Source organism: Carcharhinus amblyrhynchos, unplaced genomic scaffold (assembly GCF_965287045.1).
Source record: "Carcharhinus amblyrhynchos unplaced genomic scaffold, sCarAmb.v2.hapA scaffold_52, whole genome shotgun sequence".
Taxonomy (NCBI): domain Eukaryota; kingdom Metazoa; phylum Chordata; class Chondrichthyes; order Carcharhiniformes; family Carcharhinidae; genus Carcharhinus; species Carcharhinus amblyrhynchos.
In genome coordinates, this window is record NW_027649793.1 from 162,444 (window position 1) to 305,000 (window position 142,557).

At 46.4% G+C, this 142,557-nt stretch overlaps 3 protein-coding genes across 3 annotated transcripts; all 3 read left to right on the forward strand.

Annotated features, from left to right (window-relative positions):
* Positions 1–6,441: 6,441 nt before the first annotated feature.
* Positions 6,442–100,097, forward strand: LOC145337545 (uncharacterized). Its single transcript, XM_080182336.1, has 20 exons — positions 6,442–6,852; positions 6,945–7,040; positions 7,134–7,367; positions 11,928–11,950; positions 13,093–13,208; positions 16,549–16,760; positions 33,533–33,912; positions 34,271–34,349; positions 38,445–38,870; positions 38,960–39,055; positions 55,095–55,604; positions 55,692–55,787; positions 55,881–56,114; positions 56,620–56,642; positions 82,695–83,196; positions 83,288–83,383; positions 83,477–83,710; positions 84,256–84,278; positions 85,301–85,416; positions 99,480–100,097. Exons 1-20 carry the CDS (start codon positions 6,442–6,444, stop codon positions 100,025–100,027), a joined length of 4,455 nt encoding a protein of 1,484 aa, XP_080038462.1. The 3' UTR covers positions 100,028–100,097.
* On the forward strand, positions 39,270–46,363 carry LOC145337563 (E3 ubiquitin-protein ligase TRIM69-like). Its single transcript, XM_080182357.1, has 4 exons — positions 39,270–39,382; positions 40,554–40,576; positions 41,552–41,667; positions 44,212–46,363. The coding sequence occupies exons 1-4, from the start codon at positions 39,275–39,277 to the stop codon at positions 44,760–44,762; spliced, it is 798 nt and encodes a 265-aa protein (XP_080038483.1). The 5' UTR covers positions 39,270–39,274; the 3' UTR covers positions 44,763–46,363.
* An 11,430-nt stretch (positions 100,098–111,527) lies between the features above and the next one.
* On the forward strand, positions 111,528–129,745 carry LOC145337562 (zinc-binding protein A33-like). The gene is made up of 6 exons (XM_080182356.1): positions 111,528–111,964; positions 112,057–112,152; positions 112,246–112,479; positions 113,025–113,047; positions 114,070–114,185; positions 129,195–129,745. Exons 1-6 carry the CDS (start codon positions 111,554–111,556, stop codon positions 129,743–129,745), a joined length of 1,431 nt encoding a protein of 476 aa, XP_080038482.1. The 5' UTR covers positions 111,528–111,553.
* Positions 129,746–142,557: the final 12,812 nt, after the last annotated feature.

The window sequence follows — 142,557 nt, forward strand, 5'->3', positions numbered from 1 at the left end:
AATCTGGTTCTGACATAATTTGTAGTCATGCATATCGAGTGTCCTATAGAGGCAGAAGTGGAAATTCAAGATTTTATGTAGCTAAGAATTACAGACAGCCACAACATTCGGATTGGCGGATGGTGACTAGTGGAGTGCCCCAGCGGTCGGTGCTGGGGCCTCAGCTATTTACCATTTATATAGATGATCTGGAGGAGGGAACCGAGTGTAGGGTGTCGAAATTTGCTGATGACACCAAAATTGGTGGAAAGGCAAATTGTGCGGAGGGTAGGGAGAGTCTACAGAAGGATCTAGATAGGCTGGGCGAATGGGCCAGGAAATGGCAAATGGAATTTAATGTTGGCAAGTGCGAGGTGGTCCACTTTGGTAGGAATAATGGTAGGAAGGATTATTACTTACGTGGAGAAAAACTGCAGCAGGCGACGGTGCAGAGGGACCTCGGGGTCCTTGTGCATGAGTCGCAAAAACCCAGCTTGCAGGTGCAGCAGGTGGTCAGGAAGGCAAATGGGATGCTGGCTTTCATCGCGAGGGGGATTGAATATAAAAGTAGGGAGGTCTTGCTGCGGCTGTATAGGGCATTGGTGAGGCCGCAGCTGGAGTACTGTGTGCAGTTTTGGGCGCCGTACTTACGCAAGGGTAATTTAGCCTTGGAGGGAGTGCAGAGGAGGTTTACTAGGCTGATGCCAGAGTTGAGGGGGTTGAGCTATGAGGAGAGGCTGAATAGATTAGAACATAAGAACATAAGAAATAGGAGCAGGAGTAGGCCATCCAGCCCTTCGAGCCTGCCCCGCCATTCAATAAGATCATGGCTGATCTGTCGTGGCTCAGCTCCACATTCCCGCCCTCTCCCCATAACCCTTAATCCCCTCTCCTATCAAAAACCCATCAACCCGCGTCTTAAAAATATTTAGTGAGGCAGCCTCCACCACTTCAACGGGCAGAGAATTCCAGAGATTCACCACCCTTTGAGTGAAGAAGTTGCTCCTCAACTCCGTTCTAAACCGCCCCCCCTTTATCTTGAGGCTGTGCCCCCTAAACCTACTGTCTTTTTTGAGCGGGAAGAGTCTCTCCACCTCTATCCTATCCATCCCATTCATCATCTTATACATCTCAATGAGATCTCCCCTCATTCTTCTAAACTCTAACGAGTACAAGCTTAGTTTATTCAGCCTCTCCTCATAGCTCAACCCCCTCAACTCCGGTATCAGCCGAGTAAACCTCCTCTGCACTCCCTCCAAGGCCAAAATATCTTTGCGCAGGTGCGGCGCCCAAAACTGCACACAGTACTCCAGCTGCGGCCTCACCAATGCCCTATACAGCTGCAGCAAGACCTCCCTACTTTTATATTCAATCCCCCTCGCTATGAAGGCCAGCATCCCATTTGCCTTCCTGACCACCTGCTGCACCTGCAAGCTGGGTTTTTGCGACTCATGCACAAGGACCCCGAGGTCCCTCTGCACCGTCGCCTGCTGCAGTTTTTCGCCACGTAAGTAATAGTCCTTCCTACCATTATTCCTACCAAAGTGGACCACCTCACACTTGCCAACATTAAATTCCATTTGCCATTTCCTGGCCCATTCGCCCAGCCTATCTAGATCCTTCTGCAGACTCTCCACACCCTCCGCACAATTTGCCGTTCCCCCAATCTTGGTGCCATCAGCAAATTTCGACACCCTGCACTCGGTTCCCTCCTCCAGATCATCTATATAAATGGTAAATAGCTGAGGCCCCAGCACCGACCCCTGGGGCACCCCACTAGTCACCAACCGCCAATCTGAATAGCACCCATTGACCCCCACTCTCTGCCTCCTATTTGACAACCAATCCTCTATCCACGCTAACACCCTACCCCCAACTCCATGTCCCCTGACCTTCTGCAATAACCTCTTGTGAGGTACCTTGTCATTGTACTCGTTAGAGTTTAGAAGAATGAGGGGAGATCTCATTGAGATGTATAAGATGATGAATGGGATGGATAGGATATAGGTGGAGAGACTCTTCCCGCTCAGAAAGGATAGTAGGACTAGGGGGCATAGCCTCAAGATAAAGGGGGGGGGGGGCGGTTTAGAACAGAGTTGAGGAGGAACTTCTTCACTCAAAGGGTGGTGAATCTCTGGAATTCTCTGCCCGTTGAAGTGGTGGAGGCTGCCTCACTAAATATTTTTAAGACGCAGGTTGATGGGTTTTTGATGAGAGAGGGGATTAAGGGTTATGGGGAGAGGGTGGGAATGTGGAACTGAGCCACGACAGATCAGCCATGATCTTATTGAATGGCGGGGCAGGCTTGAAGGGCGAGTTGGCCTACGCCTGCTCCTATTTCCTATTTCTTATGTACCTATTTCTATGAATTATATCGAGTTTAATGTAATTAAAGAAGGGTGAAGGGACTCCACAAATATCCCAGTCCTCGGTGATGGGAGAGCTCAGAACATCAGTGCAAAAGACAAAGTGAAGCATTTGCAACAATCTTCAGTCAGAAGCGCCAAACTTGGCCTCGCCCTGAGATCCACAACACCACATAAGCCAGGTTTCAGCCAATATTATTCACTTCACATGTCATCATGAAATGACTGAAGGACTGAAGGCAGCTATGGAGTATTATAGTACAGAACCATTCAAAAGATATGGATTAGAAAGAGCCCATTCAGCCCATCTTGTCTGTGCCAGCCAAACAGACAGAGGAAAAAAAACTAGCCACTCATTTTAATCCAATTTCCCAGCACCTAGTCCATTGCTCTGCAGGTACAGCACTTCAGATGCAGATTGTCGAATCATATGGTCTTAGAATTTTACGCACAGGAAAAGGCCCTTTGACAGTTGTGTCTGCGCCTACCATCAAGCACCTATCCATTCTAATCCCACTTTCCAGCACTTGGTCAGTCGCCTTGCATGCTATGGCGTTCGAGTGCTCATCTAAATGCTTCTTAAATGTTTTGCGGGTTCCTTCCTCGATCAACATTTCATGACGTGAGTTCCAGGGTCTCACCATCCCCCAGGTGCAAAGGTTTTTTCCTAAAATCCCCTCTAAAGCTCCCGCCCTGACTTTAAATCTATGCCCCTGGCTATTGATCACTCTACTAAGGTGGGGCGGGAATGAAGTTTCGTCCTATCTACCGCATACACGACTGTCATAATTGTGCACACCTCGACCAGCTCCCCACCCCAAGCAGGCACCTCCCAGCTTTCTGTGCTGTAAGGGACAAAAACTGTCTCTCATAAACCATAAACAGTTGTGGTCCCAACACTGATCCCTGAGGCACACCACTACTGCCTTATTGCTGAGCAACTGCTGCTTGATAGCACTGTTGATGACCCCTTCCATCACTTGACTGATGATCGAGAGTAGACTGATTGGGCAGTATTTGGCCGGGTTGGATTTGTCCTGCTTTTTGTGTATAGGACATACCTCGGCAATTCTCCACATTGTTGGGTAGGTGTCAGTGTTGTGACCATACTGGAAGAGCTTGGCTCGGGGAGCGACAAGTTCTGGAGCACAAGTCTTCAGTACTAATGTTGGAATGTTATCAGACCCCATTGCATTTTCAGTATCCAGTGCCTCCAACTATTTCTTGATATCACGTTGAGTGAATCGAATTGGCTGGTGACTCGCATCTGAGATGCTGGGGACCAATGGAGGAGGCCGAGGTGGATCATCCAGTCCGCACTTCTGACCGAGGATTGCTGCAAATATCGTTGGTGCGATTGCTGCCTTATCGTCGGTGCAGGCTCGATGGGCCGAATGGCCACCTTCTGCACCGATTCTATTCTATGATTCTATTCCTTATTAATATTGCAAAAAGAAGTGACCTATGAATTCACAATGAACAGTGCAGATATTCTCTACAGTAAGCACTGCAGCCAGTGAAGCGGGTTGCGTTGTCTTTCATGGTGCTGAATTACATGTGTGTTGTTAGAGCTACACTTCACCAAGTAAATGGACAGTATCACTTCACAATCCTGATGTGTGTCTTTTATAGGGGGGCAAACTATGGCAGATGAGTTACCTACTGCAGCATTCCCAGCCTCCGATCTTGTCCAGCAGTTTATATATGATCCGCCCAACTCTGTTTCTGGTCAATGACACCACAGGTTGTGAATGGCGAGGGACTCAGTGCTGGCGATGCTGCTGAATAACAAGAGGCGTTGCTTAGATTCTCTCTTGTTGAAGATGTTCATTGCGTCATATTTAAGTTACATGAATGTTACTCACCACTGATCATCCCAATTCAGGGTGTTGTCCAGTTCTTGCCGCATGCAGACACAAACTGTTTCAGTCGCTGAGGAGCTGCGATTGCAACTGAGCACTTCGCAATCATCACTTCACACTGAATATCGGAGAGAAGCTCAGTGAAACTCTCCGCCTGGTGTCTGGAAGCCATGGGGAGTTTCAGCACTTTCTCATTCAAATTGCTGAGGTCACATTTCTGTGAGTGAATCCCGCCCCTGTTCTGTTCAGCTCCCTGCAGCGTGACTGTATTTACCCTGCAGTGAGTGAAAGTTATATATCAGACATTAACAGACCCAATCCTTAATACATCATAAAATACAGGAAGCACTCAACAAATCAGGCAGCATCAATAGAGAGAGCCACAGAATTCACTTTTCAAATCGATCGCCTTTCATCGGAACTGGAATATTTTACAGAGTAAATAATTTCTCAGCAAGGACAGTGTGGGGGAAAAGGGCGGAGAATAACAACAGGGAAAGTTCTATGAAATGGTGCAGGACAGGAGAGGTTAAATGTCTAAAGGTGTAACGGTACAAAGTATAAGAGAATAGGGAATGGGACTGGTGAAGAAGCATAAGGTGGTTCCAGAGCAGTGTTAATGGTTACAGCAGAATGGTAACGGTGGTTAGAATCTGAAGTTCCTGAATTCAATTCTGAGGCTGAAAGGCTGGAAAGGGCAGAATGGGAATATTCCTAATTCCTGTCAGGAACAACTAACACTGCATTACCAGAGCTGTGCATAAGCGGCTGTTGGAAAGGAAGATGTGTCGATGTCCTTTTAGAAACGAATACAGCTGTTAATAGTGAACTCAGTAAATTAAGATTAATAATTATTTAAGAATACACTTTAGATGGAACATATCGGGATCATAGTAGATTTTATGCTGTTCAGTGACTCTATGATCCTCTGTGAAGTCTAACGAGGTCCATGGAGAGAGTTCAGTGTCCAACATTTCATCCGGCAGAATGAATCCTATTGCGATTTTCACCAGATGAACCGAGAAACCAGGAGTGCAGTAGATTGGAGTTGACTTGTACAAGTCAGAGTCTAGATGCCAAGGCTGACAGCGACCCTGTTCAGATCCTGATTTCCCCAATCACTTGTTCTGCACTATTACTGTTAAATCCTTGTGTTAGCACAACAATTTATATTTAAATAATTTTTATTGCGGATTTCAAAGCCAACTAATTGTAGCAGCATAGATTGAATTATTGCAGAATTTCAGTATGTAAATCCATCTCGTCGAATGGTGAGCTCATTTTTTTCAGGCAAAAAACAAACTCCAAAAACAACCTGTGCGGTATAAAATCATCTTGTAATCCAAGCCTCCCTATCAATGCACCAACTCTCTCTCCCTCAACCATTCCATGTGACGGCGAGTTCCACATTCTCCCCATTCTCTGTGTGAAGAAACTCCGCCCAATATTGGAGGAGAGATTCCACTTCAAATGTTCCCTCATCAGTTCAAAGCAAATTACTGCGGATGTTGGAATCTGACGAAGAGACATCCAGACTCGAAACGTTAGCTCTGTTCTCTCTCCACAGATGCTGTCAGACCTGCTGAGATTTTCCAGCATTTTCTGTATTTACTCCGTCATCAGTTGATGTTTCTCTGGGTCAGGGTCCCCGGAAGGGATTCATAAGCATTTATAAAACCGCAAGTTATTCTTTCTAGAAAATGAACCAAACTTCACAGATCGAACCCTCTAAATATCTTCCCTGTAGCTTTTGTGTAAATTTCTCTTTGATATTTATAGTATTTGATGTTTTCATGTGAGCGGCTGCAGTCATGAACACAATTCAGTTTCTGAATCTGGATCTGACACCGAGTTTCACCAGAATGGTTTTAATCGGCAGCGAGTTCAGACTGAAGAGAAATGTAATGGAATCTCGATCCCGTTCATCTCTCCCTCCTTTCTCCCTCACGCTCTCCCTCTTTCCACTGTCAACATTTCCGGGAGCCCAACCCCCATCACCACCACCCCCCGACCCACCCCCCACCCCCGACAGGGCTCAATGATTCCCCACCGTTATCCTTTAGACCGCGCCGGTTTTTATCTCCAGTGTGAAAGTGGTGAGGACATGGCCCGCTCTGTAATAATAATTCCCTGAGTGCTGCAGTGAACTTCATCGGGAAATAGCTGAACTGAGGATGTGCAGCTGTAACACCGAAACTGAAAGCGGTTTGAATCAGGAAGTGCTGAGTATGGACATGGCTTCCAGACAACAGCTCCAGAGTTTGACTGAGGAGACAATTTGTCCCATTTGTCTCGATTTTTTCACAGACCCGGTAATACTGGATTGTGGACACAACTTCTGCCGCTCCTGTATCACCCAGAGTTGGGAAAAGAAGGAGATAAACTCCTGCCCGGAATGTCGAGAGGAGTTTCCAGAAAAAAGCCTCAGGGTAAATTGGGCCTTAGCGAATCTGGCCGGGAAAGCTCGAGAATTGAAGCTGAATCCGAAAGAGAAGGAAAGTAAACTTCACTGTGAGAAACATCAGGAAGAACTGAAGCTGTTTTGTGAAACTGACAAGAAATTGATCTGTTTGATTTGTAGAGATTCGCGGGAACACAAATCCCACAACTTCCTGCCCATTGATGAAGCTGTTGAAATCTGCAAGGTAAATGGAAAATATTTTATAAGACGATAATTTTATCACATTTTCAACATCCAGCACTTTCATTCTGTGATTTTGTTTTCTCCCAATCCCAGGATCAGCTGAAATCTTCCTTAGATTCTCTCACAGAGAAGAAATTGGCTGTTCTAGAAACAGAACAGAAACAGAAAGGGAAGATTTCTGAAGTTAGGGTAAGGTCTCCCTGTGCTGATTTTCTGGGATCTCGGTTAGTTTTGTTCCCTTTATCGCAGGACATTAATTATATTTCACATTTCATTGGGTAGGAACAGTCGAGCAGTCTGCAGACCCACATCACGTCCGAGTTCACTAAAATGCACCAGATTCTCACTGAGAAAGAGCAGCGATTACTCAGAGATCTCAGGGAAGAAGAGGAGAGGATTCTAGAACCGATGGAGAGAAACCTTCGAGAGATTCAGGAGAATTTAAATTCCATTGAGCAGAAACTCTCAAAGTTGCAGAAACAGATGGAGCAAAAAGACGAGCTGATATTTCTGAAGGTGAGGGAATATATTGTGGCTCAGTTCAGGGAAACTTCACACTAAACAACTGATGGAGGGACATGTGATGTGCTGTTTCTGTATGATGTGGGAGCTGGTGGACTCCAAGGTACTTCCCAGTGACCATGTCTGCAGTAAGTGCTGGTTGCTTGAAGAGTTGAGCTTCAGACACTGAGACTCATCGGGGAGGGGGAGTGTAACCTGGATAATGTGTTACAAGAGAAAGTCAAACCCCCTAAACTGACTAACTCTGAGGGTCAGGAATAGGAGGGGGTTGCTGAGGGGAGGAAGGGTGAGAGGAAGGAGGGGGGTGTGGGGAGGAAGGGGGGAGGTGTGGGGAGGAAGGGTGAGAGAAAGGAGGGGATGGGGGAAGGAAGGGTGAGAGGAAGGAGAGAGGTTGGGGGGAGGAAGGAGGGGGGACCCAAAAGCCTCAGCCTCTGAATCTGCACAACAGGTTTGAGATTCTTGCCCCCAGTGTGGACAAGAACGAGGGCTGCAAGGTGGATGAGCAAACTGCCCACGGTACAGTGGTGCAGACAGAGGTCAAAGCAGAAGAAGTAAAGAGGAATGTAGTAGTAATTGGGGATAGTGTGGTTAGGGGTATAGACACTGTCTTTTGTGACAAGGATAAAGAATACCGAAGGGTGTGTTGTCTGCTCGGGTCCAGGATGTCTCATCTGGGCTGCAGAGGAACCTGGAGTGGGAGGGTGAGAATCTGGTCATCATGGTTCATGTGGGTGCCAACGACATAGGCAAAATAGGAACTAAGGATCTGCAGAGGGAGTATGATATTCTGGGAACCAAATTAAAAAGCAGAACCGACAAGCTGGTTATCTCTGGATTACTACCTGAACCACGTGCAAATTGGTGCAGGGTAAATAGGATTAAGGAGATGAATGTGTGGCTCAGGGATTGGTGTGGGAGGAATGGGTTTGAATTTATGGGGCATTGGCACCAGTATTGGGGCAGATGGGTTCTGTTCAGATGGGATGGTCTTCGTCTGAATCATGCCGGGACCAGAGTCCTGTTGAATCGTATAACTAGGACTGTAGATAGGGCTTTAAACTAATTGCGGGGTGCAGGGGGGTGGAATTATAAAATCTAAAGTAAAGGAGAGGGTACGTGTGCAGGTAAATGTTGAGGATGTTCCACTAATAAAAGGAGTAGGGGGCATGAGAGAGGTTAGTAGCATTTCTACAAATAAGGTCCAAATAAAAGCTGGTATAAAGACACTTTACCTGAATGCACGAAGCATTCGGAACAAAGTGAATGAGCTGATGGCACAAATCAGCGCAAATGGATATGATCTAGTGGCCATTACAGAAATGTGGTTGCAGGGTGACCGGGACTGGGAGCTGAATGTCCAGGGGTATCAGGTGTTTAGGGAGGATAGACGGGAGGAAAAAGCGGGCGGGGTAGCTCTGTTAATTAAGGATAATATCAGGGCGGTAGTAAGAGAAGATATAGGCTCCAAAGAGCAAAACGTGGAATCGTTGTGGCTGGAGATAAGAAATAGTAAGGGGAGGAAGACGATGGCGGGTGTGGTCTATAGGCCCCCAAATAATAACTTTGAGGTGGGGCGGGCTATAAGCAAGCAAATAATTGATGCGTAGAGAAACGGAACAGTGATAATTATGGGGGATTTTAATCTGCATATTGATTGGATGACCCAAGTCGGACGTGATGAGCTTGAGGAAGAGTTCTTGGAATGCTGTCGGGATAGTTTCCTTGAACAGTATGTAACGGAACCTACGAGGGAGCGAGCTATCTTAGATCTGGTGCTGTGTAACGAGGCAGGTAGAATTAGGGATCTTCTTGTGAGGGATCCTCTTGGGATGAGTGATCATAGTGTGATTGAATTTCTGATGCAGATGGAGGATGAGAAAGTAGGGTCCCGAACCTGTGTCCTCTGTTTGAACAGAGGGGAGTATGATAGGATGACAGCGGAATTGGCAAATGTAGATTGGGGGCGCAGATTGGTTGGTAGGACGGTTGAGGAACAGTGGAGGATTTTTAAGGAGATCTTTTATGGTACTCAGCAGAAATATATTCCGATGGTAAAGAAGGACTGTAGGAGAAGGGTTAACCAGCCGTGGTTATCTAAGGAAATGAAGGAGAGTATTAAATTAAAAGCTGATGCGTTCAGAGCGGCTAAAAATAGTGGGTGATTAGAAGATTGGGAAAGATTTAAAAATCAACAAAGAATGACAAAGAAGGTGATAAAGAAAGGAAAGATAGAGTATGAAGCTAAACAAACTCTAAATATAAAAAATCACAGTAAAAGGTTTTACAAATATATAAAGAAGAAGGGACTGGCTGGATTGAATGTTTCACCCTTGGAGGATGAAAGGGGGAATTTAGCGGTGGGTGATGAGGAAATGGCTGAGGCTTTAAATAAGTTTTTTGCCTCGGTTTTCATGGAGGAGGACACGAATAGTTTGCCGGATATTAAAGATAGAAGGATGGTAGGAGATAAGGGCCTTAATGCGATTACTGTCACTAGAGAGGTAGTGCTTGATAGACTGACAGGACTGAAGGTAGACAAGTCCCCGGGACCGGATGGAATGCATCCCAGAGTTCTGAAAGAAATGGCAGAGGTGATAGCGGATGCCTTAGTAATTATTTATCAAAATTCGCTGGACTCCGGGGAAGTGCCGGAAGATTGAAAAACAGCTAATGTTATGCCGCTGTTTGAAAAAGGTAGCAGACATAAGGCAGGGAATTATAATCCGGTTAGTTTAACGTCTGTAGTTGGAAAAATGCTAGAATCTGTCATCAAAGAAGAAATAGCGAGGCACCTAGAAAAGAATGGTTTGATCGAGCAGACGCAACACGGATTCATTAAGGGGAAGTCGTGTTTAATGAATTTATTGGATTTCTATGAGGATGTGACTAGTGCGGTAGACAGAGGGGAACCGGTGGATGTGGTGTTTTTAGATTTTCAAAAAGCGTTTGATAAGGTGCCTCACAAAAGGTTGCGGCAGAAGGTTAGGGTGCACAGATTTGGGGGTAAGGTCTCAGCACGGATAGAGGATTGGCTGTCTAATGGGAAGCAGAGAGTTGGAATCAATGGGTGCTATTCTGGTTGGCGGTTGGTGACTAGTGGAGTGCCGCAGGGATCGGTGCTGGGGCCTCAACTGTTTACCATTTACATAGATGATCTGGAGGAGGGGGCTGAGTGTCGGGTGACAAAATTTGCTGATGACTCGAAGATGAGTGGAAAAGCAAATTGTGTGGAGGGTGTGGAAAGTCTGCAGAGGGATCTGGATAGGCTGAGTGAGTGGGCGAGGACCTGGCAGATGGCGTATAATGTTAGCAAGTGTGAGGTTATCCACTTTGGTAGAAACAATAGTAGGAGGGATTATTATTTAAAAGGTAAAAAGCTGCAGCATGCTACTGTGCAGAGGGACCTGGGGGTCCTTGTGCACAAATCACAAAAACCCAGTCTGCAGGTGCAGCAGGTGATCAAGAAGGCGAATGGATTGTTGGCCTTTATAGCGAGGGGGATAGAATATAAAAGCAGGGAGGTTTTGCTGCAACTGTACAGGGTACTGGTGAGGCCTCAGCTGGAGTACTGTATGCAGTTTTGGTCACCGTATTTGCGGTGCGGAGGGAGTGCAGAGAAGATTCACTATGCTGATACCGAAGATGAGGGGGTTAGCCTAAGAAGAGAGACTGAATAGACTGGGTCTGTACTCGTTGGAGTTTAGAAGGCTGAGGAGGGATTGCGCAGAGGTAGAGAGATTCTTCCCGCTTAGAAAGGATAGCAGGACTAAAGGGCACAGCCGCAAGATAAGGGGGGATGCAGTTTAGATCAGAGTTGAGGAGGAACTTCTTCACTCAAAGGGTGGTGAATCTCTGGAATTTTCTGCCTGTTGAAGAGGTGGAGGCTACCTCAGTGAATATATTTAAGTCACGGGTAGACAGGTTTCTGATAGACAGGGGAATTAAGGGTTCTGGGGAGAAAGAGGGAAAGTGGAACTGATCCACTTCAGATCAGCCATGATCTTATTGAATGGCGGGGCAGGCTCGAAGGGTTAGATGGCCTACCCCTGCTCCTATTTCTTATGTTCTTAACTGTGAAATTCATATAGAATTTACTGAAAAATACTAACCGAATTGAACAGAATTTGTGTCCCTTCCTGAATGGTTTTTCTGCTGTCTCTGAACTAATGGATCCCACACTATCTGCAGATTTCTGGGAATACCTGTAATTTCCTGAGAATGAGTTTTCTTCAGCTTCAAACTTGCTTTGTGATTATTTCTGTGTTTCCCGAGTTTAATTTTCTCCTGGAACTCCCATTGTAATCCAGTTCCAGTTGCATGTTGTGAGTGTGTGGGTGTGTCTGGTACGGTGTGTGAGAGTCACTGTGTCTGTGAGTGGGACTGATGTTCAATTCCAGTTTATTTGACGCTCCACAATCTTCCTTCCAAAATGCATCACTTTACATTTCCGTGTGAAATCTCGTCTGCTCTGAGTCTGCTCATTTCACCAGCCTGTCTAACTGCTCCTGAAATCTGTTACTGTCACCCTCACTGTTCCTGATTCATTTCTTTCAGGAGGAAGCTTGTCGGGAGAGAAGGTAGGACATGTTCTTTACTGAAATCCACTATTTGTTAAAATAAACTTAGTAAAGTATCATTTTTGTTTATTTATTCGTTGTTGTCACAACATTAAATGATCTGTCATTGGGCCATGGAAATTTGGTGTGTAGTTCATGGACCAGAGTTTAAAAATAACCACCTTTATTACAATGATTTTATATAACTGCTACAATATTGTAATAAACAAGCGGGAGGTATAATTGATACAATCCGGTTCACAGGCCGGAAGTGATCACTTGCCCGATGTTGGCTGTTAGTGTCTGTGACCTTCCCACTGACCCCGAGAGAGCCACACGGTCCATGTTCCCAAGCAGTGGGTCACCCATATCCCTGCATGGAGCCTGACCAACCCAAGAAAGTCTCACGTTAAAGAGGGGAAACAGATTCTAATTTTATACTCAATACAAGCTGGTTCTGTGTCCATAAACACAACAGTAATGACTTGTATTTATACAGTGCCTTTATCGTAAATTAGTACCTTAAGGAGTTTCCTAGGAGTGTTATAAAGTAAATTGACACAGAGCCAAATAAGGAAATATTAATCCGGATGACAAGAGGTGGATTTCAGAGAGTGTTTCGAAGGAAGAAAGAGAATTAGAAAGATAGAAAGGATCAGGGAGAGAATTCCAGAGCTCAGGACCTTGGCAACTGAAGGTCCAACTCCCAACAGGGAATGACTGAAATCAGAGATCTTCAAGGTGCTGTAAGTAGAAGAGAGCAGGATTCTGGGAGAGTTGTGACTCACCTGATGAAGGGGTAGCGCTACGAATGCTAGTGGCTTGTGCTACCAAAGAAACCTGTTGGACTTTAACCTGGTGTTGTGAGACTTCTTATAGAGTTGTGGGGTCCAGGGATTGCAGAATTGGATATTCAGCTTTGGAGTGTTTTCAGCCTTTGTCTTTGTTCTAAAACTTTATTTATAATACAGCAAGTGGACAGACTAAATGTTTATCAATTCCTGCAGTGTGTGATGGGCTGTTGTCAGATTTTGAACCTTTTTCAGGACATGACTGTTTCCATTCTCTGCTCTTGAATTTATAAGTTATCTTTTTCAATTAAAATAAACAAGATTACCATTTCACTTTGGATATTTTCTTGCATCTCTTTTTAACGTTTACAGGATTAGTGACGGTGAGCGCAGACTCTCAGTATTTGATGCCGCCCTGTCTATCGAGAAGTTCAAATACCTTTTTCAGTGCACAGCTTGGAGAGAAATGATGAAACCCAGTATTCCTGGTAAAACTCTTATATTCATTTTCCTGATTACCAATACAGTTGTGAAGAAACTAACGAGGCTTTAAGGTCCCAGATTAAATATTCACATTTCCACTCTATGAATTTGATTAGAGGCTCAATCCATTCTGAGGGCTGATCTTCAGAACAAAATCACTGTCCAGTTTCCCACTGCTTTGCACTGTGGGAAAATGTTCTGTGATTCCTGAAAAGGGGACAGGGGACAAGAAGCCCTCATGATAAACAATGTGGGTGAGAGAGAGAAAGGAACAGTGAGCAACAGTAAGAAAAATAACTCATCTCCTAGTCACAGAGAAATCATCAAAAGCTGTCTTCATTCTCGCAGGAGCAGTGCAATAATTTTGAGAAACAGTCAGTGTTTGAATGTAGAAAATGAGAAAACCAATTTCCAAACCACAAACTCACTGGAACAGCATTGTGATAATGATGTCGCTTGCCGTTTATAGAGCAGGAAACAGAGCATCATTTCCAAAGGGTTTTCCAGTGGTCCCTTTAAGACTTGTGATTAGTCCATTCTACAGATTGTTCCTCTCGGTGGGGCATCGCCATTCAATTGAAGATGAAGATTGTATAAGAACGTAAGAAATAGGAGCAGGAGTAGGCAATCTAGCCCCTCAAGCCTGCCCCGCCATTCAATAAGATCATGGCAGAACACAGAAATGGCTGAGATCCTAAGTCAATGTTTTGCCTCAGTTTTCACGACGGAGCACGCTACCATCCCAAAAGATACAGAAAATGCAGAGGTCATAGAAAGGGAGCAACTTGGAACGATCCTCATCATTAGAAAAAGGGACATAGGAACATGGGAATATGAGTAGGCCATTCATCCCTTCAAACTCACTCCACCATTCAATAAGATCATGGCTGATCTGTGGCCTACCTTCATATACCTGTACTAGGCCTGTGTACCTTGATACCCCTGCTGAATAAAAGTATCTCAGACTTAAAGTATGGTGGCACGGTAGCACAGTAGTTAGCATCGCTGCTTCACAGCGGAAGGGACCCAGGTCCAATTCTGGCCACAGGTCACTATCTGTGTGGAATTTGCACATTCTGCCTGTGTCTGTGTGGATTTCCTCTGGGAGCTGTGGCTTCCCCCCACACTCCAAAGATGTGCAGGTCAGGTGAATTGGCCATGTTAAGTTGCCCCTTAGTATCATGGAGATTAACAGGCGAAATAAGTAGGGTTACAGGGATAGTTGTTGATGCAGACTTAATGGGCCAAATGGCCTCCTTCTGCACTGTAGGGATTAAAATTAATAATTGATCCAGCATCCACCACTATTTGAGGGAAAGGGTTCCAAACATCCACCTCTCTCTACATGTAGAATTGATTTCTAACATCTCTCCTGAACAACTTGGTTCTAATTTTTAGATTATGGCCCCTGGTTCTAGGCCTTCAACTAATGGAATTAGTTTATCCTTATCCACCCTGACCATCCCTGTGAATATTTTGTAGACTTCTATTAAATCACCCCTCAACCTCCTGAATTCGAGAGAATAAAGGTCAAATTTTTCGAAACTATCCTTGTAACTAAACCCTTGAAGCCTAGGTTCCATTCTTGTAAACCTGCTTGGAACTTCCTCCATGGTCAAATCATCCTTCTTAAGATATGATGTCCATACTCCCAGTGAGGTCTAACTAAGGTTTTAGACAACAGAAGGGCAAATCTTTGACAAATTTGCTTGAGTTCTTCAAAAATGTAACAAGCAAAGTGGATAATGATGATCCTGTAGATGTAGTATAACTGGAGTTCCAGAAAGTATTTGATAAGGTGCCACACAAAAGGTTCATTCATCATGGGATGAGGGATAATTTATTATTTTTGACAGAACATTGGCAAACAAGCAGATAGCAGGAAGTCAGGATAAATGAGTGTTTTTTGAGTTGGCTTGATGTAACTTTTGGGGTGCCAAAGGGTTCAGCCCTCGGACCCCAACTCTTTATAATCTATATTAATCACCCGCATTCAGGGAATAGTGGATACCATAGCCAAATTTTCAGATGACACTAAAATAGATGGGAAAGTAAGTTGTGATAACAAAAGAAGAAATTTATAAATGGGTATGGAGAGTTTAAGTGAATAGGACAAAATTTGGCAGATGAGATTCAAGTGAATAAGTGTGAGGTTATCCATTTTGATAGGAAAAATACAAAGGCAAATGATTAGCGACCTGGGTGTCCTCATGCACGAATGGCAAAAAAACTAGGATGAAAGTATAGCAGGTAATAAGGAAAGCAAATGGAATCTTCATATTTATTGTTAAAGGTATAGGACATAACATTAATGAAGTGTTATTGCTATTGTGTAAAGCATTTGTGAGACTGCACTTGTGTACAGTTTTTGTGCCCTTTCTTGAGGAAGGATGGAATTGCATTGGAGATGATTCAGAGAAGGTTCACCAGCTTGATTCTGGAGATGAAGGGTTTGTCTTATGAAGAGTGGTTCGCCAGTTTAGGCCGATTGTCTCTGGAGCTGAGAAAAATGTGAGGAGATATAATTGAGGTATACAAGTTGCTAAGGGACATTGACAAAGCAGATTCAGAGCAGATGTTTCCTCTTGTGGGGCGATTTAAACCAAAAGCTGACAGTTTTAAGATATGGGGTGGCAGATTTAAAACACAGGTGAGGAGAAATTACGGGGGCAATTCTCCCTTTGCAATGCGCTCGTTTTTTGGCGGGTCGGGTTGGGAGATGATTGTGTCAAACTTTTCGCAGGTTCCCCAGAGTGTTTACGACCCGCGCACATCCCCTAACCGGGAAAAAATGGGCTGCCGGGACCGCATTGAAAACTGTCCAACCACTGATTTCCATCACTTCCCATACTTTGGAATGCCATTATCGGGATCGACATGACAATCTCCACCCAGGTTAGCGTCTCCCACCTCTTTGGTGTGATGTCACTTTGACACAAATCAGAGTAGATATATAAAAGACTCAACCTGGTGTGGCAGCCTTGAACTGGCGTCAGGAGGTAAGCGCAGCTTGCAGAGTGTGAGGGACGTTGTAGGAAGGCCCTGGAGATGCTGTGAAGTGCAAATAAAAGTTTATTGTGCTCTTAACGTTTGTGATCAATTAACCCTGACTACGGATAACCTTCACCCATGTTCTGTTAGTGAACTAGAACTTTCTAACTTTCTGTGGTCTACTGCTGCTTCTATGTGCGACCCCAGGATGCACACCAGAGGTGGAGGTGTCCAGCAATGATGCACACCCCGTTGCCTGTGATGCCCTTGGCGGGTGTCCTCTGGGTGGCCGGGACCTGGAGAGCCCCAGCTGACAAGCGCTGGCACTATTTTGGTGCCACCCTGTTCTTCTAGCTGGCCCTGAGATGCCCCGGTGTGCGGAAGGGGGGGAAATCAGAAGGACTCGGGATGTCTGGGATCACTTGGGCGGAAGGCCCCGGCATGGGCCCCAGCCCTCCCTCCTCACTTGTGGGACCCAGAGGCCCCAGGGACACTCCATGGGACGCCTGGGTAGCTGGACTGAGCTCCAGGAACTCCGCTATCACCTGGCCGTGCCAGTCCTGGAGGCTCAGATGCGTCTCCCCATGATCTGTGATCTCTCAGTTCCGGCCCTCTGAGACTGGGCCAAGCTCTGGAGCCCCTCCACTGCAGCATTCTGTGAGCAAGCCAGGCTCTGGAGCCACTCAGCAGTAGCCCTCTGACGCTGGGCTAAGTTATCGAGGCTCACAGGCACGGCCAACTGTGTCTCCAGAATGCCAGTGAAAGTCCCAGCCATGGCCAACAGTTTTCCAACACCCATGGCTAAGAAAGGCTGTGCCTCCTGGATGGCGTCAACACCCTCGCTCGTGGTCTGCTGTGTCTCCAGGATGTCCTGGACCCTGTCACCCATGAGGACAGACCCCTGGGTCAGACTTTCCACTGTGGTCGTAACCCTTGCAATGTTGGCCTGGTTCACACACTGTGTCAGCACCACCTCCTGCAGCAGCACTCTGTTGGACTCCCCTAAACAGCCTTGCAGTCGCAGTGTGGTTGCTGACAGCCCTTCCACAACCCTTCGTGTTTCCTGATGCATCACCACCAGCCTTGGCCCCGAGGCTCGGCATCTGGCTTGAGGACAGCTGAATCCTCACCTCTGGCTGACCTCTATGTGCCCGAGCCCTAGGATGTGCATCAGTGTCTGTGATGTGCTCACCGGATAGTGACCCAGAAGCCTCAACACTAAAGCTACCCACTGTGGTGATAGTCTCTGTATTCGTGGGTTGTGTGGTAGATGCCGGTGCCGTTTCAGTGGTGCTGTCCTCAGAAGATTCTTCAAAGTCTCTCTCCAAGGTATTCTCCAGGGGGATCGTGGGCAGTTTGCTCCAGAACAGCGGAAGCGGGGGTGGTGGTGGGATCACCAATACCCAAAGGGCCAGGTTCCCCTGGGTCCAAAACTGCAAAAAAAAACACACATTAGGGGAAGGGAGGTCAAACATTCTAAACAGCATCACACTTATTTCAAAGAGGAGTTACGTTGAGGGCTATGCTTATGCTCACTTGCAAACTGGATGCCGACCTGGCTGTCCGTCAGCATTCTGGATAAACTATCTCCCCCTGCCAACTCCGCGGTCCGCTCTTCAACGCTGGTCAGCTGCTGCAGGTCAGGCACACCATCACCACTCTGTGCCCTCACGTAGCGGTTATGCTTTTCTGCTGTAGGAGCTTAAGGTGTCTCGCAAGCATTAATATATTCAAATGTGTGGTGTGTAATGTGTGCCTGTGTCTCGGGAGTTTTGCGATGGCAGTTGAGGGGAAAAGGGTCACCACTGAAGGGTGCTCGTTGAGGGGTGAGGGGAAGTGGTTAGATTCTGTTCCTGGGGGAAGGGGGCCTTGTTGAATGCTCGCACAGGGTTTGAGATCTGTGCCAAGAAAGTGCGGAGTTCCAAGTGGGATGCTCACTCACCCTTGCTGCTCAAAGAAGGTTGTACAGTTTTGTCTACCCCTGCCGGCCAGAGCACAGTGTCAGGCTCCAGGCATTCACCACTTCTGCCAACTCCTCCCACAATGCCAATGGTGACTGCACCCCTTGGACGAGGCGCCTGGCTGGGGAAGAGCGACTGAATTCTCTCCTCCATGGCATCAAGCAGGCGCTCTTGGTCGGCCTCAGTGAATCTTGGGGCTGATTTCTTCAAGTATATCTTTGTGGTGTGATTAGTTGTGTGTCCATTCCTGCAGTTTATATACAGCTCTTGGGGGGTGGCGGTTGCAGGGACTTTGGCCAGTCAAGGGACAGTTGGTAACAAATCCTTGTGAGAAATTTTGAAGGCTGCTTTCAATTGAATGTTATGCGTCCCTCGGGGTGCTGATTGGCTGCCACTCAATAAGCCGCTGTGTCCTGGTGGAGGTGCAATACTCAGAGCTCCGAATTAATAAGCTGCTGTGTTCAGGGCAGGTGCAATACTGAGGACTCCCATTCAATAGAGGGAATGCTCGCAAGCTGGGGTTGTGTATGGTAGCACAACGCAAGTTCTCTGCAGGGCAGCAGTGAAGTCAGCATGTTCAAGGAGTGGGGTATCCACATTATCCAGATCCGTGGGGCATGGGGTGAGTAGGTAGCAATGTCAATGCGAGGGGAGGGGTGGGGGGGCAGGGTGTGCAGTGATGTCTGTACAGCGGGGGTGGGGGGGGTATCGATGTCTGTAAGGAAGGGGCAGCAATGTCTGTGTGGTGGGGGAGGAATGTCTCTCTGGGGGTGGGGGAGGTGATGCAGCAAAGTCAGTACTGGGTGGGGTTGCCAATGATAAGGCCGGTGATGTCTGTATGGAGATTGTCTCTGCGGGGGAACTGGTTTGGGGGCCACCAATGAGGCCAGCAATATCTGTGGGGGTGGGAGGGTGTTGTGGGGAGCAGCAGTGTTTGTAGGTGGGCTGTGGGGGCAAGCAATGTCTGAGGGGGTTGGAGGGCGGTGCTGGGAGATCTTTTCAGTGATCTCCCAGAGATGTGCACATGCACAGATTCCTGCTCATCCTACAGATTTCAGGCTGTTTGGTGTGAGTATGCTGTGCCCCACAGCATTTAATGATATTCATGATTGTGATCCCTGCAATGCACTGAGTGTGGGAGATTCGGGTCTGAAGTTGCACTGAACAGACAGTTGTGGTTTAAACCAGTTTTCTCACCAATTCCCTCACAGACATCACAGGCCTCATTGCTGACCCCTGAAACCATCCCACAGACATGATCGGGACAGATTTTTAATTAGTTTGGCATTGAAGGGGCAGGAAAGTGGAGTTGAGGCTGAGACAAGGTTAACCAGGATTGTATTAAATGGCGGAGCAGGTTCGAGAGGCTAAATTGCCTACTCCTGCTCCTAATTCTTATGATTTATACTCTTAGTAAATAACAGGGATTTCAATTTAGATCCAAGAACTAAAACATGATTGTTCCTATTCTGGACACTATCAAATATTAAGGTTTCATCCAAGATCGTAACAAATTTAGGGTTTGGTCTGGTCTGGTATTGTACCAAGAGAAAATGCAGAACTCTAGGGTACAGAGGGAGCTGGATGTCCTGGTGCATAAATCATAAAAAGTTAGTCTGCAGGTCCAGCAAGTAATTAGGAATATAGATAGGAGGTTAGTGTCTCTTGCAAAGATACCCAGGTATAAAAATATGCAATTGTTCCTGCAGGGGCACAGGACCTTAGTGAGACCATATCTGGAGTAATGAGTACTATTTCTATCCCCTTCTAAGATCATGAGACCATAAGATATGGGAACAGATGGAGGCCATTTGGCCTATCAAGTCTGCTCTGCCATTTAATGTTACCATAACTGATCAAACAGAGGCGTTTTCTCCTCACTTATGTCTTAAATGGGTGACCCCTTACTCTGAGATTATGCCCTCTTATCCTAGACTCTGCCACAAAGGGAAACAATGCCTTAGTGTCTGTCCTGTCAAGCCTGCAGAGAATTATATAGGTCTGAATAAAGTCCCCTCTCAATCTTCTAAACTCCAATGAGTACAGTTCCAACTCACTTACCCTCTCCTCATGAGAAAATGTCTCCATACTGGAATCAATCTAGTGAACCTTCTCTGGACTGCCTCCAATGCCAGTATATCTTTCCTTGGATAAGTAGACCAGAATTGCTGTTGTCTAACTAGTGCCTTGTATAGATCGCCCGATTTTTATACTCCATTCCCTTTTAAGTTAAGATGAACATTCCACTTGTCTTTCCTAATACCTGCTGAACTTGCATGCTACCTTTTTGTAATCAATGCATGAGGACCCAGAAATCCCTCTGAGCTGCAGCTTTCTGCAGTCCTTCTCCATTTAAATAATATTCATCTTCTTTATTCTTCCTATCAATGTGCATAACTTCACATTTTCTTACATGATATTTCATCTGCCAAATGTTTGTCACACAGCAAACCTGTCTGTTTGTAGACTCTTTGGGGATGACATTACCATTGTGCCCCACCAGCTGATGGGCGGAGTGAGCTGGTAAGATTGCCAGAGAGCTGAGAAGTCAGGTTCACACCCGGTTTCTCACCTCACGCGATCTTACCGGCACCGGGCATCAGGCTCGATAAATCTTGCACCTGGAACAGATGCAAGGTTGAATGTATTATTTAAATTTATTGTAATACTAATTTAAACAGAATAAGCAAGCCTGGGATAGAATTATCTGGGATCACTTGCCTGTGTGGCCACACTCCAGTGAGGATCATGTATTGTCCCCCATCAATCTCTCCTTCTTACCTCAGTATTTTCCACTATCTCTCTCGCTACGTCACACAATCAATCTCTCTGCCAAGCACTTACCTTTCCCTCCCACTCTCTATCCCCATTCTCCATCCACTCTCCCAGTTGGCCCCTTCCCATGCTCTTATTCATTTTCACATACATTCTCCTCCTGCCCCTCCTCCTCAAAGAACAGTAAGACCAATAGGTTACATTGGGAGAGCCATTTGAAGAGCAGGTGGGTGGGGAGGGAGTTTTCAGGAAGAGGAGAGACAGATGGAGAGGTTAAAAGAACTCTGCTCGCCCCCAGCCCAGCAACACCTACTACCCCGATTCCCCACCACAGCTCCCCAGGAACTCACACTCCCCCTTACACGGTCCAAGAACAACGCACACTCCCCATACCCCCACACTACCCACATTCCATCACAGAACTCACCATCACACACTTCCCACATTCCCCAACCCACAGACCCACAGCAACACACACTCCTTATACCTCCCCAGTACCCCTGCAATGCACACTCACCACATTATCCCCCACAGCTCCCCAGCAAAACATACTCCCCACATCGCACCACCACCCCCCCCCCCCCCCCCCGTCACAAGACAACCAGCAACACAGCTGTCCTCATTTCCCCTCCACTCACAAACACAAACCTTGAATCCATGCAGTCCAGGCCTGAAACAGCACTTCTTAACAAATTCTGAGGCTACAGCCCTGCCATTTCAGGGCGTTTCCAGCCCATTCCCCGCCAGCAACAGCCCTTGCTGCTGCCAGCACTAGGACCCAGATTCAGCAATAAGACCCAAGATCAGCGCTCAGACTTGGGTCAGCGTTGAGAATCCAAAGTCGAACCCCGTGAACAGCATCAGCCTCTCACCGCACTCCAAAATGCAACCTGTACAACATGAAACAACCTCCCCCCCACCCACACAGAGCCATTTGAAACCTGAGACTTACCTCCTCACTCACCCTCTCTGCTATCTGAATGCAACTGGTGTTTTCCTCACTGATTCCAACTGCAGCAAATAAGCTGGGATGATTCAGAGTGAATTTTGTTAACTACATTGTATGAATACAAATGATGCAAATTGATGCTTCACCCATTTTGTGCAGGCTCCCGATTGTGCCAATTTTTTTGGTGGTAAAATGGGAATGGGTGCAAAAATGGGCTCCATTCCAGCTAGTCATATCATGCCAGATTTTATGACATTTTTCCAGCACAAAACAGCCACAATGAGGTCGTTAAATTCTGCCCATACACTCCACATCTTCATATTGTTCTCTTACAGCCTGCCACAATATCTGCCACCCAGTTGCTGTCTATACACTGTATCTAAAACCTTCAGGCTCTGACTTGCCCTCTTCCTCATGTTGCTCTCATTCTCGCTCTTCATCCTCCTGCTCCCTCTGTTTGCTGCTCTGTTTTCCCTCTGCCCACTTCAGTGCTCCATCTCCTTCTCTTCCTCCTCCCTTCCTCCTCACATCTCCTTTCTGCTCTCTTCCCACTCCTCTCCCCTCCCTCTGTTCCATGCACCGGGGAAGTGCCGGAAGATTGGAAAATGGCGAATGTTATGCCGTTGTTTAAGAAGGGTGCCAGGCAAAAGGCGGGGAATTATAGACCTGTTAGTTTAACGTCTGTTGTAGGTAAAATGTTAGAATCCGTCATCAAGGAGGAAATAGCGAGGCATCTTGAGGGGAACTGCTTGATAGAGCAGACGCAGCACGGTTTCGTTAAAGGGAAGTCGTGTCTGACAAATTTACTGGAGTTCTACGAGGATGTGTCTCGGGCGGTGGATAGAGGAGAGCCGGTGGATGTGGTCTTTCTGGATTTTCAGAAGACGTTTGACAAGGTACCTCACAAGAGGTTATTGCAGAAGGTCAGGGGGCATGGAGTTGGGGGTAGGGTGTTAGCGTGGATAGAGGACTGGTTGTCAAATAGGAGGCAGAGAGTGGGGGTCAATGGGTGCTATTCGGATTGGCAGATGGTGACTAGTGGAGTGCCCCAGGGGTCGGTGCTGGGGCCTCAGATATTTACCATTTATATAGATGATCTGGAGGAGGGAACCGAGTGTAGGGTGTCGAAATTTGCTGATGACACCAAAATTGGTGGAAAGGCAAATTCTGCGGAGGGTGGGGAGAGTCTACAGAAGGATCTAGATAGGCTGGGCGAATGGGCCAGGAAATGGCAAATGGAATTTAATGTTGGCAAGTGCGAGGTGGTCCACTTTGGTAGGAATAATGGTAGGAAGGATTATTACTTACGTGGAGAAAAACTGCAGCAGGCGACAGTGCAGAGGGACCTCGGGGTCCTTGTGCATGAGTCGCAAAAACCCAGCTTGCAGGTGCAGCAGGTGGTCAGGAAGGCGAATGGGATGCTGGCCTTCATCGCGAGGGGGATTGAATATAAAAGTAGGGAGGTCTTGCTGCGGCTGTATAGGGCATTGGTGAGGACGCAGCTGGAGTACTGTGTGCAGTTTTGGGCGCCGTACTTACGCAAGGATATTTTGGCCTTGGAGGGAGTGCAGAGGAGGTTTACTAGGCTGATGCCAGAGTTGAGGGGGTTGAGCTATGAGGAGAGGCTGAATAAACTAGGCTTGTACTCGTTAGAGTTTAGAAGAATGAGGGGAGATCTCATTGAGACGTATAAGATGATGAATGGGATGGATAGGATAGAGGTGGAGAGACTCTTCCCGCTCAGAAAGGATAGTAGGACTAGGGGGCACAGCCTCAAGATAAAGGGGGGGCGGTTTAGAACAGAGTTGAGGAGGAACTTCTTCACTCCTATTTCTTATGTTCTTATATTCCTGCTGTTTCTCCCCTCCCCCTCACAAACCTCTCTCCTCTCTTCCTCACTCCTCACACTGTCTCGCCTCCCCACCCCCTCTCTCTAAATCACTGACTGTGTTATTTTAACTTTCCCCCAGTTCCAGCCTCTCTGACTCTGGATCCGAACACAGCGAATCCCCGGCTCATCCTGTCTGAGGACCGGACCAGTGTGAGATTCGGAGACAAACGGCAGCCGCTCCCTGACACCCCGGAGAGGTTTGATTCCTGGCCCTTTGTCCTGGGATCAGAGGGATTCACATCAGGGAGACATTACTGGGAGGTGGAGGTGGGGGAGAAGACAGAGTGGATTCTGGGAGTGGCCCGAGAGTCTTTGAACAGGAAAGGGAAAATCTCCCTGAGACCTGAGTCTGGATTGTGGATTGTGTGGCTGAGACCCGGAATTCGTTATTTTGCCCTCACCTCCCCCTCACCGGCCCGCCTCACCCCGAGTGTGAATCCCCGGAAGATCGGGGTTTCCCTGGACTATGAGGGTGGACAGGTGTCATTTTACAATGCGGACAACATGTCCCATCTCCACACTTTCACCCACACTTTCACTGAGAGAATCTTTCCCATCTTCAATCCGGGATGGAATAACAACGGGGAAAACTCGGCGCCGCTGACAATCTGCGGGATTAAAGGTCTCTAACAGATCCATCCCATAATTCAGTTTGTCTGTGCTTTATATGCTCTGTCTGAGGCCAGAACTCTCCATTCACCTGACGAAGGGGCTAACCCGAAAGCTTGCGAGTATATTATCAAATAAATAGGTTGGACTAAAACCTGGTGTTGTCAGACTTTTTACTGACTTCTCCAGGATCCAAGGATTTTTGGTAAATTACAACCAATATAGTTACTTCATTTAGCATTCTAGGAGGCAAGCCATCAGGGCGAGGGTACCGATCTTCCTCCAGCTTCATTAGTTTATCAAATACTACTTCTCTAGTGATGGTACTCAATTCCTCCCCCGTGTTCTTTCGTATTAATGGGATGTTTCCAGTATCTTCCTCTGTAAAAACTAACACAAATTATCTGTTTTGCTCCTCTGCATTTACTTGTTCCTCATAACTGTCATCCAGATTCATTTTCAAATGGGCCTGTGTTCATGTTGATCCCTCTCTCTCTTTTCATATGTCTAAAGAAGCTCTCATTGTCAGTTTTTACATACCTAAGCCTTCCTTACATCGAGCCTGCACCGACAACAATCCCACCCAGACCTGATCCAGTAACCCCATGTATTTACCCTCCTAATCCCCCCTGACTCTAAGTGGCAATTTAGTACAGCCAATCAACTTAATCTGCAGACCCTGAGTGTGGGAGGAAACCGGAACACATGGAGAATATCCACGCAGGCATGGGAGAACGTACAAACTCCACACAGACATTCACCCAACTCTGGAATTGAACCTGGGTTCCTGGCACTGTGCGATAGCATTACTAACCACTGTCCTGCACGTAGGAATTCCATTTCCTTATCCCTTTAACTGACTCCTCTGTCCAATTAATATCAGGGTAGTGAAATCCCTCACCCACTTCTCCAACAATTATAATTCTGTTCTTTATTCAGTTTCTGTATATGTCCTTGTATTTCTTTCTCCACCTTCCTCCCATTGCAGTATGATGGATCCTGAGAATGCTCAGGGAACTGCCTTGGCATATGTTATCAAAGGCGCGACATAAATGCAGGCTGTAGTCAATTTCTGTAGTCATGTTGGGAGAAGGTTACAGTTCCCAATGTGTATGGAAATCTGCTGTCCTTAGTCTAGTCAATAGCATGTGGCTGGGAGTTCTGGGGTCAGAGTTGGGTTGGTGAATAGTGCAGTAGCAAAGGGCTGTGTTGATCCAGTGTCTTTACTGTAGAAAACCTTATTGATGTGTGAAGACAAATAGAGGAGCAGCTCTACTTTCCTAGAAATTGAGCGAAAGCAATTCCAGTATCAATTTTTCTAAAGCATTTAAAATGTGCAGTAACTGTTCAGGAAATGAATTACCAATTAGTGAAAATCATTCAAAACTTAGGACAGTCAGCAGTGGGAAAATGCCAGAATCTAATGTTAATGCTGTGGAAATGCTGATAAATAAATGAAATTGAGACGCACTTATGAGGTAATGATGTTTGAGAAGGATTATTTTGAGAACATGTCTAGTCAGATGGATTAGTGGGTGAGGGAGATGCGGGGCAATCGTGTGTAGAGCAGTTGGAGTTTCAAAAAGCATTTGATATGGTGCCACACAGACGATTGTCCAAAATGATTAGTCCTGTGATTGGGGGGTGATATATGAACATCAATAGAAGATTGGTTAACAATTGGAATAACCAGTAATTTTCCATTTGGAAGGTGATAGTTAGAGAGACACTGCAGGGATCAGTGGGTTATTTACAGTCTGTATCATTGACATCAATGAGACATCGCAGTTTGCTGCTTGTATGAAGTTCAGTGTGACAGTTTGTGTGGAGAACAGAAAAGGGCTTCAAAGAGATATGAAGAGGTTGTGAGCGGACAAGAACATGGTGGATGGAATACAGTATGGAGCAGGGTGACATTTTTCATTTTGTTAACAAAAGTACAAAAAGTGCTGAATATTTTTTGGGATGGAGAGAGACTGGAAAGTGTTTGCTTTGAGGGATCTGGGTGTCTCTGTACAGTTAATGTGCAGAGATAGAAAACAATTAGGAAGATAAATGGTATCTTCATTAGTACAAAGCAATTGGAGCAGTAAAGAGATCTGAGTGTAGTTGATTGGTGCCTTGGTGAGCATTGTGTCGAGTTTTGGTCACCTTGCCTAAGGAATGATATAGCAAGGAGTGTCATAGAGGGAGGCCTGTGAAGCTTTGTTAGACTGATGTCTGGGTTGAAGGAGGGAGGTGGATGGCTCCAAAGAGCACAGCTGGTGGTTAGTAGGCAACTCGTGACAAAATGTCCGTTCTCCTAGGTGAACGATCATTCTTGACAAGGGCTCATGTGTTGAGTCTGTCTATAACGCAAAGACAATGGCCTATCTGTAAAGTCTAAGGGGCAGTGGAGTCAAAGAGGATGATGTTGGAGGAAGGCTACTCGCACAAGGCTCTCATCACCCTGGTCAAAGAGCAAGGTTTCTATGTGCATTCATGTATTAACAGGAGCAACATTCTTCTCCACTTCTCCAGGATGTTATTTGCCTAGAAGGATTGAAGTGGGGATGTCATGTCTGGACAGGACCCAGATTGAGAGCATCACATTGGCCTGCAGGTTTTGAATTGGAGGGAAATGTGTAAAGTGAGTGCTCACTAAATTTATTATTTCAATGCATTCATAGATGTGCTGAGATATTGTTGATGAAAGCTGCAGGCAACCCTGCCTTTGTACTGACTCTCATCCAGATGAAGAGAAGGAGGGTCTGTCACAGATTGACACAGGGTCAGGAGCGGAATGATGTGGCAGACAGGTCCATGTCAATCTGATAGCTACCAGATTCCAGGCAGTTTAAACTGGTACATTTATTGAATTTCTTTCAATCCTTCACTGGCTGGACAGCCTCAGGATTTTTTTTACTTATTTACTGACATTATTTTCCCCTCATGTACCTTGACTTATGAGAGCAGAATTAAACTTCACGAGTTAACATGTTCCTTGCTGTGGGTTTGATCATTTCCGTGCACTAGACTGTTTCAAATAGAGATGATGCTAAGTGCACACATGAGGACCTGCACAGCTCCCTGTTCCCCCACAACCTCAAGACACCTGTCAGTAGAATTGTGATTTCACTCATTCACTCACAAAGTCCGTGTGTACAGCGGCTTGAAAACAGTATCAAATCTAAACTTACCAGGGATACACTCATGTCGCCCTGACATCTGCTTCCAGTGGGGGACTGAACTGGCAGAGAGCTCTTTCAGGCAGAACCAGATGGATGGGCCCACAGGGAAGAGGAGCAGCATGAGAACAACATTTGGCCCTTTGAGACCGCTGTCTAATGCAGATTGAGGACAGATGTTCATGTTAACTGCTCCTGATTGTCAACTGTACATCATATTTGTAGTCCACTTGCTGAGCCTCTCATCTGCACTGTGCGGTGCAACCGCTCTGAACCCACCAATCATAGACACACCTATAGGTCTCAGTCCTAGATTGCCTTAACTTAAGTATGAGACTGTGATCTGCCATTCTGGCTCCCCAGCCAAGGTAAACATTTTCCTGCCTGGGCCTTATAGAGGCCGATGATTGCTGCTGATGCTTCACATCGATAGCCCGGCGCTTCACAGCACAGTCCAGTACACAGGCCCAATCTATTCTCTCCCTCTTTTTCTTTCCTCATGCACCCTTGAATGATGTCCATAGAAATTTGTTTGCCAAATCTTGATATGAGGTCTATTGCCAGCCTTGATAGGCAGATGAACATGACACACAAATCTTCATGTGACATCTGAGAAAGGTTTCAAAACCAGGAGCAGGAGAAAGTCATTTGACCCATTGGGCCTGCTCCACCATTAGATTTCATCGTGCTTGAGCCCCCTCTCAATGTCATAATGCTGCTTTCTCCCCATTCCCCAGGATGCCTTGAGAGTGTAGAAATCTATCTATTTCCTTATTAAACATATGCAGTGATTTTGCCTCCACACCTTCTGTGCTCGAGAATTTCACAGGTTCCCCAAGCTCTGAGTGAAGATGTTTTTCCTCACTGCAGTCCTAAATGGCCTTTGCTACATCATGAGAAGGTGAACTCTTGTGGTTTACCCCCAGCCAGAGGAAATAACATCTCCACATCCAGTCTTTCCAACCCTGTCAGCATTTTATATGTTTCAATAAGTTCCCTCTGAATTTCCTTACTGTGGTGCATACAAGACTAGTCACCAAAATCTCTTCTCATTCAACAATCGGGAATCAAATTGGCGAGCCTCTGCTGCACTCTCTACCTGTTAAGTATGGCTTTATACTGGTAAGGAGACAAAACCTGCACACAATTCTCCAGATGTGGTCACACCAAGGCCGTGTACAGCTGCTATGAGATAACCTTGCTCCGATAGTGAAACTCCTTGCCAATGAAGGCCAGCATAGCATTTGCCATTGTAACTGCTCGGTGCATCTGCATGTTTCCTTTCAATGATTAGTGTGCAAGGGCACCCAGGTCCCTTTGTAAATCATTTCCCAATATTTCACCATTTAAATAATACTCTGCTGCTCTGTTTTTTCCTACTAAAGTGGATAACTTTCCACTTATACAGCTGATTGCAGATCTGCCATATATTTGACCACCCACCCAACTTGTCTCAATCACCCAGATGCCTCTTAACATCTTCTTCACCACTCACATCCCCACCAAGTTTCAGATTGTCAGCAAACTTGGAATATTTGCATTTGAAATGAAAATTGAAAATGCTGAATAAGCTCAGCAGGTCTGGCAGTATCTGTGGTGAGAAGCAGAGTTAAATTTCAGATTTAAACAATCCTGCCCCACAAACTCTGCAGAAATATTGCATTTGGTTCCTTCATCCAAATTATTGATATAGATTGTGAATAGCTGGGCAAGATACTGCAGAAGATGGAAGCCTGGAACAGAAATTAAGGTTAAGGCGCATGGGATACGAGGTCAGGTAGCTAGGTGGATTGAGAACTGGCTGGGTAATAGGAGACAGAGGGTAGTAGTGGAGGGGACTTTGTCCGGCTGGAGGCCAGTGACCAGTGGTGTGCCGCAGGGCTCAGTACTGGGACTTCTCCTCTTTGTAGTCTACATAAATGACTTGGAAGAGAGCGTAGGTGGTGTGATCAGCAAGTTTGCTGACGACACCAAGATGGCAGGGTTGGCGGGTACCAAAGCGGATTGTGAGGTGATACAACAGGATATAGATAGGTTGGTGCATTGGGCAGATAGGTGGCAGATGGAATTTAATCCTGACAAATGCGAGGTGTTGCATTTTGGAAGGAATAATGTAGAGAGGAGCTATGTGATTAAAGGTAGACAAATTAGGAGTATAGATACACAGAGGGACCTGGCAGTGCAGGTTCACAAATCCATGAAGGTTGCAACACAAGTGGAGAATGTTGTCAGGAAGGCTTATGGAATGCTAGCCTTTATAGGAAGGGGTATAGAGTTTAAAAGCTGCCATCTAATGCTTCAGTTGTATAGAACGGTGGTTAGACCTCATTTGGAGTACTGCGTCCAGTTCTGGTCACCTTACTACCGGAAGGACGTGGAGGCTCTGGAAAGGGTGCAGAGGAGGTTTACCAGGATGTTGCCTGGCATGGAGGGGCTGGGGTACGAGGAAAGGTTGGAGAAACTGGGACTGTTCTCCTTGGAAAGACGAAGATTGAGGGGGGACATGATAGAGGTATATAAGATACTGAAGGGAATAGACAGAGTCAATAGTGAGAGACTGCTCCCTAGATTGGTTACAAATACAAGAGGACATGATTTAAGGGTGAGGGGGCAGAGATATAATTTGGATATGAGAGGAAGGTTCTTTACGCAGAGAGTTGTCGGGGTATGGAACGCGCTACTGAGTAGGGTGGTGGAGGCGGGAACGTTGGACTCGTTTAAGGTTCAGTTAGATAGGCACATGAGTGAAACGAGGATGGAGGGTTATGGTAGGGGATATTAAATAAGGGTTAGAACCTCGGGAGACACCGGAAAGGCAGGCTTGTGATTAACGTTTTTGTCTTTTATTCCGCAGGTGGAGGTCCACCTCGTTGTCAAACGAGGGACATGCACACGGTGGGTCGTGCGTGGGCTGCTCTTGGAGGTTCCGGGAGTGGCCTAGTACTTCGTGTCAGTGTGTGTGCTTGATCCTGGACCGGTAGAAGGGCGCCGCAACACCTCGGTGACTAGCACTGCTAGCTGTGCAGATACATGGATTTGGGCCTGTGTCTGTGGGAGTTTGTGCATTCTCCCTGTGGATGCGTGGGTTTCCTCCGGGCGCTCCGGTTTCCTCCCACACCCCAAAGATGTGCTCTTAGGCTGATTGGTTTTACCAAATTGACACTATTCTCCCCTGAATCTGGCGAAGTGGGGGGTTTTATTCGTAGACACACAGGGTAGAATAGGTGTAGGGTGATGCAGCGGCGCGGGCTTGTTGGGCCGAAGGGCCTGTTTCCCGTGCTGGGTTGTTCTTTGTTCTGTTCTTTGTAGAAATGCTGGAAAGACTGAGCCGGTCAGGCAGCATCTGTAAGGAGAAATAGAATTAATGTTGCAGGTTTCAGTGGGTGGCACGGTAGCACAGGGGTTAGCACTGCTGCTTCACAGCTCCAGGGACCTGGGTTTGATTCCCGGCTCGGGTCACTGTGTGGAGTTTGCACATTCTCCTTGTGTCTGCGTCGGTTTCCTCCCACAGTCCAAAGATGTGTGGGTTAGGTTGATTGGCCATGCTAAAATTGCCAGTTAGTGTCCTAAGATGATTAGGTTAGAGGGCGAAGTGGGTAAAATATGTAGGGTCATGGGGGTAGGGCCTGGGTGGGATTGTGGTCGGTGCAGACTTGATGGGCCGAATGGCCTTTTTCTGCACTGTCGGGTTCTATGATTCTAACACAGATGAAAGGTCATCTCGACCTTTTACCATATGAAAAAATGTGGGATTCTCTCTCCCTATAGCCTGTGGATACTGGGACGATTGAAGCTTCCCAGAATATCAAGGGATATTGGAGATAAGGTGGGTAAATGGCAATAAATTAACCATGAAACGCGGAAAAGGGCTGAATGGATCACTGCTATCTTCCTCTGAACAGTTCAGTCAACCCGGTGAGATGTTAAACCAAAAGCAGTGTCTGTCTCAAGTGGATGTTTCAAATGCCAGGGTTAAGAGCAGCAGGGGAGTTTCCCCGGTGCCCTGATCAACATTCCTGCCTGAATCAGCACCGTAAAAAGTCTGACAACACCAGGTTTTAGTCCAACCGATTTATTTGATAATAGACTCACAAGCTTTCGGGTTAGTCCCTTCGTCAGGTGAATGGAGAGTTCTGGCCTCAAACAGAGCATATAAAGCACAGACAGTTTAGAGAGTACTGTCTGTCTCTAAACTGTCTGTGCTTTATATGCTCTGAGGCCAGAACTCTCCATTCACCTGACGAAGGGACTAACCCGAAAGCTTGTGAGTCTATTATCAAATAAATCGGTTGGACTAAAACCTGGTGTTGTCAGACTTTTTACTGTGTTTACGCCAGTCCAACGCCGGCATACCCACATCATGAATCAGCACCATCAAGGAGGAATTACTTGCTCATTCACCTGCTTTCTCTCTCTCTCTCTCTCTCTGGGACCTAGTGTTTTTAAAGTGGCTTCTGCGTTTCCGAGTTAACGGCAGTTCCTGCACTTGTGAGTAATTCATTGCGGGTGCAGTCAGTTTCTGGGATGGTTTGAGACTCTGTGAAGTCGCCTTTCATTGTTACAAAGCGCACCGCTGCCACCTGCTGACAGAATCTTGGTGCTGCAGGAAGTTTCTCTCTGTCGACGCTGCCCAAACCCCTCATTATTTTGTAAGCTTCTGTTCATTCCGCACTCAACAGTCCCGATCTCTTCATCGGCTTTTTTTTAAAAGTCTGTCAAATTCAGACTTTAAATTGATTCTTGGTTAGTGATAATTTGTCATTTAAGAAGGGAATTCAAATGTTATTGCACGCCTTGTGTGTCGAAGGTTTTCTTGATTTCACTTCTTGAAGCTCTCCCTCTCATCTTTATGCAGTAAGAAGTCTCACAACACCAGGTTAAAGTCCAACAGGTTTATTTAGTGGCAAAAGCCACGAGCTTTCGGAGCGCTTGCTGCTCTTTCATCAGGTGACGAAAGACTTTAACCTGGTGTTGTGAGATTTGTTACTGTGTTTACCCCAGTCCAACGCCGGCATCTCCACATCTCATCTTTATACCATGCACCCTCTCATCTGCTCCCTCGTCCGAGAAGGAGCAAAATAGTTTCTCTCCATCTACCCTGTTGTCAATATAGGTATCCTAAAGCGATGCAGAATGGAGCAATGAGGAATAGGAGTAGTGATTCAATCACAGACCCTTCCGTCTGAACCAGAAAGTCCCTTTCGAGGATTTGGCAACCAGAGCAGGGGGTTTATGGATTGATATTCCTTCTTATACTTCCACCCTATTTTCCAAAGTGAAATAGTGTATGAAGATATGAAACGTCATTTGAAGATATTGAGGTGGAGAAACAATTTCTATCGATTTAATTATTAACAACGTGGAAAGAAATAAATTGCCTTTAAACACTTGCATTTGTGACCAAATTTAGAATTGCAGGCTCAGATAAACAACAGTCTGACAGATGTTAAACCGTTTTGTTGACAAAAGCAATCTGGAGTAATTTGAAGAAGCTGAATTCTTTAATGTCTCACACAGACTCAGCTGTCTGGCAGAATCAGATCCCAACGCTCATGCACCACGATTGTATGCAGAACATGCGGCTCCCTATATCTTCTGGGACTCTGAACTCTCCTCCTGGTCGTCCCGAGGGCAGTCACTCAGCACTCGCCAACATTCACTGCCTGATGAAATTTACAGGCTTTGTAGAACAAGAAAAAACTGACCATCAAACTAAATTTGGAAATACAATTCGAGAACAGTGATTCAATTTATAAACTAAATGATTTAAAATCAAATCAAATGATGTGATACAATTAATACACTAAATTTACAAAAACACGGTCGAGGACGGCATTGGATAATGAGTGTTTCTCACGAATCCGTTTTTAATAATTTAATGATATTGATTAAGAGACATTAACGTCCTTCCAAATTGTTCTAAGTCAATGGCGGATTACGATACCCAAAATGCTCAGGATGAGTGAATACGATCTATCGCCATCAGAAAGCTGAAACTTTCGGGGTGGAGCAGCTCAGTGGGGTCGGAGTGCAGGCTCAGCAACAACGAGAGCACCCCTCTGGGCCCAGTCTGAGCCGCAAGGCCCAACGAGTGCCCCGGGGGAGATCGGTAACCATAAAGCGATGGGGCAGCACCTTCCCCATCCGAGCCGCCGCTTCCCGGATTCTCCTCCCCTTTTCATTGAGTCGGACTCACAACAAAGGAGCCGATCGGAACGGCCGGCCCAAGGGAGCATGCGCACTATCATCAATACGGGGCGAAGGGAACCTGTTGGATAGAGTGGTTTCTGGGGCGCGGAGCATTGTGGGATTTAATATCGCCATTACTCAACAGATTTGGTATGGTTTATTGCAGCCTGACGGAAGGTGTGTTTCTCTCCACAGATGTTGCCTGAGGTGCTGAGTATTTGGGCGGCACAGTGGCACAGTGCCAGCGACCCGAGTTTGATTCCTTGCTTGGATCACTGCCTGTGCGGAGCTTGCATGTTCTCCCTGTGTCTGCGTGGGTTTCCTCCGGGTTCTCCGATTTCCTCCCACAGTGCAAAGGACGTGCTGGTCACGTACATTTGGCCGTGCTAAATTCCCACCCTGTGTACCCGAACAGACACCAGAGTATGGCGACTGGGGGACTGGGATACAGTAACTTCATTGCAGCGTTACTGTAAGTCTACTTGTGACAAAAAAATTAACTTAACTATTTCCAGGATTTTCTCTTTCATCTCAGATTTCCAGTATCCTCACCATTTATCCCTTGTAATATTGCCAATGTTGCTCACAGAACCGACGCGAGAAACACAGCCAAAGTAAGTGCTGATTGTTACCAGACAAGAACGGTGAGCGCAGAATTGTCTTTTGTGTAAGTTGCATCAGTTTAAATCTGAGTGGAGATGGCAGGAAATCCGTTGATTTCAAAGTTGCGCGCTCTCAGCCCAGTGGAGCTCAATAAATTCCAGCGTGGGATTGCTAAGAAATGTAGATTCTCGAGGAGTTTATTTGCTAAAACTATTTGATACGTGGAGTGCCATGTAGAAGCTAACTTTCCTTCTGCAGCAACTACCCAACAATGACCACTACTATCTCAAAGATAACAGCAACTGACACATGGGAGTACCACAATTGGAAGTTGTCCTTCATGTCACTCTCCATTCTGACTTGGAAATAAATTGCTCTTCCGTCAGTGCCACTGGGTCGAAATCCTCGGACGCACTCCTGAGCAGCACAGACGGTTTACCGACAGAAAATGGACTGCAGCGACTGAAGAAGACAGATCACTGTCACCTTCTCAGGATGGGCAATGTCTGCATGGATTTCCTCCCTATGCAATAAATATTGTCCTAGCCTAGCGACGCCACATCCAGTCTTAGTTGTTTTCTTGTCTGTATTCTGACTCTGCGCAGTCCTCCAGTCACTGTGTATGAAGTGAGAATATTTTTTTAAAAAGTAAATCACGTTCTGCTACGTGCAAATCGTTCCTTTCTAAATTGTTCCCATCTAAACCGTTGTAAAAGGAGTTTCCAAAATACATCACTATCAATCCAATCCAGTCCAGGGTGACACAGAGGCACAGTGATTCACACTGATGCCTCAAAGCGCCAAGGATGCGGTGCTTCAATGGCAGTGCTCCCATGTGTCAGTTGCTGTTACCTTCGACACGGTAGTGGTTATGTGTTGGGAAGTTGCTGCAGAGGGAAACTTGGCTCCGGAAGGTCTCAGCAATCCCCATCCCACAGCTTTCCTCTCCCTTGCTGAACATGTCCTCTCTCTCAAAACAATTCTCCTTTAAGAGATCTCACTTCCTGCAACTAAAAGTAATGACTTTAAATTATTATTTCACATTGGAATGTATCTACTCTGTATATTCTGAAATATTCCTTTAAAGATCTGCCACCACCTCTGGGGATCTATCTTTTAAGCACATTTGCTATTTATCATTTTCTAGCTCTGCTTCCATTACTACATGACTGCCCTTATTTATGGTTAAAACACGAAACTTTGGTGCACTCTTCTATCCCCAAAACTGAATTTAAATTTCAAACGTGTCATGGTTGCTGCTATCTGGAGATACCTTCATTATGGAGTTCATCAATGAACATTTTCTCCCTGCAGTATACCAACACGAGTATAGCTTGCCCTCTGGTTGGTTCCACGATGTACTGTTCTAAGAAATTATCCCACAATTATTATATGAACTTTTCAGCTCTGCCAATTTTTCTCATCCACTGTTTTCAATCTCATTGGAGATTCAAAACATCCCTGATTATTATAACACCGTTCTGACAAGCTCTCATTATCTCTTCTTTTATCGACTGACCGACTGAGTAGTACCAATTACGGGGCCGTACACCACTCCCACAAATGACTTTCACATTTATAATTTCTCACCACAATGAAAGTTATATTTACACCCTGAGTTGCAGACCTTAGGTCAACCCTCTCTAATGTGCATCATTTATTTAGCGAGCTACCTCTCCAGATTTTCTCAACTTCCTATCCTTCCCACATATCACATTGCCTTTCCATTCGATGTCATCCTGTCGCCATATCTTTGCAAGTATCAGATCATACTTATTCATTTATATTCGTGCTTTCAGCTCATCTGTTTGTCTTAGATGCGACGTACAGAGCCTTACGTTTTGCCATTTTATTATTTTTATAGCATCTAGTCGTATCTGCTGGTTTACTTTTAATTTGTTGTCTCTGCTCCTTCCTGTCACGGTCTATCAGTTCGGATATTAATACTTTTCCTGCCCTGTCTCCACTCTTTGGTATATCAGAACTTCCCAAATTCGATCCATTGCCCCTATATTTAGCTTAAAACTCTCTCTCTCTCTGCTTCCCTTATTATGCAGCTTGGTAAAACATCAGCCCCAGCACAATTCAGGTGTGGGCAGTCCCAACGGAACAGATCCCACTTTTCCCAGTACTGCTGCCAGTGTCCACTCAAAGGGTGGTGAATCTCTGGAATTCTCTGCCCGTTGAAGTGGTGGAGGCTACCTCGCTAAATATTTTTAAGACGCGGGTTGATGGGTTTTTGATAAGAGAGGGGATTAAGGGTTATGGGGAGAGGGCGGGAAAGTGGAACTGAGCCACGACAGATCAGCCATAATCTTATTGAATGGCGGGGCAGGCTCGAAGGGCTAGACGGCCTCCTCCTGCTCCTATTTCTTATGTTCTTATGTCCCATGAATTGAAACCGACTTCTCCCATACCGGTCTTTGGGCTTTGCATTCATCTCCCCATTCTTATTTACTCTGTGCCTATCTGCATATGGCTCACACAATAAAGCAGAAATTGTTACGTTTGAAGTTTGTGCCTTAATTTGATGCCCAGCTCCTCATGCTGACGAAGCAGAAAGCCTTTCCTCATCCTGCCTATGTCATTGGTACCTCCATGGAGCACGACCACTGAATCTGCAAGTTTCTTTCCTGCCCCGAGCAGATGTCCGGTTCGCTGTTACTGGGCAGGAAGCACATCCAACTGAATTGTGTCCCTTTGCTGCGGTGAAAAGTGTCCATTCACCTCGCTCTGCTGCTCTACTACATACTGATGTGCTCCCTTCACATTTGAATGGCACCTTGCTCCCCTGCCCAGAAGCCTATCCTCGGTCACGTTGGTTCCAATGAGCCCAACGCAAACTGGACGAGCAGCATCTCATCATCCGATTGAGCAGGTCGGCACTCAACATTGAATTCAATAATTTTGCACTATAACCGTTCTCCGCCATTGTGAATATTTTTAAACCTGTAAACCGCCCCCCCCCCCTACCCGCCCGTCTACCAGGCCATCCGTCACTCGTTCTTTAGCATTATTTTCAGTAAGGACACTGACTTCTGTTCTTCCATTAACATTTTCTGCTATATTACCTTAACACCGCTGTCAGTTCTTCGTGTTGTCCATCACACTGCCTCTGTCTCGCACCCTAAACACATGTGCACTACAATCTCTCCGAGCCCCCACCTCTTTGGCTGTCCATCTGCTCCAGCTGCCCCTCTCTCTCTTAAACAACATATAACCCATCACATTTCTCACCGACTCGAAGAGTTAACTCTCTTTCTCTCTGCACAGATGCTGCCGGACTTGCTTTCGCGGCACTTTCTGATTTTATTTCTGTAGACTTGTTCTGCAAATAAACATTCCAAGAACTGGGCGGTAAGCGTCTCCCCCTTAGAGCTCCCTGTCAGCTGTGGATCAGCTCTGGGTCAAAAAGTGCTGGGATCGAATCTCACTCCAGATACCTGGGACATCACCAAGGTTTGTTATGAGATTCTGTTCTTACGTTAACCCATATGTATTCCGACTTTGCAGTGATCACCCCGCTGTCAAAAACCTCATTGGTTTTCAGGCGCTGTGGGTGTCCCCGGGTTTGGGGACACGCACCATAAAAACACAACACTTAACTTTGTAACCAATAAAACCGAAAATCACAGCCACAACTCACCTAAATATATTTCTAGTATTTGTCATTTTCTTGACAAGGGCAGCACTCTCTGCTCCAGGAGGGGCTGTACATACATTCATACAATTCCTTGCATGGATCTGGAACATTCACCGTGTTTCCCCACAGGGTTTGTAATCGGCAGCGAGTTCAGACTGGAGAACAATGCAATGGGGTCTCCATCCCGCCCATCCCCGTCTCCTCCCTCTCTCTCGCTCCACTGTCACCATTCTCCAGTGTCCAACTCACCCCCGAAAGAGTTCAATGATTCCTCTCTCGGCTCGAACCCTGTTTCTCCTTCACACTGAGCGAAGAGTTAACAACCCGCCTGACAGTCGAGAGGACAGAGATTAATTTATAATCATATTTCCCTGTATATTACAGTGAACGTCATCCGGAAACCGCGGACCTGAAGGTGTTCAGGAATGCAGGCACATCCCACAGTTAAACCGGTTTGAATCAGGAAGTGCTGAGAGTGAACATGGCTTCGAAGCAGCTGGTTAAGAGTTTGAGTGAGGAGACAACTTGCCCCATTTGTTTCGATATCTTCACTGATCCGGTAACACTGGATTGTGGCCATAACTTCTGCCGCTCCTGTATCACCCAGTGTTGGGGAAAGGATATAACCTCCTGTCCGGAATGTAGAGAGGAGTTTCCGGAAAGAAACCTCAGGGTAAATTGGGCCTTAGCGAATCTGGCCGAGCAAACTCGACAATTGAAGCTGAATCCGAAAGAGGAGGAAAGTAAATTTCACTGTGGGGAACATCGGGAAGAACTGAAGCTGTTTTGTGAAACTGACCAGAAATTGATCTGTTACACTTGTAGAGATTTGCAGGAACACAAATCTCACAACTTCATGGAGATTAACGAGACTGTTGAAAAATACAAGGTAAAAGGGGAAATATTTATAAACTGACGTTTTCATCGCATTTTCCTGCTCTGACCTTTTCATTCTGTGATTTTCTCTCCCAATCCCAGGATCAGCTCAAATCTTCCTTAGATTTTCTCACAGAGAAGAAATTGGCAATTCTAGAAACAGAACAGAAACAGCAACGAAAGATTTTTGAAGTTAGGGTAAGGTCTCTCTGTGCTGATTTTCTGGGATCTCGGTTAGTTTTGTTCCCTTTATCGAGGGACATTAATTATGTTTCACATTTCATTGGGTAGGAACAGTCGAGCAGTCTGCAGACGCACATCACATCCGAGTTCACTAAAATGCACCAGATTCTCACTGAGAAAGAGCAGCGATTACTCAGAGATCTCAGGGAAGAAGAGGAGTTGATTCTAGAATCAATGGAGAGAAACCTTCGAGAGATTCAGGAGAATTTAAGTTCTATCGAGGAGAAACTCTCAAAGTTGCAGAAACAGATGGAGCAAAAAGACGAGCTGATATTTCTGAAGGTGAGGGAATATATTGTGGCTCAGTTCAGGGAAACTTCACACAGTCACGAAATAACTGACGATAACTGTGAAATTAATATAGAATTTATGGAAAAAATAGAAAGCGAGTGAAACAATTTTTGACAATTCTTATTCTCTGCAGTTGTCACAGTATTAATCCCTCGTCACTGCCAGCAAAATTTCAGGAATACCAGCAACTTCCCCGGAATGAGTTGTCCTGACCTGGACATTGGGTTCCGATTATTTCCTGGTGCCTTTAGTGCCATTTTCTACTGGAATTGACATTGTAATTCAGTTCCTCACAGCACCGGGGACCCGGGTTCTATTCCTGCCCTGGCTGAATGGGTGGACTTTGCAAGTTCTCCCCGTGTCTGCGTGTGTTTCCTCAAGGTGCTCTGGTTTCCGCCCACACTCCAAAGATATGCAGGTTAGGCTGATTGGCCATCGTCAATTACACCTTCGTGTCCCAAGGTTAGGGGTTTAGCGGCGTAGGTACGTTTTGTTATGGAATAAACTTGTGTAAGAATTCATGTAGTCCCAATGGCCCGAATGACCTCCTTCTGCACTGTGCATTCTTTATGATTCCCTGATTCGATGTTGTGGGTTTGTCTAATACAGTGGGTGAGAGAGTCATTCGTCTTAACTGGGATCTAGAATCTTATATTATCAACTCTACAGCACACAGGGGGAAAAAATCCTTTTACCTAGTCTGTGCTGGCTCAGTGAAAGAGCTTTCCAATTAGGTCCACTCCCACATCTCTTTACTCTGATTGGAAACAAATGGTTCCTTAACAAATATATCAAAGTACTTCTCAAAATTATCATTGAATCAGTCTTCTCCTTCATGTCAATCAGTTAGCACGTTGCAGATTATCACAACTCACTGGATAAAAGAAAATTTCCTGTCTTGCTGTCCAATTATCTGGAATATTTGTAAACCTACCCCTCCGCAACCCCCCACCCCCCACCTCCAATCTCTGTGTTACCGGGTTCTGCTTCAATTGTAGTACTTTGTTTATGTTGTCTTTCCACATTCTTCTTTGCAAAATGTATCGCATTACACTTCCGTACTAAATCATATCTGCTCTGTGTCTGCTCATTTCTCCACCCTGTCTATCTCCTCCTGAAATCTGGTACTATCAGCCTCAATGTTTGTGTTTATATATTTCAGGAGGAGGCTTGTCGAAAGAGAAGGTAGGACATTCTTTTTACTAAAACTTTAAAAAGGTTTGGTGATAAACATTCAGAATTGTGTTGCAACGATTCGGACTTCTTTCCTTTTCTCAGTGCCTAAATTATATTCTTGATTTTCCACTCACAAAGTCACGCTGATTGTTCCTAATCAGTCCTTTCCTCTCTAAATGTCTGCAGGTCCTGTCTTTCTGCATACCTTCTAACAACTTACCCACCACAGACCTTCGGCTCTTCGGCCTGTAATTCCCACGCTTTTCCCTGCGGCCCTTCTTAAACAAGTGAGTGTGTCTGAAGCTTGGTGGATGGCCAATTTGCCATTCTCCAAATTTCAGAGTCACTCATTCAATCCCACACACACACACTCATTTCCACACACACACACACAAAATCCCATACACATTCACTCACTCCCCCACACACACACTCACTCACTCACTCACTCTCTCTCTCTCTCACACACACACACACACACACACACACACTCAATCCCACACACACTCACTCACTCACTCACACATACACACACACACACTCACTGTCAGATCCACACATGCACTCCCACACACACTCACTCCCACAATACTCACTCCCCCACACACTCCCCACCATCAACACGACTACATACACTCAGTCATCTCCACTAATGTTCATACACACACTCACTTACTCACTCCCACATGCTCCCTCATACATACACACTTGGTCAGATCCCACTTGTGATAGTGTGGTCACTAATCTGTTATCAGACTATGAACCGTTCTCTTCACATGAGTGTTTTCATTCTGTGTTTTAGTATTTCCAACTTATGTTTTGCTCAGTTATAGGCACAAGATTAATCTTTCAGTTTGGGATACATTCTCTCCAACAGGAAGAGTGCTGGCAGTTGGGAATGTTGGAATAGCTTAAACATTGAAATCCTTACTAAAATATTGTAACGAAGATGAATTTTTCCACATCATTTCGTTACATTTACAGGATCAGTGATGAATTTCAGCAACTCTGTGTAACAGATGCCGGCCTGTCTATTGGAAAGTTCAGAGGTCCTTTACAGTACACAACGTGGAGGGACATGATCAACTCCATTAACCCCGGTAAAACACTGATTTTTCCTGATTATAAATCCAGATGTGAAGGGACTAAAGGGTGTGCGAGGTCCCGGATTAAATGCTCACATTTCCGCTTGTTAATTCCTAGAATCTGTCCATTGTCATATTTTGCTTCCTGTGGGTTGCTCTGGGTAAGTGTCTGAAGCCATCATGTGTCAAATTAGTGAGGAGTAGTTCTGCTGACTTTTTCAGCATCCTATATCAGGAAGACATCAAAGCATGAGAGAACCTGAGCCAACTGGAACTAACCTGTAATGATGAATGAGACACATTAGACAAGTGAAGGAGATGAAGAAACTGCGAGTCTAAAATAAATAAGAAGTGTGATGATTTTATTGAGGAATCGAAGCATGCTGGAGAAGATAAACATCTACAGGTTTAACACAGTCACAGCGTCAATAACAAACTAAGGATATCCTTAACCTGGCAATAGGGAAGGTGATGAGTCCATTTATATTGAGTGAGTTTGATTTTATGAGTGACTCCAGAGATCAAGCAATTTGTGAAAGCAATGCTCTCTCTTTGATCAGAGGTCCAATCAAACACCGAGGTCGGGCTTCAGTTACAGTTTTGCTGGCCAGTTTTCCACGGGTTTGCAGTGAGGGGAAGTGCTTGGCAGTCCTTGAGGAAAGGGCGAAGTAGAGAAAATCCAGCGACAACCCGGGGTGGGGTGTAGGTGGTGCCACGATTATGGAATATGTTGGGTGGGATGACGAGACAGGAAGTAACATAGCGGCGAACAGCTTTGTGAGCAAATAACTTACCTTTTGGTCACATTGACATCATTGCAAAAGAAAAAAAGAGGAATTTTCTCTGTTTTAACGTCGGATATTAGAAATCAATTTGCGAATTGTAAAGGCCCTGAAACAGCATGATGATGTTGTTTTCGGTATAAATATTGAGCAGGAAACAGAGGGAGACTCCTTAAATCATTTCCGATGGGAGTTTCCAGTGGTCTCTTTCAGACCAGTGATTAAACCATTGTATAGACTGTTCCTCTGGGTGGGGCATCACCATTCAAAGGAAGATCTAGATTGTATTGAGTCTCCAGTTATAGCAAATGTCTCCAGTTTGGATAGAGAATGAGGCTTCTCCTTGTGTTTAGTGTAGAAACACTGGATAACTAATTTGTTGCTGCCACGTAATTGTGGGTGTTTGATGACATTTGTGGGAAGCAGGTAGGGAGTACTGTGTGTGAATTTAGTCTCAGGGTTTCTCCGATTAAGGTTTAAATCGGGGAGATTCTGCAACGTAAATCATTCCCAGCCATTTTATCTGGAGGGTATCAAAGTGAATGTGTAAGTGTAAACGTTGTTTATCTCGCTGGCGTATTTTGAAGAGATTACAGAGAGGGTCGATGAGGATAGCGCTGTAGATGTGGTGAACAGTAAATTGACTTCAAAAAAGCGTTTGGAGAAATAGTTTCGTCAGAAAAATTATTGCTAACAGAATATAACGGACAATGTAGACAGGAATGAAAAAGTGGCTGAGCGTCAGGAGACAGCAGTTGTCAATAGATGTTTTTCAGGCTGCAGGAATGTTTATAGTGGACGTCCCCAGAGGTCAGGATTATGTCCCTTGCTCTTCTTGAAATATATTAATGATCTATATCTTGGTCTACAGGGCACAATTTCAACATATCTGCATGTTGTGAAGCTTGGGAGTTTTGTGAACTGTGAGGTTAATCGTGGAAAACTTCAAAAGGGCATGAAAATAGTGGAATGGATGCACATGTGAAAGACGAAACTAAATGCAGAGAAATGTGATGTGATTCGTTTTGCTAGAAAGAACAAAGACAACATAAAAAAAATCAATTATGAAGAAGTTGAAGGAGCAGAGTGTTATGGGTGAACATGTGCATAGGTAATTACAGGTGACAGGACATGCCGAGAGTGTGGCTCATAAAGCATACTATCCTAGACTTAGTGAAAATCTCCCGTGAAAAAAGCCTTATTGCATGATTGACATATAATGAACGTTGTAAATATTGACTGCAATTGTACATGTAATGGGTAACATTCATTATTGGAACAAACTGATTTTTTTGCACTTAATGTACTGTCAACTTTCAAGAGTAATCGAATATGCTGTTATAAATGTTAGGTAACAAATATTTTGAGAAAAGTGATACGGTTTTGTTTGGCTGCTTCTTGACATCCACAGGGCAGTTTTTCTAATGTTGGCAGAACTCCCTCGTGAGGAGGAGTTTGCAGTATTAACTGGACAGGTTGTTTCTCTGGTGTTGCTGCTTCAGAGGTTCATGCTGAGTGATCCGTCCTGTTTTATTTTAATCACTCTTATTGTAGCGGTTTGACACAACGATAACTGGGCCATTTCTGATGGCAGGGAAAAGTCACCCACATTGTTCAGGGTCTGGACTCACCGGCAGAGTAGAGCAGATTTCAATAGAATGGAATATCCGGTGCGTGACGGAACAAATGTTAATCCACCTGTTCTGTGCTGCCATCTATTTCCAATTTTACCCCCTCTCTCTAAATCACTGACTGTGTCGTTTTAACTTTCCCCCAGCTCCAGCCTCTCTGACTCTGGATCCGAACACAGCGAATCCCCGGCTCATCCTGTCTGAGGACCGGACCAGTGTGAGACTCGGAGACAAACGGCAGCCGCTCCCTGACACCCCGGAGAGGTTTGATCCCTTGGAATATATCCTGGGATCAGAAGGATTCACATCAGGGAGACATTACTGGGAGGTGGGGATGGGGGAGAAGACAGAGTGGGAAGTCGGAGTGGCCCGAGAGTCTGTGGACAGGAAAAGAGTAATCCTCCTGAGCCCTGAGCCCGGGTTCTGGCTAATGGGGCTGATACCTGCAAGAGGCCATTTCGCCATCAACTCCCCGCATGAGATACCCCTCACCCCAAGTGTGAATCCCCGGAAGATCGGGGTTTTCCTGGACTATGAGGGTGGACAGGTGTCATTTTACAATGCGGACAACATGTCCCATCTCCACACTTTCACCCACACTTTCACTGAGAGAATCTTTCCCATCTTCAGTCCGGGATCAAACATCGGTGATTATAACCCAACACCGCTGACAATCTGCGGCATTAAATGTCTCTAACAGATCCATCCCATCATTTCACACCGTCTCCCTGCCTCCTGCCAGTGTGGGTCTCAGTCACGTGTGGAGACAGAAGCCAGGTTAACATATTCTGGGTATAAACCCTGTATGAGAACTGGGAACTGAAAGATCAGCAAGGACTCCTGTAGGGCTGGGGGAAAGAAGGAAACACAGTAAAAAGTCTGACAACACCAGGTTTTAGTCCAACCTATTTATTTGATAATAGACTCACAAGAAGGAAAGGAAGGGAAGAAACAAACAGAAGTTCATTGTCGAGAGAAACTCACTGGTTTGAATGAGCTGTGAACTGCAGGAACCCTGTGACCTTCCTGCTTGTAATGTTGCTCTAATGGCGGTAGATGGCGATAGATCACCGTGTTTGAGATGAATCAGTGCAGTGATTCTCAAACTGGGGACTGGGGAATCTTTACAGGAATCAAGGAAACAATTCCTTTGGAGGATGAAAGCCAAAAAGAGGAACATAAGGGGGAAGAGGAAACGAAAGTAAAAAATCGCAGACGTTCCAGTTCATATGTATTGGTCGGTTTTGAGGGACAAAGAGACAGACAAAGACATAAAGGGGTGCGTAAGAGAGTGACGAAAAAACACCATGTCCCGCTTTGTATAAATTCCCAGTTGTCAGTATTGTTCTCTGAGAACACCTGTCAGGATTTCCATCCCAATCTTCCCAAATTCCCTCCATTCTTCAGTGTGATTGACATTTGGGCTGCCATGGTTTTCAGCGGTGAGTCTGACATTTACTTTGGGTAGGAGGGGAGGGGAGGGGAGGTGGGAGAGCAGCTGCTGCTGTGATATTCGGCTGTCTTGACTTTGAGCTCAGGCAGTGAACAAGTGCCGTTATCATGCTGCCTGGCCTGCTGAGTAATTCCATCATTTTCTGACTGTCAGTTTGACTGACTTCAAACATGGGGTATGTTTCAGTAATGTAACTTTCTTTCATGATTAATCAACAGTGGCAAACTGGACTGCGTTTGTAATGGTCTGTGAAAATGGTCTGCCCAGAATGTAATGTCTAATTCTGTACTCCAACAAAATTGAGGGGAAGGAAAGCTGGGTGTTTATGGGAGGTTTTATTTCACATTAAAATAGGAGCCTGCTTTTAGTCTCTTTAAACACTAAGTTTCCTGAGGCAACACATTCCAAGCCCACTGCCGCTACCACCCAGAAGGACAAGGGCAGCAAATCGCTGGGAACACAACACCACAACCTGGCAGTTCCCCTTCAAGTCACTCACCATCCTGACTTGGAGATATATCGTCACTTCTTCACTGTCGCTGGGTCAAAGTCCTGCAACACACTCCACAACAGGACTGTGGGTGTATCTCAGGGACCACAACGGTTCGAAAAATGCAGCTCAACACCTTCTTCCCGAGGGCTGGGAATAAATCTTGGCCTCGACAGCGATGGTCACATTCCATAAATGAATGGAAAAAAAAGAAAAAGATGTGACACTGCTGTGAATACTGATTTGACAGTCTGTCTGTGTTGACCATGATGTGTGAACTGATTGGATTTGTATGACATTAACACACAATGTTTAACCAGTAGAAAAACAGTTCAGTTGCTGTACTGGAATGTTAGTGAGGTCACAGTTATCATTTATCTCTGGTTTGTCCGGCCTGTCTCACCACTGACCACATCAGTGAATTGGCCTTGAAATCTGTAATGATTTATTATTGAAGCACTCTATCTATGAAAGCCTTTGATATTGTGGCTGTTATTAAACATTATAATTTACACTGCGAATCCAGATACATTTCTGAAGAATCAAAGGTGACAGGAGGGAAAAAGCTTTTTATTAAGGGGCAGCGTTTCTAACTTGAAGTGAACGGACTGAGAGGGTGGTGGAGGCGGAGACAGTCAGGGCTTTCAAAAGAGGATTGGATCTTTATCTGAAGAAGAATTTTGAGGACATTGAGGTAAAGGCAGGGGAGTGACATTGATCTTGCAGAGAGCTAACACAGACGAATGGGACCGAATGTCCTATTTTTGTTCTTTAGCCATTCTCTAATTCAGCGATTTTCCGAATTTTGATTCAGTGATGACTGATCTGTCCGTCAGCTCCATTTACTCACCTTGTCTCCAATTCACGACAGTTTACATCAATCCCACCCAGAATCCATAAGAAATTCCAACAACATCCTCCTGTTTCTCAGGAAAAAGGGGACCTGGAATTCTATCCATCATCACACGCAGTAGGAAGGGTGCAGAGGAGATTCGACAGTTGTTGCCTGTGCTGGGGCATTTCAGCTCTGAAGGGAGGTTAGAGAGACTGTTTTTTTCCCCCTTGCAGCATAGAAGGCTGGGAGGTGCCGGGTAGGGAACTAGTCGAGGTGAAAACAATTATGACAGTCATAGATAGGGCACATCGGACGAAACTCCTCCCTTAGTCGATGCATCAATAATCAGGGACATCCATTTAGCGTCAGGGCAGGAGATTTAGAGGGGATTTTAGGAAAAACCTTTGCACCCGGGGAATGATGAGAACCTGGAATTCACGACATGAAATGGTTAAAGACGATGGAATCCGCAAAACATTTAAGAAGCATTTAGATGACCACTCGAATGCCATAGCATGCAAGGCTACGGACCAAGTGCTGGAAAGTGGGATTGGAATAGATAGGTGCTTGATGGCAGACGCAGACACAATTGTCAAAGGGCCTCTTCCTGTGCTGTAAAATTCTATGACCATATGACTCGACGATCTGCGTCTGATGCAATGAACTATGGACTAGGCGCTGGGAGATTGGATTAAAATGAGCGGCTAGTTTATTTTTTCTCTGTTTGTTTAGCCGGCACAGACAAGATGGGCTGAATGGCTTCTTTCTAACTCATATCTTTTGAATGGTTCTGTGCTATAATACTGCATAGTTGCCTTCAGTCCTTCAGTCATTTCATGATGATATGTGAAGTGAATAATATTGGCTGAAACCTGGTCTATGTGATGTTGTGGACCTCAGGGAGAGGCCAAGTTTGACGCTTCTGACTGAAGATTGTTGCAAATGCTTCACTTTGTCTTTTGCACTGATGTTCTGAGCTCTCCCATCATCGAGGGCTGAGATATTGGTGGAGTCCCTTCACCCTTCTTTAATTACATTAAACTCGATATAATTCTTGTTGTGGCTGTCTGTAATTGTTAGCCACATAAAATCTTGAAGTTCCAGTTCTGCCTCTACAGGATACTGGATATGCATGACTACAAATTAAATCAGAACCAGATTTTATGATAATTAAAACAATATGTTTTTATTTTACAAACCTAAAATCTAGATATAGTCATAAAAGCTTTCCTTCTGTACAAAAATAATTTGAGTTAACAAATTTTTAATAAGCACGAATATTGAAAACGCGCATATATATCTCTGAGCTTTAGGTTTATTTGGCTGCTGCGGATCAGAAGAAATTGCAAATTTGCATCGACACAGATTTGATATGGACAGTGTGGTTCCTGAAAACAAAAAAAAGAACAAAACAACCCTTTTCACAGCAGCAATCGGGCCGGAGCGGCCGGAAGACGGCAGCTGGTCACATTAAGAATTCTCTTCTTCTCTGGCATTCAACAAAAGTGGACGTAATCACGGTTTACTTAAAATGTGGACGATTTAATCAATGCCTCAGGCGGGCCCATGAAAGGACAACAAGGAAGCAACCGTGTGTAGTATCAGGACAGAGCCAAGTACACTGTCAAAGGAAAGCAACGTGAGTTGCAGCAGAGCACAGTTGTGCAATAGTCTGAACTCATCAGTACAGGTTTACAGCCCTACCAATCTTACAGCTAAATACTATTTCCCAATCTGTATTCAAACAGAAAATTCTGCGAATACTCAGCAGCTCGGGCAGCATATGTGGAGAGACAGAGAACCAGGGTAAAGGTTTTAGTGGATGGAATGCTCATTTCTAATGAAAGCTCACACACTCTCATTGATGGATCCATTTCACAAATCTTTTTCTACACGCTACCCGATGCCTTCACACGCTCGAAATTGCGATGCCCAGAATTTGCCACAATACCCGAGTTGAGGCCGAAACAATGTTTTATAAGGGGTTCACTCTGAGGACCAGTCATATTGAACTCGAAACGTTAACTCTGCTTCTCTCCACAGATACTGCCGGACCCGCTGGGTTTATTCAGCATGTTCTGTTTTCTCTTACTTCTAATTCAGTGATACCTAGATATCAACATAGGAACCAGAGTATGCCATTCAGCCCATTGAAAATGTTCAGCCATTCATTAACATTGCTGTTGATCTCTATCTTAACTCCATAGTCCATATCCTGCAAGAAATGCTCTGAAATCCATGTTTTTTCTGTTTCATAATGAAATTCCAGCTCTGGTGAAGACTAATGATTCTGAGAGAATGTGTGAGGGGTGGGGGTGGAGAGTGTATGAGGGGTGGGGGTGAGGACTGCGTTGCCGGATGGGGGTGAGGAGTGTGTGAGGGGTGGGGACCAGGGAGTGTCTCGATGTTGGCGGGGGTGTGGTGGAGGAGGGTCTTCTGGTCGTAGGAAGAGGGTGTGGCGCGAATGAAGCGGCGCACTGAGCCACTTCAACTGTTAATCCGCCACTGTCCTTGGGCCAGGCTCCGGTTAAAATGACTGCTGTATTTTCCTTCATGGCGAATGCTCCTGAGTTTGTGATTAATCGCTGTCGGGTGCAGTCAGTTTCTGGGATGGGTTGGGACTCTCTGTGAACTCGAGTCTTTCATTGTTACAAAGCGCACCGCTGCCACCTGCTGACAGAATCTCGCTCCTGCAGGAAAGAATTCCCCACTGAAAACGGCCCAAAAAGTGGGGACTGTCTTTGAATTTGACGGTCCAGTCCCACGCGATGGGTCTAATGTCCTTTCTCCGTGTTGGGTCATTCTCGGATTCTTATGTACTCTTAGACGTTATTCTGACTGATCAAATCCACATCGTGATAATTGATTTCATTAGAACCTATCATCATTGGGAAAGAGCAGCGAAAGTATCCCACATTAATATCCACAAACAAGTGGAAAATATATACGGATTAGGATTCGCTATTAAAGTGTAAGTTTTGGTAAGTACTGCAGTATTTAGCTGACTCTGAGTTTGCACCACAAAAATCAATATGATTGACATCATTGTTCCTACAGAAGGGTTTAAGTCCAGTAATGGTGGAGGACAAGTGATTGGTGAACTTACGAATTGAACAGGATCACTGGCAGTCTTGATATGATGACAAATCTCACAACACCAGGTTAAAGTCCAACACGTTTATTTGGTAGCACAAGCCGCGAGCTTTCAGAGCGCTGCCCCTTCATCGGGTGAGTGGGAGTTCTGTTCACAAACAGGGCATCTAAAGACCTAAAATCAATTTGCAAAATTGGAATGCGAGTCTTTACAGGTAATCAAGTATTAAAGGTGGAGACAATGTGAGTGGAGAGAGGGTTAAGCGCAGGTTAAGGAGATGTGTATTGTCTCCAGACAGGACAGTTAGTGAGACATTGCAAGACGGGGCGTTACAGATAGTGTGACATGAACCCAAGATCCTGGTTGAGGTCTCGTCATCTCCGTCCTAAATGGTTTATCCTTAATCTTCAGACTGTGAGCCCTGGTTCTGGCCACCCTCGCCATTGAGAAGATCCTTCCTGCATCTACCCTGTCTAGTCCTGTTAGAATTTTGTAAGGCTCCATGAAATCTCCTCTCTCTTCAACTCCCCTCATTCATCTGAACTCCAGCGAAAACAATCCTAACCGAGTCAATCTCTCCTCATACATCAGTCACGCCATACCCGGAATCATCCTGGTAAACCATTGCTGCACTCCCTCGAGAGCAAGAACATCCTTCCTCAGAAAAGGAGACTAAAACTGCACACAATATTCTAGGTGTGGCTGCATCAAGGCCCTGTATAATTGCAAAAACACATCCCTGCTCTTGTACTCGAAACTTCTCGCAATGAAGGCCAACGTACTGTTTGCTTTTTTTACCGGCTGCTGCACCTTCATGCTTACTTTCAGCAACTGGTGCTTAAGAGCACCCAGGTCCCGCTGCACACTCCACTCGCCTAATTTGAAGCCACTCAGGTAGTGATCTGCCTTATTATTTTTGATTCCAAAGTGAATTTAGTATTGCCGTTAAATATCACGGGGCGTTGGTTAGGTTCTCCCCTGTTGATGCTGTGTCTGAGGAGTTGTGAACTGTACTGAGCACTGTGCAATTATCGGTGAATTTTCGCATTTCTGACCGAATATCGGAGAGAAGCTCAGTGAAACTCTCCGCCTGGTGTCTGGAAGCCATGGGGAGTTTCAGCACTTTCTCATTCAAATTGCTGAGATTACATTTCTGTGGGTGAATCCCGTCCCTGTTCTGTTCAGCTCCCTGCTCTGTGTGGCTGCATTTACTCTGCAGTGAGTGAAAGTCATATATCAGACATTAACAGACCCAATCCTTAATAAATCATAAAATACAGGAAGCGCTCAACAGATCAGGCAGCATCAATAGAGAGTGCAACACAATTCACTTTTCAAGTCGATGGCCTTTCATCGGAACTGGAATATTTTACAGAGTAAATAATTTCTCAGCAAGGGCAGTGTGGGGGAAAAGGGCGGAGAATAACAACAGGGAAAGTTCTATGAAATGGTGCAGGACAGGAGAGGTTAAATGTCGAAAGGTGTAACGGTACAAAGTAAAAAAGAATGGGGAACGGGACTGGTGAAGAACATAAGAACATAAGAAATAGGAGCAGGAGTAGGCCATCTAGCCCTTCGAGCCTGCCCCGCCATTCAATAAGATCATGGCTGATCTGTCGTGGCTCAGTTCCACATTCCCGCCCTCTCCCCATAACCCTTAATCCCCTCTCTTATCAAAAACCCAAGCAGAAGGTGGTTCCAGAGCAGTGTTAATGGTGACAGTAGAATGGTAACGGTGGTTAGAATCTGAAGTTCCTGAATTCAATGCTGAAGCTGAAAGGCTGGAAAGGGCAGAATGGGAATATTCCTAATTCCTGTCAGGAACAACTAACATTGCATTACCAGAGCTGTGCATAAGCGGCTGTTGGAAAGAGAGATGTCTCGATGTCCTTTTAGAAACAAAGACATCAGTTAACAGTGAACTCAGTAAATGAGGAATAATAATTATATGAGAAGGCACTTTAAATGGAACATATCCAGATCACAGCCGATTTTATTGTGTTCAGTGACTCTGTGATCCTCTGGGGACTCTGATTGAGATCGTGGAGCGTTTAACGTCCAACATTTTATGCGGCAGAACACATTCCATTGCGATATTCATCAGATGAACAGACAAACCAGGAGTGCAGTAGATTGGAGTTCTTTTGCACAAGCCAGAGTCTCGATACCAAAACCGACAGCGACCCTGTTCAGATCCTGAGTTCTCCAATCACTTGTTCTCCACGATTCCTGTTGTTAAATCTCACAACGATTTATATTTAAACAGTTTTCATTGCGGGTTTCTAAGACAACTAAATATCGCAGTACACATTTGAGTTGTTGCAGAATTTTAATGCGTAAATCCTTCTCACAGAATAGTCAATATTAATGTGACATTCTCCCAATAACCTTTCTCACTGAGAGTCGGGAACATCTCACCAAACAATGGGATTTACTGTTTGGGATTTGTTAATCTGGATTTGATCAGATCCAATACGAAGAATGTATAACAATCCCAGTCTCATACAACACAGGAGGGTAATTCTGTCCATTGAATGTGTGAATCTTCAAAGACAGTCTCCACTTCTTGGGCCGTTTTTAATGGGGAATTCTTCCCTGCAGCACTGTGATTCCAGTAAGAAATCTCACAACACCAGGCTAAAGTCCAACCTGCTTGTTTGGTAGTAAACACCACTAGCTTTCGGAGCGCTGCGCCTTCGTCTGGTGAGCGGGGAGTTCTGATCACAAACAGGGCATGTAAAGGCACACACAGTTTACAGAATACTGATTAGAATGCGAATCTTTACAGCTAATCCGCTAATCAAGTCTTAAAGGTGCAGACAATGTGAGTGGAGATAGCATTAAGTAAGTATAGGTTAAAGAGATGTGTATTGTCTCCAGACAGGACAGTAAGATGTTGCAAGCCCAGGCAAGTCATGGGGGTTACAGATAGTGTGACATGAACCCAAGATCCAGGTTGAGGCCATCCTCATGTGTGCGGAACTTGGCTATCAGTTTCTGCTCAGCGAGTCTTCGCTGTCGTATGTCGTGAAGGCTGCCTTGGAGAACGTTTACCCGAAGATCAGAGGCCGAGTGCCCGTGACCGGTGAAGTGTTCGCCAACAAGAAGGGAACAGTCTTGCCTGGTGATTGTCGAGTGGTGTTCATTTATCTGTTGTCGTAGCGTCTGCATGGTCTCCCCAGTGTACCATGCCTCGGGACATCCTTTCCTGCAGCGTATTAGGTGGACAACATTGGCCGACTTGCAAGAGTATGTGCCGTGTACCTGGTGGATGGTGTTCACACGTGAGATGATGGCATCCATGTCGATGATCTGGCATGTCTTGCAGAGGTTGCTGTGGCAGGGTTGTGTGGTGTTGTGGTCACTGTTCTGCTGAAGGCTGAACAGACAATGGTCTGTTTGAAGTTGTGCGGTTGTTTGAAGGCAAGAAGCTGGGGTGAGGGGATGGCCTTGGCGAGATGTTTGCCTTCATCAATGAAATGTTGAAGGCTCCGGAGAAGATGTCGTAGCTTCTCCGCTCCGGGGAAGTATTGGATGACGAAGGGTGCTCTGTCCACCGTGTCCCCTGTTTGTCTTCTGAGGAGCTCGGTGCGGTTTTTCGCTGAGGCGCGTCGGAACTGATTCCGTCAGCAGGTGGCAGCAGTGCGCTTTGTAACAGTGAAAGACTGGTGTTCACCCAGAGTCTCAACCTATCCCGGAAACTTACTGAACCCGCAATGAATTAATCACAAGAACAGGAGCAGCCGTCAAGCAGAGAGATTGTCACGAATGGCAGAAACTTCCCAGATTTTCCTTGTGTTGAAATGAAAATCAGTAAATTCTACTGCCCCCATTTCCCCCCAGGTCAGATTGTCCTTTCTGTTCTCCAGACAGGAGCTGTTTAACACCCAGGCAGTAGCAATAAAACCCAATGTTCAATACGGTCAGATGTATGAAACATTTCACAAAAAAACCAAACAATATCTCTGCAATAAAACGAGACATAGAATGACAATCCACATTGATTCTCTGTACTTCCCCAAGACGCCTTTACGTTATATTTTCGTAATTTTGCTAAAATGCCTGTTAATGAATCTGAGCCATCGCAAAACTTCACAGCCTGGGATTTTTCTGGCTGGATTAGCGCGGACGTAGGGGGAAATTCTTCAAATTCAATCCCAATAGGATGTCGTTTCACCCTTTCCCATTGGTCTGTCCCACAGTCCTGTCCCTACATCCTGTGATGTGCTTCCTCTTTATCAGGGACTGGGAGCGCTGCGCAATAAAACCTGTCTGATATATCAGTACACAGACCCCAAAATCCCTGAGACCGAGTTGAAATATCTCTGGATTTTTCAATTTCCGAAAATGAGTTCAATTTTCTCAGACACAAAGCAAGCTCCACGTACATCCTGTGCGGTATAAAGTCGTCTTGTAATTCAAGCCTCACTGTCAATGTATCAACTCTGTCTACCTCAACCACTCCATGTGACAGCAAGTTCCACATTCTCCCCATTCCCTGTGTGAAAAAAACCCGCAGGACATTAGAGGAGAGATTCCAATTCAAATGTTCCCTCATCAGTTCAAAGCAAATTACTGCGGATGTTGGAATCTGACGAAGAGACATCCAGACTCGAAACATTAGCTCTGTTCTCTCTCCACAGAGGCTGTCAGACCTGCTGAGATTTTCCAGCTTTTTTTTACTCCATCATCAGTTGATGTTTCTCTGGGTTGGGCCCCCGAGGGGCATCCATAAATATATATGAAACTACAAGTTTTTCGTTCTAGAAAATAAACCAAACTTCACAGATCGAACCCTCTAAATATCTTCCCTGTACTTGTTGTGTAAAATGTCTCCTTGACATTTGTGGCATTGTATGTTTTATTGTGAGCGGCTGCAGTCACGAACACAATTCACTTTCTGGATCTGGATCTCACACCGATTTTCACCAGAGTGGTTTTAATCGACAGCGAGTTCAGACTGGTGAAAAATTCAATGGAATCTCTATCCCTCCCAACTCCACCACCTCTCTCTCTCCACTGCCAACATTCCCGGAGTCCAATCCACCCCCGACAGCTCAAAGATTTCCCTGCGCTAGTTCTCAGTTCGCGCCAGTTTTTATCTCCAGTGTGAAAGTGGTGATGACATGGCCCGCTCTGTAATAATAATTCCCTGAGTGCTGCAGTGAACTTCATCGGGAAGTAGCTGAACTGAGGATGTGCGGCAGTAACACCGAAACTGACTGCGGTTTGAATCAGGAAGTGCTAAGTGTGAAGATGGCTTCCAGACAACAAGCAGAGAGTTGGACCGAGGAGACAATTTGTCCCGTTTGTCTCGATTTCTTCACTGATCCGGTAACACTGGAATGTGGACACAACTTCTGCCGCTCCTGTATCATCCAGTGTTGGGAAAAAAAGGAGATAAACTCCTGCCCGGAATGTAGAGAGGAGTTTCGGGAAGAAAATCTTAGAGCCAGCTTGGCCTTAGCGAATCTGGCCGAGAGAGCTCGACAATTAAAGTTAAATCCGAAAGAGAAGAAAAGTAAATTTCACTGTGAAAAACATCAGGAAGAACTGGAGCTGTTTTGTGAAACTGAGAAGAAATTGATCTGTCTGATTTGTGTGACTGCGGAGGAACACAGAGAGCACCGCCTTCTGCAGATTAAAGAAGCTGTTGAAATCTACAAGGTAAAAGGGAAATATTATTTACCTGATAGTTTTATCACTTTTCAACATCCAGCATTTTCACTCTGTGATTTTCTCACCCAATCCCAGGATCAGCTCAAATCTTCCTTAGATTCTCTCACAGAGAAGAAATCGGCGGTTCTAGAAACAGAACAGAAACAGATACGGAAGATTTCTGAAGTTAGGGTAAGGTCTCTCTGTGCTGATTTTCTGGGATCTCGGTTAGTTTTGTTCCCTTTATCGCGGGACATTAATTATGTTTCACATTTCATTGGGTAGGAACAGTCGAGCAGTCTGCAGACCCACATCACATCCGAGTTCACTAAAATGCACCAAATTCTCATTGAGAAAGAACAGCGATTACTCAGAGATCTCAGGGAAGAAGAGGAGAGGATTCTAGAACCGATGGAGAGAAACCTTCGAGAGATTCAGGAGAATTTAAATTCTACTGAGGAGAAACTCTCAAAGTTGCAGAAACAGTTGGAGCAAAAAGACGAGCTGGTATTTCTTCAGGTGAGGAAATATATCGCGGCTCAGTTCAGGGAAACGTCACACAGTCACTAAATCACTGTGAAACTAATAGAGAATTTCCTGAAAAATAGCGAGATAATTGAACAGAATTTTGCGTCGAATCTGACGGCTCCCACACTGCTGATTCCTGTGAATACCTGTAATCTCATGAGAATGAGTTTTCTTGATTTTCACACTTCTTTCTGATTATTTCCGTGTTTGTCAAACTTAAGTTTTTCTTGAACTCCCATTGTAATCCAGTTCCAGTTCCATGTTGTGAGTGTGTGGGTGTGTCTGGTACGGTGTGTGAGAGTCACTGTGTCTGTGAGCGGGACTGATGTTCAATTCCAGTTTATTTGACTCTGCACAATCCTCCTTCCAAAATGCATCACTTTACATTTCCGTGTGAAATCTTATCTGCTCTGAGTCTGCTCATTTCACCAGTCTGTCTAACTGCTCCTGAAATCTGTTACTGTTACCCTCACTCTTCCCGATTCATTTCTTTTAGGAGGAAGCTCGTCGGAAGAGAAGGTAGGACATGTTCTTTACTGAAAATCTGCCGTTCGGTAAAATCACCCAGTAAAGTGTTGTTGTTTATTTATGTTTTTATTTCTTGTCACAACTTTAAAGGATATACAAAGAACAAATAACAACACAGCATGGGAAACAGGCCCAACGAGCCAGCGCTGCCATCTTAACAATGTGTTTTTCCTCCTCCACCCTTGACCCATGTCTATGCTTATGGTACCCCCATTGGAAACCAGATTAAGGGGAGAATAATTCAGGGACAATTTGTTACACCAATCAGCCTAAGAGCACATGTTTGGGGTGTGGGAGGAAACCAGAGCACCCGGACGAAACCTGCACAACCACAGGGAAAATGCGCAAACTCCCACAGACACTGGCCCAAATCCATGTATCTGCACGGTTAGCAGTGATAGTCACTGAGCTGTTGTGGTACCCATCTGCTGGTCCAGTTTTAAGCATGCACACACGACACAAAGTACTAGGCCACTCTCGAAACATCCAAGAGCAGCCACGCATGACCCACCGTGTGCATGCCCCTCGTTAGACAACAAGGTGGACCGACGCACCTGCGGAGTAAAAGAGAAAAACCATCAACAGATGTAACATTAGATTTCCAGGAACATCCCGAGGCTCTGATCCTTATTTAAAACAGTCTCCGATAACTGTTTCGCTCATGTGTCTATCTAAGTAAACTTTAAACAAGTCCAGCATTCCTGCTTTCACCACCTTACTTTGCAGTGCATTCCATACCCCCACGACCCTCTGTGTGAAAAACCACCCTCTAGCATCCAAATTATACCTCTCCCCCCTCACCCTAAGATTGTGACCCCTCGTGATATTTGTCTCCAATCTAGGAAAAAGCCTGCCACTGTTTACTCTATCTATACCCTTCATTATTTTATACACCTCTATCAGATCCCCCCTTAATCTCTGTCTTTCTAAGGAAAAGAGTCCCAGTTTACCCAATGTTTCCTCATAACCCAGTCCTTCCATACCAGGCAGCATCCTGGTAAACCTCCTCTGCACTCTCTCCAGGGTCTCCATGTCCTTCCGGTAATAAGGCGACCAGAACTGGACACAGCACTCCAAATGCGGTCTAACCAATGTTCTGTACAACTGTAGCATTAGACACCAGCTCTTGTATTATATACCCCTTCCTATAAAGGCTAGCATACCATAAGCTTTCTTCGCAACCTTCTCCACCCGTGTTGCCACCTTCAGAGACTTGTGCACTTGCACTCCCAGGTCCTTCTGCATTTCTATACTCTTAATAGGTCTACCCTTTATCATGTAACTCCCTCTACATTATTCCTTCCAAAATGCATCACCTCGCATTTATCAGGATTAAATTCTATCTGCCATTTATCTGCCCAATATACCAGCCTATCTATACGTTCTCCTGGCGCCAACAATTCACACACACTTCATTTGTTTGTATAATAAGTTTTTCCTTTATCTTTGCTCCACATGCTTTTTTGTAATGCAGCAAGTGGATAGGCTAAATGTTTATCATTTCCTGTAGGGTGTGATGTCTTGGTAACGAGTCTCTTCACAATTTTTGACCATTTTTCAGGGCACAGATTTTTCCATTCTCTGCCCATGAATTTCCAAGTTAGATTTTGTGCAGTTAGAGAAACAACATTAACATTTCACTTTGTACGTTTTCTCTATCATCAAAAATGTTGCAAACTTGAAGATTTAACCAACTTCTAAAGTACTGTAACAAAGACAAATTTATGATATCAACAGTTTAATGTTCACAGGATTAGTGATGACATCAACACTCTCTCAGTATCTGCTGCCGCCCTGCCTGTCGGAAAGTACAAAGCTCCTTTACAGTACACAGTGTGGAGAGAAATGGTGAACTCCATTAACCCTGGTAAAAAAAAACATTAATTTTATTGATTAGCAGTCCAGTTACAAAGGGACTAAAGTGTCTTTAATGTCCCAGATTAAATGCTCAAATTGCCGACTGTTAATCCTTGGGCGGCACAGTAGAACATAAGAACATAAGAAATAGGAGCAGGAGTAGGCCATCTAGCCCTTCGAGCCTGCCCCGCCATTCAATAAGATCATGGCTGATCTGAAGTGGATCAGTTCCACTTTCCCGCTTTCTCCCCATAACCCTTAATTCCCCTGACTATCAGAAACCTATCTACCCGTGACTTAAATATATTCAGCGAGGTAGCCTCCACCACTTCAACGGGCAGAGAATTCCAGAGATTCACCACCCTTTCAGTGAAGAAGTTCCTCCTCAACTCTGATCTAAACTGCACCCCCCCCCCCCCAATCTTGAGGCTGTGTCCTCTAGTCCAGCTATCCTTTCTAAGCGGGAAGAATCTCTCTACCTCTACCCTATCCGTCCGCTTCATTATCTATAAGATCCCCCCTCATCCTTCTAAACTCCAACGAGTACAGACCCAGTCTATTTAGACTCTCTTCATAGACCAACCCCCTCATCTCTGGTATCAGCCTAGTGAACCTCCTCTGCACTCCCTCCAAGGCCAATCCTTCTGCAAGTGCAGCGACCAAAACTGCACACAATACTCCAGCTGCAGCCTCACCAGTACCCTGTACAGTTGCAGCAAGACATCCCTACTTTTATATTCTATCCCTCTCGCCATAAAGGCCAACATTCCATTCGCCTTCTTGATCACCTGCCGCACCTGCAGACTGGGTTTTTGCGACACGTGCACAAGGACCCCCAGGTCCCTCTGCACCATAGCATGTTGCAGCTTTTCACCTTTTAAATAATAATCCCTCCTACTACTATTGTGACTAGTGCGGTAGACAGAGGGGAACTGGTGGATGTGGTGTTTTTAGATTTCTAAAAGGCATTTGACAAGGTGCCTCACAAAAGGTTGCTGCAGAAGGTTAAGGTGCATGGAGTTGGGGGAAGGTGTTAGCGTGGATAGAGGATTGGCTGTCTAATAGGAAGCAAAGAGTTGGTAGCATAGTGGTTAGCACTGCTGCTTCACAGTGCCAGGGACCGATTCCCGGCTTGGGCCATGTCTGTGTGGAGGTGCACGTTCTCCCTCTGTCTGTGTGGGTTTCCTCCAGGTGCTCTGGTTTTCTCCCATATCATGAAAGACATGCTGGTTAGTGGCATTGACCCAAAAAGGCACCAGACTGTGGCAACTAGGCGAATTTCACAGTAACTTCATTGCAGTGTTAATATAGAGCCTTACTTGTCACTAATAAATAAACTGCTCATATTTTGTTTTCTGTGGGTTCCCCCGGGTAAATGTCTGAAGCATTGTGTGTCAAAGCATTGAAAGGATCTGTATAACCAGAAGAGTGGAGTATGAATCTCAGGATGTGAAATAGAATTGCTCTAGGAGATTTGACTGGTCCCATCTCAGTCTGGGAAACAACTTTATCATTGATCAGGAAGGCACACAGACGTTAGAGAGCAAGTGATAAATGGCAGGTAACCTGTTCAGTGGAAGTGGACACATGAATCAAGAGGAGGGGCTGCAGAAACTGCAAGTTTGCACTGTATAAGGGAGGGAGCGTGTTGATCTTTTTGAAATGTTCAAGGTTCAAAAAAAAAGGGGTGATTGTAAACATCCATAGGTTTAACACAGTCACAGAGTCTAGATCAAAGTATGTACGGATTTAAATCTAGAATAGGGAGGATGACAGGGCAGTTTGGATTGAGTGAGGTTGAGTTTTTGAGTGACTCCATTGAGGTAGTGAACCAGTGAACCCACTGCTCACTCTATGAATTTGATCAGAGGCCCAATGCATTCTGAATGATGATCTTCAGAACAACGTCACTGGCCAGTTTCCCACTGGTTTGCAGTGTGGGGAAATGTTTTGTGGTTCCTTGAGAGGGGACAGGGACAAGTAATCCTCATGAATATGCAGCGGGGGTGAGAGAGAGGAAAAGGAGCAGTGAGCAGCAGTAAGCAAAATAACTCATCTCCTGGTCACAGAGAAATCATGAAAAGCTGCCTCAATTCCTGCATCGTGAGCTTAAACACTTCAGAACAACTGGAATAATTTTGAGGAACAATAATTGTGTGGGACCTTATCAAAAGCTTTCTGAAAATCTAAATACATTCCGTCCACCAGTTATGCTTCACTATTCTGTTAGTTGCATCTTGCACATTTTAAAAAGTCTGACAACACCAGGTTTTAGTCCAACCTATTTATTTGATAATATACTCACTAGCTTTCGGGGTTACCCCCTTCGTCAGGTGAATGGAGAGTTCTGGCCTCAGACAGAGCATATAAAGCACAGACAGTTTAGAGATTACTGTGCTTATAATTACAGAGCATATAAAGCACAGACAGTTTAGAGATTACTGTGCTTTATATGCTCTGTCTGAGGCCAGAACTCTCCATTCACCTGACGAAGGGGGTAACCCCGAAAGCTAGTGAGTATATTATCAAATAAATAGGTTGGACTAAAACCTGGTGTTGTCAGACTTTTTACTGTGTTTACGCCAGTCCAACGCCGGCATACCCACATCTTGCACATTTTCACAGTGGTTAGTACTGCTGCTCACAGTACCAGGGATCTGGGTTTAATTCCGGCCTTGGGTAACTATCTGTGTGGAGGTTGCACATTCTCCCCATGTCTGTGTGGGATTCCTCTGGGTGCTCCAGTTTTTTCCCACGTCCTAAAGGTGTGCAGGCTGGTAGATTGACCACTGTAAAATAAAATGTCCTTTAGTATCCCAAGGTGTGTTGATTAGATGGATTATTCATGGTAAGTATTTTGGGTTATGGGGAGAGGGCCTGGGTAAGATATTCCTCAGAGAGACACTGCAGAGGGCCAAAATGTCAAACTTCAGCACTGGATTCCCTTTCATAATCCATCTTGACAAAGCTTAAATTTAGCATTATTTTCTCCCACATCCTTTGTTAAAGATTCTTGCATTTCCTCTCCTACTGATGTCAGCTAATCAGTCTGTCATTTGTCATATTCTCTCTCTCTCCTCTCTTAAACATTGGGTTACATTTGCACCTTCCAATCTGCAGGAACCATTCCAGAGTCTGTAAATTTTTGAAAGATGACCATCAATGCATCTATTTTCTCTACAGTCATCTCTTTCCTCATCTGAAGTCTGGGAGAATTACCTACTTTAAATCCCATTATTTTCTCTACTCTTAGTCTTACAAGCAAGATAAAAGTAAGAGTCTTGCAGTTCCTCATTAATACCAGTCCCTTTATCGTCCATTCTTTATGGGAGGTTTTTGGTGATCATTGACATTTGGGTGGATTATTGGGAATGGTTGTGTGTTCTACCTTGGTCGTTTAAATTAACATGAAGTTTATGGTGTCTGTGACCACATTTTTCCTGTTAATTCACACTTCCCTCATGTTAATTATTTACGTTAAAATATAAGATTTATAGTATTAACTGTTTGACTTGAACAGTAAAATTATTCTTCATTTCACTGCTCATCCTAATTCGGGATCCCAAGGAGTCAGACGCTATCCTACAAGGCACTGGGCATTAAATACAGTACACCTGGAACTGAACGCCAGTCTATCACAGGGCCTGCACTCACACACAAACTAAGAGGCAATCAACCATGGCCAATCGACCTAACTTGCAAATCTTTGGTTTGTGCATGGAAACTGGAGCACCCAGTGAAATGGGGAGCATGTGCAAACTCCTCTCTGACGCTCAAGACTGGTTGGAATCAGGGTCCCTGGAGCTGTGAGGCAGCAGTTCTCACCACTGTGCCACCTCTAAAATTATTGTGTTTCTTTCACATTAGGGAATCTTATGATATTACCTATTGCAAAGGCTCGTGTGACACCGGAAGATTGGGAAAACTTTAACGATCAACAAAGGCTCACTAAAAAAGATACAGAGAGCGCAGATAAATTATGAAAGTGCAAAATATAAAAACAAGTGCAAAATATAAAAATGGACTGCAAAAGCCTCCATAAGGATGTAAAAAAGGAAGAGAGTAGTGAAAGTGAATGTTGGTATCTTGGAAAATTAGGCTGGAAATTAATGTTGGGAAACACAGAAATGGCTGAGATCCTAAATCAATACCTTGCCTCAGTTTTCACGATGGAGAATAGGAGTACCATCCCAATAACAACAGAAAATTCAGAGGTCATAGAAAGAGAGCAAATTGGGACTATCCTCATCACTAAGAAAAAGGGACATAGGAACACAAGTAGGCCATTCATCCCCTCTAACCCCACTCTGCTATTCAATGAGATCAATCGCTGATTGTGGTCTAACTCCATATACTTGCCCTAGGCTTATATACCTTGATGCCGCTGCTCAATAAAAGTATCATAGACTTAAAGTAGTGTGGCACAGCAGCACAGTAGTTAGCATTACTGCCTCACATACCCAAGGACCCAGGTTCAATTCTGGTCGTAGGTAACTGTGTGGAGTTTGCATATTTTCCCTATGTCTGTGCGGGTTTCTTCCGGGAGCTGTGGTTTCCTCCCACACTCCAAAAAAATGTGTGGGCGAGGTGGATTACCCCTTAATGTCAGGGAGATTAGCAGGGAAAATATATAGAGTTACAGGGATAGTTGTTGGTGCAGCCTTGATGGTCCAAATGGCCTCCTTCTGCATTGTAGGGATTAAACCTGACAATTGAACCAGCATCCACCACTATTTGAGAAAGAGATTTCCAAACCTTCACCACTCTGTACATGTAGAATTGTTTTCTACCATCTCTCCTGAACAGCTTCATCCTAATTTTTAGATTATGGCCCCTGGTTCCAGAGCTTTCAACAATTTATTCTTATCCACTCTGACCTTCTCTGAATATTTTGTAGACTTCTATTAGATCACCCCTCAACCTCCTGAATTCAAGAGAATAAAGGCCAAATTTATCTAATCTCTCCTTGTAACTAAACCCCTGAATCCAGGTATCATTCTTGTACATCTGCTTGGAACTCCTTCCAGGGCCAAAACATCCTTCCTAAGGTATGAAGTCCTTCCCTGCTCGTAATACTCTAAGTGGGGTCTAATGAGGGTTTTAGACAACTGAATCTTTGACTAATTTGCTTTGAGTTCTTCAAAAATGTAACAAGCAAAGCGGATAATGATGATCCTGTAGATGTAGTATATCTGGAGTTCCAGAAAGCATTTGATAAGGTGCCACACAAATGATTAGTACACAAGGTTAGTTCACATGGGCTGAGGGAATAATTCATTAGTTTTGATCGAAGATTGGCAAACGAACAGATAGCAGTAAGTCAGGATAAATGGGTGTTTTCTGAGTTGGCAAGATGTAACTAGTGGGGTGCCACAGGGTTCAACCCTCAGGCCCCAACTATTTACAATCTATATTAATCACATGCATACAGGAATAGTGGATGCCATAGCCAAATTTTCAGATGACACTAAAATAGGTGGGATGATAAGTTGTGATAACAAAAGAAGAAATATATAAATGGGCAATGGATAGTTTAAGTGAATAGGACAAAATTTGGCAGATGGAGTTTAAAGTGAATAAGTGTGGTGCTATCCACTTTGGTAGGAAAAATACAAAGGCAATTTATTAGTGACCTGGGTGTCCTAATGCATGAATTGCAAAAAAACCTCAGATGCACATATAGTAGATCATAAGGAAAGCAAATGGAATATTTATATTTATTGTTAAAGGAATATAACAAAAGTCTTGCTGCCATTGCACAAAGCATTTGTGTGACCTCACTTAGAATATTGTGTACAGTTTCGTCCCCTTGAGGAGGGATGGAATTGCATTGGAGGTGGTTCAGAAAAGGTTCACAAGCTTGATTCTGGAGATGAAGGTTTTGGCTTATGATGAGAGGTTAGCCAGTTTAGGTCTATGCTCTCTGGAGCTGAGAAAAATGTGAGGAGATCTAACTGAGGTGTACAAGATGATGAGGGACATTAACAAAGCAGACTTAATGCAGATGTTTCCTTTTGTGGGGCAATTTAAACCAAAAGGTGATAGTTTTAAGATACAGGGTGGCGGATTTAAAAGACAGAAGAGGAGAAGTTACAGGGGTGATTCCCCCACTGCAACACAAACGTATTTTGGAGGGTTGGGTCATGAGATGCATGTGTTAGCCATTTTGTGGGTTCCCCATGAGCCTTGTGCCCCATGCATATCTCCCAACCAGAGACCCGGAACACGCTGAAAACTGGCATGCCTCTGATTTGCATCATTACCATACTTTAGCATGCCATTATCGGGAACGACAGTCTCCACCCACGTTAGCATCTCCCACCTCTTTGACATGATGTCACACCCCAGGAACAAGTGCAGCCGCTATTTCCCCTCCAAACCGACCTCGGCCCACAAACCATCACATGACCCTTCCCCAGCCTCTCTCATCCCACCACCATATCCCCCAGAAACATCCAAACCTGTTAATGTGCCTGGGCTGGCAGTGGTTGTGTGTCTTGGTTGAAAGCTGGAGGATGATGACCACTCGCTGTTGTGCACACTGGGATGCTCTCTCTGGAGCCATTCAAGCCTGATTCCTAACCTTTACTCCGAATGTACGCTGCCACCCTGGCCCATGTAGCTGCAAGGGCTGGGGACATATGTTTGTTGGGCAATCAGGGGGTAGGGGTGGGGGTAGGGGGTGGGGCTCTGCTGCTCCCTGGACATTGGGAATCCCAGCAATGGCAGCGAAGCCTAGAGCCCGGGCCTCCTGCTGGCCCAAATCGAAGTTTATGTACTGCCCTGCCTGGACAAACAGGCAAACATATCTGTGCACGGAGGCTTGGGAGATCCCAATGCGGCCACCACTGGGTGCCTGAGATGAGCCAAAAGTGTAAAATTCAAGGCATCCGTCACCTTTACGTCCACAGGAAGCGGGTGGCCACCCCTCCCCTGAGGTACCAGGCTTGCGAACACCTTGCACCAAGAGTCTGGTGGATGTTGGGGAAGGTATGGCAGGTACTCTCTAACATGCAGCTGAGTCTCCAAGGGACAACAGACAGCACCTCTATGCAAAGGAATGGGGACCACTCAGCACTTTGCGAGTGGACGGGTGGCCTTCAACCGTGCCCTCTTAGTGAACTACAACTTTCTAACTTAGTGCGGTCTCCTGCTTCTCCTTGCTGTTATCCCAGGATGCACATTGGAGGTTGTGTCCAGTTGTGATGCACGCCCCGTTCCTGTGATGCCCTTGGCGGATGTCCGCTGTGTGGCCGGGACCTGGAGGGCCCCAGCTGCCCAGCAGATCTGTTCCTCCAGCTGGCCCTGAGATGCCCCGGTGTGAGGAAGGGGGAAATCAGAAGGTCTCGGGACGCCCAGGATCTCCCGGGTGGAAGGCCCAGCATGACCAAACCCCAGCCGTAGCCAACAGTTTCACCCACACGCTCCCAACACATTGGCTAAGGAAACCTGTGCCTCCTGGATGCTGCCCACACCCTCGCTCGTGGCCTGCTGTGTCTCCAGGTGGTCACAATCCTTGCAATGTTGGCCTGGTTCACACGCTGTGTCAGCACCACCTCCTGCACCAGCACTCTGTTGGACTCCCCTAAACTGCCTTGCAGTCGCAGCATGGTTGCTGACAGACCTTCCACAACCCTCCGTGTTTCCTGATGCATCGCCACCAGCCTTGGACACGAAGCTCGGCATCTGGCTTGGGGACAGCTGAATCCTCGCCTCTGGCTGACCTCTATGTGCCCGAGCCCTAGGATGAGCATCAGTGTCTGTGATGTGCTCACCAGATAGTGACTCAGAAGCCTCAACACTAAAGCTACCCACTGTGGTGATAGTCTCTGTATTCGTCGGTTGTGTGGTAGATGCCGGTGCCGTTTCAGTGGTGCTGTCCTCAGAAGATTCTTCAAAGTCTCCCTCCAAGGTATTCTCCAGGGGGATCGTGGGCAGTTTGCTCCAGAACAGCGGAAGTGGGGGTGGTGGTGGGATCACCAATACCCAAAGGGCCAGGTTCCCCTGGGTCCAAAACTGCAAACAAAACACACATTAGGGGAAGGAAGGTCAAACATTCAAAACAGCATCACACTTATTTCAAAGAGGACTTACGTTGTGGGCTATGCTTATGCTCACTTGCAAACTGAATGCCGACCTGGCTGTCCGTCAGCATTCTGGATAAACTATCTCCCCCTGCCAACTCCACGGTACGCTCTTCAACGCTGGTCAGCTGCTGCAGGTCAGGCACATGATCACCGCTCTGTGCCCTCACGTAGCAGTTATGCTTTTCTGCTGTAGGAGCATGAGGTGTCTCGCAAGCATTAATATATTCAAATGCATGGTGTGTAATGTGTGCCTGTGTCTCGGGAGTTTTGTGCTGGCAGTTGAGGGGAAGAGGGTCACCACTGAAGGGTGCTCCTTGAGGGGTGAGGGGAAGGGGTTAGATTCTGTTCCTGGGGGAAGGGGGCCTTGTTGAATGCTCGCACAGGGTTTGAGATCTGTGCCAAGAAAGTGCGGAGTTCCATGTGGGATGCTCACTCACCCTTGCTGCTCAAAGAAGGTTGTACAGTTTTTTCTGCCCCTGCCGGCCAGAGCACAGTGTCAGGCTCCAGGCATTCACCACTTCTGCCACCTCCTCCCACAATGCCATGGTGACTGCACCCCTTGGACGAGGCACCTGGCTGGGGAAGAGCGACTGAATTCTCTCCTCCATGGCATCAAGCAGGCGCTCTTGGTCGGCCTCAGTGAATCTTGGGGCTGATTTCTTCAAATATATCTTTGTGGTGTGATTAGTTGTGTGTCCATTCCTGCAGTTTATATACAGCTCTTGGGGGGTGGCGGTTGCAGGGACTTTGGCCAGTCAAGGGACAGTTGGCAACAAATCCTTGTGAGAAATTTTGAAGGCTGCTTTCAATTGAACGTTATGCGTCCCTCGGGGTGCTGATTGGCTGCCATTCAATAAGCCGCTGTGTCCTGGGGGAGGTGCAATACTCAGAGCTCCGAATTAATAAGCTGCTGTGTTCAGGGCAGGTGCAATACTGAGGACTCCCATTCAAGAGAGGGAATGCTCGCAAGCTGGGGTTGTGTATGGTAGCACAACGCAAGTTCTCTGCAGGGCAGCAGTGAGGTCAGCATGTTCAAGGGGTGGGGTATCCACATTATCCAGATCCGTGGGGCATGGGGTGAGTAGGTAGCAATGTCAGTGCGAGGGGAGGGGTGGGGGGGGGCAGGGTGTGCAGTGATGTCTGTACAGCGGGGGTGGGGGGGGGGTATCGATGTCTGTCAGGAAGGGGCAGCAATGTCTGTGTGGTGGGGGAGGGATGTCACTCTGGGGGTGGGGGAGGTGGTGCAGCAAAGTCAGTAGCGGGTGGGGTTGCCAATGATAAGGCCGGTGATGTCTGCATGGAGATTGTCTCTGCGGGGGAACTGGTTTCGGGGCCACCGATGAGGCCAGCAATATCTGTGGGGGTGGGAGGGTGTTGTGGGGAGCAGCAGTGTTTGTAGGGGGGCTGTGGGGGCAGGCAATGTCTGAGGGGGTTGGAGGGCAGTGCTGGGAGATCTTTTCAGTGATCTCCCAGAGATGTGCACATGCACAGATTCCCGCTCATCTTACAGATTTCAGGCTGTTTGGTGTGAGTATGCTGTGCCCCACAGCATTTAATGATATTCATCATTGTGATTCCTGCAATGCACTGAATGTGGGAGATTCGGGTCTGAAGTTGCACTGAACAGACAGTTGTGGTTTAAACCAGTTTTCCCACCAGTTCCCTCACAGTCATCGCAGGCCTCATCGCTGACCCCTGAAACCATCCCACAGACATGATCGGGACAGATTTTTAATTAGTTTGGCATTGAAGGGGCAGGAAAGTGGAGTTGAGGCTCAGACAAGATTAACCAGGATTGTATTAAATGGCGGAGCAGGTTCGAGAGGCTAAATGGCCTACTCCTGGTCCTAATTCTTATGATTTATACTCTTAGTAAATAACAGGGATTTCAAATTAGATCCAAGAACTAAAACATGATTGTTCCTATTCTGGACACTATCAAATATTAAGGTTTCATCCAAGATCGTAACAAATTTAGGGTTTGGTCTGGTCTGGTATTGTACCAAGAGAAAATGCAGAATTCTAGGGTACAGAGGGAGCTGGATGTCCTGGTGCATAAATCAGAAAACGTTAGTCTGCAGGTCCAGCAAGTAATTAGGAATATAAAGAGGACGTTAGTATCTATTGCAAAGATATCCAGGTATAAAAATATGCAATTGTTCCTGCAGGGGCACAGGACCTTAGTGAGACCATATCTGGAGTAATGAGTACTATTTCTATCCCCTTCTAAGATCATGAGACCATAAGATATGGGAACAGATGGAGGCCATTTGGCCTATCAAGTCTGCTCTGCCATTTAATGTTACCATAACTGATCAAACAGAGGCATTTTCTCCTCACCTATGTCTTAAATGGGTGACCCCTTACTCTGAGATTATGCCCTCTTATCCTAGACTCTGCCACAAGGGGAAACAATGCCTTAGTGTCTGTCCTGTCAAGCCTGCAGAGAATTATATAGGTCTGAATAAAGTCCCCTCTCAATCTTCTAAACTCCAATGAGTACAGGTCCAACTCACTTACCCTCTCCTCATGAGAAAATGTCTCCATACCTGGAATCAATCTAGTGAACCTTCTCCGGACTGCCTCCAATGCCAGTATATCTTTCCTTAGATAAGGGGACCAGAATTGCTGTTGTCTAACTCGTGCCTTGTATAGATCGCCCTATTTTTATACTCCATTCCCTTTTAAGTAAAGATGAACATTCCACTTGTCTTTCCTAATACCTGCTGAACTTGCATACTAGCTTTTTGTAATCAATGCATGAGGACCTAGAAATCCCTCTGAGCTGCAGCTTTCTGCAGTCCTTCTCCATGTAAATAATATTCAGCTTCTTTATTCTTCCTATCAATGTGCATAACTTCACATTTTCTTACGTGATATTTCATCTGCCAAATGTTTGTCACACAGCAAACCTGTCTGTTTGTAGACTCTTTGGGGATGACATTACCATTATACCCCACCAGCTGATGGGCGGAGTGAGCTGGTAAGATTGCCAGAGAGCTGAGAAGTCAGGTTCACACCCGGTTTCTCACCTCACGCGATCTTACCGGCACCGGGCATCAGGCTCGATAAATCTTGCACCTGGAACGGATGCAAGGTTGAATGTATTATTTAAATTTATTGTAATACTAATTTAAACAGAATAAGCAAGCCTGGGATAGAATTATCTGGGATCACTTGCCTGTGTGGCCACACTCCAGTGAGGATCATGTATTGTCCCCCATCAATCTCTCCTTCTTACCTCAGTATTTTCCACTATCTCTCTCGCTACTTCACACAATCAATCTCTCTGCCAAGCACTTACCTTTCCCTCCCACTCTCTATCCCCATTCTCCATCCACTCTCCCAGTCGGCCCCTTCCCATGCTCTTATTCATTTTCACATACATTCTCCTCCTGCCCCTCCTCTTCAAAGAACAGTAAGATCAATAGGTTACATTGGGAGAGCCATTTGAAGAGCAGGTGGGTGGGGAGGGGGTGTTTCAGGAAGAGGAGAGACAGATGGAGAGGTTAAAAGAACTCTGCTCGCCCCCAGCCCAGCAACACGTACTACCCCCATTCCCCACCACAGCTCCCCAGCAACTCACACTCCCCCTTACACGGTCCCCGAACAAAGCACGCTCCCCATACCCCCACACTACCCACATTCCATCACAGAACTCACCAACACACACTTCCCACATTCCCCAACCCACAGACCCGCAGCAACACACACTCCTTATACCTCCCCAGTACCCCTGCAATGCACACTCACCACATTACCCCCCTACAGCTCCCCAGCAAAACATACTCCCCACATCGCCACCCCGTCACAAGACAACCAGCAACACAGCTATCCTCATTTCCCCTCCACTCACAAACACAAACCTTGAATCCATGCAGTCCAGGCCTGAAACAGCACTTCTTAACAAATTCTGAGGCTACAGCCCTGCCATTTCAGGGCGTTTCCAGCCCATTCCCCGCCAGCAACAGCCCTTGCTGCTGCCAGCACTAGGACCCAGATTCAGCAATAAGACCCAAGATCAGCACTCAGACTTGGGTCAGCGTTGAGAATCCAAAGTCGAACCCCGTGAACAGCATCAGCCTCTCACCGCACTACAAAATGCAACCTGTACAGCATGAAACAACCTCCAGCAACACAGAGCCATTCGAAACCTGACACTTACCTCCTCACTCACCCTCTCTGCTCTCTGAATGCGACTGGTGTTTTCCTCATTCATTCTAACTGCAGCAAATAGCTGGGATGACTCAGAGTGAATTTTGTTAACTACATTGTGATGAATACAAATGATGCAAATTGATGCTTCACCCATTTTGTGCAGGCTCCCGATTGTGCCAATTTTTTTGGTGGTAAAATGGGAATGGATACAAAAATGGGCTCCATTCCAGCTGGTCATATCATGCCAGATTTTATGACACTTTTCCAGCACAAAACGGCCACAATGAGGTTGTTAAATTCTGCCCATACGCTCCACATCTTCATATTGTTCTCTTACAGCCTGCCATCAATATCTGCCACCCAGTTGCTGTCTATACACTGTATCTAAAACCTTCAGGCTCTGACTTGCCCTCTCCCTCATGTTGCTCTCATTCTCTCTCTTCACCCTCCTGCTCCCTCTGGTTGCTGCTCTGTTTTCCCTCTGCCCATTTCAGTGCTCCATCTCCTTCTCTTCCTCCTCCCTTTCTCTCCCTTCATCCTCACATCTCCTTTCTGCTCTCTTCCCACTCGTCTCCCCTCCCTCTGTTCCATGCACCCATCATATTTCTGCTGTTTTTCCCCTCCCCCTCACAAACCTCTCTCCTCTCTTCCTCACTCCTCACACTCTCTCCCCTCCCCACCCCCTCTCTCTAAATCACTGACTGTGTTATTTTAACTTTCCCCCAGCTCCAGCCTCTCTGACTCTGGATCCGAGCACAGCGAATCCCCAGCTCATCCTGTCTGAGGACCGGACCAGTGTGAGATTCGGAGACAAACGGCAGCCGCTCCCTGACACCCCGGAGAGGTTTGATTACTGGCCCTTTGTCCTGGGATCAGAGGGATTCACATCAGGGAGACATTACTGGGAGGTGGAGGTTGGGGAGAAGACAGAGTGGTTTCTGGGAGTGGCCCGAGAGTCTGTGAAGAGGAAAGGGAAAATCTCCCCGAGACCTGAGTCCGGATTCTGGATGGTGAGGCTGAGACCCGGAAGAGGTTATTTTGCCTTCACCTCCCCCTCACCGACCCGCCTCACCCCGAGTGTGAATCCCCGGAAGATCGGGGTTTTCCTGGACTATGAGGGTGGACAGGTGTCATTTTACAATGCGGACAACATGTCCCATCTCCACACTTTCACCCACACTTTCACTGAGAGAATCTTTCCCATCTTCTTTCCGGGATGGAATAACAACGGGGAAAACTCGGCGCCGCTGACAATCTGCGGGATTAAAGGTCTCTAACAGATCCATCCCATAATTTCACACCGTCTCCCTGCCTCCTGCCAGCTGTAAACTGATGGAACCTGTTCATATTGTGGTTATTATATAGAATTATAATTTACATTGGGGGCTCCATGATTACATTTCTAAAATGATTCTTCAAATAAAACAATCTGAGAACCGCTGGAATAGAAACAGTTTTTCTCAAAGATTCCACAGTTCATCATTAAATCCAAGAAGCAGAAACTCAACATGTTGTTTGTGTCTGTCACTGAGTGAGGGAGGCGGGATTCCGGGGAATGGAAAAGCCGATTGGCCGGAGCTCCTGTCACTCTGAGTGAGGGAGGCGGGTTTCCAGATTCTTGGAAGGTGATTGGTTAGAATCCCGTCACTCTGAGCGGGGAAGACAGGTTTCCGGAGAGTCTGAAAACCTATTGGTCAGACTGCTGTCATTCAGAGCGAAGGGCTGCCCTCCTGCGGAATGGGGAAGCGGATTGGCTGCAGTGCCTTTCATTCAGCTGAAGAGGCGGGCTTCCTGGGTCTCGGAAACGGATTCGTCAGAGCTCCTGTCACTCACAGTGTGGGAGGCGGGTTTGAGCGGAATTGAGAAGCCGATTGGCCGGTGTGGCGTTATTTACATTGAGGGAGGCGGGGAATATGAAAGCTCATTGGCGGTTCCGCCTGTTCATCAGAGGAGAAGAGGGTATTTTTCGGCAAACAGAAAGCGATTGGTCAGAGCTCCTTTCACTTACACAGAGGGAGGCGGATATCATGAAACTTGATCCGCCTGTCATTCTGGGGGAAGTGGAGGGGTAGAGTGGTGTGGAAGGGGGGAGAGGAGAAGGAGAGGGGGAGGAGGGGGGAGGGGGAGGAGGCTCTTCACTCTCACCTCTCACCCCTCACACACTCTCCACCCCACCCTCACACACTCTTCCTTCTCACCCCCACACACTCTGCATCCTCACCCTTCACACACTCTCCAACCACCCTCACACACTCCTCATCTCCGCCCCTCACACACTCTGCACCCCACTCCTCACCTCTCACACACACTCCGTCCCCACCTCTCACACACTCTCCACCCTCACCCCTCACACTGAGTGTGTTCAGAGTGAACCCCTTATAAAACATTGTTCCGACCTCAACTCGAGTATTGTGGCAAATTCTGGGCATCGCAGCTCCGAGCGTGTGAAGGCATCGGGTAGCGTGTAGAAAAAGATTTGTGAAATGGGTCCATCAATGAGAGTGTGTGAGCTTCCATTAGGAATGAGCATTCCATCCACTAAAACTTTTACCCTGATTCTCTGTGTCTCCACAAGTGCTGCCCGAGCTGCTGAGTATTCGCAAAATTTTCTGTTTGAATACACATTGGGAAGTAGTATTTAGCTCTAAGATTGATAGGGCTGTAAACCTGTATAGATGAGTTCAGACTATCTCACTGCTGTGCTCTCCTGCAACTCACGTTGCTTTCCTTTGACAGCGTACCTGGCTCTTTCCTGATACTACACGCGGTTGCTTCCTTGTTCTCCTTTCATGGGCCCCCCTGAGGCATTGAATAAATCGTCCACATTTCAACGAAACCACAATTAAATACACTTTTGTTGAATGCCAGAGAAGACGAGAATTTTTAATGTAACCAGCTGCCGTCCTCCGGCCGCTCCGGCCCGATTGCTGCTGTGAAAAAGGTTTGTTTTGTTCTTTTTTGTTTTCAGAAACCACACTGTCCATATCAAATCTGTGTCGATGCAAATTTGCAACCTCTTCTGATCCGCAGCGGCCAAATCAGCCTAAAGCCCGGAGATAAATATGCGTATTTTTAATATACGTGCTTATTAAAAGTTTGTTAACTCAAATTATTTTTATACAGAAGGAAAACCTTTATGACTATATCTAGATTTTGGGTTTGTATAATAAAACATATTGTTTTAACTCTCATAAAATCTGGTTCTGATATAATTTGTAGTCATGCATATCGAGTGTCCTATCGAGGCAGAAGTGGAAATTCAAGATTTTATGTAGCTAAGAATTACAGACAGCCTCAACAAGAATTATATCGAGTTTAATGTAATTAAAGAAGGGTGAAGGGACTCCACAAATATCCCAGTCATCGGTGATGGGAGAGCTCAGAACATCAGTGCAAAAGACAAAGTGAAGCATTTGCAACAACCTTCAGTCAGAAGCGTCAAACTTGGCCTCGCCCTGAGATCCACAACACCACATAAGCCAGGTTTCAGCCAATATTATTCACTTCACATGTCATCATAAAATGACTGAAGGACTGAAGGCAGCTATGGAGTATTATAGTACAGAACCATTCAAAAGATATGGATTAGAAAGAGCCCATTCAGCCCATCTTGTCTGTGCCGGCCAAACAGACAGAGGAAAAAAAACTAGCCACTCATTTTAATCCAATTTCCCAGCACCTAGTCCATTGCCCTGCAGGTACAGCACTTCAGATGCAGATTGTCGAATCATATGGTCTTAGAATTTTACGCACAGGAAAAGGCCCTTTGACAATTGTGTCTGCGCCGACCATCAAGCACCTATCCATTCTAATCCCACTTTCCAGCACTTGGTCAGTCGCCTTGCATGCTATGGCGTTCGAGTACTCATCTAAATGCTTGTACTCGTTAGAGTTTAGAAGAATGAGGGGAGATCTCATTGAGACGTATAAGATGATGAATGGGATGGATAGGACAGAGGTGGAGAGACTCTTCCCGCTCAAAAAAGACAGTAGGACTAGGGGGCACAGCCTCAAGATAAAGGGGAGGCGGTTTAGAACGGAGTTGAGGAGGAACTTCTTCACTCAAAGGGTGGTGAATCTCTGGAATTCTCTGCCCGTTGAAGTGGTGGAGGCTGCCTCGCTAAATATTTTTAAGAAGCGGGTTGATGGGTTTTTGATAAGAGAGGGGATTAAGGGTTATGGGGAGAGGGCGGGAAAGTGGAACTGAGCCACGACAGATCAGCCATGATCTTATTGAATGGCGGGGCAGGCTCGAAGGGCTGGATGGCCTACTCCTGCTCCTATTTCTTATGTTCTTAAATGTTTTGCGGGTTCCACCCTCGATCACCATTTCATGTCGTGAGTTCCAGGTTCTCACCATCCCCCGGGTGCAAAGGTTTTTTCCTAAAATCCCCTCTAAAGCTCCTGCCCTGACCTTAAACCTATGCCCCTGGCTATTGATCACTCTACTAAGGTGGGGCGGGAATGAAGTTTCGTCCTATCTACCGTATACACGACTGTCATAATTGTGCACACCTCGACCAGCTCCCCACCCCAAGCAGGCACCTCCCAGCTTTCTGTGCTGTAAGGGACAAAAACAGACTCTCCAACCCGTCTTCACAGCTGCAATGCCCCAGCACAGGCAACAACCTGGCGAATCTCCTCTGCTTCCTTCCTAGTGTGTGTGATGATGGATAGAATTCCACGTCCCCTTTTTCCTGAGGAACAGGAGGAAGCTGTTGGTATTTCTTATGGATTCTAGATGGGATTGATGTAAACTCTAGTGAATTGGACCTCAGGTGAATAAATCGAGGGACAAATTAGTCACGATTGAATGAAAATTCGGGGGAGAAAACGATGAATTAGAGAATGGCTAAAGAACAAAAATAGGATATTTTGCCCCATATTTGGGGTGAGGGTGAAGTGTATGTGAGGGGTGGGGTGGACAGAGTGTGAGGGGTGGGGTGGAGAGTGCCTGAGGGGTAAGGGTGAAGAGTATGTGTGCGGTGGGGGGGGGGGAACTAGGGAGTTTCTCGGTGTTGGGGGAAGATTGTGTGAGGGGTGGGGTGGAGAGTGTGTGAGGGCTGAGGGTGAGGAGTGTGTGAGAGGTGGGAATGAATAATGTGTGAGGGGTGGGGGTGGAGAGTGTGTGAGGGGTGGGGACTAGGGAGTGTCTCGATGTGGGCGGGGGGTGGTGGTTGGTGGGGGGGAGTCTTCTGCTCGTAGGAAGAGGGTGTGTCTTAAATGAAGCGGATGGGTTGAGACTCTGTGAACTCAAGTCTTTCATTGTTACAAAGCGCATTGCTGCCACCTGCTGACAGAATCTCGCTGCTGCAGGAAAGAATTCCCCATTGAAAACGGCCCAAAAAGTGGGGACTGTCTTTGAATTTGACGGTCCAGTCCCACGCGATGGGCCTTAAGCCCTTTCTCCGTGTTGGGTCATTCTCGGATTCTTACGTAGTCTTGGACGTTATTCTGATCAAATCCACATCGTGAAAATTGATTTCATTCGATCCTATTCTTTGATTAAATGTCCCAAGATCATCATTGGGAAAGCGAAGCGAAAGAATCCCACATTAATATTAAAGGACTGCAAAGGGCTGATGCTGGGAGGATGTTTCCCCTAGCTGTGGAGAATTGAACAAGGAACCTCATCAGCAATGACAGTAATGTTCCTGCAGTGGAAATTCAGAGGCCGAAATTAATGCTCACGCGTCCTGAGTTCAAATCCTACAACAGCAGCTGGAGAATTTTAATCAATTCTTTCAATAAATCTGGAATAAAGAGCTAGTCTCTGTAATAATGACAATGATAGAATGAGGCTGTCCTCCAAGGAAGGAAATCTGCCGTCCTTACCAGGTCAGGCCAGTCTGTCCAGAGAACTGTTGTTTACTTGTCTCTCCGAAATGACCCAGAAAACCACTTGGTTATATCAAACGGCGGTGGGAAAGCCAAACAAGATTAAATCAATAGCAATTAACTGACATTCACCGAATCTTCAGATGTGGCAAAGGCAGATTCTGCTCAGACAACGCATCAGAGACCCTCGCACTGACATTTCGGGATTTGTGCCAAATTCGGGAGATCTTCCCCGCTGACTGGTCATTGGGGAATTGTGATTGGTGCTGAACACTGTGTAATTATCAGCGAACATCTTCATTCCTGACCCTATGTTGGATGGAAGGTCATTGATGAAGTAACTGAAGATGGTTGAGTTTCGTACAAAAGAAATGCAATCGCCCGATCGTGTCTCTGAACCTTCCTCGCTTCTTGGGCCGTTTTCAATGGTGAATTCTTTCCTGCAGCACCCACATTCTGTCAGCAGGTGGCAGCGGGGCGCTTTGTAACAATAAAAGACTTGAGTTCACGCAGGGTCTCAACCCATCCCAGAAACTTACTGCACCGCAATGAATCATTCAGCGTCGCTCCAGCACCCTTCACAGTAAATTCCACAAGTATCCTCTGATAACGGCACTCATTGTAACAGCGGCAAGGTGGCAGAGTGGTTAGTACTGCTGCCTCACAGCGCCAGGAAGCCGTGTTTAATTCCGGCCTCGTGTCACTGTCTGTGTGGAGTTTGCACATTCTCCCTGTGTCTGCGTGGGTTTCAGGGGAGCAAGTTGTTTTATTATTATTCATTCGCGGGACATGGGCGTCGCTGGCTGGCCAGCATTTATTGTCCATCTCTCGTTGCCCTTGGAAAGATGGTAGTGAGCTGCCTTCTTAAATCGCTGCAATCCATGTTCTGTGGGTTGACCCACAATGCCGTTAGGTAGGGAGTGGCAGGATTTTGACCCATCAACTGTGAAAGAATGGCCATATATTTCCAAGTCAGGATGGCGAGTGCCTTGGAGGGGAACTTTCAGGTGGTGGTGTTCCTATTTATCTGCTGCCCTTGACCTTCTAGATGGAAGTGGTCATGGTTTTGGAAGGTGCTGACTCAGGATCTTTGGTGAATTGCTGCAGTGCATCTTGTAATGGTACACACTGCTGCTACTGAGCGTCGGTGGTGGAGGGATTGAATGTTTGTAGATGTGGTGCCAATCAAGCAGGCTGCTTTGTCCTGGATGGTGTCAAGCTTCTTGAGTGTTGTTGGAGCTGCACCCATCCAGGCAAGTGGAGAGTATTCCATCTTGACTTGCGCCATGTAGATAGTGGATTGGCTCTGGGAAGTTAGGAGGTGAGTTACTCGCCGCAGTATTCCAAGCTTCTGACCTGCTTTGTAGTCACTGTGTTTATGAGTGAGTCCAGTTGAGCTTCTGGTCAAAGATGTTGACAGTCGGGTATTCAGTGATGGTTACACTATTGAATGTTTGGGCCGATGGTTAGAGTATCTCTTATTGGTAATTGCCGGGCACTTGTGTGGCGTGAATGTTATTTGCCACTTGTCAGCCCAAGCCTGGATGTTATCCAGATCTTATTGCATTTGAACATGGACTGCTTCAGTACCTGAGGAGTCACGAATGGTGCTGAACATTTTGCAATCATTGGCGAACATCCCTACATCTGACCTTATGACGGAGGGAAGGTCATTGATGAAGTAGCTGAAGATTCTTGGGCCGAGGACACTCCCCTGAGGGACTCCTGCAGAAATATCATGAGCTGACTTACTCTCCACAACCACAACCATCTTCCCACGGATCAGCAGCGAATTTGCCTCCTGCTACCCATTGATTGTAATTTCGCAAGGGCTCCTTGATGCCACACTCGGTCGAATGCGGCCTTGATGTCAAGTGCTGTCACTCTCACCTCACCCTCCAATTCAGCTCTTTTGTCCATGTTTGAACCAAGGTCAGGATAATGAGGTCAGGAGCTGAATGAACCTGGCAAAACCCAAACTGGGCGTCATTGAGCAGGTAATTAGGAACATAAGAACTTGGAGCAGGAGTCGGCCATCTAGCCCCTCGAGTCTGCTCCGCCATTCAATAAGATCATGGCTGATCTTTTCATGGACTCAGCTCCACATACCCGCCCGCTCACCATAACCCTTAATTCCTTTACTGTTCAAAATTTTATCTATCCTTGCCTTAAAAACATTCAATGAGGTAGCCTCAACTGCTTCACTGGGCAGGGAATTCCACAGATTCACAACTCTTTGCATGAAAAGTTCCTCCTCAACTCAGTCCTAAATCTGCTCCCCCTTATTTTGAGGCCATGCTCCCTAGTTCTAGTTTCACTCGCCAGTGGAAACAACTTCCCTGCTTCTCCCTTATCTATTCCCTTCATTAGCTTATACGTTTCTATAAGATCTCCCGTCATTCTTCTGAATTCCAATGAGTATAGCCCCAGTCTACTCAGTCTCTCCGCATAAGCCAATCCTCTCAACTCCGGAATCAACCTAGTGAATCACTTCTGCACCCCCTCCAGTGCCAGTATATCCTTTCTCAACTAAGGAGACCAAAACTATACACAGTACCCCAGGTGTGGCCTCACCAGCATCTCATACAACTGCAACATAACCTCATTGTTTTTAAACTCCAGCCCTCTAGCAATGAAGGACAAAATTCGATTTGCCTTCTTAATTACCTGCTGTAGTTGCAAACCAACTCCTTGTGATTCATGCAAAAGGACACCCTCTACACAGCAGAATGCTGCAATTTTTTTACCATTTAAAGAATAGTTCATTTTACAGTTATTCCTACCAAAATGGATGACCTCACACTTATCAATATTGTACTCCATCTGCCAGATCTTCGCCCACTCACTTCGACATCTAAATCTCTTTGCAGACTTTCTGCGTCCTCTGAGCTCTTTGCCCTGCCATTCATCTTAGTGTCATCTGCAAATTTTGACACACTACACTTGATCTCCACTCCAAATCATCTTTGTAAACCATAAACAATTGTGGTCCCAACACTGATCCCTGAGGCACACCACTAGTGCCTTATTGCTGAGCAAGTGCTGCTTGATAGCACTGTTGGTGACCCCTTCCATCAATTGACTGATGATCGAGAGTAGACTGATTGGGCAGTATTTGGCCGGGTTGGATTTGTCCTGCTTTTTGTGTATAGGACATACCTCGGCAATTCTCCACATTGTTGGGTAGGTGTCAGTGTTGTGACCATACTGGAAGAGCTTGGCTCGGGGAGCGACAAGTTCTGGAGCACAAGTCTTCAGTACTAATGTTGGAATGTTATCAGGCCCCATTGCATTTGCAGTATCCAGTGCCTCCAACTATTTCTTGATATCACGTGGAGTGAATCGAATTGGCTGGTGACTCGCATCTGAGATGCTGGGGACCAATGGAGGAGGCCGAGGTGGATCATCCAGTCCGCACTTCTGACCGAGGATTGCTGCAAATATCGTTGGTGCGATTGCTGCCTTATCGTCGGTGCAGGCTCGATGGGCCGAATGGCCTCCTTCTGCACCGATTCTATTCTATGATTCTATTCCTTATTAATATTGCAAAAAGAAGTGACCTATGAATTCACAATGAACAGTGCAGATATTCTCTACAGTAAGCACTGCAGCCAGTGAAGCGGGTTGCGTTGTTCTTCATGGTGCTGAATTTCATGTGTGCTGTTAGAGCTACGCTTTACCAGGTAAATGGACAGTATCACTTCACAATCCTGATTTGTGCCTTTTATAGGGGGGCAAACTTTGGCAGATGAGTTACCTACTGAAGTATTCCCAGCCTCCAAACCTGTCCAGCAGTTTATATATGATCCGCCCAACTCTGTTTCTGGTCAATGACACCACAGGTTGTTAATGGTGAGGGACTCAGTGCTGGCGATGCTGCTGAATAACAAGAGGCGTTGCTTAGATTCTCTCTTGTTGAAGATGTTCATTGCGTCATATTTAAGTTACATGAATGTTACTCACCACTGATCATCCCAATTCAGGGTGTTGTCCAGTTCTTGCCGCATGCAGACACAGAATGTTTCAGTCGCTGAGGAGCTGCGATTGGAACTGAGCACTTCGCAATCATCACTTCACTAATATCGGAGAGAAGCTCAGTGAAACTCCCCGCCTGGTGTCTGGAAGCCATGGGGAGTTTCAGCACTTTCTCATTCAAATTGCTGAGGTCACATTTCTGTGGGTGAATCCCGCCCCTGTTCTGTTCAGCTCCCTGCAGTGTGACTGTATTTACCCTGCAGTGAGTGAAAGTTATATATCAGACATTAATAGACCCAACCCTTAATATATCATAAAATACAGGAAGCATTCAACAGATCAGGCAGCATCAATAGAGAGAGCAACACAATTCACTTTTCAAATCGATCGCCTTTCATCGGAACTGGAATATTTTACAGAGTAAATAATTTCTCAGCAAGGACAGTGTGGGGGGAAAGGGCGGAGAATAACAACAGGGAAAGTTCTATGAAATGGTGCAGGACAGGAGAGGTTAAATGTCTAAAGGTGTAACGGTACAAAGTAAAAGAGAATGGGGAATGGGACTGGTGAAGAAGCATAAGGTGGTTCCAGAGCAGTGTTAATGGTTACAGCAGAATGGTAACGGTGGTTAGAATCTGAAGTTCCTGAATTCAATGCTGAGGCTGAAAGGCTGGAAAGGGCAGAATGGGAATATTCCTAATTCCTGTCAGGAACAACTAACACTGCATTACCAGAGCTGTGCATAAGCGGCTGTTGGAAAGGAAGATGTGTCGATGTCCTTTTAGAAACGAATACAGCTGTTAACAGTGAACTCAGTAAATTAAGATTACTAATTATTTAAGAATACACTTTAGATGGAACATATCGGGATCATAGTTGATTTTATGCTGTTCAGTGACTCTATGATCCCCTGTGAAGTCTAACGAGGTCCATGGAGAGAGTTCAGTGTCCAACATTTCATCCGGCAGAATGAATCCTATTGCGATTTTCACCAGCTGAACCGACAAACCAGGAGTGCAGTAGATTGGAGTTGACTTGTACAAGTCAGAATCTAGATGCCAAGGCTGACAGAGACCGTGTTCAGATCCTGATTTCCCCAGTCACTTGCTCTCCACTATTACTGTTGTTAAATCCTTGTGTTAGCACAACAATTTATATTTAAATATTTTTATTGCGGATTTCAAAGCCAACTAATTCTAGCAGCATAGATTGAATTATTGCAGAATTTCAGTCTGTAAATCCATCTCGTCGAATGGTGAGCTCATTTTTTTTTCAGACAAAAAACAAACTCCATATACAACCTGTGCGGTGTAAAATCATGTTGTAATCCAAGTCTCCCTATCAATGTACCAACTCTCTCTCCCTCAACCACTCCATGTGACGGCGACTTCCACATTCTCCCCATTCTCTGTGTGAAGAAACTCCGCCCAATATTGGAGGAGAGATTCCACTTCAAATGTTCCCTCATCAGTTCAAAGCAAATTACTGCGGATGTTGGAATCTGACGAACAGACATCCAGACTGGAAACGTTAGTTCTGTTCTCTCTCCACAGATGCTGTCAGACCTGCTGAGATTTTCCAGCATTTTCTGTTTTTGCTCCGTCATCAGTTGATGTTTCTCTGGGTCAGGATCCCCGGGAGGGATTCAGAAACATTTATAAAACCGCAAGCTATTCTTTCGAAAATGAACCAAACTTCACAGATCGAAACCTCTAAATATTTTCCCGGTAGCTTTTCAGTAAATTTCTCTTTGGCATTTATAGTATTTGATGTTTTCATGTGAGCGGCTGCAGCCATGAACACAATTCAGTTTCTGGATCTGGATCTGACTCCGAGTTTCACCAGGGTGGTTTCAATCGGCAGCGAGTTCAGACAGAAGAGGAATGTAATGGAATCTCGATCCCGCTCATCTCTCCCTCCTTTCTCCCTCAAGCTCTCCCCCTTTCCACTGTCAACATTCCCGTGAGCCCAACCCCACCTCACCACCCCCGCTAGCCCCCTCCCCACCCCGCGACAGGGCTCAATGATTCCCCGCCGTTATCCTTTAGACCGCGCGAGTTTTTATCTCCAGTGTGAAAGTGGTGAGGACATGGCCCGCTCTGGAATAATAATTCCCTGAGTGCTGCAGTGAACGTCACCGGGAAGTAGCTGAACTGAGGATGTGCGGCAGTAACACCGAAACTGAAAGCGGTTTGAATCAGGAAGTGCTGAGTGTGAACATGGCTTCCAGACAACAGCTCCAGAGTTTGACCGAGGAGGCAATTTGTCCCATTTGTCTCGATTTCTTCACTGATCCGGTAATACTGGAATGTGGACACAACTTCTGCCGCTCCTGTATCACCCAGAGTTGGGAAAAGAAGGAGGTAAACTCCTGCCCGGAATGTAGAGAGGAGTTTCCAGAAAAAAACCTCAGGGTAAATCGGGCCTTAGCGAATCTGGCCGAGAAAGCTCGACAATTAAAGCTGAATCCGAAAGAGAAGGAAAGTAAACTTCACTGTGAGAAACATCAGGAAGAACTGAAGCTGTTTTGTGAAACTGACAAGAAATTGATCTGTTACACTTGTGTAGTTTCGCGGGATCACAAATCCCACAACTTCCTGCCCATTGATGAAGCTGTTGAAATCTACAAGGTAAATGGAAAATATTTTATAAGATGATAATTTTATCACATTTTGAACATCCAGCACTTTCATTCTGTGATTTTTTTTCTCCCAATCCCAGGATCAGCTGAAATCTTCCTTAGACTCTCTCACAGAGAAGAAATTGGCTGTTCTAGAAACAGAACAGAAACAGAAAGGAAAAATTTCTGAAGTTAGGGTAAGGTCTCTCTGTGTTGATTTTCTGGGATCTCGGTTCGTTTTGTTCCCTTTATCGCGGGAGATTAATTGTGTCTCACATTTCATTGGGTAGGAACAGTCGAGCAGTCTGCAGACCCACATCACATCCGAGTTCACTAAAATGCACCAGATTCTCACTGAGAAAGAGCAGCGATTACTCAGAGAGCTCAGGGAAGAAGAGGAAAGGATTCTAGAACCAATGGAGAGAAACCTTCGAAAGATTCAGGAGAATTTAAATTCTATTGAGGAGAAACTCTCAAAGTTGCAGAAACAGATGGAGCAAAAAGACGATCTGATATTTCTGAAGGTGAGGGAATATATTGTGGCTCAGTTCAGGGAAACTTCACACAGTCACTAAATAACTTATGGTAACTGTGAAATTAATATAGAATTTACTGAAAATACTAACCAAATTAAACAGAATTTTGTGTCCCTTCCTGAACTGTTCTCCTGCTGTCTCTGAACTAACGGCTCCCACACTGTCTGCAGTTTCCTGGGAATATCTGAAACCTTCTGAGAATGAGTCTTGATCGTCACACTTGCCTTGTGATTACTTCTGTGTTTCCCGAGTTCAATTTTCTCCTGGAACTCCCATTGTAATCCAGTTCCAGTTCCATGTTGTGAGTGTATGGGTGTGTCTGGTACGGTGTGTGAGAGTCACTATGTCTGTGAGCGGGGCTGATGTTCAATTCCAGTTCATTTGACTCTCCACAATCTTCCTTCCAAAATGCATCACTTTACATTTCCGTATGAAATCTCATCTGCTCTGAGTCTCCTCATTTCACCAGCCTGTCTAACTGCTCCTGAAATCTGTTACTGTCACCCTCACTGTTCCTGATTCATTTCTTTCAGGAGGAAGCTTGTCGGGAGAAAAGGTAGGACATGTTCTTTACTGAAATCCACTGTTTATTAAAATAAAATGTCATTTTCGTTTATTTATTGGTTGTTGTCACAACATTAAATGACCTGTCATTGGGCCATGGAAATTCAGTGTGTAGTTCAGGTACCAGAGTTTTAAAAAACTGCCTTTATTACAATGATTTTACATAACTGCTACAATATTGTAATAAATAACCGGGAAGTGTAATTAATACAATCTGGTTCCCGGGCCGGAAGTGATCGCTTGCCCGATGTTGGCTGTTAGTGTCTGTGACCTTCCCACTGACCCTGAGAGAACCGCACAGTCCATGTTTCCAAGGAGTGGGTCACCCATGTCCCTGCATGGAGCCTGACCAACCCGAGAAGGTCTCACATTAAAGGGGGAACCGATTCTATTTTTATCCTAAATACAAACTGGCTCTGTGCCCTTAACAACCACAGTAGTAAAGACCTGTATTCATATAGCACCTTTATTGTAAGTTAATATCATAAAGAGTTTCACAGGAGCGTTATAAACTAAACTGACACAGAGCCAAATAAGGAAATATTAATCCGGATGACAGAGGTGGATTTCAGAAGGACAAAAGAGAAACAGAGAGAGAGGATCAGGGAGGGAATTCCACAGCTCAGGATCTCGGCAGCTCAAGGTCCAGCTCTCAATGGGGGAATGACCAAAATCAGAGATGTTCAAGGTGTCGGAAGTAGAGGAGAACAGGATTCTGGGAGAGTTGTGGGGCCCAGGGATTGCAGAATTGGATATTCAGCTTTGGGATGTTTTCAGCCTTTGTCTTTGTTCTACAAACTTTGTCTATAATACACCAAGTGGACAGGCGGGCAGGCTAAATGTTCATCACTTTCTGCAGTGTGTGATGGCTGTTATCAGATTTTGAACCTTTTTCAGGGCATCGCTGTTTCCATTCTCTGCCTTAGAATTTATAAGTTATCCATTTTTTAATTTAAAAAAAATAAGATTATCATTTCACTTTGGATATTTTCTTTCTTTTTTTAACATTTACAGGATTAGTGATGGTGAGCGCACATTCTCAGTATTTGATGCCGCCCTGTCTATCAGGAAGTTCAAATACCTTTCTCAGTGCACAGCGTGGAGAGAAATGATGAAACCCACTATTCCCGGTAAAGATCTTATATTCTTATATTTCCTGATTACTAATACAGTTGTGAAGAAACTAAACAGACTTTAAGATCCCAGATTCACATTTCCACTTGTTAATCCCTAGAGTCTCCCGTACTCATATTTATCTTTCTGTGGGTTCCCCTGGTTAAGTGTCTGAACACAGTAAGAAGTCTCACAACACCAGGTTAACGTCCAACAAGTTTATTTGGTAGCAAAAGCCACTAGCTTTCAGAGGGCTCCTCCTTCATCAGGTGAGTGAGATTTAAGTTCACAAACAGGGCATAAAAAGATACAAACTCAATTTACAAAATACTGGTTGGAATGCAAGTCTTAACAAGTAATCAATTTTTAAAGTTACAGACAATGTGAGTGGAGAAAGGGTAAAGCGCAAGTTAAAGAGATGTTTATTGTCTTCAGCCAGGACAGTTAGTGAGATTTTGCATGCCCACACAAGTTGTGGCAGTTACAGATAGTGTGACATAAACCCAAGATCCCGATTGAGGCCATCCTCATGTGTGTGGAACTTGGCTATCAGTCTCTGCTCAGCGACTCTGCGTTGTCGTGTGTCATGAAGGCTGCCTTGGAGAACGCTTACCCGAAGATCAGAGGCCGAATGCCCGTGACCACTGAAGTGTTCCCCAACAGGAAGAGAACACTCTTGCCCGGTGATTGTCGAGCGATGTTCATTCATCCGTTGTTGTAGCATCTGCATGGTCTCCCCAATGTACCATGCCTCAAGACATCCTTTCCTGCAGCATATCAGGTAGACAACATTGGCCGAGTTGCAAGTGTAGTTGGGGGATGGTGTTTTCATGTGACATGATGGCATCCGTGTCGATGATCCAGTCCGTCTTGCAGAGGTTGCTTTGGCAGGGTTGTGTGCTGTCGAGGTCACTGTTCTCCTGAAGGCTGGGTAGTTTGCTGCACACAATGATCTGTTTGAGGTTGTGTGGTTGTTTGAAGGCAAAAAGTGGGGGTGTGAGGGTGGCCTTGGTGAGATGTTCGTCTTCATCAATGACATGTTGAAGGCTCCGGAAAAGATGTCATAGCTTCTCCACTCTGGCGAAGTACTGGTCAATGAAGGGCGCTCTGTCCACCGTGTCCAAAGTCTGAAGGGTCTGAAGCCATCAGCACTGTATGTCAAAGAAGTGAAGGGATCTGTATAACCAGAGGAATAGAGCACCAATCTCAGGATGTGAAATAGAATTGCTCTAGGATTTTGGACTGGTCTCTTTGATATTCTGGGAAATTTTTTTAAATCATCATTTATCAGGAAGGCATACAGACATTCGAGAACAAGTAATGAGCAGTAGATAATCTGTTTGGTGGAATTGGATGACCCAGCAGTGCTGACAGCAAACTATATGCCACATCCAGCTTCATGATGAGAATGGTAAAAGACCCCAAGCTGCACAATGCTTTTAGCAGCTCAGTTGACAGGGTGCTGCACAGATACACCTAATCAAGGCCAGGCAGATCCGCCTGTTCAGGCATAGAATTGCTGTTTCATCCTGAGTTTTCACAGTCAGATTGAGTGCTCTCCAGCAGGTATAGAGTTTATGCTTTATTTATACAGAGCATCGGTGAGAGCAGAACATGAGCACTGTTTAAAAGAAAACACCAATTGATTCCTACTCTCGTGTTTTCTGTCCATTTATCTGTTATTATTCCATCAAATTTCTAGTGCACGAAGTTGTTCACTAATCTCTTGTGTGGTCTTAATTGAAAACTTACTGAAAATCTAAATACTCTACATCCATCAGCTTTAGTTCCACTATTCTGCTAATTGCATTTTGCACAGTGGCACAGTGGTTAGCACTGCTGACTCACAGCACCAAGGACCCGGGTTTAATTTTGCACTGGATTCCCTTTCATGGGTCAATCTTGACTGTGCCCAAACTTACCATTATTTTTTACCACATTCTTTGTTAAGGATTCTTGCATTTTCTCTCCTACTGATGTCAGTAATCAATCTGTCATTGCCCATATTCTCTCCCCTTCCTCTGTGACCCTTGCTCAATAAAAGTATTTCAGACTTAAAATATGGTGGCACGGTAGCACAGTGGTTAGCATCGCTGCCTCACAGCGGCAGGGACCCAGGTTCAATTCTGGCCACAGGTCACTATCTGTGTGGAATTTGCACATTCTGCCTGTGTCTGTGTGGATTTCCTCTGGGAGCTGTGGTTTCCCCCCGCACTCCAAAGATGTGCAGGTTAGATGGATTGGCCATGTTAAATTGCCCCTTAGTATCATGGAGATTAACAGGCTAAATAAGTAGGGTTACAGGGATAGTTGTTGATGCAGACTTGATGGGCCAAATGGCTTCCTTCTGCACTGTAAGGATTAAAATTAATAATTGAACCAGCATCCACCACTTTTTGAGGAAAAGGGTTCCAAACATTCACCTCTCTCTACATATAGAATTGTTTTCTAACATCTCTCCTGAACAACTTGGTTCCAACTTTTAGATTAAGGCCCCTGGTTCTAGGCCTTCAACTAGTGGAAATAGTTTATCCTTATCCACCCTGACCTTCCCTGTGAATATTTTGTAGACTTCTATTAAATCACCCCTCAACATTCTGAATGCAAGAAAATAAAGGCCAAATTTTTCTAATCTCTCCTCGTAACTAAACCCTTGAAGCCAAGGTATCATTCTTGTAAACCTGCTTGGAACTTCCTCCATGGTCAAATCTTCCTTCTTAAGATATGATGTCCATACTCTCAGTGAGGTCTAACTAAGGTTTTAGACAACTGAAGGGGAAACTTTTGACAAATTTGCTTGAGTTCTTCAAAAATGTAACAAGCAAAGTGGATACTGATGATCCTGTAGATGTAGTATAACTGGAGTTCCAGAAAGTATTTGATAAGGTGCCACACAAATGGTTCGTTCATCATGGGATGAGGGATAATTTATTATTTTTGATAGAACATTGGCAAACAAACAGATAGCAGAAAGTCAGGATAAATGGGTGCTTTTTGAGTTGGCTAGATGTAACTTTTGGGGTGCCCAAGGGTTCAGCCCTCGGACCCCAACTCTTTATAATCTACATTAATCACTGCATACAGGGAATAGTGGATACTACAGCCAAACTTTCAGATGACACTAAAATAGATGGAAAAGTAAGTTGTGATAACAAAAGAAGAAATTTATAAATGGGTAAGGAGAGTTTAAGTGAATAGGACAAAATTTGGCAGATGAGATTAAAGTGAATAAGTGTGAGGTTATCCATTTTGATAGGAAAAATACAAAGGCAAATGATTAGCGACCTGGGTGTCCTCATGCACAAATGGCAAAAAAACTCGGATGAAGGTATAGCAGGTAATAAGGAAAGCAAATGGAATCTTCATATTTATTGTTAAAGGTATAGAACATAACAGTAGTGAAGTGTTATTGCTATTGTGTAAAGCATTTGTGAGACTGCACTTGTGTACAGTTTTCGTGCCCTTTCTTGAGGAGGGATGGAATTGCATTGGAGCTGGTTCAGAGAAGGTTCCCTAGCTTGATTCTGGAGATGAAGGGTTTGTCTTATGAAGAGAGGTTAGCCAGTGTAGGCCGATTCTCTCTGGAGCTGAGAAAAATGTGAGGAGGTATAATTGAGGTATGGAAGATGCTAAGGGGCATTGACAAAGCAGATTCAGAGCAGATGTTTCCTCTTGCGGGGCGATTTAAACCAAAAGCTGACAGTTTTAAGATATGGGGTGGCAGATATAAAACACAGACGAGGAGAAATTATGGGGGCGATTCTCCCTTTGCAATGTGCTCGTTTTTTGGTGGGTCGGGTTGGGAGATGCATGAGTCGAACTTTTCGCAGGTTCCCCAGAGTGTTTACGACCCGCACGCATCCCCTAACCGGGAAAAAATGGGCCACCGGGAGAGCACGGAAAACTGTCCAACCACTGATTTCCATCACTTACCATACTTTGGAATGCCATTATCGGGATCAACATGACAATCTCCACCCAGGTTAGCATCTCCCACCTCTTTGGTGTGATGTCGTGTGATGTCAAACAGAAGGCGTTTGACAAGGTACCTCACAAGAGGTTATTGCAGAAGGTCAGGGGACATGGAGTTGGGGGTAGGGTGTTAGCGTGGATAGAGGATTGGTTGTCAAATAGGAGGCAGAGAGTGGGGGTCAATGGGTGCTATTCGGATTGGCGGTTGGTGACTAGTGGGGTGCCCCAGGGGTCGGTGCTGGGGCCTCAGCTATTTACCATTTATATAGATGATCTGGAGGAGGGAACCGAGTGCAGGGTGTCGAAATTTGCTGATGACACCAAGATTGGGGGAAAGGCAAATTGTGCGGAGGGTGTGGAGAGTCTGCAGAAGGATCTAGATAGGCTGGGCGAATGGGCCAGGAAATGGCAAATGGAATTTAATGTTGGCAAGTGTGAGGTGGTCCACTTTGGTAGGAAGAATGGTAGGAAGGACTATTACTTACGTGGCGAAAAACTGCAGCAGGCGACGGTGCAGAGGGACCTCGGGGTCCTTGTGCATGAGTCGCAAAAACCCAGCTTGCAGGTGCAGCAGGTGGTCAGGAAGGCGAATGGGATGCTGGCCTTCATAGCGAGGGGGATTGAATATAAAAGTGGGGAGGTCTTGCTGCAGCTGTATAGGGCATTGGTGAGGCCGCAGCTGGAGTACTGTGTGCAGTTTTGGGCGCCGCACCTGCGCAAGGATATTTTGGCCCTGGAGGGAGTGCAGAGGAGGTTTACTAGGCTGATACCGGAGTTGAGGGGATTGAGCTATGAGGAGAGGCTGAATAAACTAGGCTTGTACTCGTTAGAGTTTAGAAGAATGAGGGGAGATCTCATTGAGACGTATAAGATGATGAATGGGATGGATAGGATAGAGGTGGAGAGACTCTTCCCGCTCAAAAAAGACAGTAGGACTAGGGGGCACAGCCTCAAGATAAAGGGGAGGCAGTTTAGAACGGAGTTGAGGAGGAACTTCTTCACTCAAAGGGTGGTGAATCTCTGGAATTCTCTGCCCGTTGAAGTGGTGGAGGCTGCCTCGCTAAATATTTTTAAGAAGCGGGTTGATGGGTTCTTGATAAGAGAGGGGATTAAGGGTTATGGGGAGAGGGCGGGAAAGTGGAACTGAGCCACAACAGATCAGCCATGATCTTATTGAATGGCGGGGCAGGCTCGAAGGGCTAGATGGCCTACTCCTGCTCCTATTTCTTATGTTCTTATGTTCTTATGTCACTTTGACACAAATCAGAGTAGATATATAAAAGACACAACCTGGTGTGGCAGCCTTGAACTGGCGTCAGGAGGTAAGTGCAGTGTGCAGAGTGCGAGGGACGTTGTAGGCAGGCCCTGGAGATGCTTGGTGGGCTTCTTCCTGCTGCCTTCAGATGTTGGTCTGTGATATCTGGGTTGCGGGCAGGGGTGCTTCTATTTTCTCAGGGTGAGGGTCCCTGAAGGAATCCTGCTCAGCCTTTCCCTCCAGAGCACTGTGCAGTGGCATTGTCTTGCTGTGGGCTATGGTCAGGGGTTACACTGAGTGTTGGGAGAGGAGTGCACCATGTGCTGACTGAGGCCTAACTAGATGAAGCATTTACTGCTCCAGGCTTGTGTGCCGAGGTTCAGACATGGACTGCAAAGAATATGCTGTCACTGGGCACACATCTGCTAATGATTTGCTTTCTGTCCCGGCCCTTTACTGTTTGTAATATATATAAATGATTTGGAAGAAAATGTAACTGGTTTGATGAGTAAGTTTACAGATAACACAAAAGTTAGTGGATTTGCAGATATCGATGAGGACCATCAGAGGATACAGCAGGATATAGATCAGTTGGAGACTTGGACAGAGATGGCAGGTGGTGTTTAATCTGGAGAAAGGAGAGGTCATGCATTTCAGAAGGTCTAATCCAGACAACAAACATACACTAAATGGCAGATTCCTTCAGAGTATTGATAGGCAAAGGGATCTGGGTGTACAGGTACACAGGTCACTAAAAGTGGCAATGCAGATGGAGAAGATAGTCAAGAAGGCATAAGGCATGCTTGCCTTCATCGGCTGGGAGATGAGTTTAAAAATTGGCAAGTCATGTTGCAGCTTTATAGAAGCTTAGTTAGGCTGCACAAGGAATATAGTGTTCTGGTCGCCACACTACCAAAAGGATGCGGAGGCTTTGGAGAGAGCACAGAAAAGATTTACCATGATGTTGCCTGGTATGAGGGCATTAGCTATGAGGAGAGGTTGGAGAAACTTGGTTTGTTCTCACTGGAACGACAGAGGTTGAGGGGCGACTGATAAAAGTTTATAAGATTATGAGAGGCATGGACAGAACTTTTTCCCAGGATGGAAGAATCAATTACTAGGGGCACATGTTTAAGGTGCAAGGTTTAAACAAGATGTATGAAGCAGATTTTTTTTATGCAGAGTAGTGGAACTTGTTGCTGGGGGAGGTACTGGAAGCAGATATAGTAGTGACTTTTAAAGGGCGTCTTGATAAATACACGAATAGGATGGGAATAGGGGGATATAGTCCCCAGAAGGGTCGGGGGTTTTAGTTCAGTCAGACAGCATGGTTGGTGCAGGCTTGGAGGGCCAAAGGCCCTGTTCCTGTGCTGTAATTTTTTTAGTTCATTGAAAGGGTTCCACTCTCTAAATGTGCAGATCATATGTGACCATCGAATGAGGACCATGCAGGTCGATGCATGCCATCCAGGGAGTGTCCATGACAGTTTTGTGCTCAGGCAGTCGGACATCCCCGGCCTCTTTGAAGACCGGCCCAGGCTACCAGGATGGCTACTGAGCGACAAAGGTCACCCACTGAGGTCACGGCTGATGACACCTGTGCGGAGGCCCGAGACCGAGGTGGAGACCTGCTACAATGAGACCCATGCAGCACCCATGTAGAGCGGTGCACCATCCTGCTGAAAATGCGGTGCCGCTGTTTGGACCACTCTGGGGGGGCATCTCCAGTTTGACCCTGTGTGTGCCTCACACATTATAATTATCTGCTGTGTGCTGCACAACATCACCCAGCAGCAGCGAGACCAGCTGGAGCAGGAGGAGGAAGAGGAGGAGGATGAGGGGCAAGGGGGCCAAGTGGTCGTCCCACCATATGAGGAGCCGGAGGAAAGAGGATGGAGGCGATAGCAGGTGCCCAGCCAGGAAGGGCAGTGAGGGACGCGTTGATTACAGCCCGCTTCACCGAGCTGGTGCTGTGCAGTGAGGGGGCTGCAACCACCACACTCCAGGAGCAATTGCAGCCGCTATTCCCCCTCCAAACCGATCTGGGCCCTCAAACCGTCACATCACCCTTCCACAGCCTCTGTCAACCCACCATCATATCCCCCCAGAAAGATCCAAACCTGTTAATGTGCCTGGGCTGGCAGTGGTTGTGTGTCTTGGTTGAAAGCTGGAGGATGATGACCACTCACTGTTGTGGCACACTGGGATCCTGCCCCTGGGGCCACTCAAGCCTGATCCCTAACCTCTACTCTGAATGCACGCTGCCACCCTGGCCCAAGTAGCTGTAAGGGTTGGGGAGACATGTTTGTTGGGTAATTGGGGGATGGGGGTGGTGGAGGGGCTCACTTGCACTAAGAGTCTGGTGGGTGTTGGAGAAGGTAGGACAGGCACTCTCTGACATGTGGCTGAGTCTCCAAGCACCTCTATGCAAGGGAATGGGGACAACTCTGCACTTTGGGGTGGGGTGGGGCGGGGAGGTGTGGAATTAGAGACACATTAGTCACAGCTGTGAAGTGCAAATAAAAGTTTATTGTGCTCTTAACGTTAGTGATCAATAAACCCTGACTACTGATAACCTTCACCCATGTTCTGTTAGTGAACTCGACCTTTCTAACTTTCTGTGGTCTACTGCTGCTTCTATGTGCGACCCCAGGGTGCACATCAGAGGTGGAGGTGTCCAGCAATGATGCACACCCCGTTGCCTGTGATGCCCTTGGCAGGTGTCCTCTGGGTGGCCAGGACCTGGAGGGCCCCAGCTGACTAGCCGCTGGCACTATTTTGGTGCCACCCTGTTCTTCTAGCTGGCCCTGAGATGCCCCGGTGTGCGGAAGGGGGGGGAATCAGAAGGTCTCGGGACGTCTGGGATCACTTGGGCGGACGGCCCCGGCATGGGCCCCAGCCCTCCCTCCTCACTTGTGAGGCCCAGAGGGCCCAGGGACACTCCATGGGATGTCAGAGTAGCTGGACTGAGCTCCAGGAACTCCGGTATCACCTGGCCCTGCCAGTCCTGGAGGCTCAGATGCGTCTCCCCATGATCTGTGATCCCTCAGTTCTGGCCCTCAGACTGGGCCAAGCTCTGGAGCCCCTCCACTGCAGCATTCTGTGAGCAAGCCAGGCTCTGGAGCCCCTCAGCAGTAGCCCTCTGACGCTGGGCTAAGTTATCGAGGCTCACAGACACGGCAAACTGTGTCTCCAGAATGCCAGTGAAAGTCCCAGCCATGGCCAACAGTTTCCCAACAGCCATGGCTAAGAAAGGCTGTGCCTCCTGGATGGCGTCAACACCCTCACTCATGGCCTGCTGTGTCTCCAGGATGTCCTGGACCCTGTCACCCATGAGGACAGACCCCTGGGTCAGACTTTCCACTGTGGTCGCAACCCTTGCAATGTTGGCCTGGTTCACACACTGTGTCAGCACCACCTCCTGCAGCAGTGCTCTGCTGGACTCCCCTAAACAGCCTTGCAGTCGCAGCACGGTTGCTGACAGCCCTTCCACAACCCTTCGTGTTTCCTGATGCATCACCACCAGCCTTGGCCCCGAGGCTCGGCATCTGGCTTGAGGACAGCTGAATCCTCGCCTCTGGCTGACCTCTATGTGCCCGAGCCCTAGGATGTGCATCAGTGTCTGTGATGTGCTCACCAGATAGTGACTCGGAAGCCTCAACACTAAAGCTACCCACTGTGGTGATAGTCTCTGTATTCGTGGGTTGTGTGGTAGATGCCGGTGCCGTTTCAGTGGTGCTGTCCTCAGAAGATTCTTCAAAGTCTCCCTCCAAGGTATTCTCCAGGGGGATCGTGGGCAGTTTGCTCCAGAACAGCGGAAGCGGGGGTGGTGGTGGGATCACCAAAACACAAAGGGCCAGGTTCCCCTGGGTCCAAAACTGCAAAAAAAACACACATTAGGGGAAGGGAGGTCAAACATTCTAAACAGCATCACACTTATTTCAAAGAGGACTTACGTCGTGGGCTATGCTTATGCTCACTTGCAAACTGGATGCTGACCTGGCTGTCCGTCAGCATTCTGGATGGACTATCTCCCCCTGCCAACTCCACGGTCCGCTCTTCAACGCTTGTCAGCTGCTGCAGGTCAGGCACACCATCACCACTCTGTGCCCTCACGTAGCGGTTATGCTTTTCTGCTGTAGGAGCTTAAGGTGTCTTGCAAGCATCAATATATTCAAATGCATGGTGTGTAATGTGTGCCTGTGTCTCGGGAGTTTTGTGCTGGCAGTTGAGGGGAAAAGGGTCACCACTGAAGGGTGCTCGTTGAGGGATGAGGGGAAGGGGTTAGATTCTGTTCCTGGGGGAAGGGGGCCTTGTTGAATGCTTGCACAGGGTTTGAGATCTGTGCCAAGAAAGTGTGGAGTTCCAAGTGGGATGCTCACTCACCCTTGCTGCTCAAAGAAGGTTGTACAGTTTTTTCTGCCCCTGCCGGCCAGAGCACAGTGTCAGGCTCCAGGCATTCACCACTTCTGCCACCTCCTCCCACAATGCCAAAGGTGACTGCACCCCTTGGACGAGGCGCCTGACTGGGGAAGAGCAACTGAATTCTCTCCTCCATGGCATCAAGCAGGCGCTCTTGGTCGGCCTCAGTGAATCTTGGGGTTGATTTCCTCAAATATATCTTTGTGGTGTGATTAGTTGTGTGTCCATTCCTGCAGTTTATATACAGCTCTTGGGGGGTGGCGGTTGCAGGGACTTTGGCCAGTCAAGGGACAGTTGGCAACAAATCCTTGTGAGAAATTTTGAAGGCTGCTTTCAATTGAATGTTATGCGTCCCTCGGGGTGCTGATTGGCTGCCATTCAATAAGCCGCTGTGTCCTGGGGGAGGTGCAATACTCAGAGCTCCGAATTAATAAGCTGCTGTGTTCAGGGCAGGTGCAATACTGAGGACTCCCATTCAAGAGAGGGAATGCTCGCAAGCTGGGGTTGTGTATGGTAGCACAACGCAAGTTCTCTGCAGGGCAGCAGAGAGGTCAGCATGTTCAAGGGGTGGGGTATCCACATTATCCAGATCCGTGGGGCATGGGATGAGTAGGCAGCAATGTCAGTGCGAGGGGAGGGGTGGGGGGGCAGGGGGTGCAGTGATGTCTGAACAGCGGGGGTGGGGGGGTATCGATGTCTGTAAGGAAGGGGCAGCAATGTCTGTGTGGTGGGGGAGGGATGTCTCTCTGGTGGTGGGGGAGGTGGTGCAGCAAAGTCAGTAGCGGGTGGGGTTACCAATGATAAGGCTGGTGATGTCTGTATGGAGGTTGTCTCTGCGGAGGAACTGGTTTGGGGGCCACCGATGAGGCCAGCAATATCTGTGGGAGTGGGAGGGTGTTGTGGAGAGCAGCAGTGTTTGCAGGGGGGCTGTGGGGGCAAGCAATGTCTGAGGGGGTTGGAGGTCAGTGATCTGAATGCTGGGAGATCTTTTCAGCAATCTCCCAGAGATGTGCACCTGCACAGATTCCCGCTCATCCTACAGATTTCACGCTGTTTGGTGTGGGTATGCTGTGCCCCACAGCATTTAATGATATTCATCATTGTGATCCCTGCAATGCACTGAGTGTGGGAGATTCGGGTCTGAAGTTGCACTGAACAGACAGTTGTGGTTTAAACCAGTTTTCTCACCAATTCCCTCACAGACATCGCAGGCCTCATCGCTGACCCCTGAAACCATCCCACAGACATGATTGGGACAGATTTTTAATTAGTTTGGCATTGAAGGGGCAGGAAAGTGGAGTTGAGGCTGAGACAAGATTAACCAGGATTGTATTAAATGGCGGAGCAGGTTCGAGAGGCTAAATGGCCTACTCCTGGTCCTAATTCTTATGATTTATACTCTTAGTAAATAACAGGGATTTCAAATTAGATCCAAGGACTAAAACATGATTGTTCCTATTCTGGACACTATCAAATATTAAGGTTTCATCCAAGATCGTAACAAATTTAGGGTTTGGTCTGGTCTGGTATTGTACCAAGAGAAAATGCAGAACTCTAGCATACAGAGGGAGCTGGATGTCCTGGTGCATAAATCATAAAAAGTTAGTCTGCAGGTCCAGCAAGTAATTAGGAATATAGATAGGATGTTAGTGTCTATTGCAAAGATACCCAGGTATAAAAATATGCAATTGTTCCTGCAGGGGCACAGGACCTTAGTGAGACCATATCTGGAGTAATGAGTACGATTTCTATCCCCTTCTGAGATCATGAGACCATAAGATATGGGAACAGATGGAGGCCATTTGGCCTATCAAGTCTGCTCTGCCATTTAATGTTACCATAACTGATCAAACAGAGGCGTTTTCTCCTCACCTATGTCTTAAATGGGTGACCCCTTACACTGAGATTATGCCCTCCTATCCTAGACTCTGCCACAAGGGGAAACAATGCCTTAGTGTCTGTCCTGTCAAGCCTGCAGAGAATTATATAGGTCTGAATAAAGTCCCCTCTCAATCTTCTAAACTCCAATGAGTACAGGTCCAACTCACTTACCCTCTCCTCATGAGAAAATGTCTCCATACCTGGAATCAATCTAGTGAACCTTCTCTGGACTGCCTCCAATGCCAGTATATCTTTCCTTGGATAAGGGGACCAGAATTGCTGTTGTCTAACTAGTGCCTTGTATAGATCGCCCTATTTTTATACTCCATTCCCTTTTAAGTAAAGATGAACATTCCACTTGTCTTTCCTAATACCTGCTGAACTTGCATGCTAGCTTTTTGTAATCAATGCATGAGGACCCAGAAATCCCTCTGAGCTGCAGCTTTCTGCAGTCCTTCTCCATTTAAAGAATATTCAGCTTCTTTATTCTTCCTATCAATGTGCATAATTTCACATTTTCTTACATGATATTTCATCTGCCAAATGTTTGTCAGACAGCAAACCTATCTGTTTGTAGACTCTTTGGGGATGACATTACCATTGTGCCCCACCAGCTGATGGGCGGAGTGAGCTGGTAAGATTGCCAGAGAGCTGAGAAGTCAGGTTCACACCCGGTTTCTCACCTCATGCGATCTAACCGGCACCGGGCATCAGGCTCGATAAATCTCGCACCTGGAACGGATGCAAGGTTGAATGCATTATTTAAATTTATTGTAATACTAATTTAAACAGAATAAGCAAGCCTGGGATAGAATTATCTGGGATCACTTGCCTGTGTGGCCACACTCCAGTGAGGATCATGTATTGTCCCCCATCAATCTCTCCTTCTTACCTCAGTATTTTCCACTATCTCTCTCGCTACGTCACACAATCAATCTCTCTGCCAAGCACTTACCTTTCCCTCCCACTCTCTATCCCCATTCTCCATCCACTCTCCCAGTTGGCCCCTTCCCATGCTCTTACTCATTTTCACATACATTCTCCTCCTGCCCCTCCTCCTCAAAGAACAGTAAGACCAATAGGTTACACTGGGAGAGCCATTTGAAGAGCAGGTGGGTGTGGAGGGGGTGTTTCAGGAAGAGGAGAGACAGATGGAGAGGTTAAAAGAACTCTGCTCGCCCCCAGCCCAGCAACACATACTACCCCCATTCCCCACCACAGCTCCCCAGCAATTCACACTCCCCCTTACACGGTCCCCGAACAACGCACACTCCCCATACCCCCACACTACCCACATTCCATCACAGAACTCACCATCACACACTTCCCACATTCCCCAACCCACAGACCCGCAGCAACACACACTCCTTCTATCTCCCCAGTACCCCTGCAATGCACACTCACCACATTACCCCCCCACAGCTCCCCAGCAAAACATACTCCCCACATCGCCCCCCCCCCCCCCGTCACAAGACCACCAACAACACAGCTGTCCTCATTTCCCTTCCACTCACAAACACAAACCTAGAATCCATGCAGTCCAGGCCTGAAACAGCACTTCTTAACAAATTCTGAGGCTGCAGCACTGCCATTTCAGAGAGTTTCCAGCCGATTCCCAGCCAGCAACAGCCCTCGCTGCTGCCAGCACTAGGACCCAGATTCAGCAATAAGACCAAAGATCAGCGCTCAGACTTGGGTCAGCGTTGAGAATCCAAAGTCGAACCCCGTGAACAGCATCAGCCTCTCACCGCACTCCAAAATGCAACCTGTACAGCATGAAACAACCTCCAGCAACACAGAGCCATTTGAAACCTGAAACTTACCTCCTCACTCACCCTCTTTGCTCTCCGAATGCAACTGATGTTTTCCTCACTGATTCCAACTGCAACAAATAAGCTGGGATGATTCAGAGTGAATTTTGTTAACTACATTGTGATGAATACAAATGATGCAAATTGATGCTTCACCCATTTTGGACAGGCTCCCAATTGTGCCAGTTGTTTTGGTGGTAAAATGGGAATGGGTGCAAAAATGGATTCCATTCCAGCTCGTCATATCATGCCAGATTTTATGACATTTTTCCAGCACAAAATGGCCACAATGAGATTGTTAAATTCTGCCCATACACTCCACATCTTCATATTGTTCTCTTACAGCCTGCCACAATATCTGCCACCCAGTTGCTGTCTATACACTGTATCTAAAACCTTCAGGCTCTGACTTGCCCTCTTCCTCATGTTGCTCTCATTCTCTCTCTTCACCCTCCTGCTCCCTCTGTTTGCTGCCCTGTTTTCCCTCTGCCCACTTCAGTGCTCCATCTCCTTCTCTTCCTCCTCCCTTTCTCTCACTCTCTCCCTTCATCCTCACATCTCCTTTCTGCTCTCTTCCCACTCCTCTCCCCGCCCTCTGTTCCATGCACCCATCATATTCCTGCTGTTTCTCCCCTCCCCCTCACAAACCTCTCTCCTCTCTTCCTCACTCCTCACACTCTCTCCCCTCCCCACCCCCTCTCTCTAAATCACTGACTGTGTTATTTTAACTTTCCCCCAGCTCCAGCCTCTCTGACTCTGGATCCGAACACAGCGCATCCCCGTCTCATCCTGTCTGAGGACCGGACCAGTGTGAGACTCGGAGACAAACGGCAGCCGCTCCCTGATACTCCGGAGAGGTTTGATCCCTGGGAATGTGTCCTGGGATCAGAGGAATTCACATCAGGGAGACATTACTGGGAGGTGGAGGTGGGGGAGAAGACAGAGTGGATTCTGGGAGTTGCCCGAGAGTCTGTGAACAGGAAAGGGGGAATCGACCTGAGCCCTGAGTCCGGATTCTGGGCTGTGGGGCTGTTTCCCGGAACTAGTTATTTTGCCCTCACCTCCCCCTTACAGACCCCCCTCACCCCGAGTGAGAATCCCCGGAAGATCGGGGTTTTCCTGGACTATGAGGGTGGACAGGTGTCATTTTACAATGCGGACAACATGTCCCATCTCCACACTTTCACCCACACTTTCACTGAGAGAATCTTTCCCATCTTCAGCCCGGGATGGAAAATCGGGAAAAACACGGCGCCGCTGACAATCTGCGGGATTAAAGGTCTCTAACAGATCCATCCCATAATTTCACACCGTCTCCCTGCCTCCTGCCAGCTGTAAACTGATGGAACCTGTTCATATTGTGGTTATTATATAGAATTATAATTTACATTGGGGGCTCCATGATTACATTTGTAAAATGATTCTTCAAATAAAACAATCTGAGAACCACTGGAATAGAAACAGTTTTTCTCAAAGATTCCACAGTTCATCATTAAATCCAAGAAGCAGAAACTCAACATGTTGTTTGTGTCTGTCACTGAGTGAGGGAGGCGGGATTCCGGGGAATGGAGAAGCCGATTGGCCGCACCTCCTGTCACTCTGAGTGAGGGAGGCGGGATTCCAGAGTGTTGGAAGGTGATTGGTTAGACTTCCCGTCACTCTGAGCGAGAAAGACTGGTTTCCGGAGAGTCTGAAAGTCTATTGGTCAGGGTGCCTGTCATTCAGAGCGAAGGAGCGGCCCTCCTGCGGAATGGGGAAGCGGATTGGCCGCAGTGGCTTTCATTCAGCTGAAGAGGCGGGTTTCCTGGATCTCGGAAACGGATTGGTCAGAGCTCCTGTCATTCACAGTGAGTGAGGCGGGTTTGAGCGGAATGGAGAAGCCGATTGGCCGGCGTGTTGTTATTTATATTGAGGGAGGCGGGGAATATGAAAGCTCATTGGCGGTTCCGCCTGTTAATCAGAGAAGAAGAGGGTATTTTCGGCAAACAGAAAGCGATTGGTCAGAGCTCCTTTCACCTTGGGCAGAGGGAGGCGGAGATCATGAAACTTGGAAAGCGATTGGTTGATCCGCCTGTCACTCTGGGGGAATTGTGGGGTGGAGTGGCGTAGAGGCGGGGAGAGGAGGAGGGGGCGGTGGTGGGGAGGACGGGGGCGGTGGGGGCGATGTGGGTAGGAGGGGGAGGAGGAGGAGGCTCTTCACTCTCATCTCTCACCCCTCACACACTCTGCACCCCACTCCTCACACACATTCCATCCCCACCTCTCACACACTCTCCACCCTCGCCCCTCACACACAGTGTGTTCAGAGTGAACCCCTTATAAAACATTGTTTCGACCTCAACTCGAGTATTGTGGCAAATTCTGGGCATCGCAGCGCCGAGCGTGTGAAGGCATCGGGTAGCGTGTAGAAAAAGATTCGTGAAATGGATCCATAAATGAGAATGTGTGAGCTTTCATTACAAATGAGCATTCCATCCAATAAAACTTTTACCCTGGTTCTCTGTGTGTTCACAAATGCTGTGGATATGCCGGCGTTGGACTGGGGTAAACACAGTAAAAAGTCTGACAACACCAGGTTTAAGTCCAACCAATTTGTTTGATAGTAAACTCACTAGCTTTCGGGGTTAGTCCCTTCGTCAGGTGAATGGAGAGTTCTGGCCTCAGACAGAGCATATAAATCGGTTGGAATCAAACCTGGTGTTGTCAGACTTTTTACTGTCTCCACAAACGCTGCCCGAGCTGCTGAGTATTCGCAAAATTTTCTGTTTGAATACAGGTTGGGAAATAGTATTTAGCTCTGAGATTGGTAGGGCTGTAAACCTGTATCGATGAGTTCAGACTATTGCCCTGCTGTGCTCTCTTGCAGCTCACGTTGCTTTCCTTTGACAGCGTACCTGGCTCTTTCCTGATACTACTGAAGGCAGCTATGGAGTATTATAGTACGGAACCATTCAAAAGATATGGATTAGAAAGAGCCCATTCAGCCCATCTTGTCTGTGCCGGCCAAACAGACAGAGAAAAAAAAAACTAGCCACTCATTTTGATCCAATTTCCCAGCACCTAGTCCATTGCTCTGCAGGTGCAGCACTTCAGATGCAGATTGTCGAATCATATGGTCTTAGAATTTTACGCACAGGAAAAGGCCCTTTGACAATTGTGTCTGCGCCTACCATCAAGCACCTATCCATTCTAATCCCACTTTCCAGCACTTGGTCAGTCGCCTTGCATGCTATGGCGTTCGAGTGCTCATCTAAATGCTTCTAAAATGTTTTGCGGGTTCCATCCTCGATCAACATTTCATGTCGTGAGTTCCAGGTTCTCACCATCCCCCGGGTGCAAAGGTTTTTTCCCAAAATCCCCTCTAAAGCTCCTGCCCTGACCTTAAATCTATGCCCCTGGCTATTGATCACTCTACTAAGGTGGGGCGGAAATGAAGTTTCGTCCGATCGACCGCATACACGACTGTCATATTTGTGCACACCTCGACCAGCTCCCCACCCCAAGCAGGCACCTCCCAGCTTTTTGTGCTGTAAGGGACAAAAACAGACTCTCCAACCCGTCTTCACAGCTGAAATGCCCCAGCACAGGCAACAACCTGGCGAATCTCCTCTGCTTCCTTCCTAGTGTGTGTGATGATGGATAGAATTCCACGTCCCCTTTTTACTGAGGAACAGGAGGAAGCTGTTGGTATTTCTTATGGATTCTAGATGGGATTGATGTAAACTGTAGTGAATTGGAGCTAAGGTGAATAAATCGAGGGACAAATTAGTCACGATTGAATGAAAATTCGGGGGAGAAAACGGTGAATTAGAGAATGGCTAAAGAACAAAAATATGATATTTTGCCCCATATTTGGGGTGAGGGTGAAGTGTATGTGAGGGGTGGGGTGGACAGAGTGTGAGGGGTGGGGTGGAGAGTGTCTGAGGGGCAAGGGTGAAGACTATGTGTGCGGGGGGGGCGGGAACGAGGGAGTGTCTCGGTGTTGGGGGGAGATTGTGTGAGGGGTGGGGTGGAGAGTGTGTGAGGGCTGAGGGTGAGGAGTGTGTGAGAGGTGGGAATGAAGAATGTGTGAGGGGTGGGGGTGGAGAGTGTGTAAGGGGTGAGGGTGGAGAGTGTGTGAGGGGTGGGGGTGGAGAGTGTGTAAGGGGTGAGGGTGGAGAGTGTGAGGGGTGGGGGTGGAGAGTGTGTAAGGGGTGAGGGTGGAGAGTGTGAGGGGTGGGGGTGGTCCACTTTGGTAGGAATAATGGTAGGAAGGACTATTACTTACGTGGAGAAAAACTGCAGCAGGCGACGGTGCAGAGGGACCTCGGGGTCCTTGTGCATGAATCGCAAAAACCCAGCTTGCAGGTGCAGCAGGTGGTCAGGAAGGCGAATGGGATGCTGGCCTTCATCGCGAGGGGGATTGAATATAAAAGTAGGGAGGTCTTGCTGCGGCTGTATAGGGCATTGGTGAGGCCGCAGCTGGAGTACTGTGTGCAGTTTTGGGCGCCGTACTTACGCAAGGATATTTTGGCCTTGGAGGGAGTGCAGCGGAGGTTTACTAGGCTGATACCAGAGTTGAGGGGGTTGAGCTATGAGGAGAGTCTGAATAAACTAGGCTTGTACTCGTTGGAGTTTAGAAGAATGAGGGGAGATCTCATTGAGACGTATAAGATGATGAATGGGATGGATAGGATAGAGGTGGAGAGACTCTTCCCGCTCAGAAAGGACAGTAGGACTAGGGGGCACAGCCTCAAGATAAAGGGGGGTACGGTTTAGAACGGAGTTGAGGAGGAACTTCTTCACTCAAAGGGTGGTGAATCTCTGGAATTCTCTGCCCGTTGAAGTGGTGGAGGCTGCCTCGCTAAATATCTTTAAGACGCGGGTTGATGGGTTTTTGATAAGAGAGGGGATTAAGGGTTATGGGGAGAGGGCGGGAAAGTGGAACTGAGCAACGACAGATCAGCCATGATCTTATTGAATGGCGGGGCAGGCTCGAAGGGCCAGATGGCCTACTCCTGCTCCTATTTCTTATGTTGTTATGACTTGGGAGTGTCTCGATGTGGGCGGGGGGTGTTGGTTGGTGGGGGGGGCGGGGGGGGAGTCTTCTGTTCTTTGGAAGAGGGTGTGGCTCAAATGAAGCGGCGCACTGAGCCACTTTAACTGTTAATCCGCCACTGTCCTTGGGCCAGGCTCCGGTTAAAATGACTGCTGTATTTTCCTTCATAGCGGATGCTCCTGAGATTGTGATTAATTGCTTTCGGGTGCAGTCAGTTTCTGGGATGAGTTGAGACTCTGTGTGAACTCAAGCCTTCCATTGTTACAAAGCGCACCGCTGCCACCTGCTGACAGAATCTCGCTGCTGCAGGAAAGAATTCCCCATTGAAAACGGCCCAAAAAGTGGGGACTGTCTTAGAATTTGACAGTCCAGTCCCACGCGATGGGCCTAATGTCCTTTCTCCGTGTTGGGTCATTCTCGGATTCTTATGTACTCTTAGACGTTATTCTGATCAAATCCACATCGTGAAAATTGATTTTGTTCGATCCTATTCTTTGATTAAATGTCCCAAGATCATCATTGGGAAAGAAAAGCGAAAGAATTCCACATTAATATCCACAACCATGTGGAAAATACATACGGATTAGGACTCGCTATTAAAGCGTAAGATTTGGTAAGTACTGCAGTATTTAGCTGACTCTGAGTTTGCACCACAAAAATCAATATGATTGACACCATTGTTCCTACAGAAGGGTTTAAGTCCAGTAATGGTGGAGGACAAGTGACTGGTGAACTCACGAATTGAACAGGATCACTGGCAGTCTTTATACGGACATATTGGATTGGGAAAATCAACTCCAATCTGCTACACTCCGAGAATCGCTTCTTCTGATGAATTTTCAGCTGTAATTCACACTGCGGAGTGAATTGTTTGACGCTCACCTCCGGGTACCTCCTTGGACAAGACAAAGGATGAAACGGAGAGGGAAGTTTAGTCAATGCATCGTTCACCCTGGAACATAAATCTAAATGATCTCCTTGTGTATTTTACTCGCCATTTACTGAGTTCACTGTGAACTCATGTCTTATTTCTATTTGAGAATTTTGCGAGCATAAGAATAAAAAATACTGTCAGCAACTTTAACCAACCTTGCTGAGGCCATACTGGAGGTTTGTGTACAGTCCTGAAGATCTTACCTAAAGGAATAGATAATTGCCTTTGAGACAGTGCCAGCAAAGTTCTGTAGATGGATTTCTGGGCAGTGCTCGATGAGAAGAAATGAGTAGATTCTGTCCATATTACACAGAGTTTAGAAAAATCAGACGTGATCTCATTGAAATATAACATTCTTAAAGGACTGCGAAGGGCTGATGCTGGGAGGATGTTTCCCCTAGTTGTGGAGAATTGAACGAGGAACCTCATCAGCAATGACAGTAATGTTCCTGCAGTGGAAATTCAGAGGCCGAGATTAATGCTCTCGGATCCTGAGTTCAAATCCTACAACAGCAGCTGGAGAATTTTAATCAATTCTTTCAATAAACCTGGAATAAAGAGCTAGTCTCTGTAATAATGACAATGAAAGAATGAGGCTGTCCTCCAAGGAAGGAAATCTGCCGCCCTTACCAGGTCAGGCCAGCCTGTCCAGAGAACTGTTGTTTACTTTTCTCTCCGAAATGACCCAGAAAACCACTCGGTTATATCAAACAGCGGTGGGAAAGTCAAGCAAGATTATATCAAAAGCAATTAACTGACATTCACCGAATCTTCAGATGTGGCAAAGGCAGATTCTGCTCAGACAACCCATCAGAGACCCTCGCACTGACATTTCGGGACTTGTGCCAAAATTGGGAGATCTTCCCCGCTGACTGGTCAGTGGGGAATTGTGATTGGTGCTGAACACTGTGTAATTATCAGCGAACATCCTCATTTCTGACCCTATGATGGATGGAAGGTCATTGAAGGTCATTGATGGAAGGTAACTGAAAATGGTTGAGTTTAGTACGAAAGAAATGCAATCGCCCAATCGTGTCTCTGAACCTTCCCCGCTTCTTGGGCCGTTTTCAATGGTGAATTCTTTCCTGCAGCACCCAGATTCTGTCAGCAGGTGGCAGCAGGGCGCTTTGTAACAATAAAAGACTTGACTTCACGCAGCGTCTTAACCCATCCCAGAAACTTACTGCACCGCAATGAATCATTCAGCATAGCTGCACCACCCTTCACAGTAAATCCCACAAGTATCCTCTGATAATGGCACTCAGTATAACAGCGGCAAGGTGGCACAGTGGTTAGTATTGCTGCCTCATAGCGCCAGGAAGCCGGGTTTAAATCTGGCCTCGTGTCACTGTCTGTGTGGAGTTTGCACATTCTCCCAGTATCTGCGTGGGTTTCAGCGGGGCTAGTTGTTTTATTATTATTCATTCGTCGGACATGGGCGTCGCTGGCTGGCCAGCATTTATTGTCCATCTCTCGTTGCCCTTGGGAAGATGGTAGTGAGCTGCCTTCTGAAATCGCTGCAATCCATGTTCTGTGGGTTGACGCACAATGCCGTTAGGTAGGGAGTGCCAGGATTTTGACCCATCAACTGTGAAAGAATGGCCATATATTTCCGAGTCAGGATGGCGAGTGGCTTGGAGGGGAACTTGCAGGTGGTGGTGTTCCTATTTATCTGCTGCCCTTGTCCTTCTAGATGGAAGTGGTCATGGTTTTGGAAGGTGCTGTCTAAGGATCTTTGGTGAATTGCTGCAGTGCATCATGTAATGGTACACACTGCTGCTACTGAGCGTCGGCGGTGGAGGGATTGAATGTTTGTAGACATGGTGCCAATCAAGCAGGCTGCTTTGTCCTGGATGGTGTCAAGCTTCTTGAGTGTTGTTGGAGCTGCACCCATCCAGGCAAGTGGAGAGTATTCCATCTTGACTTGCGCCATGTAGATAGTGGATACGCTCTGGGGAGTTAGGAGGTGAGTTACTCGCCGCAGTATTCCAAGCTTCTGACTTGCTTTGTAGTCACTGTGTTTATGAGGTGAGTCCAGTTGAGCTTCTGGTCAAAGATGTTGACAGTCGGGTATTCAGTGATGGTTACACCATCGAATGTTTGGGCCGATGGTTAGAGTATCTCTTATTGGTAATTGCCAGGCACTTGTGTGGCGTGAATGTTATTTGCCACTTGTCAGCCCAAGCCTGGATGTTATCCAGATCTTATTGCATTTGAACATGGACTACTTCAGTGCCTGAGGACTCACGAATGGTGCTGAACATTTTGCAATCATTGGCGAACATCCCTACATCTGACCTTATGACGGAGGGAAGGTCATTGATGAAGTAGCTGAAGATTCTTGGGCCGAGGACACTCCCCTGAGGGACTCCTGCAGAAATATCACGAGCTGACTTACTCTCCACAAGCACAACCATCTTCCCACGATTCAGCAGCGAATTTGCCTCCTGCTACCCATTGATTGTAATTTCGCAAGGGCTCCTTGATGCCACACTCGGTCGAATGCGGCCTTGATGTCAAGTGCTGTCACTCTCACCTCACCCTCCAATTCAGCTCTTTTGTCCATGTTTGAACCAAGGTCAGGATAATGAGGTCAGGAGCTGAATGACCCTGGCAAAACCCAAACTGGGCGTCATTGACCAGGTAATTAGGAACATAAGAACTAGGAGCAGGAGTCGGCCATCTGGCCCCTCGAGTCTGCTCCGCCATTCAATAAGATCATGGCTGATCTTTTCATGGACTCAGCTCCACATACCCACCAACTCACCATAACCTTTAATTCCTTTACTGTTCAAAATTTTATCTATCCTTGCCTTAAAAACATTCAATGAGGTAGCCTCAACTGCTTCACTGGGCAGGGAATTCCACAGATTCACAACTCTTTGCATGAAAAGTTCCTCCTCAACTCAGTCCTAAATCTGCTCCCCCTTATTTTGAGGCCATGTTCCCTAGTTCTAGTTTCACTCGCCAGTGGAAACAACTTCCCTGTTTCTACCTTATCTAGTCCCTTCATTAGCTTACACGTTTCTATAAGATCTCCCCTCATTCTTCTGAATTCCAATGAGTATAGCCCCAGTCTACTCAGTCTCTCCTCATAAGCCAATCCTCTCAACTCCAGAATCAACCTAGTGAATCACTTCTGCACCCCCTCCAGTGCCAGTATATCCTTTCTCAACTGAGGAGACCAAAACTATGCACAGTACTCCAGGTGTGGCCTCACCAGTACCTCATACAACTGCAACATAACCTCATTGTTCTTAAACTCCAGCCCTCTAGCAATGAAGGACAAAATTCGATTTGCCTTCTTAATTACCTGCTGCAGCTGCAAATCAACTCCTTGTGATTCTTGCACAAGGACACCCTCTACACAGCAGAATGCTGCAATTTTTTTAACATTTAAAGAATAGTTCATTTTACAGTTATTCCTACCAAAATGGATGACTTCACACTTATCAATATTGTACTCCATCTGCCAGATCCTCGCCCACTCACTTCGACATCTAAATCTCTTTGCAGACTTTCTGCGTCCTCTGAACTCTTTGCCCTGCCATTCATCTTAGTGTCATCTGCAAATTTTGACACACTACACTTGATCTCCACTCCAAATCATCCGTGTAAACCATAAACAATTGTGGTCCCAACACTGATCCCTGAGGCACACCACTAGTGCCTTATTGCTGAGCAAGTGCTGCTTGATAGCACTGTTGATGACCCCTTCCATCACTTGACTGATGATCGAGAGTAGACTGATTGGGCAGTATTTGGCCGGGTTGGATTTGTCCTGCTTTTTGTGTATAGGACATACCTCGGCAATTCTCCACATTGTTGGGTAGGTGTCAGTGTTGTGACCATACTGGAAGAGCTTGGCTCGGGGAGCGACAAGTTCTGGAGCACAAGTCTTCAGTACTAATGTTGGAATGTTATCAGGCCCCATTGCATTTGCAGTATCCAGTGCCTCCAACTATTTCCTGATATCACGTGGAGTGAATCGAATTGGCTGGTGACTAGCATCTGAGATGCTGGGGACCAATGGAGGAGGCCGAGGTGGATCATCCAGTCCGCACTTCTGACCGAGGATTGCTGCAGATATCGTTGGTGCGATTGCTGCCTTATCGTCGGTGCAGGCTCGATGGGCCGAATGGCCTCCTTCTGCACCGATTCTATTCTATGATTCTATTCCTTATTAATATTGCAAAAAAGAAGTGACCTATGAATTCACAATGAACAGTGCAGATATTCTCTACAGTAAGCACTGCAGCCAGTGAAGCGGGTTGCGTTGTTCTTCATGGTGCTGAATTTCATGTGTGCTGTTAGAGCTACGCTTTACCAGGTAAATGGACAGTATCACTTCACAATCCTGATTTGTGCCTTTTATAGGGGGGCAAACTTTGGCAGATGAGTTACCTACTGAAGTATTCCCAGCCTCCAAACCTGTCCAGCAGTTTATATATGATCCGCCCAACTCTGTTTCTGGTCAATGACACCACAGGTTGTTAATGGTGAGGGACTCGGTGCTGGCGATGCTGCTGAATAACAAGAGGCGTTGCTTAGATTCTCTCTTGTTGAAGATGTTCATTGCGTCATATTTAAGTTACATGAATGTTACTCACCACTGATCATCCCAATTCAGGGTGTTGTCCAGTTCTTGCCGCATGCAGACACAGACTGTTTCAGTCGCTGAGGAGCTGCGATTGGAACTGAGCACTTCGCAATCATCACTTCACTAATATCGGAGAGAAGCTCAGTGAAACTCTCCGCCTGGTGTCTGGAAGCCATGGGGAGTTTCAGCACTTTCTCATTCAAATTGCTGAGGTCACATTTCTGTGAGTGAATCCCGCCCCTGTTCTGTTCAGCTCCCTGCAGTGTGACTGTATTTACCCTGCAGTGAGTGAAAGTTATATATCAGACATTAACAGACCCAATCCTTAATACATCATAAAATACAGGAAGCACTCAACATATCAGGCAGCATCAATAGAGAGAGCCACAGAAATCACTTTTCAAATCGATCGCCTTTCATCGGAACTGGAATATTTTACAGAGTAAATAATTTCTCAGCAAGGACAGTGTGGGGGAAAAGGGCGGAGAATAACAACAGGGAAAGTTCTATGAAATGGTGCAGGACAGGAGAGGTTAAATGTCTAAAGGTGTAACGGTACAAAGTAAAAGAGAATGGGGAATGGGACTGGTGAAGAAGCATAAGGTGGTTCCAGAGCAGTGTTAATGGTTACAGCAGAATGGTAACGGTGGTTAGAATCTGAAGTTCCTGAATTCAATGCTGAGGCTGAAAGGCTGGAAAGGGCAGAATGGGAATATTCCTAATTCCTGTCAGGAACAACTAACACTGCATTACCAGAGCTGTGCATAAGCGGCTGTTGGAAAGGAAGATGTGTCGATGTCCTTTTAGAAACGAATACAGCTGTTAACAGTGAACTCAGTAAATTAAGATTAATAATTATTTAAGAATACACTTTAGATGGAACATATCGGGATCATAGTTGATTTTATGCTGTTCAGTGACTCTATGATCCCCTGTGAAGTCTAACGAGGTCCATGGAGAGAGTTCAGTGTCCAACATTTCATCCGGCAGAATGAATCCTATTGCGATTTTCACCAGCTGAACCGACAAACCAGGAGTGCAGTAGATTGGAGTTGACTTGTACAAGTCAGAATCTAGATGCCAAGGCTGACAGAGACCGTGTTCAGATCCTGATTTCCCCAGTCACTTGCTCTCCACTATTACTGTTGTTAAATCCTCGTGTTAGCACAACAATTTATATTTAAATATTTTTATTGCGGATTTCAAAGCCAACTAATTCTAGCAGCATAGATTGAATTATTGCAGAATTTCAGAGTGTAAATCCATCTCGTCGAATGGTGAGCTCATTTTTTTTTCAGACAAAAAACAAACTCCATATACAACCTGTGCGGTGTAAAATCATGTTGTAATCCAAGTCTCCCTATCAATGTACCAACTCTCTCTCCCTCAACCACTCCATGTGACGGCGACTTCCACATTCTCCCCATTCTCTGTGTGAAGAAACTCATCCGGATATTGGAGGAGAGATTCCACTTCAAATGTTCCCTCATCAGTTCAAAGCAAATTACTGCGGATGTTGGAATCTGACGAACAGACATCCAGACTGGAAACGTTAGTTCTGTTCTCTCTCCACAGATGCTGTCAGACCTGCTGAGATTTTCCAGCATTTTCTGTTTTTGCTCCGTCATCAGTTGATGTTTCTCTGGGTCAGGATCCCCGGGAGGGATTCAGAAACATTTATAAAACCGCAAGCTATTCTTTCGAAAATGAACCAAACTTCACAGATCGAAACCTCTAAATATTTTCCCGGTAGCTTTTCAGTAAATTTCTCTTTGGCATTTATAGTATTTGATGTTTTCATGTGAGCGGCTGCAGCCATGAACACAATTCAGTTTCTGGATCTGGATCTGACTCCGAGTTTCACCAGGGTGGTTTCAATCGGCAGCGAGTTCAGACAGAAGAGGAATGTAATGGAATCTCGATCCCGCTCATCTCTCCCTCCTTTCTCCCTCAAGCTCTCCCCCTTTCCACTGTCAACATTCCCGTGAGCCCAACCCCACCTCACCACCCCCGCTAGCCCCCTCCCCACCCCGCGACAGGGCTCAATGATTCCCCGCCGTTATCCTTTAGACCGCGCGAGTTTTTATCTCCAGTGTGAAAGTGGTGAGGACATGGCCCGCTCTGGAATAATAATTCCCTGAGTGCTGCAGTGAATGTCACCGGGAAATAGCTGAACTGAGGACGTGCGGCAGTAACACCGAAACTGAAAGCGGTTTGAATCAGGAAGTGCTGAGTGTGAACATGGCTTCCAGACAACAGCTCCAGAGTTGGACCGAGGAGGCAATTTGTCCCATTTGTCTCGATTTCTTCACTGATCCGGTAATACTGGATTGTGGACACAACTTCTGCCGCTCCTGTATCACCCAGAGTTGGGAAAAGAAGGAGATAAACTCCTGCCCGGAATGTAGAGAGGAGTTTCCAGAAAAAAACCTCAGGGTAAATCGGGCCTTAGCGAATCTGGCCGAGAAAGCTCGACAATTAAAGCTGAATCCGAAAGAGAAGGAAAGTAAACTTCACTGTGAGAAACATCAGGAAGAACTGAAGCTGTTTTGTGAAACTGACAAGAAATTGATCTGTTACACTTGTAGAGATTCGCGGGATCACAAATCCCACAACTTCCTGCCCATTGATGAAGCTGTTGAAATCTACAAGGTAAATGGAAATATTTTATAAGATGATAATTTTTATCACATTTTGAACATCCAGCACTTTCATTCTGTGATTTTTTTTTCTCCCAATCCCAGGATCAGCTGAAATCTTCCTTAGACTCTCTCACAGAGAAGAAATTGGCTGTTCTAGAAACAGAACAGAAACAGAAATGGAAAATTTCTGAAGTTAGGGTAAGGTCTCCCTGTGCTGATTTTCTGGGATCTCAGTTCGTTTTGTTCCCTTTATCGCGGGACATTAATTGTGTCTCACATTTCATTGGGTAGGAACAGTCGAGCAGTCTGCAGACCCACATCACATCCGAGTTCACTAAAATGCACCAGATTCTCACTGAGAAAGAGCAGCGATTACTCAGAGAGCTCAGGGAAGAAGAGGAAAGGATTCTAGAACCAATGGAGAGAAACCTTCGAGAGATTCAGGAGAATTTAAATTCTATTGAGGAGAAACTCTCAAAGTTGCAGAAACAGATGGAGCAAAAAGACGATCTGATATTTCTGAAGGTGAGGGAATATATTGTGGCTCAGTTCAGGGAAACTTCACACAGTCACGAAATAACTTATGGTAACTGTGAAATTAATATAGAATTTACTGAAAATACTAACCAAATTAAACAGAATTTTGTGTCCCTTCCTGAACTGTTCTCCTGCTGTCTCTGAACTAATGGCTCCCTCACTGTCTGCAGATTCCTGGGAATATCTGAAACCTTCTGAGAATGAGTCTTGATCTTCACACTTGCCTTGTGATTACTTCTGTGTTTCCCGAGTTCAATTTTCTCCTGGAACTCCCATTGTAATCCAGTTCCAGTTCCATGTTGTGAGTGTATGGGTGTGTCTGGTATGGTGTGTGAGAGTCACTATGTCTGTGAGCGGGGCTGATGTTCAATTCCAGTTCATTTGACTCTCCACAATCTTCCTTCCAAAATGCATCACTTTACATTTCCGTATGAAATCTCATCTGCTCTGAGTCTCCTCATTTCACCAGCCTGTCTAACTGCTCCTGAAATCTGTTACTGTCACCCTCACTGTTCCTGATTCATTTCTTTCAGGAGGAAGCTTGTCGGGAGAAAAGGTAGGACATGTTCTTTACTGAAATCCACTGTTTATTAAAATAAAATGTCATTTTCGTTTATTTATTGGTTGTTGTCACAACATTAAATGACCTGTCATTGGGCCATGGAAATTCAGTGTGTAGTTCACGGACCAGATTTTTAAAAAACTGCCTTTATTACAATGATTTTACATAACTGCTACAATATTGTAATAAATAACCGGGAAGTGTAATTAATACAATCTGGTTCCCAGGCCGGAAGTGATCGCTTGCCCGATGTTGGCTGTTAGTGTCTGTGACCTTCCCACTGACCCTGAGAGAACCGCAGAGTCCATGTTTCCAAGGAGTGGGTCACCCATGTCCCTGCATGGAGCCTGACCAACCCGAGAAGGTCTCACATTAAAGGGGGAACCGATTCTATTTTTATCCTAAATACAAACTGGCTCTGTGCCCTTAACAACCACAGTAGTAAAGACCTGTATTCATATAGCACCTTTATTGTAAGTTAATATCATAAAGAGTTTCACAGGAGCGTTATAAACTAAACTGACACAGAGCCAAATAAGGAAATATTAATCCGGATGACAGAGGTGGATTTCAGAAGGACAAAAGAGAAACAGAGAGAGAGGATCAGGGAGGGAATTCCAGAGCTCAGGATCTCGGCAGCTCAATGTCCAGCTCTCAATGGGGGAATGACCAAAATCAGAGATGTTCAAGGTGTTGGAAGTAGAGGAGAACAGGATTCTGGGAGAGTTGTGGGGCCCAGGGATTGCAGAATTGGATATTCAGCTTTGGGATGTTTTCAGCCTTTGTCTTTGTTCTACAAACTTTGTCTATAATACACCAAGTGGACAGGCGGGCAGGCTAAATGTTCATCACTTCCTGCAGTGTGTGATGGCTGTTATCAGATTTTGAACCTTTTTCAGGGCATCGCTGTTTCCATTCTCTGCCTTAGAATTTATAAATTATCCATTTTTTAATTTAAAAAAAACAAGAGTATCATTTCACTTTGGATATTTTCTTTCTTTTTTTAACATTTACAGGATTAGTGATGGTGAGCGTGCACTCTCAGTATTTGATGCCGCCCTGTCTATCAGGAAGTTCAAATACCTTTCTCAGTGCACAGCGTGGAGAGAAATGATGAAACCCACTATTCCCGGTAAAGCTCTTATATTTCCTGATTACCAATACAGTTGTGAAGAAACTAAACAGACTTTAAGATCCCAGATTCACATTTCCACTTGTTAATCCCTCGAGTCTCCCGTACTCATATTTATCTTTCTGTGGGTTCCCCTGGTTAAGTGTCTGAACACAGTAAGAAGTCTCACAACACCAGGTTAACGTCCAACAAGTTTATTTGGTAGCAAAAGCCACTAGCTTTCAGAGCGCTCCTCCTTCATCAGGTGAGTGAGATTTAAGTTCACAAACAGGGCATAAAAAGATACAAACTCAATTTACAAAATACTGGTTGGAATGCAAGTCTTAACAAGTAATCAATTTTTAAAGTTACAGACAATGTGAGTGGAGAAAGGGTAAAGCGCAAGTTAAAGAGATGTTTATTGTCTCCAGCCAGGACAGTTAGTGAGATTTTGCATGCCCAGACAAGTTGTGGCAGTTACAGATAGTGTGACATAAATCCAAGATCCCGATTGAGGCCATCCTCATGTGTGTGGAACTTGGCTATCAGTCTCTGCTCAGCGACTCTGCGTTGTCGTGTGTCATGAAGGCTGCCTTGGAGAACGCTTACCCGAAGATCAGAGGCCGAATGCCCGTGACCACTGAAGTGTTCCCCAACAGGAAGAGAACACTCTTGCCCGGTGATTGTCGAGCGATGTTCATTCATCCGTTGTTGTAGCATCTGCATGGTCTCCCCAATGTACCATGCCTCAAGACATCCTTTCCTGCAGCATATCAGGTAGACAACATTGGCTGAGTTGCAAGTGTACTTGGGGGATGGTGTTTTCACGTGAGATGATGGCATCCGTGTCGATGATCCAGTCCGTCTTGCAGAGGTTGCTTTGGCAGGGTTGTGTGCTGTCGAGGTCACTGTTCTCCTGAAGGCTGGGTAGTTTGCTGCGCACAATGATCTGTTTGAGGTTGTGTGGTTGTTTGTACGCAAAAAGTGGGGGTGTGAGGGTGGCCTTGGTGAGATGTTCGTCTTCATCAATGACATGTTGAAAGCTCCGGAAAAGATGTCATTGCTTCTCCACTCTGGCGAAGTACTGGTCAATGAAGGGCGCTCTGTCCACCGTGTCCAAAGTCTGAAGTGTCTGAAGCCATCAGCACTGTATGTCAAAGAAGTGAAGGGATCTGTATAACCAGAGGAATAGAGCACCAATCTCAGGATGTGAAATAGAATTGCTCTAGGATTTCGGACTGGTCTCTTTGATATTCTGGGAAATTTTTTTAAATCATCATTTATCAGGAAGGCATACAGACATTCGAGAACAAGTAATGAGCTGTAGATAATCTGTTTGGTGGAATTGGATGACCCAGCAGTGCTGACAGCAAACTATATGCCACATCCAGCTTCATGATGAGAATGGTAAAAGACCCCAAGCTGCACAATGCTTTTAGCAGCTCAGTTGACAGGGTGCTGCACAGATACATCTAATCAAGGCCAGGCAGATCCGCCTGTTCCAGCATAGAATTCCTGTTTCATCCTGAGTTTTCACAGTCAGATTGAGTGCTCTCCAGCAGGTATAGAGTTTATGTTTTATTTATACAGAGCATTGGTGAGAGCAGAACATGAGCACTGTTTAAAAGAAAACACCAATTGATTCCTACTCCCGTGTTTTCTGTCCATTTATCTGTTATTATTCCATCAAATTTCTAGTGCACAAAGTTGTTCACTAATCTCTTGTGTGGTCTTAATTGAAAACTTACTGAAAATCTAAATACTCTACATCCATCAGCTTTAGTTCCACTATTCTGCTAATTGCATTTTGCACAGTGGCACAGTGGTTAGCACTGCTGACTCACAGCACCAAGGACCCGGGTTTAATTTTGCACTGGATTCCCTTTCATGGGTCAATCTTGACTGTGCCCAAACTTACCATTATTTTTTACCACATTCTTTGTTAAGGATTCTTGCATTTTCTCTCCTACTGATGTCAGTAATCAATCTGTCATTGCCCATATTCTCTCCCCTTCCTCTGTGACCCTTGCTCAATAAAAGTATCTCAGACTTAAAATATGAACATAAGAACATAAGAACATAAGAAATAGGAGCAGGAGTAGGCCATCTGGCCCTTCGAGCCTGCCCCGCCATTCAATAAGATCATGGCTGATCTGTCGTGGCTCAGTTCCACTTTCCCACCCTCTCCCCATAACCCTTAATCCCCTCTCTTATCAAGAACCCATCAACCCGCTTCTTAAAAATATTTAGCGAGGTAGCCTCCACCACTTCAACGGGCAGAGAATTCCAGAGATTCACCACCCTTTGAGTGAAGAAGTTCCTCCTCAACTCCGTTCTAAACCGCCCCCCCTTTATCTTGAGGCTGTGCTCCCTAGTCCTACTGTCTTTTTTGAGCGGGAAGAGTCTCTCCACCTCTATCCTATCCATCCCATTCATCATCTTATATGTCTCAATGAGATCTCCCCTCATTCTTCTAAACTCTAACGAGTACAAGCCTAGTTTATTCAGCCTCTCCTCATAGCTCAACCCCCTCAACTCCGGTATCAGCCTAATAAACCTCCTCTGCACTCCCTCCAAGGCCAAAACATCCTTGCGCAGGTGCGGCGCCCAAAACTGCACACAGTACTCCAGCTGCGGCCTCACCAATGCCCTATACAGCTGCAGCAAGACCTCCCTACTTTTATATTCAATCCCCCTCGCTATGAAGGCCAGCATCCCATTCGCCTTCCTGACCACCTGGTGGCACGGTAGCACAGTGGTTAGCATCGCTGCCTCACAGCGGCAGGGACCCAGGTTCAATTCTGGCCACAGGTCACTATCTGTGCGGTATTTGCACATTCTGCCTGTGTCTGTGTGGATTTCCTCTGGGAGCTGTGGTTTCCCCCCGCACTCCAAAGATGTGCAAGTTAGGTGGATTGGCCGTGTTAAATTGCCCCTTAGTATCATGGAGATTAACAGGCTAAATAAGTAGGGTTACAGGGATAGTTGTTGATGCAGACTTGATGGGCCAAATGGCTTCCTTCTGCACTGTAAGGATTAAAATTAATAATTGAACCAGCATCCACCACTTTTTGAGGAAAAGGGTTCCAAACATTCCCCTCTCTCTACATATAGAGTTGTTTTCTAACATCTCTCCTGAACAACTTGGTTCCAACTTTTAGATTAAGGCCCCTGGTTCTAGGCCTTCAACTAGTGGAAATAGTTTATTCTTATCCACCCTGACCTTCCCTGTGAATATTTTGTAGACTTCTATTAAATCACCCCTCAACATTCTGAATGCAAGAAAATAAAGGCCAAATTTTTCTAATCTCTCCTCGTAACTAAACCCTTGAAGCCGAGGTATCATTCTTGTAAATCTGCTTGGAACTTCCTCCATGGTCAAATCATCCTTCTTAAGATATGATGTCCATACTCCCAGTGAGGTCTAACTCAGGTTTTAGACAACTGAAGGGGAAACCTTTGACAAACTTGCTTGAGTTCTTCAAAAATGTAACAAGCAAAGTGGATACTGATGATCCTGTAGATGTAGTATAACTGGAGTTCCAGAATGTATTTGATAAGGTGCCACACAAATGGTTCGTTCATCATGGGATGAGGGATAATTTATTATTTTTGATAGAACATTGGCAAACAAGCAGATAGCAGAAAGTCAGGATAAATGGGTGCTTTTTGAGTTGGCTAGGTGTAAGTATTGGGGTGCCAAAGGGTTCAGCCCTCGGACCCCAACTCTTTATAATCTACATTAATCACTGCATACAGGGAATAGTGGATACTACAGCCAAACTTTCAGATGACACTAAAATAGATGGGAAAGTAAGTTGTGATAACAAAAGAAGAAATTTATAAATGGGTAAGGAGAGTTTAAGTGAATAGGACAAAATTTGGCAGATGAGATGAAAGTGAATAAGTGTGAGGTTATCCATTTTGATAGGAAAAATACAAAAGCAAATGATTAGCGACCTGGGTGTCCTCATGCACAAATGGCAAAAAAACTCGGATGAAGGTATAGCAGGTAATAAGGAAAGCAAATGGAATCTTCATATTTATTGTTAAAGGTATAGAACATAACAGTAGTGAAATGTTATTGCGATTGTGTAAAGCATTTGTGAGACTGCACTTGTGTACAGTTTTCGTGCCCTTTCTTGAGGAGGGATGGAATTGCATTGGAGCTGGTTCAGAGAAGGTTCACTAGCTTGATTCTGGAGATGAAGGGTTTGTCTTATGAAGAGAGGTTAGCCAGTGTAGGCCGATTCTCTCTGGAGCTGAGAAAAATGTGAGGAGGTATAATTGAGGTATACAAGATGTTATGGGGCATGGTCAAAGCAGATTCAGAGCAGATGTTTCCTCTTGCGGGGCGATTTAAACCAAAAGCTGACAGTTTTAAGATATGGGGTGGCAGATTTAAAACACAAACGAGGAGAAATTATGGGGGCGATTCTCCCATTGCAATGTGCTCGTTTTTTGGTGGGTTGGGTTGGGAGATGCATGAGTCAAACTTTTCCCAGGTTCCCCAGAGTGTTTACGACCCGCGCGCATCCCCTAACCGGGAAAAAATGGGCTGCCGGGAGAGCACGGAAAACTGTCCAACCACTGATTTCCATCACTTACCATACTTCGGAATGCCATTATCGGGATCAACATGACAATCTCCACCCAGGTTAGCGTCTCCCACCTCTTTGGTCTGATGTCACTTTGACACAAATCAGAGTAGATATATAAAAGACTCAACCTGGTGTGGCAGCCTTGAACTGGCGTCAGGAGGTAAGCGCAGTGTGCAGAGTGCGAGGGACGTTGTAGGCAGGCCCTGGAGATGCTTGGTGGGCTTCTTCCTGCTGCCTTCAGATGTTGGCCTGTGATATCTGGGTTGCGGGCAGGGGTGCTTCTATTTTCTCAGGGTGAGGGTCCCTGAAGGAATCCTGCTCAGCCTTTCCCTCCAGAGCACTGTGCTGTGGCATTGTCTTGCTGTGGGCTATGGTCAGGGGTTACACTGAGTGTTGGGAGAGGAGTGCACCATGTGCTGACTGAGGCCTAACCAGATGAAGCATTTACTGCTCCAGGCTGGTGTGCCGAGGTTCAGACATGGACTGCAAAGAATATGCTGTCACTGGGCACACATCTGCTAATGATTTGCTGTCTGTCCCGGCCCTTTACTGTTTGTAATATATATAAATGATTTGGAAGAAAATGTAACTGGTTTGATTAGTAAGTTTACAGACAACACAAAAGTTAGTGGATTTGCAGATATCGATGAGGACCATCAGAGGATACATCAGGATATAGATCAGTTGGAGACTTGGACAGAGATGGCAGGTGGTGTTTAATCTGGAGAAAGGAGAGGTCATGCATTTCAGAAGGTCTAATCCAGACAGTAAACATACACTAAATGGCAGATCCCTTCAGAGTATTGATAGGCAAAGGGATCTGGGTGTACAGGTACACAGGTCACTAAAAGTGGCAATGCAGATGGAGAAGATAGTCAAGAAGGCATAAGGCATGCTTGCCTTCATCGGCCGGGAGATGAGTTTAAAAATTGGCAAGTCATGTTGCAGCTTTATAGAAGCTGAGTGAGGCTGCACAACGAATATAGTGTTCTGGTCGCCACACTACCAAAAGGATGCGGAGGCTTTGGAGAGAGCACAGAAAAGATTTACCATGATGTTGCCTGGTATGAGGGCATTAGCTATGAGGAGAGGTTGGAGAAACTTGGTTTGTTCTCACTGGAACGACAGAGGTTGAGGGGCGACTGATAAAAGTTTATAAGATTATGAGAGGCATGGACAGAACTTTTTCCCAGGATGGAAGAATCAATTACCAGGGGGCACATGTTTAAGGTGCAAGGTTTAAACAAGATGTATGAAGCAGATTTTTTTTATGCAGAGTAGTGGAACTTGTTGCTGGGGGAGGTACTGGAAGCAGATATAGTAGTGACTTTTAAAGGGCGTCTTGATAAATACACGAATAGGATGGGAAAAGGGGGATATTGTCCCCAGAAGGGTACGGGATTTTAGTTCAGTCGGACAGCATGGCTGGTGCAGGCTTGGAGGGCCAAAGGGCCTGTTCCTGTGCTGTAATTTTTTTAGTTCTTTGAAAGGGTTCCACTCCCTAAATGTGCAGATCATACGTGACCATCGAATGGGGACCATGCAGGTCGATGCATGCCATCCAGGGAGTGTCCATGACAGTTTTGTGCTCAGGCAGTCGGACATCCCCGGCCTCTTTGAAGACCGGCCCAGGCTACCAGGATGGCTACTGAGTGACAAAGGTTACCCACTGAGGTCACGGCTGATGACACCTGTGCGGAGGCCCGAGACCGAGGTGGAGACCTGCTACAACGAGACCCATGCAGCACCCATGTAGAGCGGTGCATCATCCTGCTGAAAATGCGGTGCTGCTGTTTGGACCACTCTCGGGGGGTCTCCAGTTTGACCCTGTGTGTGCCTCACACATTATAATTATCTGCTGTGTGCTGCAAAACGTCACCCAGCAGCATCGAGACCAGCTGGAGCAGGAGGAGGAAGAGGAGGAGGATGAGGGGCAAGGGGGCGAAGTGGTCGTCCCACCATATGAGGAGACAGAGGATAGAGGATGGAGGCGATAGCAGGTGCCCGGCCGGGAAGGGCAGCGAGGGACGCCTTGATTACAGCCCGCTTCACCGAGCTGGTGCTGTGCAGTGAGGGGGCTGCAACCACCACACTCCAGGAGCAATTGCAGCTGCTATTCCCCCTCCAAACAGACCTGGGCCCTCAAACCGCCACATCACCCTTCCACAGCCTCTGTCAACCCACCACCATATACCCCCCAGAAAGATCCAAACCTGTTAATGTGCCTGGGCTGGCAGTGGTTGTGTGTCTTGGTTGAAAGCTGGAGGATGATGACCTCTCGCTGTTGTGCACACTGGGATCCTGCCCCTGGGGCCACTCAAGCCTGATCCCTAACCTCTACTCTGAATGCACGCTGCCACCCTGGCCCAAGTAGCTGTAAGGGTTGGGGAGACATGTTTGTTGGGCAATTGGGGAATGGGGGTGGTGGAGGGGCTCACTGGCACTAAGAGTCTGGTGGGTGTTGGAGAAGGTAGGACAGGCACTCTCTGACATGTGGCTGAGTCTCCAAGCACCTCTATGCAAGGGAATGGGGACAACTCTGCACTTTGAGGTGGGGTGGGGCGGGGAGGTCTGGAATTAGAGACACATTAGTCACAGCTGTGAAGTGCAAATAAAAGTTTATTGTGTTCTTAACGTTTGTGATCAATAAACCCTGACTACTGATAACCTTCACCCATGTTCTCTTAGTGAACTAGAACTTTCTAACTTCCTGTGGTCTACTGCTGCTTCTATGTGCGACCCCAGGATGCACACCAGAGGTGGAGGTATCCAGCAATGATGCACACCCCGTTGCCTGTGATGCCCTTGGCGGGTGTCCTCCGGGTGGCCGGGACCTGGAGGGCCCCAGCTGACTAGCCGCTGGCACTATTTTGGTGCCACCCTGTTCTTCTAGCTGGCCCTGAGATGCCCCTGTATGCGGAAGCGGGGGGGAATCAGAAGGTCTCGGGACGTCTGGGATCACTTGGGCGGAAGGCCCCGGCATGGGCCCAGCCCTTCATCCTCACTTGTGGGGCCCAGAGGGCCCAGGGACACTCCATGGGATGTCAGAGTAGCTGGACTGAGCTCCAGGAACTCCGCTATCACCTGGCCATGCCAGTCCTGGAGGCTCAGATGCGTCTCCCCATGATCTGTGATCTCTCAGTTCTGGCCCTCTGAGACTGGGCCAAGCTCTGGAGCCCCTCCACTGCAGCATTCTGTGAGCAAGCCAGGCTCTGGAGCCCCTCAGCAGTAGCCCTCTGACGCTGGGCTAAGTTATCGAGCCTCACAGGCACGGCCAACTGTGTCTCCAGAATGCCAGTGAGAGTCCCAGCCATGGCCAACAGTTTCCCAACACCCATGGCTAAGAAAGGCTGTGCCTCCTGGATGGCGTCAACACCCTTGCTCGTATCCTGCTGTGTCTCCAGGATGTCCTGGACCCTGTCACTCATGAGGACAGACCCCTGGGTCAGACTTTCCACTGTGGTTGCAACCCTTGCAATGTTGGTCTGGTTCACACACTGTGTCAGCACCACCTCTTGCAGCAGCGCTCTGTTGGACTCCCCTAAACAGCCTTGCAGTCACAGCATGGTTGCTGACAGCCCCTCCACAACCCTTCGTGTTTCCTGATGCATCACCACCAGCCTTGGCCCCATGGCTCGGCATCTGGCTTGAGGACAGCTGAATCCTCGCCTCTGGCTGACCGCTATGTGCCCGAGCCCTAGGATGTGCATCAGTGTCTGTGATGTGCTCACCAGATAGTGACCCAGAGGCCTCAACACTAAAGCTACCCACTGTGGTGATAGTCTCTGTATTCGTGGGTTGTGTGGTCGATGCCGGTGCCGTTTCAGTGGTGCTGTCCTCAGAAGATTCTTCAAAGTCTCCCTCCAAGGTGTTGTCCAGGGGGATCGTGGGCAGTTTGCTCCAGAACAGCGGAAGCGGGGGTGGTGGTGGGATCACCAATACACAAAGGGCCAGGTTCCCCTGGGTCCAAAACTGCAAAACAAAACACACATTAGGGGAAGGGAGGTCAAACATTCTAAACAGCATCACACTTATTTCAAAGAGGACTTACGTTGAGGGCTATGCTTATGCTCACTTGCAAACTGGATGCCGACCTGGCTGTCCGTCAGCATTCTGGATGAACTATCTCCCCCTGCCAACTCCACGGTACGCTCTTCAACGCTGGTCAGCTGCTGCAGGTCAGGCACACCATCGCCAGTCTGTGCCCTCACGTGGCAGTTATGCTTTTCTGCTGTAGGAGGTTAAGGTGTCTCGCAAGCATTAATATATTCAAATGCATGGTGTGTAATGTGTGCCTGTGTCTCGGGAGTTTTGTGCTGGCAGTTGAGGGGAAAAGGGTCACCACTGAAGGGTGCTCATTGAGGGATGAGGGGAAGGGGTTAGATTCTGTTCTGGGGGAAGGGGGCCTTGTTGAATGCTTGCACAGGGTTTGAGATCTGTGCCAAGAAAGTGCGGAGTTCCAAGTGGGATGCTCACTCACCCTTGCTGCTCAAAGAAGGTTGTACAGTTTTTTCTGCCCCTGCCGGCCAGAGCACAGTGTCAGGCTCCAGGCATTCACCACTTCTGCCACCTCCTCCCACAATGCCATGGTCACTGCACCCCTTGGACGAGGCGCCTGGCTGGGGAAGAGCGACTGAATTCTCTCCTCCATGGCATCAAGCAGGCGCTCTTGGTCGGCCTCAGTGAATCTTGGGGCTGATTTCCTCAAGTATATCTTTGTGGTGTGATTAGTTGTGTGTCCATTCCTGCAGTTTATATACAGCTCTGGGGGGGTGGAGGTTGCAGGGACTTTGGCCAGTCAAGGGACAGTTGGCAACAAATCCTTGTGAGAAATTTTGAAGGCTGCTTTCAATTGAATGTTATGCATCCCTCGGGGTGCTGATTGACTGCCATTCAATAAGCCGCTGTGTCCTGGGGGAGGTGCAATACTCAGAGCTCCGAATTAATAAGCTGCTGTGTTCAGGGCAGGTGCAATACTGAGGACTCCCATTCAAGAGAGGGAATGCTCGCAAGCTGGGGTTGTGTATGGTAGCACAATGCAAGTTCTCTGCAGGGCAGCAGTGAGGTCAGCATGTTCAAGGGGTGGGGTATCCACATTATCCAGATCCGTGGGGCATGGGGTGAGTAGGTAGCAATGTCAGTGCGAGGGGAGGGGTGGGGGGGCAGGGTGTGCAGTGATGTCTGAACAGCGGGGGTGGGGGGGGTATCGATGTCTGTAAGGAAGGGGCAGCAATGTCTGTGTGGTGGGGGAGGGATGTCTCTCTGGGGGTGGGGGAGGTGGTGCAGCGAAGTCAGTAGCGGGTGGGGTTGCCAATGATAAGGCCGGTGATGTCTGTATGGAGATTGTCTCTGCGGGGGAACTGGTTTGGGGGCCACCGATGAGGCCAGCAATATCTGTGGGGGTGGGAGGGTGTTGTGGGGAGCAGCAGTGTTTGTACGGGGGCTGTGGGGGCAAGCAATGTCTGAGGGGGTTGGAGGGCAGTGCTGGGAGATCTTTTCAGTGATCTCCCAGAGATGTGCATGTGCACAGATTCCCGCTGATCCGACAGATTTCAGGCTGTTTGGTGTGAGTATGCTGTGCCCCACAGCATTTAATGATATTCATCGTTGTGATCCCTGCAATGCACTGAGTGTGGGAGATTCGGGTCTGAAGTTGCACTGAACAGACAGTTGTGGTTTAAACCAGTTTTCTCACCAATTCCCTCACAGACATCGCAGGCCTCATCGCTGACCCCTGAAACCATCCCACAGACATGATTGGGACAGATTTTTAATTAGTTTGGCATTGAAGGGGCAGGAAAGTGGAGTTGAGGCTGAGACAAGATTAACCAGGATTGTATTAAATGGCGGAGCAGGTTCGAGAGGCTAAATTGCCTACTCCTGCTCCTAATTCTTATGATTTATACTCTTAGTAAATAACAGGGATTTCAAATTAGATCCAAGAACTAAAACATGATTGGTCTTATTCTGGACACTATCAAATATTAAGGTTTCATCCAAGATCGTAACAAATTTAGGGTTTGGTCTGGTCTGGTATTGTACCAAGAGAAAATGCAGAATTCTGGGTACAGAGGGAGCTGGATGTCCTGGTGCATAAATCGTAAAAAGTTAGTCTGCAGGTCCAGCAAGTAATTAGGAATATAAATAGGACGTTAGTATCTATTGCAAAGATACCCAGGTATAAAAATATGCAATTGTTCCTGCAGGGGCACAGGACCTTAGTGAGACCATATCTGGAGTAATGAGTACTATTTCTATCCCCTTCTAAGATCATGAGACCATAAGATATGGGAACAGATGGAGGCCATTTGGCCTATCAAGTCTGCTCTGCCATTTAATGTTACCATAACTGATCAAACAGAGGCGTTTTCTCCTCACCTATGTCTTAAATGGGTGACCCCTTACTCTGAGATTATGCCCTCTTATCCTAGACTCTGCCACAAGGGGAAACAATGCCTTAGTGTCTGTCCTGTCAAGCCTGCAGAGAATTATATACGTCTGAATAAAGTCCCCTCTCAATCTTCTAAACTCCAATGAGTACAGGTCCAATTCACTTACCCTCTCCTCATGAGAAAATGTCTCCATACCTGGAATCAATCTAGTGAACCTTCTCTGGACTGCCTCCAATGCCAGTATATCTTTCCTTGGATAAGGGGACCAGAATTGCTGTTGTCTAACTAGTGCCTTGTATAGATCGCCCTATTTTTATACTCCATTCCCTTTTAAGTAAAGATGAACATTCCACTTGTCTTTCCTAATACCTGAACTTCCATGCTAGCTTTTTGTAATCAATGCATGAGGACCCAGAAATCCCTCTGAGCTGCAGCTTTCTGCAGTCCTTCCCCATTTAAATAATATTCAGCTTCTTTATTCTTCCTCTCAATGTGCATAACTTCACATTTTCTTACATGATATTTCATCTGCCAAATGTTTGTCACACAGCAAACCTGTCTGTTTGTAGACTCTTTGGGGATGACATTACCATTGTGCCCCACCAGCTGATGGGCGGAGTGAGCTGGTAAGATTGCCAGAGAGCTGAGAAGTCAGGTTCACACCTGGTTTCTCACCTCACGCGATCTTACCGGCACCGGGCATCAGGCTCGATAAATCTTGCACCTGGAATGGATGCAAGGTTGAATGTATTCTTTAAATTTATTGTAATACTAATTTAAACAGAATAAGCAAGCCTGGGATAGAATTATCTGGGATCACTTGCCTGTGTGGCCACACTCCAGTGAGGATCATGTATTGTCCCCCATCAATCTCTCCTTCTTACCTCAGTATTTTCCACTATCTCTCTCGCTACTTCACACAATCAATCTCTCTGCCAAGCACTTACCTTTCCCTCCCACTCTCTATCCCCATTCTCCATCCACTCTCCCAGTTGGCCCCTTCCCATGCTCTTATTCATTTTCACATACATTCTCCTCCTGCCCCTCCTCTTCAAAGAACAGTAAGATCAATAGGTTACATTGGGAGAGCCATTTGAAAAGCAGGTGGGTGTGGAGGGGATGTTTCAGGAAGAGGAGAGACCGATGGAGAGGTTAAAAGAACTCTGCTCGTCCCCAGCCCAGCAACACATACTACCCCCATTCCCCACCACAGCCCCCCAGCAACTCACACTCCCCCTTACACGGTCCCCGAACAACGCACACTCCCCATACCCCCACACTACCCACATTCCATCACAGAACTCACCACCACACGCTTCCCACATTCCCCAACCCACAGACCCGCAGCAACACACAGTCCTTATACCTCCCCAGTACCCCTGCAATGCACACTCACCACATTACCCCCCTACAGCTCCCTAGCAAAACATACTCCCCACATCGCCCCCCCCCCCCGCCCCCCGGCACAACACCACCAGCAACACAGCTGTCCTCATTTTCCCCCCACTCACAAACACAAACCTAGAATGCATGCAGTCCAGGCCTGAAACAGCACTTCTTAACAAATTCTGAGGCTGCAGCACTGCCATTTCAGGGAGTTTCCAGCCCATTCCCCGCCAGCAACAGCCCTTGCTGCTGCCAGCACTAGGACCCAGATTCAGCAGTAAGACCCAAGATCAGCGCTCAGACTTGGGTCAGCGTTGAGAATCCAAAGTCGAACCCCGTGAACAGCATCAGCCTCTCACCGCACTCCAAAATGCAACCTGCACAGCATGAAACAACCTCCCCCCCACCCCCCAGCAACACAGAGCCATTTGAAACCTGAGACTCCAGCTGGAGGTTTGTTGCCTAACTCCTTCCCAGATTTTAGCTAATTCTAATTGAAGCCTGCTGCTAGAAGATGTCTAACAATATTTATTACAAAATGGTAAAGTATCCACAGTCATACACAATTACGAACATTATTTTGGTGCATGTGGTGCAAAAACACTCCAGAAACAACAGTGAAGAGATTGCAGAAAATTGATTTGTTCTCACTGGAACAACAGAGATTGACAAGTGACCTGATAGAACTCTACAAGATTATGAGGGGCATGGACAAAATGGATAGAAGCTTTTACCCAGGACAGAAGAGTCAATTACTAGGGGGGCATAGGTTTAAGGTGCGAGGGGCGAAGTTCAAAGGAGGCAAGTTTTTTTTACACAGAGGGTGGTGGGTGCTTGGAACTCATTGCCGGGGCAGGTAGTGGAAGCAGATATGATAGTGACTTTTAAGGAACATCTTGACAAATACATGAATAGGATGGGAAAAGGGATATGGTCCCTGGAAGGGCAGGTGGTTTTAGTTCAGATGGGCAGCATGGTTGGTGCAGGCTTGGAGGGCCGAAGGGCCTGTTCCTGTGCTGTCATTTTCTTTCTTTCTTCTTTATACTTACCTCCTCACATAAGAACATAAGAACATAAGAAATAGGAGCAGGAGTAGGCCGTCTAGCCCTTCGAGCCTGCCCCGCCATTCAATAAGATCATGGCTGATCTGTCGTGGCTCAGTTCCACTTTCCCACCCTCTCCCCATAACCCTTAATCCCCTCTCTTATCAAAAACCCATCAACCCGCGTCTTAAAAATATTTAGCGAGGTAGCCTCCACCACTTCAACGGGCAGAGAATTCCAGAGATTCACCACCCTTTGAGTGAAGAAGTTCCTCCTCAATTCCGTTCTAAACCGCCCCCCCCCCTTTATCTTGAGGCTGTGCCCCCTAGTCCTACTGTCTTTTTTGTGCGGGAAGAGTCTCTCCACCTCTATCCTATCCATCCCATTCATCATTTTATACGTCTCAATGAGATCTCCCCTCATTCTTCTAAACTCTAACGAGTACAAGCCTAGTTTATTCAGCCTCTCCTCATAGCTCAACCCCCTCAACTCTGGTATCAGCCTAGTAAACCTCCTCTGCACTCCCTCCAAGGCCAAAATATCTTTGCGCAGGTGCGGCGCCCAAAACTGCACACAGTACTCCAGCTGCAGCCTCACCAATGCCCTATACAGCTGCAGCAAGACCTCCCTACTTTTATATTCAATCCCCCTCACTATGAAGGCCAGCATCCCATTCGCCTTCCTGACCACCTGCTGCACCTGCAAGCTGGGTTTTTGCGACTCATGCACAAGGACCCCGAGGTCCCTCTGCACCGTCGCCTGCTGCAGTTTTTTGCCACGTAAGTAATAGTCCTTCCTACCATTATTCCTACCAAAGTGGACCACCTCACACTTGCCAACATTAAATTCCATTTGCCATTTCCTGGCCCATTTGCCCAGCCTATCTAACTCACCCTCTCTGCTCTCTGAATGCGACTGGTGTTTTCCTCACTGATTCCAACTGCAGCAAATAAGGTGGGATGATTCAGAGTGAATTTTGTTAACCACATTGTGATGAATACAAATGATGCAAATTGATGCTTCACCCATATTGTGCAGGCTCCCGATTGTGCCAACTTTTTTGGTGGTAAAATGGGAATGGGTGCAAAAATGGGCTCCATTCCAGCTAGTCATATCATGCCAGATTTTATGACATTTTTCCAGCACAAAACGGCCACAATGAGGTCGTTAAATTCTGCCCATACACTCACATCTTCATATTGTTCTCTTACAGCCTGCCACAATACCCACCACCCAGTTGCTGTCTATACACTGTATCTCAAACCTTCAGGCTCTGACTTGCCCTCTTCCTCATGTTGCTCTCATTCTCTCTCTTCACCCTCCTGCTCCCTCTGTTTGCTGCTCTGTTTTCCCTCTGACCACTTCAGTGCTCCATATCCTTCTCTTCCTCCTCCCTTTCTCTCACTTTCTCCCTTCATCCTCACATCTCCTTTCTGCTCTCTTCCCACTCCTCTCCCCTCCCTCTGTCTCCATGCACCCATCATATTCCCGCTGTTTTTCCCCTCCGGCTCACAAACCTCTCTCCTCTCTTCCTCAGTCCTCACACTCTCTCCCCTCCCCACCCGCTCTCTCTAAATCACTGACTGTGTTATTTTAACTTTCCCCCAGCTCCAGCCTCTCTGACTCTGGATCCGAACACAGCGCATCCCCAGCTCATCCTGTCTGAGGACCGGACCAGTGTGAGACTCGGAGACAAACGGCAGCCGCTCCCTGACACCCCGGAGAGGTTTGATCTCTGGGAATTTGTCCTGGGATCAGAGGGATTCACATCAGGGAGACATTACTGGGAGGTGGAGGTGGGGGAGAAGACAGAGTGGATTCTGGGAGTGGCCCGAGAGTCTGTGAAGAGGAAAGGGTTAATCTCCCTGAGACCTGAGTCCGGATTCTGGATGGTGTGGCTGATACCCGGAACTGGTTATTTTGCCCTCACCTCCCCCTCACTGACCCGCCTCACCCCGAGTGTGAATCTCCGGAAGATCGGGGTTTTCCTGGACTATGAGGGTGGACGGGTGTCATTTTACAATGCGGACAACATGTCCCATCTCCACACTTTCACCCACACTTTCACTGAGAGAATCTTTCCCTTCTTCAGACCGGGATCGAATAACGACGGGGAAAACTCGGCGCCGCTGACAATCTGCGGGATTAAAGGTCTCTAACAGATCCATCCCATAATTTCACACCGTCTCCCTGCCTCCTGCCAGCTGTAAACTGATGGAACCTGTTCATATTGTGGTTAATTTACATTGGGGGCTCCATGATTACATTTGTAAAATGATTCTTCAAACAAAACAATCTGTGAACCGCTGGAATAGAAACAGTTTTTCTCAAAGATTCCACAGTTCATCATTAAATCCAAGAAGCAGAAACTCAACATGTTGTTTGTGTCTGTCACTGAGTGAGGGAGGCGGGATTCCGGGGAACAGAGAAGTCGATTGGCCGGAGCTGCTGTCACTCCGATGGAGGAGGCGGGATTCTGTGCATTCGTGAGTGGATTGGTCAGTTCACCTGTCCATCCAAAGAAAGGGGCGGCCCTCCGGATATTCAGGGAGCTGATTGGCCTTAACGATTGTCATTCAGAGTAAGGAACGGGTTTCCTCGGACTTGGCAGCCTATTGGTCAATGCAGCTGTCATTCAAAGAGAGGTGTGGCCAGCCGCAGGGTGGGGAAGCGGATTGGCCAAGATCCCTTTCATCCAGAGTCAGGGGCGGGTTTCCTGGGAATCGGAATCCGATTGGACAGCGACCTGTCACTCAGACTGAAGGGGCAGCGTCTCGGAAAAAGATGTCAGTTGGTGGCTGTATCTGTCATTTATAGTGAGTAGTCTTACAACACCAGGTTAAAGTCCAACAGCTTTATTTGGTAGCAAACGCCACCAACTTTCGGAGTGGTGACGCACCTGACGAAGGAGCAACGCTCCGAAAACTAGTGGCTTGTGCTACCAAATAAACCTGTTGGCCTTTAACCTGGTGTTGTGAGACTTCTTATTGTGCTTACCCGAGTCCAACGCCGGCATCTCCACATCATGTGGTTAATTTGTACCGTGGGAGGCGGTCCCGGGGAATGGCGAGGTCGATTGGTCGAGGTTCCTGTCAATCACACAAGAGAAAGTCATTTCCTTGGCATCCGGAATGGGGAAAGTTCCTGTCACGAAAACTGCGGGAGGAGGGTTTGATGTATTTGGAAGGCAATTGGTGAATCCTCCTGTCTCTCTGTGCCGGAATCGTAGTTTTCCTGACGTTCTGTAAGCGGATTGGTTTAAGTGCCTGTGAGTCACAGTTGGAAGGCGGGTTTTTAACTTGTTTGGTGGTGGATTGGTCAGACCAGCTGTCATTCATAGTGAGGGGCCGGATTCCGAACAATGCAGCCATGGATTGGTCGGTGTGGCTTATTAACCTTTGAGGGAGGCGTTCCCCGGAATCTGGGAGGCGATTGGTGAGTACTGCTGTCACTCAGATACTGATGGGCGGGTTTCCCGAAAATTGGCAAGCGGATTGGCCGTCGTTCCCGTCACTCAAAGTCAAGAGGCCGGATCTCTGGGATCTGGGGAAGCTGAATGGTCAGAGCCCCTGTCACTCAGCTGTAGGGAGGCGGGTTTGCTGAGCTTTAGAAGTGGATTGGTTCCTGTTATCGTCATTCTGAGCGAGGACTACCGGTTTCCGGGGAGTCTGTAATAGGAGTGGTGAAATTCCCTGTCAGTCAGAGTGCGGGAGGCGGGTTTCTGTAAACCATGAATCGGATTGGTCGGAATCTCTGTCACCGAGGAGGATTTCCGGGGCGGGATCTCAATGAGACTGAGGTAGTGTTATGTTGTTGTGTGGGAGCTTTGAGCCGGTGGCTTTTTGATTTATTGTTGTCACATGTATTAACATGCAGTGAAAAATATTGTGCTGTATACAAGCAAAGCATACCGTTCATAAAGAAGGAAATGAGAAAGTGCAGAATGCAGTTTCTATGCTGTAAACCTCTATGACTGTACGCCTTGGGTCGTGTTACAGCCATAGCTAGGATGGGGAGAAAAATCAACTTAATGCTAGGTAAGTCCATTCAAATGTCTGACAGCACCAGGGAAGAAGCTGTTCTTGCGTGGGTTGGTACATGACCTCAGACTTTTGTATCCTTTTCCTGAAGGAAGAAGTTGGAAGAGAACATATGATATGGAGATGCTGGCATTGGACTGGGGTAAACACAGTAAGAAGTCTGACAACACCAGGTTTAAGTCCAACTGATTTATTTGATAGGTGACTCACAAGCTTTTGAGGTTAAACTCTTTGTCAGGTGAATGGAGAGTTCTGGCCAAACTGTGATACAACCAGAAAGGATGCTTTCTTGGTGCATCTCTAACGGTTGGTGAGAGTCATAGCTGATATGCCATATTTCCTCAGTCTTCTTAGAAAGTAGAGGCGTTGGTGGGCTTTCTTAACTATAGTGTCGGCATGGAGGGGATCAGGACAGGTTGTTGGTGATCTGCACACCTAAAAACGTGAAAGTCTTGATGCTCTCTACTTCGTCTCCGTTGATGTAGATAGGGGCATGTTTTCCACTATCCTTCCTGAAGCTAATGACAATCTTCTTCGGTTTGCAGTCACTGAGGGAGAGATTACAGTCGCCGCACCATTTCATCAGCTTCTCTATCTTATTCCTGTACTCTTTCTCACCATTGTTTGAGAGCCGACCCACTAGGGTGCTGTCGTCAGCAAACCTGAAAATCAAGTTGGAGGGGAATCTGGCCACACAGACATAGGTGTATAAGGAGTATAGTAGGGGTTTGAGAACACAGCCTAGAGTTTGGTGTGGCTATTCTGGGACTCTAACTTGGTACGGTACTGTTTTTGGCAGCTTTGATGGATCTCCTTAGATTGTATCTGGCTTTCTTGTTTAGGTCAGGTTCACCTAACTTGAACAACTCAGGCCTAGACTTCATCAAGCGGTGGATATCCCTGTTCATCTATAGTTCCCGTTGGGAAACACGCAAGTTTGCTTCTTTGGCACACAGTCTTCTACACACCTACTAATGAAGTCAGTTACTGGAGTGGCATACTTCTTTAGGTTGGTTGCAGAGTTTTTAAATACTGACCAGTCCACTGACTCTAAGCAGTTACAGAGGAGATCATCCGATTCCTCAGACCAACATTACACAACTTTCTTTGACGGATTCTTCTGCTTCAATTTTTGCTTGTAAGCCAGAAGCAGAAGCACAGCCTTGAGGTCTGATTTGCCAAACTGTGGGCGGGCAATAGAGCAGTAGACATGTTTGATATTTGTGTAGCCGTGGTCTAGGATGTTTGGGCCTCTGGTGGAACAGGAGGCATGTTGGTAGTACGCTTTTGAGCTTGGCCTGATTGAAGTCCCCAGCCACGATAAACAAGGCCTCGGGATGTTCTCAAGGCTATTTGTAATGGTGTATATTTCGTCCAGCGCGATCTTCACGTCCACATGGGATGGACGTAAACTGCCATCAGGATAACGGAGGTGAACTCCCACGGAAGGTAGTAGGGATGGCATTTTAGCATCAGATGTTCTAGGTCCAGGGAGCAGAAACTCACCAGTGTTGCTACATCTAGTGAGGTGTTGATTAGGGAGCAGACCCCACCTCACCTTGCCTGAGACCGCTGAACAGTCCATGCAATGGATTGAGAAGCCCTTTGATTGTAAGGCACAGTCCAGTGAAGCAAGAGTGAGGCACGTGTCCGTGAAACAGAACAGACAGCAGTCCTTCAATTCTCTTTGAAGAGTGAGTGTGACTTTAGGTTCATCTAGCTTCTTTTCCAGAGATTGGACATTTGCAAAGAGTAAACTGGGGACGGGGGCCATGAGCCTGTGTTGTTTCACAATTACCTGCAGGTCTGCACATATTCCATTCTTCCTGGAGTGACTGCTTCTTTTTGAACCTGGGACACGGTGAGATTAGTTTGCGGTGTTAAGGGTACAGTTGTAACCATTGAGGTTCTTCGCTCTGGTTGGTGTGTGGATGGAGGATTTATTGCCTTGCTTGCAGTTCCTGCGTTGGTCGATGGGTCTGTGTGGTCACGTGTTCCAGGTCACTGTTGGGCTGTGATTTGGCTTTGCCAGTCAGTGAATATGGACACCACACTCCAGCATGGACACGTCAAAGGCCGTTAAGTGGACAATGTCCCGGGGGCACAGTCTTGGATGAGCCAGTATCATGTAATAGTATACAACGAAAAGTATTGTTTCTTTTGTGCTATCCAAACAAAACATATTGTACATAGGGTGCATAGAAGAGGGGGAAAAGAGAGGGTGCAGAATGCAGTATTACAATCATAGGTAGGATGTGGAGAGAAATCAACTTAGTGTAAGGTAGGTCCGCTCAAAAGTCCGATGGCAGCAGGGAAGAAGCTGTTCTTGAGTCGATTGGTATGTGGCCTCAGACTTTTGCATCTTTTCCTGATGGAAGGTGGAAAAGAGTATGTCTGGATGTGTGGAGCCCTTGGTTATGCTGGCTGCTTTTCTGATGCAGCAGGAAGTGTAGATAGAGGGAGTGGATGGGAGGGTGGTTTGCGTCATGGACTGGGCTTTGTTCACAACCCGTTGCAGTTTTTTCCCCATCTTGCAAGCAGGAGACATACCAAGCTGTGATACAACCAGAAATAATGCTTTCTATTGTGGATCTGTAAAAGTTGGTGACAGTTGTAGCGCATATGCCAGCTACTATTAGCTTCATGAAAAAGTAGAGGCATTGGTGGGTTTTCTTAACTATAGCTTCAGTATGGAGGGACCAGGGCAGGTTGTTGGTGATCTGGACACCTAGGAAATGAATCTCTCGACCGTTGCCACTTTGTCCCCGTTGTTGTAGACAAGCATGGACATTACGCTTCCTGAAGTCGATAACTATCTCCTTCATTTTGTTGACATTGAGGGAGAGCTTATTGTCATTGCACCTTTTCCCCAGATTCTCTATCTCGTCCTTGTATTTGTCTTGTCATTGTTTGAGATCCAACCCAGTCGGTGGTATGTTATCAGCAAACTTGGAAATGGAGCTGGGGGAGATTTAACCACACGATCATAGGTGGGGCTGGGGGCACAGTGTTGTGCAGCACCAATGTTGAGAATGATCTTGCAGGAGGTGTTGCCTTGCCTAATTGCGGTCTGTGGGTTAGGAAATCTGGGATCTAGTCGCAGAGGGAGGAGCCAAGCCCTAGGCCATGGAGTTTGGAGATGGGTTTTGGAGGGGTAATGATGCTAAAGGCTGAGCTGTACTCAATAAAAAGGAGACTGACTGTTGTCTGGGTGGTCCAGGGTTGCGTGTAGGGCTAAGGAAATGGCATCTGCTGTGGACCTGTTGTGGCAGTAGGCGAACTAGAATGTCCAGGAGACCAGAATTGAATCATGCTGTAGTAACCTTTCGTAGCACTCCATAACGATGGAAGTCAGAGCCACCGGATAGTCATTAAGACACGCTGCCTGACTTTTCTTTGGGACCGGGATGATGGGAGGGAGTGATGGCAGCCGCTGCCTGATTTTATCCTCGGGGTGGGTATATAATTGAAAAGTTTTGATTCTTCTTGTTCTCATTCACTCGCAGGAAGCATCATGGCAACAGATTTAGTGAGTGAGCTGGAGAATCACTTCTTCACCCAAAACCTGCTGAGCAATGAGCACTAGGCGTAAGGAGAAGAGAGGGAGGGGCGAGGGAGGAAGAGGTTGATTGAGAAGTGGGGATAAAGAGGAGTGGGAAAGGGGGCATAGGGAGGTGTGATGGGGTAAGAAGTTGTAAGTTTGTGATTTTATTTATAATTCCTTCAGCTTTGTAATGGATTGTTACAGAGGGTAAAACTCCTTTTAATCTGTATTTGTGATCACGTACTCTGCTGACCCAGTGAGTGAGCCCATGGTGCTGGATGTACATGATGTGCTCCAGATTGTACCATTCTAATGTGTCATCCATTTCACGGTGAGATAGGGAAGTACATTCCTGCCAAGTGTTAGTTACTTGGAATGGGTGCAATCTACAGCATCAGCTTTTAAATTAACAAACCGTAGCCATGTCTACAACTGTTTATACCCTGATACCTGGAATGTTCTAACGGTAGCTCATCCCAACCAGTCCATACTGGTGTTTGGGCTCTATTCGCATCTCCTTCACCTTTCCTTTTTGCCCACTTACTTAACTTATCAATATTGGTTTGATGTATTGTTGTCACATCTATTGGAATACAGTTAAAACCATTGTTTCTTGCATGCAATACAGATAAAGCATACCGTTCAGAATGTACATAGGGGCAAGGGAAAGGAGAGGGTACAGAATGTAGGGTTACAGTCATAGTGAGGGTGTAGAGAGATATCAACTTAATATAAGGTAAGTCGATTCAAAAGTCCGATAGCAGCAGGGAAGTAGCTGTTCTTGAGTCGGTCATAGAGGTTTACAGCATGGAAACGGCTTTTGGCCCAACTTGTCCATGCCACCCTTTTTTTTCAAATCCTGAAGCTAGTCCCAATTGTCCACATTTGGACCATACCCCTCATTACCCATCTTACCCATGCAACTGTCCAAAAGCTTTTTGAAAAACAAAATTGTACTCGCCTATACTACTAACTCTGGCAGCTTGTTCCAGACGCTCAGCACCCTCTGTGTGAAAGAATTGCCCCTCTGAACACTTTTGTACCTCTCCCCTCTCACCTTAAACCTATGCCCTCTCTAGTTTTAGACTCCCTACCTTTGGGAAAAGACATTGACTATCTAGTTGACCTATGCCCTTCATTATTTTATAGACCTCTATAAGTTCATCCCTCAGCCTTCCATGCTCCAGAGAAAAAAATACAACCAATATGGTTACTTCATTTTGCATTCTAGGATGCAAGCCATCAGAGCTAGAGGACCTATCTTCCTCTAGCCTCATTATTTTGTCTCATAGTACTTCTCCAGTGATCATACTTAATTGCTCCCCTAGTTTTTACTATTAATGGGATGTTTCAATTATCTTCCACTGTAAAGACTGATGAAAAATATCTGTTAACTCCTCTGCTATTTACTTGTTCCCCATAACTATCTCCCAGATTAATTTTCGAAGGATCCAGTGTTCACTTTGATCCCTCTCTCCCTTTCTATATATTTTAAAGAAGCTCTCATTGTCAGTTTTTATATTTCTAACCCTTCATTATATTGAGCCTGCACTGACAACAATCCGACTAAGACCCTATCCCTGTAACCCCATGTATTTACCCTCCTAATCCCCCTGACCCTAAGGGGAAATTTACCACAACCAATCAACCTAACCTGCACACCTTTGGAGTGTGGGAGAAAACTGGAGCGCTCGGAGGAAACCCACACAGACATGGGGAGAATGTGTCAACTCCACACAGTCACCTGAGGCTGGAATTGAACCCGAGTCCCTGGTGCTGTGAGGCTACAGTACTATGCCACCCAAAAAAAGGCCATTTTCCTTATCCCTTTAACTGATCCCTCTGTCCAATTAAAATCAGGATAGTTGAAATGCCTCACCCCTTCTCCAAAGATTATTATTCCAATTGTATCCTTATATTTCTTCTTCCACCTTCCTACCATTACATTAGTTATTAGCATGATGGTTCCCAAGAATGCTCAGGGAACTGCCTTGGCATATTTTATCAAAGGCGCTATATAGATGCAGATTGTAGTCAATTTCTGTCATCATTGAACACTGTGAGCCTTCTCTTAATGTTTATCAAAATCTGCTGGCCTTACTCCAGTCAATAGCAACCAAAAGGGAAAATGCTGGAAAACCTCAGCAGGTTTCGCAACATCTGTAAGGAGAGAAAAGAGTTGACATTTCAAGTTGTATAGGGCATTGGTGAGGCCGCAGCTGGAGTACTGTGTGCAGTTTTGGGCGCCGCACCTGCGCAAGGATATTTTGGCCTTGGAGGGAGTGCAGAGGAGGTTTACTAGGCTGATACCGGAGTTGAGGGGGTTGAGCTATGAGGAGAGGCTGAATAAACTAGGCTTGTACTCGTTAGAGTTTAGAAGAATGAGGGGAGATCTCATTGAGGCGTATAAGATGATGAATGGGATGGATAGGATAGAGGTGGAAAGACTCTTCCCGCTCAAAAAAGACAGTAGGACTAGGGGGCACAGCCTCAAGGTAGAGGGGAGGCGGTTTAGAACGGAGTTGAGGAGGAACTTCTTCACTCAAAGGGTGGTGAATCTCTGGAATTCTCTGCCCGTTGAAGTGGTGGAGGCTGCCTCGCTAAATATTTTTAAGAAGCGGGTTGATGGGTTTTTGATAAGAGAGGGGATTAAGGGTTATGGGGAGAGGGCGGGAAAGTGGAACTGAGCCACGACAGATCAGCCATGATCTTATTGAATGGTGGGGCAGGCTCGAAGGGCCAGATGGCCTACTCCTGCTCCTATTTCTTATGTTCTTATGTTCTTAAGTCCAGATGATCCTTTGTCAAAGCTCCCATCGGAGAGAAGAGCAGTACTTCTCCAGGGTAGGCATTCCTGGAAGAGAAGCGGCACTAAGTTAAACACTGGATAAAAGCAAAAACCCTTTGCTTTGACAAAGGATCATCTGGACTCGAAATGTCAGCTCTTTTCTTTCCTTACAGATGCTGCCAGACCTGCTGAGATTTTCCAGCATTTTCTCTCTTGATTTCAGATTCCAGCATCCATAGTAATTTGCTTTAATCCAGTCAACAGCAGATAGACTGGGACTTCTGGGGTGGAGGTTAGTTGATGACTCGAGCAGCAACAAGGGATTGTGTTAATCCAGTGTCTTTACTGTAGGAAAACTTGTTGAAGTGTGAAGACAATTGGAGGAACAACTCTACTTCCTTAGAATTTAAACAAAAGCAATTCCAGTATCAAAGCATTTAAAATGTGCAGTTACTGTTCAGAAAATGAATAATCAATTGGTGAATATCATTCAAAACTTAGGACAGTCAGCAGTGGGGAAAATGCCAGAATCTAATGTTAGTGCTGTGGAAACACTGATAAATAAATGGAGTTGAGATGTACTTATGAGGTAAATGATGTTTGAGAAGGGTTATTTTGAGGATATATCTAGTCAGATGGATTAGTGGGTGAGGGAGATGCAGGGGATTCGTGTGTAGAGCAGTTGGAGTTTCAAAAAGCATTTGATATGGTGCCACGCATACAATTGTACAAAATGATTAGTCCTGTGATTGGGGATGATATATTAACATCAATGGAGGATTGGTTAACAATTGGAATAATCAGTAAATTTCCATTTGAAAGGTGATAGTTAGAGGGACACTGCAGGGATCAGTGGATTATTTACAGTCTGTATCAGTGACATCAATGAGACATCCCAGTTTGCTGCTGGTATGAATTTCAATGGGACAGTTTGTGTGAAGAACATAAAAGGGTTTTAAAGGGATATGAAGAGGTTGTGAGTGGACAAGAACAGGATGGATGGAATACAATGTGGAGCAGGGTGACGTTTTTCATTTTGTTAACAAAAATACAAAAAGTGCTGAATATTTTTGGGATGGAGAGAGACTGGAAAGTGTTTGCTTTCAGAGGGATCTGGGTGTCTCTGTACATTTAATGTGCAGAGATAGAAAACAATTGGGAAGATAAATGGTATCTTCATTAGTTCAAAGCAATTGGAGCAGTAAAGAGATCTGAGTGTAGTTGATTGGTGCCTTGGTGAGTATTGTGTAGAGTTTTGGTCACCTCTCCTAAGGAATGATACAGCAGGGGATCAAAGCCCGTGCTGTTGCTGTTATTCTGAACCATCACTAACTGTCTGGAAAACAGGGTTAAAGATCACTGGGCAGAATTTTACGATCTGATTGTGCCCATTTTATGGCGGAAAAAAGTCATAAAATTGGTCATGATGCAACTAGTGGGAACTGCGCCCATTCCCATTTTCCCACCAAAAAAATCGACACAATCAGGACCCTAATGAAAACGGGCATTTTTTTTTGCATTCATCACAAGTGAGTTTCACTCTCAATCGTCCCAGCTCACCCTCCTTAACCACCTCGTTCACTGCAGCTGGAATCAGTGAGGAAAACACCTCAAGTATAACAGTCACATTCAGAGAGCAGAGAGGGTGAGTGAGGAGGTAAGTCTCTGCTTTCAAACAGCTCCATGCTGCTGGGGTGGGGTGGGGTGGGGTGGGGTGGGGGGATGTGGGAGGTGCTATTCCATGGCGGTCATGTTGTATTTTGGATGGACGGGGGCTGCTGTTACTCACAGGGTCCGATTTCGGCCTCAGCTTGAGCCCGAATCTGAGTGCTGACCTCAGGTCTTAGCGCTGACTCTGGGACCTAAGGATGGGCTGGAAACTCTCTGAACTGGCAGTGCTGTAGCTCAGGGCAAGCCTCAAGCAGCACTGGGGGCTGCTACTGCATGGGCTTTGGGTGTGTGTTTGTGAATGGGGAGTCTGTGTATCCATTCTGGGAGCCGTGGGGGTCTGGGGGCTGGAATGGAAAGTGTGTGCTCCTGGGGCGTATGGGGAGTGTGTGTTGCTTGGGGGGGGGGGGGGAGGGGGGTGTGGTGGTGGGGAGGTCTGTGTTGGGTATGGGGAGTGTGTGTTGCTGGGGGGGTGGTGGTGGGGAGGTCTGTGTTGGGTATGGGGAGTGTGTGTTGCTGGGGGGGTGGTGGTGGGGAGGTCTGTGTTGGGTATGGGGAGTGTGTGTTGCTGGGGGGGTGGTGGTGGGGAGGTCTGTGTTGGGTATGGGGAGTGTGTGTTGCTGAGTTTCTGTGTGGGCTATGTGGTGTGTGTATTGCGAGAGGAAATCTTTGGCGGGGGGGAGGGGGGGTGGTTGGGGCTATAGGTGGTGTATATTGTTGGGAGTCTGTGAGGATATAATGTGTGTGTATTGCCGTGGGTCTTTGGGGAATATGGGGAATGTGTTGCTTGGGGGTGGGGGGGCATCTGTGGGGAAATGGGGAGTGTGTGTTGCTGGGGTGTCTGGGGATATGGGGAGTGCGTGAGATACTGTGGGGCTGTAGGGGCGTAAGGGGTATGCATTGCTGCAGGTCTGTGGGGGTTTATGGGGAGAGTGTATTGCTGGGGGCTGTGGGTGTGTGGGGAGTGTGTGTTCTCGGTGATCTGTGGGGGGGTGACGGTGGGGAGTGATAGGGGTCATGGGTTTGGAGGCTTGGTGAATTGCTGAGTGATGAAGGAGCTTTGGTGATTACACCCGCCTACTGGGTTACAAATTGGAAGTAGATATTTTTTATTCATGAGATGTGGGCATTTGTAGCCCATCCCTTATTGTCCTTGAACAGAGGCTATTTAAGAGTCAACCAGATGTTATGGATCTGTAACACCTGCAGGCCAGTGTGGGTCAGGATGAGCTGTGAATAATGAGCTGGACTCACCACAACAAAGATTCACCAAATAACAAGTTACTGGATAGAAGAGGAAGCATGACGCTATTTCAAAGACCAAGGATACCGTCCCCTGAGTTTGGGCAATATTTAACCCCCTTCCCTATAAACATCACAACATGACAGATTATCTGATCACTATCATGTTACGACTTTTGGATATTTGCTGAGCAGAAGCTGACTGCTGCAGTACAAGGACGAGCACGCTTCAAAACGTATTTCGTTGACTGTAAAACACTTTAAGGCATCCCCTGGTGATAAAAAGGGACAGGGAGGGAGTATTTTCTCGCTCTTTCATATTCAGTGGGGAACACTTTCATGCTGTGCTGCTGTTCCTCCAGCAGGAGGAGTCGTGTGCGTTTCTGCAGCAGCTCAACTCATCCCAGATCCCTGCTACACTCGCAAAGGTTCACTCATAAATACAGTCGCCCCACCTTTGAGACTTGATTACCTGTAAAGACTCGCATTCCAACCATTATTTTGTAAATTGAGTTTGTGTCTTTATATGCCCTGTTTGTGAACAAAACTCCCACTCACCTGATGAAGGAACAGCAAGGGCTCCGAAAGCTCGTGGCTTTTGCTACCAAATAAACCTGTTGGACTTTAACCTGGTGTTGTGAGACTTCTTATTGTGTTTATCCCAGTCCAATGCCAACGTCTCCACATTTTTGATATTGCACACGTTCATCGGTGGTTATTTATTCTGGAAGCCAATTTATCTCTTTTCAACTGTGTTTATAAATCAATAAAATGAATATTAAAACATTTCAGGACGAATGGAGCCTATCATTTTCTCTGCACTGGGTACTTTGACAGTGTGTGTGGAGAAGTACACTTTCTCAAACAAAAGAAAATCCCAGCAGGTCTGGCAGCATCTATGGAGAGAGAATAGAGCCAACATTTCAAGTCAGGATGACCCTTCATCAGACTGTCCTTTTCTATTGCTGACAGTTTTTGAAGGTCCTCAGTAATCCTTGAATGTTAAATGTGTTAATTTGTGATAATTTGTGTTAATCTTATCATAAACACATCTCACAGTATTTTACCAAATTTGTACAGTTTGAGTAAGCGTGTCCCACCCACCTACACATTTCCATTTGCAGAGGAGTAGGAGAGCTCTCCCGCTGTCCCGGACAATATTCCTCCCTCACCCTGCTGCACCCATAAACCTGGATATCATCTCATTTCCTTCTGTGGAATCAAGTGCTCTGTCAAATGGCTCCCTCATTGTGACAAACGCAATTATCAATAAACCATTGTGGGTGCAGTATTTTTTTTTGGAACAAAAAATAGACAATGCTGGAAAATCTCAGCAGGTCTGACAGCGTCTGTGGGGAGAGAATAGAGCCAACGTTTCCAGTCTGGATGTCTCTTCGTCAGAATCGAAGTTCCTGGCATGGGTTGAGACGCTCGTCCTGCCTGCAATGGGAATCATTCCGAGGGAGACACGGGTCATGCAAAGGTCCGTTGACCTTGGGTGGGATTTTCCCGTCTTGGGGATGGAAAATCCCGCCGTGTGTGTGAACTCAAGTCTTTCATTGTTACAAAGCGCACCGCTGCCACCTGCTGACAGAATCTCAGTGCTGCAGGAACGAATTCCCCATTAAAAACAGCCCACGAAGTGGGGACTGTCTCTGAAGGCAGAATGGGTCCAATGGTCTCTTTCCA

Excerpts from the sequence above, each read along its gene's own strand:
- LOC145337545 (XM_080182336.1), top strand. The coding sequence starts at position 6,442 with ATGGCTTCCAGACAACAGCTCCAGAGTTTGACTGAGGAGACAATTTGT. Across the intron at positions 7,368-11,927 it reads ACGAGCTGATATTTCTGAAG|GAGGAAGCTTGTCGGGAGAG; the intron begins GTGAGGGAATAT and ends CATTTCTTTCAG. Across the intron at positions 33,913-34,270 it reads TTATTGCAGCCTGACGGAAG|ATTTCCAGTATCCTCACCAT; the intron begins GTGTGTTTCTCT and ends CTTTCATCTCAG.
- LOC145337563 (XM_080182357.1), top strand. The coding sequence starts at position 39,275 with ATGGAGAGAAACCTTCGAGAGATTCAGGAGAATTTAAGTTCTATCGAG. Across the intron at positions 40,577-41,551 it reads GAGGCTTGTCGAAAGAGAAG|GATCAGTGATGAATTTCAGC; the intron begins GTAGGACATTCT and ends TTACATTTACAG. Across the intron at positions 41,668-44,211 it reads GATCAACTCCATTAACCCCG|CTCCAGCCTCTCTGACTCTG; the intron begins GTAAAACACTGA and ends ACTTTCCCCCAG.
- LOC145337562 (XM_080182356.1), top strand. The coding sequence starts at position 111,554 with ATGGCTTCCAGACAACAGCTCCAGAGTTGGACCGAGGAGGCAATTTGT. Across the intron at positions 111,965-112,056 it reads AAGCTGTTGAAATCTACAAG|GATCAGCTGAAATCTTCCTT; the intron begins GTAAATGGAAAT and ends TCCCAATCCCAG. Across the intron at positions 112,480-113,024 it reads ACGATCTGATATTTCTGAAG|GAGGAAGCTTGTCGGGAGAA; the intron begins GTGAGGGAATAT and ends CATTTCTTTCAG.